The sequence below is a fragment of the Myiozetetes cayanensis genome, unplaced genomic scaffold, assembly GCF_022539395.1.
Source record: "Myiozetetes cayanensis isolate MyiCay16 unplaced genomic scaffold, myiCay2020 scf15, whole genome shotgun sequence".
Taxonomy (NCBI): domain Eukaryota; kingdom Metazoa; phylum Chordata; class Aves; order Passeriformes; family Tyrannidae; genus Myiozetetes; species Myiozetetes cayanensis.
This window is the reverse complement of record NW_026087159.1, coordinates 19,102,932-19,223,652: the sequence shown is the minus strand read 5'-3', so window position 1 is coordinate 19,223,652 and position 120,721 is coordinate 19,102,932. Positions and strand designations below refer to the sequence as shown.

Sequence of the window (120,721 nt, the reverse complement as noted above, 5' to 3'; positions counted from 1 at the left end):
CTGGAAAGTCCCTTTTCTTCCTCTGCACCGTTGGCGCACTCAATGCCAGCGTGAGTGGAGGCACCACCGATGGGGCAGTGTTTACTCTGTCCCTAAAGACTCCAGAGCTTCAGTGAGTGAATGGCAGCGGGATCCACGGATCTGGCTCGTGCCGTGGCTGCCACTTGTGCAGGGGGAAAGGCAAAGCTGATGTTCTCCTGGGTGAACTCGTGCTGTTGGCTGAGCTCTGGCAATGGTGCGCGTTGCTCCTGGTTGGGTCTTTGCTTGGTGCTCTCCCACCTGCGTTGAGGGTGATGTGCCTGCCTGGAGCCAGGTGGCGGGAATCCTTGTGCTGGGGGGTTTTAAGAGACTGACTGCTGGTGTTTCAGTACCTGTCACCTCACATCTGCCTAGACAGGGTGCAGCAGGGATAGTGTCTATCGCTTGGTGTGTAGCTCATGTGCCGAGGCTGGGATGGGGGAGAGGAAGGGTAAACAGCTTGACATCCAAGTGCTTTTAGTACTTGGAAATGTACAGAGCAGGAAAATACATGGGAAGCTTCTTGTGGGGGGTCAGGGCAGCACAGTCCTACACAGGGATGCGTTTGCAACATGGAGAAGTGGTTGCCTGTGGGAGGAGCAGGGAAAAGCCCTCTTCCTGCATGGGTGGGCCTGGCTCCACCCCAGGTACCGTAGGGTGGACGCTGTAGGAGGTCATGGCTCTGGTTAATCTGATCAAAGTGAGTTAGACCAGGTGGCAACGTAGCTGTGACATCTGTGAGGGCAAACACCAACAGCACCAAACTCCCCAGTGACAAGCAAACCCTTGGCTACTTGTGGCGGGCAGGTTGGTGCCAGCCTGAGAAGTTGCTTTATATGTTTGCCAAGGCAAGGGCTTGAGGAGCTGAGAATTTAGTCAGATCAGGGGCCTGATCCAGCCGAGGGATCTCTGTCACTGGGAGGGATGGCTTTTGAATCAACTTTGCAATGCCTTTGCAACAGCCTAACAGTGGGGTGGGAGGTGTGAGTGTGAGGGCCAGTGTTGCAGCAGGAAACAATTAGAAACTCTCACCTCGGGCAACTCAAGTTGGGATCCCTGAGAGCCAGGGAACAGACAGGGTTTAACAGGGGTCAGCATGGAGATGACGTGGGCTTAATTCTCATCAGCGGCGGGAGCTGGTAGGTGAAGGCCAGGGGAGTCCGTCCTGCAACCCTGGGTTGGCCTGCACTGAAACGATGGTTGTCTTGGCACTGTGGGGATTTTACTGCAAGAAGGATTTGTGTAGAGATAGTGATTAGAAATTATCCATTCCTGAAGACCTTCAATGCAGGAAACTTGTTTCCATCACCATACAGTGGTATTTCAGAACAGAGAGTAATTTCTTGACTTAATCCGAGGGAACTTCCACGTGTAGCCAAGTCATTGCTAACCTGAGTAAATGCAAGCTTTCACTGCAAGGAAAACATCTTCTGTTTTGCTTTTCCTGGAGCCTGTAAGAGGCAGGTTTGCAGAGTAGCATCCTCTCCTTTTGCAAAATGATGAGAGGTTTTACCTTAATGAACAAAACCCCTTTTTCTTTTAATTCACTGTATTTCATTGCAAACCTCTCTGAGGGCTTGTCATTGGAGGTGAGCGTGTTCTCGCAGTTCTCTGGCAGTTCTTAGGGCACGTTCTGTTTTGGGAGGTGAAGGTGCTTTAATACCACACAAGCTTCTCCACGCAGAATGCCGTGTTGATGTTCTTACTTCATTCTAAACTCGTTTGCTTTGGCGTTAATTAGAATTGGCTGAGCACCTATTTAGCTAAATCAAAATAAGACTGTGGTTTCATATACACTTCCTTTGGCAGACGTTGTGGATTAAGTAGAGTCTGTGCCAGGCTGTGCCCTCTCTCCCTCTTGGGGAAGCTGATCTAGGAGCTGGTATGGGTTAAAACCAGTCCAGCCAGGAAAAAAATAAAGGAAAAAGGATTTTAAACAGAGGTCAACTCCCTGGTCAAGTTTACCAGGACACTGCAGGGCTTCAGTGACATGACTGAAGGGGTGAGGGGAGAGAAGGGCTTCAACAGTTTCTTCAACATCATCTTCTACTCGAAGGCAGGCACGTGAAGCCATGCCCTAGTTGTGTTCTCCAAGGGTTTCCTACGAGTTTAATTACATCCCTTTAAAGTCGCTTCCAGCTGCACCAGTGTAGATGGGAGATTTGCTCCGTTTCCTCGTGTCGACTTGGCTAACAGTGTTCTGACCCAGGGAGGCTGCGGTTGCTCTCTCTGGTTCAGTGTTACCTCGGGAGGTTGCTCATCCCTACATTTCCCAATAAACTTCCTGGTCTGCCTTCTTAAGGATGCTGTTGCTCCGCTAGTTTGTGTTAGAGCCCACATCTGGTGCTCGACCCCTGTTTTATTCCTTCTCTGAGTTCATATCTGGATTCTTTTCCTCTTCTGTTCTTCGTTCCCTGCGAAATGCCTGTCTTTGGCACGTGTCCCACATCGTCCATAGAGGATAGAGGCCAAGAATCCATGAAACAGTGTTGATCTCTGTCGCTGTGTCCTCCCAGCTCTCTTTTTGTGGCCGTCGTGCCTGCTCTTTGGACCAGCCCTTACTCGAGCACTCCAAACGTGCTGTTTCTCCCAGCTACTCGTACCACCCCGTTATCACTCCTCCCTTGCCAGACCTATTCCAGGGTCACGCCTGATCTCTGCTTGTCCCCAGCTCCTGCTCCGCGTTGTGCAGCCAAACGCATCCCCTTCCCCCGTTGCACAGAAGGTCCCTTTTGATTCCTCCCAGAACATCTGTCCTGCTGCTGTGCTCGGGGGCAGAACCTTCCTCCTCCCCTTCTTTCAGTTTAGCCTAAGATGGTGAAATCCCCGCAGATTGTTTGTTCCCCTATTTCCTTTATGTTGCATTTCTCTCCAAGCATCGAAAGACTCCTCCCCTTCCTGCTCCAAGCCACCTCGTTCTCTTTGGGTATGACCCTGCTCTCTGCCTCGGCGTCTGCCCGGCTCCCCCGCCGCTATTGAGGATTTCTCCCGTCTCACAGTGTGTGTTTTTAGCAGGTTTCCCCTCTTCCCCTGACCTCTGATTTCCGTACTCTGTTTGCTCACTTGTGCCCTCGTACGTGCAGATGGGTCCGTTGCTTCTCTTTGGCACACCAGCTGCCTTGCCCCTGTTTCTCCCGTGTGCCTGGCCCTTTTTTCCTCTCCGGAGGATCCTCACTGGATCAGGCTGCAGCGAGGACAGCCGGCAGAAGCTGTGTTTGGAGCAGCCATTCAGTCCCACTGCTCGGTCCCTCGAGCCACTGGCCAGAAGGTCCCTGTGTGGCTCCTTTCATGGCACAAGCTGCTGCTCGTCCCGTGCAGAGCTGGTGTCACCAGGAGTTTGTCAGGGAAAAGATCCGACGGAGATTTGGGATCACGTGCTGCTTTCAGCTCATTCCCACTCCCACCGCTGCACCGAGAGCGTTGCTGTGGCTCTGTGCCTGCTTTACCTCTGGGGTTTAGTATTTCCCTGAACCTCCTTGATAGCATCTCTCTCCCTTTTGCAGTCCAGTCCTGCTTGGTTCGGCTGAGTCCACTTGTTAGCACAGGAGATCCTCTCTTCCTGCGCTGCCTTTTCCCTGGAGCAGCAGAGCTCCTCAATGCTCCAACACCCAGCGCTGCACGATTGGCTGCAACGCTCTCCCCTGAAAGCTCCACCCAGCCGACAGTGCGTCGTGGATGCTCCCGAATCTCTGGATTCCCTCCTGTTTTCCACCCGTAACTCCACGGAATACCAGCACTTTCCTGACGGAGGGAGGGGATAATCCCTTGGCGGCACTGTTGGCAAACCTCTGCTCCCTCCAGACCCCTCCTTGTTTGAGGCTTTGCCCCTTGGACTCGCCACGCACTGCCTTAGTCCTGTTAAGCCTCGGGGGTGTCAGTGCTGTCACAGACCATCGCCTTGGTACAGCTCTGCCTGGCAGCTCCCGGCACTGGAAGTTCCTCTGGAGGGAGGAGAAAAGTGGAGGAATGTTTTGAGGGATGCATATGTGTGTGTGTGTGTGTGTGTGTGAGAAGACATTTGTGTGAAACTCTCAGGGTAGCCAGTGTTTTTTTGGTGATAATGTTATTTAGTGCAAGGATGAGTGGATGGTGGATTCTGTCTCAAGGCACTGCTGATTCCTTCTAGTCCCCTCCCAGACTTGTGGCATCCCAGGGCATCCCTCCCCATCTGCCTGGCAGCGAAGCTGGGGATGAGTTTCCCAGGAGCACCGTTTAATCAATCATCCCGGGGAGAGTTCCCAACCCTCTGTTTCCCTTCCACAGGCAGAGCGGCCCCTCGAGCCCCAGCAGGTCCCAGAGGGTGAGGAGCAGCTGTCATGATCTCTACGGCACCTCTCTACAGCGGGGTGCACAACTGGACCAGCACAGAGCGGATTCGCATGTGTGGCCTCAACGAGGAGAGGTGAGGTGCGTGGGTGGCGGGCAGGGAAAAGGAGATAGGGAGAAGGCGACTTGCTGGGGTCTGAAATGGCCTGAGGTGCAGAAGAGCTGCAGGGAGGGGTTGGATGTGTTGGCTGTGATGGCATTTCAGGAGGGTCCCCGCACCCTGTGCTCCAGCAAGGTCTCTGCAGAGGATCTGTTGCTTGTGTGTGGCTGTGTTGCCTCCACAGCTTTGGTGGTGACAAGGCCAAGTTGTCTGCATGTGCTATTGGCTTTACCAGATCTGTGCTCTCAAAGCTAAGGAAGTGAAAGATCTTGAACCAAGAGCTTTTGGTGACCTAGGGGAGGGTTTGTACCAACCAAATGATCAGATGGGAGAGTTATGACTTGCCACCAAACAGGAGATTAGGGAGGATTAGTGGCTGGGAGGCAGAATCGATCAAGCCAAGCTCCTGGCAGTCCCCAGGGCTTTGCATCGGCTGTTCATTCCTGTGGCTTGGGGGTCTTGTTCTCAGAACTGCCCAGTTTGTGGCTTCCTCAAGCCCACCACGTCTGTTCCACGCGTTTGCCGGAGCCAGGGAGGTTTTACATGCGCAGAGGCAGTGCGTGGCTCTCATTTCTGGCCGGGAGTGCCGAGGGTTTTGGCGGGGCGTCCCCCGAGGCCGCTGGATCAGCGGTGGGCAGGGACGAGCCCCGGCTCTGGCTCGGGGCAGAGCTGATCTGCCGCCCGCAGCACCGCCGGGCGCCCTGCGCCCCGCAGATAAGGGCTGCGATGGCGATACCCGCCGAACCTCTCGGCGCCGCTCCGAGCTTACAATAGACGTCAAATTTTGGAGTGTCTGGGCGAGGAGGGGGGGCTGAGCGGGCGCTCCCTCATCCGCGATCCCCATCCCATCGCGGGCAGCGCTTGTGCCCCGTCCCCGCGGGCCCTGCCCTGCGGGCGGGCATCCCGAGCGGGCATCCCGGGCTGCCCCGCGGCCGCCGCCCCGGGAGGAGCCTCGGCCGGGCGGAGGCCGCGCACCACCCTCGGGGCTGCCCCGGGGCGGCTGTCGGGGGCTGGGCGGGGGGTCCCTGCAGGTATCGGCGGGCCGGGGAGCGCCGGGGAGCGCCGGGGAGCGCCGTGCCCGGGCGGGCCCCGCGGGGCCGCGGGCGGGCGGCTGCGCTCGGGCTCCCCTCGCGTTCGGCCGCGGCGCCGCCCCAGCCCCGCGGGGACCGCGCCGGCCCCGGCACCGCCGGGACCCCGGGACTCCCGCCCGCCCCGGCCCCTCGGCCCGCTCACCCCGCCCCGCCGCCGGCTGCGCCGAGGCGGCCCGGCCCCGTCCGCCATCCCCGCCCCGCGGCCTGTGACGGGCGTCCGGGGGAGCGCTGGGAGCGCCGGCGTGGTCGGGAGCGCCTGGAGGAACTGAGCGAGCTGTCATCGACCCGAGGGTGGGTGCGGGTGGCGCGGAGGCAGCCGCGAGCGGGGTCCCGGCGCTGCGGGTACGGAGCAGGGTCCTGGTGCAAGGGGTGTGGAGCGAGATCCTGGCACCGGGGGTACAGAGCCCAGAGAGGAAGCTTGCACCCATAGCTCGTGTCTCTGACTTTGCTCTGAAAGCCCAGGATGTAGGGACCAAATCCAGCTCAAATCATGTCGTGAACAGAATCCAGACTTGATCTGTTTTGTCCTGGCACCAGCAGCTTTTCCCAATGTCCCTTAAACACCAGGGAAACACTGTCCGGTGAATACTGCCAGGGCAGGAGTGTCCCTGGGAGGTCACAGTCCTTGTCCTGAATCCAGGCTTTCCACTTAGGAATCATATTCCAGAGAGAAAGAGTCAGACATGCTGGTCAGCAGAACATGGCACACCGGGATGGCTGTGGACACCCACTGCTCCTGTCTGGGCCACCTGAGCCCAGAGAGCTTTGGCATTGGAGAGAGATCCCACAGCCAGCTTTGCTGGGATGAGGGTGCTGGGGTAGGGAGCAAGCAGGAGGAACAGGAATGAGGTGCCTGTGGAAGGAGAGACAAGCAGGATGAGGCTCAGGGGAGGGATGGGTCAGGATGGAAAGTGGAGGGGACAGGAGTGGGTGTGTGGCTCTGGGCTGTGACACAGCACAGTGGGGAGGGCTGGGCTTGCCCACGGTGAGGCCGGGTGGCTGTGGGTAAGGAAGGTGCACAGCTGCTGCACTGTCCCACACAGGGACAGGGAGGGATGGGATGCTGGGGAGGGTATTTTGGGGGTTTGTAATGCTGTGTCTTTTTCCTTGCCTAGGAGAGCCCCCCTTTCTGATGAGGAGTCTAAAACGAGCAGCTCCCAGCACTTGGGGTCTCAAGAGTTTTGTGTCAGCAGCAGCCTGTCCGAGGTGAGCTCCTTGCCTGCATGGCAGGGTCCAAGAAGGCCATTCCCAGATGGAACACGCGAAGCAGAGCTGTTAGCTGCTTCTACCTTTGTGTCCTGGGTGGGCAGATCCTGCCTGCTTCTCTGGGAGCCACTTGCACGGCTCCCAGGAACACCTTCTCCCTTCTCGTTGCAGGTGGAGCTCACAGCAGTCAGCAGTGGTAGCAGCAGTGCCCAGGGGCTGGATGCTGATGGCAAGGTGGAGGAAAAGCTTGGACCCAAACTGGAGGAGCAGCCACCTGATCCCAACCCAAACCCGGAGAGTGCAGGAAAGACTGTGACAGATGATGCCCTGGGCCCTCTGGCAGGTCAGGGGGATGGCAGAGGGCAGGAGCCAGCAACCCCCAGAGCTGTGGAGGAGGAGAGCAGTGGTGCTGACACTGCCTGGACACCAGCAGATCCTCCCAGTGACAAGCAGGCTGATGCTGCCCCAGCCTGCTCCGTGGCTCCAGAGAGCGAGTCTGCTGGGAAGGAGAAAGCCCCCCAGAGCACTGCAGCACAAGGGCCAGGCGTGCTGGCAGAAGGGACATTGTCCATGGTTGTCTCCGGCTGCAACACCTCTGCCTCCACTCCTGCCACCTTCACATTGAACAGGGTGTGCTTTCCCCCCTCTCAGGCCCCTGCTATGCAAAAGCTGCCCCTGTCCTTCCAGGCTGGTGCCGTGCTAAGCCCGAGCCAGTCGCTGGTGTACATCCCCCCGCCCAGCTGTGGGCAGCCGCTCAGCGTGGCCACACTCCCGGCCACCCTGGGGGTCTCCTCCACACTCACCCTCCCTGTCCTGCCTCCCTACCTGCACGAGCGTTGCCTGCCAGGCATTATTGCTTCCCCAGAGCTGCGCTCCTACCCCTACACTTTCTCTGTCACCAGGCCCTTGGCTTCAGATGCCAAAGTGGTGTCTGTGGAGGTGAATCAGCTCAGCTGCCCTCCACCCTCAGGTGGAAGTGGTGCCCAGGCTGCGGTCGAGAGTGCTCCCCTGTCCAGCACCGGCCCGGCTCTGCCCTCTGGCTCAGCCCTGCCCTCTGGCTCAGCCCTGCCCTCTGGTCTCAGCCCTGCCCTCTGGTCCAGCCCTGCCCTCTGGTCCAGCCCTGCCCTCTGGTCCAGCCCTGCCCCCTGGCCCGGCCCTGCCCTCCAGCCAGGCTCCACCGGCAGCACCGGGTGGGAGTGCCGCTCCCTCCTCCGGCACCACCGCACAGGCCAGAGCCCCAGCAGCTCCCGAGCCACATGCACCGGGGGCTGCCACTTCCCTGTCTCCTCTGAAGTCCCCTCCCCAGCTGGAGCGTGAGATGGTCTCATCTCCAGAGTATAGTGAGATGCCTCTTGATCTCTCCTCCAAGTCCAACCGCCAGAAACTGCCCCCGCCCAGCCAGCGCAAGACCCCCCCCATGCCCATCCTCACCCCCGTGCACACCAGCGGCAAAGCCCTGCTCACCACCGTCCTCTCCAAGTCCCAGCGCGCGGCCCAGGCCGCAGGCAGCAGCGTCACCTCGTGTCTTGGCACCACCCCGCCCTTGGTCATCTTCCCTGAGTTCCTGCGCAACGGCGAGCAGGGCTCCTGGGTGAAGAACACCACGCTTATCAGCACCATTCCCGGCACCTACGTCGGCGTCGCCAACCCGGTGCCCGCCTCGCTGCTGCTCAGCAAGGACCCCGGCATGAGCCTCGGCAGGGACCCACGCCACCTGCCCAAGCAGGAGCCCATCTCCATCATCGACCAGGGCGAGCCCCGCAGCGCCGGCGTTCCCTGTGGGAAGAAAACCAACCAGGTCGTCACGGAAGGACAGCAGGATCCTGCCAAGAGACTTCTTCATGGCAGAGTCGCTCCAGGAGCTCCTTTGTGTCAGTCCAAGGACATCTCCACCTGGAATCCCATCCAGGGAAGTGTCTATCCACGATGCCCTGTCAACGGAAAACCTTCCAATCCTCAGCTTCTGCCTCTGGGCTGGTCTCCTTACCATCAAACGCCTCTGCTTTCCATTGGCATCTCCACAGCCGGACAGCTGCCCCCGAACCAGAGCAGCCCCTGCAAGCCAGCTGGAGCGGGTGAGCTCCCGGCATTCCCGAGTGTGCAGCCCGCAGAGCCCAGCGCAGCTGCCCAGAGCCTGCCGGAGGGGCTGCCCCGGCTCTCACCTCAGGAACGGGAAGCTACAGCCAAGAGCAAGAGCTGCCGGGTCTTGCCCAAGCCCCGTGAAGAGCCAGCTAACCCAGCCCCGCTGGAGGCAGGTCCAACTCTTCAGACCAGCGCTTTGGATGGGAAAGGGGGGACGGGAAAGCTGGACAACGCTCCGAAGAGTCAGGAGCGCACTCAGCCAGAGGCTGGCTCCGGTCAGGAGGGCAGTGCACAGACTGAGGCTCCCCAGGGGAGCTGTAGCCTCAAACAGTCAGATGCAAAACCCAAAAACCAAGTGTTAGCGGCGTATTTGTCGCACGACCTGCCCGTGGCTGGGCAGCAGGGCCTGCGGGTGGTGCCGGAGGTGCCCGCGGAGAGCCAGCGCAAGGAGCCGGGCTGCGAGGGCCCCCAGGAGCCGCCGGCTGCAGAGCCCCTCCCGTGTGTGCGGCAGGTGGATCTGTGCAGGGTCAAGAAGGAGCGAGTGGAGTGTGATGTGTCCTTTCCATCTGCGACCTGCCTGCAGGCCGGGGCTGCTCCCCAGGCCTTCACCGAGGCCAAGCTCAAAGGAACGGGGCAGATCAAGCAGGAGGGCGGCACACACTGCAAGGCCAAGCGGCAGCACGATGGGGATAGCAGGCAGAGCCACAAGAGACTGAAGTGCCAAGGCCAGGATGGCGAGGAGTCCCCGAGCAAGTCAGGGAGTCGGAGCGTGCATGGTCGGAAGGTGGGTGAGATGGGCTGGGACTGCTGGGTCATGGCAAAGGTGGGGCTGGGGGAGAGGAGGGAGCGCTCATGGTGGGGATGGCTGAGGGCACAGGGCTTTCTACCTATGCTCTGGGTGTTACCTGGCTGTGGGGGAACGTACCTGTGCCGCAGGTTATCCAGGGCAAAAATGGATCTGGAGGGCACCAGTGTGGTGAGTGGGGGACAGAGTTTTTCTCTTCTGTGCTGCTCCAGCTCGGTCAGTTGGCAGCTCCAGCTTCAGCCTGTGTCCTCCCTTCACAGTGGCAAAAACACCACGACAATCCGCATGAGCTCGGCAAGCGGGAAGGCCGAGGCAGCCTGGGCTCCGTCACGGATCACAACAGCCTCAGGGTAAAGCGCAAGCGCAGGAGGCCAGCGAAGAACGAGTGCCCATCTCCAGCACACCGTGGGGACAGCCATGAGGAAGGTACTCTTGGGAATGGCGGGGGGCTGCTGCAGCACCAGGCTGCCTGAGGGGCCAAACTGATTCCTTAAGGGATTTTAATGTTTATCTTGTTACACCCCCTGCTGTGGACAGGGACAGTTTCCACTAGCCCAGGTTGCTCCATGCCCTGTCCAACCTGGCCTTGGATGTTTCCAGGGATGGGGCACCCTGCACCTCTCTGGAGAACCTCTGACACTGTTTTACCACCCTCATTGTAAAACACTTTTCTCCTATATCGAACCTAAACCGATCTCCTCCAGTTTAAAGCCATCCCCCTTGTCCCATTGCAGCAGCTCCTGCTATGGGGGCACTGTACTGCCCTTCCCAGGCTACAGGCCTGTGATGTGTTCTCTCAAGGCTCGGTTTTCCTCACAGGTTACTTGGAGAAGAAGCCCAAGAACAACTTTCGGGATTTCATTCCGGTGGTGCTGAGCAGCCGGACACGCAGTCAGTCAGGTGAGTTGGTGTCAGGGCCCCCAGTGCCCGTCCTGGGTGGACTGGGAGCGCTCCCTTTTCACGTGGCCTTGTCTCTGTGTTCAGTTCTGCTTTAAGACTTTGTCTTGAGGAACCTCTTGGCTTTTTTGTCACTTAGAAATCCCATTTTTCTGCAGGAAGCGTCGCTGGCTCTTCTGCTGGTGTGACGGGAGAGTGTGATGTGACCAGTCAGGAGATTTTGCCGTTACTGGAGGAGGATCAGGAAGAAGAGGAGGAGGAAGAGGAGGAGGAGGAGACATCCTCAAAACATCGCAAGCTGCGCAAATCCCACAGGACATCGCACTGCCACAGCCGCAGGGACAGGGACAGGTCTGCGTCCGAGAGGAGCAGCTGTTACACGAGGAGGACCCGGGAGCTGCCTTGGAGAGCAGAATCACCCAGGCAGCTGTGGGAGCCCAACGAGGAGGAGGAGGAGGAGGAAGACGGCCACATCAAAAGGAAGAAAAGGAGACGGCAGAAAAGTCGGAAATACCAGACTGGGGAATATCTGACTGAGCGCGAGGAGGAGCAAGTGGGCTATCCCCACCGGAGGCGGAAATCCAAAGGAGGTACAGCCTGGGAAGGGGGTTCTGGTACCAAACTGGGGACCAGTGTGGGGATTTTTTTGTTTTGTTATTTGTGAGATTTTGGGTGGAATTTAGTTTTCAGGTTGTTTTTGTAATGATGAAACTCCATCATTTTTAATGACTTGATGGCTACAGCGTGGGCCACTTCAATCGATTGGCTCTTCTTTCAGAAACATTTGCAGCAAATTCCAGAGCAGTAAACAGCAATTTATGTGGCTAATTAGACACTGATCTTACCCTCAGATTAAGACAGAGGGCGTGGGAAAACAAGGATGGGACGAGGTAGCACAGTGGAATATTTCTGGACAAACCATGTGCCCCTGGGAGCGGTGCTCAGCATTCTGGGCTAGCGCAGAGGGATGTGGAGCCATCACAGTTCAGCTGGGCTGCTCTCGGCTTTGTCTTGCTTTGTGAAGGCAACTTGCAGATTTGCACCAGGGAGCAGGAGGGTGAGAGGATTAACAAGGGTGGAGTGATGGAGGAACCCCCTCTGTGCTTTGTACGTGTGAGGAGGAGCGCGCCGTGCGCCTGCCCGTGCCTGTCTCTGCTCTGCCTCTGCTCTTGAGCCTTCCCCCACAACTGCCAGACCCTCTGGTCAAATCTAAACCCGTGATCAGCATTTCCCTGAGGGCAGCAGTCCCTCCAGTCCCCTCTCCCTGTGCAGAGACACTCATCCCACTTCTGCGGGGGGAATAAGTTGTCAGGGGCAGCACTTCTGCCAGCCCTCCACATGCTTGGGCTGTGCTCTTGGAGGAGATGTGGTGACCACAGACCTGTTGCCTTCTGCCACATCCGAGCTCAGACTGACACTTCTTGGGAGAGGCTGAGGTGCTGCTGAGCCGCCCTGAGGAGCAGAGGTGATGGCTGTCCTAGAACCAGGTTTCTGCTCCAGCAGTGTTACACTGTCACTGAGAGCCTCTGTCAGACCAGGAACAAAGTTTCCAATGGGCTTCCCAGCATCTTGGCAACTCAGGGGTGCTCTCAGGATGCCTCCTGTTCAGAATAGGAGCCTGGAAGGAGGTTTGAGTGCAGCAGCATTCGAGAGGGTTTTCTCCAGCAGGTTTACCACACGTACTGAGTGTCTGCCTGTCCAGTTTCCCTCAGGGGGTGCTTGCTTGGCCCTCAGGTAGGTGAGCTGCAGTAGTTTGGATTCAGAAGTTATGGCTGAAGCCACCTCCAGTGGCAGTGGAGCCTGAAGTTCCCTGAAATGTCTTTTTTGAGCTGATCTTTTACTCATTTCATTGAGTGTCAGTAAGTCTTGTGCTGCAGGACTGAGTGAGCAAGATTCGCCCTTTCAGGATTTTTGCAAATTTTGGTCACATCCTTTTCCACCTTCTTCTCTCCAGACTGAGGAGTCACAGTCTCTCTTGTAGGGTGACATCTCCACCCCTGCATCATTTTGGTTGCCTTTCCCATTCCCACTCCATTCTTCCTGAGGTGTGGAGTCCAGAACAGCACAACAGTACCTGAGACATGCTGGCTCTGAGATTTTGTTTGTGGTTCTGCCTTGGTATCTTGGCCAAACATGTTTTTTTTTTGTACAAGATCTGTGGTCCCTGCTTCCTAGCAGTAACAGGACATAAGTGGAAGTTATGTGTGGTACTTGATGCAGAGGCTCCAGAGTCTCAGCACGATGTGGAATCTGAAGGTACTGCTCCTGGAGGCAGCATTGTCCCTAAGAGATGGAAAGTTTTGTTCTTAGAGTTTATCCTCTTGGTCCCTTGAACCAACCCAGTGGGACATCTCCCAGATCCCCACTTAGAAATTAAATGTTTGTTCCCAAACAAAATGCCTCATCCCCATTTTTCGTTTAGATTTTAGGCACCGGAAGCAGAAGGAGTCTGGGAAGGCTAAAGGCACAGAGCTCCAGCTGAGGAGCAGGCTATCCCCGTCCCCCCGAAAATCTCAAGGACGCACAGACTTTCGGAATGGCTTCTTCCTGGAGCACTCCGACAGCTCTCCCGTCCAAGAAGAGCTGGAGAAACCATCAGGAAAACGCAAATGCAAAACCAAACACCTGGCAGGGATCTGTGATGAGGGGAAGGTATGGCTTGGAGGGATGAGGGGAAGGCGTGTGGGGAGAAGAGGGACAAGGAGACTCCTGTGAGTCATGTGTCAAGGAGTTGCATTCCTTCCTTTCCCAGGGGAAAGGCTGCTGCAACCAGCCCAAAACGTGCTCTCCGAAGAAGCCCCAGGACTTGTGGACGCTCTGTAAGTCCCATCGGGTCAGCCCAGGGAGCTCCCCGGAGCCGCCCACGGCCCAGAGCGTTCCTCCTGGAGCTCGGCGGCTGATCGTGAACAAGAACGCGGGGGAGACCCTCCTGCAGCGAGCGGCTCGCCTGGGCTACAAGGTGAGTGCCGGTGCCCCCTGCCCCGTGCCCCGCTGTGGCTCCCCTGGGCCGGTGCGTGACGGCCGCCGTGCTGTCGTTGGCGCAGGACGTGGTGCTGTACTGCCTGCAGAAGAAAAGCAGCGACGTGAACCACCGCGACAACGCGGGCTACACCGCCCTGCACGAGGCCTGCGCGCGCGGCTGGATCGACATCCTGCACATCCTGCTGGAGCACGGCGCCAACGTCAACTGCAGCGCCCAGGACGGCACCAGGTGAGGGGCACGCCCTGGCAAGGGTGGGTTCTTGGGGAGGAGCTGTCACTGAATCGGTCCTAACCCAAACCAGAGCGTTTCCTCAGCGAATGCCCGGTCTCTTTCTGATTCCGTCCTTGCAGGCCTGTCCATGATGCAGTCGCGAATGACAACCTGGAAACCCTGTGGCTTCTACTTTCCTATGGTGCTGATCCCACTCTGGCCACGTACTCTGGGCAGACAGCAGTGAAACTGGCCACCAGCGACGTGATGAAGCGCTTCCTCTGTGGTAGGTGCCAGGCATGGGGGTGGCTGTGCTCCCATCCTTGCCCTCTGGCAGCGTGCAGGGCCAAATCTGGGTGTCAAAGGGCTTGAGCAGCAGGTGACTCATCAGTTTAGCTCTGTCCTGTCACACAAGCACGTTTGTACCACCCAAACTTTAACTGCAGAGTTGTATCTGTTTCCTATATAAGGTACAAGTCACTTTTCAGTCTTCAGTGTGCAAGGAGGTGACTGTGCTGTGGTCACACAGCTAAAGACAGTGCTCTGCACGGAGACAGTCCCTGGTTCTACTGCCTAACCTAAGTGAACATATTTTTGCTGCCAAACAGTGCTGCCTTCTGTGCGAAAGCAGCGCTGCCCAAATGTTGCTGCTGCTGGCAGAAAGGATCACTTTGGTTCCCTGTGGCCGCATTCGGTGCCCTTTGTGTACAGGCAAGATGAGTGTTGTGGCTCCTCCCCAACAGAAGGAACAGCCAGAGTAGTGGTTGTCCCCAGGTACAGACAAGACAGAAAATCTCCACTGTCAAAAAAACCCTGTTTGCCCACTGTCAGAGCTCCTTCAGGCTCAACTCCACACACAGGTGTTGAGGGGCTGATTTGGAGCTCAGAACCGCCCTAAAACCTTTCTTTCTAAGCCACCTGACATTGTCAGTTGTTTTCCCTTTTCAGCTCCCATTTCCTGATCTGGGGTCTAGGGTGATGCCCTCTCCTGAGCAGGGACACCCTTCCTGCAAGCCATGGTTCAGCCTTTGCCCAAGTGGGACAAGCAGCAGGGGTGGAGCAGCTCCCCCTGGATCAATGGATATGCACTCCAGGACTGTGCTTTGGTCCATTAACCCTCTCCTTTCTCCCTGTCTAGATTACCTGTCAGATCTCCAGGGCCGCTCCGACGGAGACCCTCGGACAGCCTGGGACTTCTACAGCAGCTCTGTGCTAGGTGAGTGCAGTCTGGGCCGGGTCACTGGCAGCAGCAGAGCAGGAGGTGATGCCAGGTAACAACACACCGTTCCCTCGGGTTTGTCCACGTCCCTCCCCACTCACACCTTGGATAGAGGCTTTTCTGTGGTGTTACATGCTGGGAATTGCTCCTGAAAGGGACTTTTTCTTTGGAAAACTGCATATGTGCATCCCTCCAAGTGCAGAACTGGGCTCCGAAGCGTTGCTGGTAATTCCCGAGGGTCTTTGGATATCAATCCCAGTGTGTGTCATTCTCATGGCAGCTCTTGTTGCTCCCTTGCTAATCAGTCACCAAGGTAAACCCAAGGAAGGTGAAGGACATACTCATTCCTTCAAGCTGTGGAACTCTTGAACTTCCATGGTTCCCAGAGCTGCCCATCCTTCTCCTCTGCTTTGGAGGGAAGGTGTTTCTCCAGGGGAGGTCCTCTTCTGGCATTTCCCAGTGAAGGCCTGACTTGTGCCTTTATTGCCATGTCCTGAAAACTGTGGTTGCAGTGGAAGATATTCTGGATCTGGCAGCTGCCTCTGGCACACTTGAGTCCCTCCAACCTCTGGCAGGCTGAAAGGCTGCCTGTTGATTTTAGTTGCTCACCTTCATTGTTTCCAACATCCTTCTAGAAACAAGATAAATCTGATATGTTCAGGAGAGTGCTCTTGGTAGAGGACTTATCCTTGAAGGACTTCAGTGTCTTCATTCTGGAACAAGAGAAGCACTAGCACTCCTAAGAGCTCTGTTTGTAGGCTGTTGCACCTCAGGCCTGCCAAGGAAACAGTTGAAACCTCAGCCTCTTTCCATGAATTTTCATACTCTTGAAGCTCTCACAAGCCTCACAAGGAAAAGTTATGACAAGGAAAAATAGCTATTCTTGGTGATATTTTTTAAGATATTAGTCTTTTTGATTTATCACAGATTCCCATTTGGATTTCTCTCATAAACAAGAAAGGAAAATGGTGTGTGAATTCATGGGTAGGAGAGTTTGGCTCTCTTTGGTCACTGCTGAGTTCCTGGTTGCTCAGAGAGCTTTATGCTTGAATTCTGGTATCTGCTCGTGTCCTTTCCTCTGGAAGCTCCTGTGTTAGTCTGCAGGCTGCTGTCTTCCCACATTTCTGTTTTCCACCCCTGTAGGCAAAAAAAGGTATTGTTTCTTCAGTGAGCAAACCATCACTGACTCTTTAGGTGTTCCTTGGGGGTGGAGGGGGACTGGGATGCCACAGTGATGGCAGTCCACTGCTCAAAGGGCCTTATTTGGATCCTTGGCTAATACATGGAAGATCTCCACAGGGAGGGCTGGGGACTGGGCTTCTTTTCCTGCCCTTGGACCTCCACTGAGCTTTTCAGAGTATTTCTTTATTTGAGAGTGGTGAAAGACCACCACCTCTGTGACACACATCCAGCCTCTTCCAGTGGGACTTCCCACCGAGTCCTGGCTGCCGTGAATGTGCCTCTGCTGGGTCCCTGCTACTCACATGGTGCTATCTGCCAGGTTTTCCTTCTCTCCTGGGCAACCTGAAGCTGTTAACAAGCCAGAAAAATTCCACACTGATCTGCCTCTACCCTTCCCTGGAAGCATCATTTCATCCTTGCTGTAGTGGAAAGTTCCTTCCAGTGCTGGTTGGGCCGACGTTCACACCTCTGGTGCTCCGGGCTTTAACACAGGTACCCCTGTGGAGAACAGAGGTTCTCCCAGACGTAGGGGCGATGATCCCTGGGGAAATGTCAGCTGCAAAAAGGTTCTGGAGCCCCGTGGCTTTGGTGTTGCTTGTGGGGTATTTCCATCTCTGGCTCAGGGAGATCCCAGGGTGGAGCTGTGCCATGCTGCTGTCCGAGGGCCGGGCACGCCATCCCTCCTCCTGCCCCATCCACAAAGCATTCCCCATGCTGCCTCTGGGAGGTTGCCTGGCAAGGCAGGAGCTAACCCAGCTGGGAAGTGATCCCTTACCCTGCCAGGTCTGTTTCCAGCAGGCACAGGAAGGGACCTTCCTTGCCATCCTCCTGAGATCAGCTTACAGCAGCGGTGCAGTGGCGGTGTCACCCTGTGTCACCTGCGCTCTGCCAGGCACTGCTGCCGGATGCTGCCAGAGCTGCAGGAAAAGCAGGATGCCCGAGTCTGAAACATGGGGCTGGTTTCTTTACACCATGTTTACTGGGTGTCCTGAAATAGCCCTTTTTGGTTAGATACCTCAGCAGTCACCTCGGGTCACCTGGAGTGGGTACAGCCCAAGGCAGGTTCTGGAATAACCTGCTGGAATAACCAGGCTGCTCCCAGTTGTCACAGGCAGCAAACAGCTCCTCCTGGATCATCCCTTTGGAGTCTCCATCAGCTCCACCAGCTGAAGCACTGCTCGTTCCTCAGTTTGGAGGAGAAATCCCAGGCCCTGCTCGAGCTGTTGCTATTTTTTGAGGCAGGAATGTTGTCCACCTTTTCCTTGAAGTCTGCAAATCTCTGGGGGCAGAAGGATAATGAGGGAAGCCAGGGTGTGGGATCTCTGAGGTCCGAGTGTGGAAAAGTCATCAGTGTCCTGGACTTGGTGCTGCTGGAGCTCCAGACACAAATTCCCACTCTGGGGTTTGTCTCCACCTGGGACAGGCATTGTTGTGCCTGATTGTCTCCTGCGGTGGTACAGGATGTTCCTGTCCTTGTCCCAGCCTTCGCTCTCCTGACAGACAGGACTGAGCTTTCAGGGCAGACACTGGGCCCTATTTTTGCCACTTTAAATGCATTTAATTCTTTTTTTCCTGGGTTACTCAAGAAACTTGAGGTTTTTCAGTGCTAGCATCTGAGCTTTGCCAGCAGCGACATCGGATCAATATCCGTGTCACTTATTTTTGTCCTGTTCTACAGCGAATTCTGACGATTTCAGCACTCTGCTTTTCTGTTTCTTAGGGATTTTTTTTCCCTTGGCAGCACTAACAAATGACTCTATTTTTCTCTGAGACCCTGCCTGAACCAGTGTCTCCTGTCATCTGCTGTTGTTCCTCTATTGGAATCCCATCCGTGCCGGGTGAGCAGTCTGGTGTGTGGAGTTTCCTTGTGGAGCAACCAGAAGATTATTTTTTTTTTTACAGCCTTTTCTCTCATGTGTGGTGTTGAACTTTTACATGATTGGTTTATTTGCTCACCAGCACATTGGGTCTGGCTGCTCTCTATAGAATCTAAACTCTATTTTCTGGAAGTTTTTGGAGTTATCCGCTATTATCTCACTGGTACAAAACCACTCTGCAAAACCAAGACTATTCATACCTCTTAATAATAAAATCCAGGCAGCAAGCTCCTTTTCAACAGGAGCTTTTCAGATTGGTGAATAAGAAATTTAACTGTCTTTAAATGGTTTATGGATCCAGCGTGCTGTTCTCCATCTCCTCTGGACTCAGGTCCTGCTGGAGCTCAGGTACCTCCTGGAATAGCCAGCTTTTATCTGCTGGGTGGATTCTCTAAGTCATAGAATCATGGAATGGTTTGGGTTGGAAGGGACCTTAAAGACAATTTAGTTCCACCCCCCTGCCATGGGCAGGGAGACCTTCCACTATCCCAGGTTTCTCCAAGCCTCATCCAACCTGGCCTTGGACACTTCCAGGGATGGGGCAGCCACAGCTTCTCTGGGCAACCTGTGCCAGGGCCTGCCCACCCTCATGGAGAGGAATTTCTTCTGTATATCTAACCTAAATTTCCCCTCATGTTTGCTTAGTTGGATTAGTCTTTGTTGGCACAGCCTTGCTGTCCTCCCTGGGACAGAGGTGCTGGCTCCTCTGGATCACCTTCTGGATGTTCTGAGGGTGGGATCTGGGTGGAGAAGCTCTTGAGTAGAGCACTTGCTGTGCCTTCCTCAGTAGGGCCTGTGCAGGCAAAGCTTCTCTACATCCACCTCCTACCTCACTGTTCCAGGCTCTTCCATGCTGAGGAGGGCTGTGCTGGCACAGCAGAGGGGCCAAGGCCAGGTCAGGGAGGGTCTGGAGTGTGCCAGTGGGGGTAGCTCATGGTGCAGGTTGTGCCCTGTCCCACCTGTGGGATCACAGCACACCTTGGGGTTCCTGCCACAACTTGGGATGTCCTTTCCACGTGCCCTGGTCAGCGAGCAGAGTCTCACTGTGCAGAGCAGCTAGCGCTCACTCCGTGCGCCTCTGGGACGAGGGGTGGGGAGAGCAGGAGGGACACAGCTCACGTGTGGCTGCTGGGGCGCTGTGGGAAGGTGCTCGTGGGGTTGTGGCAGTGGCCAGAGAGGTCCCCAGGGAGTGCCAGCACTGGCTGGTGTGGGACTGTGAGCGGTGCCAACCTGTGTCCTGCCTGTTGCAGAGGGGAAGGACACCATTGGCTGCGACCTTCTGCTCAACCCTCCGGGGAGTTCAGACCAGGAGGAAGAGGAGCAAGAAGCAGACAACTTCATGTTTGAGTTCTCAGACAAGCCACTGCTTCCCAGCTACAACCTCCAAGTGTCCGTGTCCCGGGGGTGAGTATCCTTCCCTGGAGCAGAGAGCAGTACCACGGGTGGCTACAGCCCCAGCACAGGTGGCAGCACATCAGTCATTCCAACAGGGTGAAGAGCAGTTTGTGTATCTCAGGCGGTTGTTTTCACAGAATCATCACAGAATCCCAGAATGGTTTGGGTTGGGAAGGGCCTTAAAGTTCATCCCATTCCAACCCCCTCCCATCCGCCTTCCACTATCCCAGGTTGCTCCAAGCCCCGTGCAACCCAGCCTTGGACACTTCCAGGGATGGGGCAGCCACAGCTTCTCTGGGCAACAGATGGGAAGTTGTGGCTGCAGTGCTGGGGACATGTGGGAAGCAGCACTGCCTCACTTGGGGCAGCCTGGCATGTTCTTCGGGAGCAGAAGAGGCTCATCAGGGCTCCCCCCACGCAGTCCTGCTCCATGGGCAGGCACATCCTGCTGCCACGGGTGCCCCTGGGCCGTGCCTGTCACGAAGCTCCCCTTTCTCCTCCCTGGGAGGTGGGCACTGTGCCTGCAGCCCCCTCCACCCCTAACCCACTGTCCTCTTGCTCTCCTCTCAGGCCCTGCAACTGGTTCCTCTTCTCGGACGTGCTCAAGCGGCTGAAGCTGTCCTCCCGCATATTCCAGGCCCGCTTCCCGCACTTGGAGATCGCCACACTGCCCCGGGCAGAGTTCCAACGCCAGGTGTCCCTGAGCCAGGTGCTGGCGCAGGAGGAGGTGCCGGCGAGCCCCGAGCCAGCGCCGGGCACGGCAGAGACTGTGGAGCTGGTGCACTACGAGCCCGAGCTGCTGCAGCTGCTGGGCTCAGCGGTGGAGTACCAGGCCTGGAGCAGCTGACGGGGACAGGTCGCTCCCGGCATCACGAGGCAATAATAAGGACCAAGGGGAAGCAGCTCTCTCAGCGCCAGCAGCAGGGACCCGAGTCTTTGGGCAGCCACTCCTCCTCTCCTCAGGGTCTCCTGCAGCTGGGGAGGGAGGACCCCTGGCCTCCAAGGACATCCCGGGATCCCTTGGCCACGAGCGGTGGCGGTCGCTGCCGCCGCCACCCCATCCAGCCCCAGTGGGTGATGGAGCCCCCTCCACGGGGCTCACGGGGCAGCGAGGGGTGGTGGGAGCCACCGCCCCTCCCCGCTGGACCCCCAGGAACTGCGCCTCTCCGTTTGCCCTCCCCCTCCCGATGTCTTCCATAGTATTTATTTAATTAGTATTTAATTTGTAATGTTTTCTTTGTTTTTGCTGAGTCTGTATCACTGTGATGGTGAGCTCTGGGCCAGGGGATGAGGCTGTCCCCCTAGCCCCCCCCTCCAGTGCACCCCGAGGCCGGCCAGACCCAGAGGGTCCTGGTCCTTGCAGCCTGGGGACAGCCCCTTCCCTTGGCTTTGGAGCTGGTTCCTGCTGCCGGCGCTCAGCCCCAGCCTGGAGCCAGCCCCTCTGCTCCATCCTCTCCCGGGCTCTTTCCTCCATCTCATTTGTGCTGCTGCTCCCCGTCCCAGGCGGCTGCCGCTCGGGCAGGGGCAGCCCGCGGCCCCCAGCACACCCCACGCTTCGGCAGCTTGTCCCCCTGCCCCAGGGTCTGTCTCCAGGGCAGAAGCCCCCTCCTTGCCCCGCTCCCCGCCGGTGTCCCCGGGAGCATCTCTCCGGGAGGGAGCGGGCACGGGCAGGCTGCTCCGCTCCGGGGCCGGTACAGTTTTATTGTACAGGTGCTAACAGGACTGAGGACGGGACAATCGGGGGATTTCCGGCTCTCCCCGCTCCCCAGCGGGAGCTTTGGGTGGGGGTTTTTTGTTGGTTCGTTTTTTTCTTTGTGTTGTGTTTCTCCCCAGCCAGGGCAGGCGTGTCCCCCCCTTGGACCCTCACTGCCAGCCTCCCGCTGGGGGCCCGGCAGCACCTTCTTTAAGCCGAGGGTTTTTTGCCTTTGGGTGTGTATTCTGGTTGCTCTTTCTGATTTCTGTTTTATTATATGCAGCAACAGGCTGTGGTGTCAAAAACACTGATGTACAGAAAAAACCTGCATCAGGCCCAATGTCTCCTGCCCTTTCTTCTGTGTCCTGTGTCTGGGCAGGTTTCCACGTGTGTCAACTCGAGCCTGTGGCTCAGTGAAGGGAGAGAGTTGGCTGTGGGATCTGCAGGGCCCATGTCTCTGCACAGTGTTGAGCCAGCAAAACTTGGGGGCACTCTGCTGGCTCCTGCCTGACCCTGGTGATGGGAGCTCTGCAGCCAAGCCTGGCCATGCCCAGATGCCACCACTGATGGCTGGGTAGCCCTGTCTGCCCTCAGCACCCCCCCAGCCCCATCCATGGGGCAGCCAGTCCCTGTCTGGCTTCACTCACCCCTGCGGGAGCAGAGGGATCTCATGGGGCTCTTCGGGGATTTTGTTATTCTTTTTCCTTGTTAATGGTACTCACTGATGGGAGTAAGCTTTGCCTAGGCACCACCAAGGATTAACTCCCCAGGGGGATACAGTGCTGCTTCCACTGCTCTCAGCACCGGAGCAGTCAGGGAGGGTCCCAAACAGAATGGAGAGGGGCTCGTCCTCCTACCCCCACCATGCTGGGGAGGTTCCTCCTGAGGCCAAAGAGGTGCAGGGGAGAGCAGGATTAGGGAAAACTCACCAAATTTATGATCTGAAATGTTCTGTCGTGGACAGGCGGGTGGAAGGGAGGCACCTGGTGGGATTCAGCCAGGCTGAGGGCTGGCTGCCGGCACCGAGCCCGGGGATCTGAACCAGAGGAGCTGGAGCAGCAGAAGGCAGGGGAGAAGCCAAGGGCACGGGCTCTGCTTGGCTGAAGGAGCACAGGGGCCTGCCGGCACGGGCCTTCCCTGCACCCACCTTCCTCCCGATGGACCAGGCACTGTGGCGAGCACGATGGGAGAGGCGAAACCTTTTATTAACAGTCGCCGTGGCCAGTCACACACTGGTCTCGATGAGCCACGGCCACGAGTACGGCGGCGGCTCGGTGTCCTCAGCGGCGGGGAACGCCTGCGGTGCCGCCCGTGCCCCCGTCCCCGCCGTGCCGCCTCGGGGATGCTGCACCGGCTCGGAGCAGCAGCCATCCCCCGGGGCCCGCCGGGCACCGCGCTCGGGCCGTCCCCGGCAGGGACACCGCAACGCCCCGCGCAGAGCCCCGAGCGCCCTCCGGAGCGGGGGGAGCCGCTGCCGAGCGGCCCCGGGAGCAGAGCAGAGCTCCGTGGTGGAGAGGGCTGAGCTGAGCGTTGAGGGGCTGCGCGGGACCGGGGACTCGATCTGTGTCTCCTGATCGACGAGCTGAGGAGCAGATGAAATCTCCTCTTCTTGTGCTAGAGTTTCAGTCTGTGTCTCCCGGTCAACCAAGAGGGGAGCAGCTGAAGTTTGCTCCTCTGTCTGTGTCTCCTGCTCAGCGTGTTGAGGAACAGCTGAATCCACCCCTTGCTGGGGGGTCTCGGGGTGGGTTTCCTGCTCAGCGTGTTGAGGAACAGCTGAATCTGCCCGTTGTGCTGGGGTCTCAGGCTGGGTTTCCTGCTTGACACAGTGAGAGACCTCTCGCCGTGGGCCGGGGGATGATTTCGCCTTGTAGGCGTGAAAGGGGAGAGGGGGATTGGCAGGGCTGGCCTGGCTCCTCCCAGCAGCTGCTGCTGGGACAGGGATGCGGGAGATATTGTGTCCGCAGCGCTGAGGCACAAGGGGAGCCTCGTTCGGCCATCCGTGGTCCTTGTCCTGCTGCTGCGGCTCCGGCTCCGCCACCCCACTGCAGGCCCAGCAGCTCTTGACCCGCCGGCGCTGGCTGCGGGCGGCGGTGCTGCTGGCCGGGAGCAGGGGACGGCCGGGACAGGTCCTGCACCACTGCGGGCCTGGGCCCCGCGCCCCCGCGGCCAGGATGGAAGGGCTCCTGGTGCTCCTGGAGCTCAGCGTGCTGTAAGGTGAGGACAGCGTGTCCTCACGGAGGGGCTGGCCCTGGCTGTCCTGAGGCTGCCGCTGGTGCGGGCGGGAGGACGGGAATGGAGGCGGCTGCTTTGGCAGAGTGTTGGCACGACCGGCGCCATCCCACCTCTGGCCTCTGCCCCCTGCCCTGTCTCTCAGCTGGTGCCCCTCTTTGGGGCGCGGGTTGGTGTTCCTCTTCTCCATGGTTCCTTCCCTGCAGGTGAGAGAAGGAAAAGAGAGCTGTTGCCCCCCGAGCAAGGTGTTCTGCTCTGCTGGAGTGGGCACCCCGGGGGGCTCCTTAGGTACCCCATGGGCAGGGCAGGGCCCTGCAGTGTCACAGGGGCCCCTTCCTTCATGCCACAAGGCCCTGCAATGTCACAATGGATCCTTGGTGCCATCTGGGTCACAGTGGCCCCTGGGCTCTCCGAGCCCCTGCATCACCCAGGGCAGTTGCCAGGTGTGTTGGGTGTGCATGGCCAGCTTTTGGTAGAGGGGTGGGAGGAAACTGCAGGGAGAAGCTTCCCCTGTGTCTGTCACAGACAGTTCCAGCAGCTCCAGGACAGACCCGCCACTGGACAAGGCTGAGCCCATCAGAGATGGCAGTGACACCCTGGGGATAAGGTATTTAAGGACAAAGAAAAAGTTACTGCACAGATGGAATTGGGTCCCAAGAAGCGTGGAGTGTGAATATGGGGAGAGGAGCAGCCCTGCAGATCCCCAGGGCAGTGCAGAAGGGGCAGGAGGTGCTCCAAGCACCAGAGGCGAGGTTCTCACGGCTGCTCTTGGCACCTTTTGGGAGACCAGCGGCACCTCCTTGGTGCCGACACCACCCAGGTGGTGGAGTGTTCGGTTCAGGCCCAGGGAGCTCTTTGGCTCCTCCAGGTTTGCCAGGGCTCCTGTGGGATGTAGGAGTCATGAGGTGGCTGCTCTGTGGGACAGTGTGGCTCCACCCCTGCCCTTCCCAGCCCTGTCCTCAGAGCCCAGCTCTTGTCACACCTCTATTCCCTCACCCAGGTAACCTGTGCATGGGGACCAGCAGTGACACCTCAGGCATAGTGGGGAGGGGATCACCAGCCAGGAGAGACACCCTGGGGAAGGATCCCAACGGCAGCAGCTTTCCCAGCAGGCTCTCCAAGCTCGTTGCTGTGGGCAAAGCCAGCTGTGGGGAGACAGGGTGTGGACTGGGGCTGTCCAGCTGCAGGCACCAGCTGGGAGCTGCAGCACCTGAGGCACGGGAGGGGCTGAAGCCCTGCCCGCTCCCAGCTGGGAATCACTGCAAGGAAAAGAGGGAGCTCTGCAGGCTTCTCCAAGCTTGAAACAAGGGAAAACTGAGCCCAGTGGGCAGCACAGTCCCCTTTCCTCACTGGCCAGGCAGCGGTGCAGGAAAAAGCAGGTGACTAGAACAATCTGACTTTATTGGTGCAAACACTGGGCTCAGGTGAGTGGAATATTCCCAAGTGCTCCAAGGAAGCTGTCCGAGGCGAAGGGATGCACACAGCCAGCAGCCCCCTCACTCCTAGTGCCGTGTTGCCCTTACAGAGTTCAGTCTTCGTGGATGTTGAAGAGCTTTGCTACTTCATTGAGGTCCTCGTGCTCCTCCCCGTCTTTGATGATCTGGAGGAAGGACAAGGCATTAAATCCTGCACGTCCTACAAACAGCCAGTGCTGCAGGACTGTCACAGCCAATGCCAGGAACTCCTTGGATCCTCTCTGAAGCACCAGACTGAGACAGCCACAGCACAACAGCACTTTCTGCACCCAAATTTACATGGGACTCTTAAACGTACCAGCACCTGCCTACAGGAAGAGCTGGAAAACCAACCTCCCTGTCCCTGAGGGATTTGTTTCTGGGTTTTTCTTTACAGCTGGGGAGAACAAGTCTCTTCAAAAAGTGATTCAGCCCTGTGAAGGTGAGCCTGGCACTGTCTCAGAGCCAGGATACCTGGCTTGAACCTGCAGCTTTTAAACAAGACCAAGAGGCCAAGGACCCTGCACATTCAGATTTAGGGGAAAGGCTGTTAAGGGGAGGAAGGAAAGAAGGAAAGGATCTCCTTTCCACGGGGATGGGAGAAGCAACAGGTTTCAACTGCATCATAAAGGATTCAGAATCGATTTCTATCATGAATAGTTCTTTCCGGGAGAGATCACCTGGGGATAGTGTGGGATCACTCCCATAGTTTAAAACTAATGAAATTTTCCAAAGGTGTTAAAACCTGACCTCAGCCTGGCTGAGCTGACCTGGGAGGACTGAGACAGACCACGGGGGTGGAGACACACTAAGCACCTCTCAGGGCTGTCCCAGCCCTGACTCTGTGGCTGTTTCTGGGATGATATTTGAGACTGTTTCAGGCACTTGGACATTGGACAAAGCAGCACAAAGATGGGACATTTCACTCATGCTTCATCACTGTGATTCCAGCCTCTACTTATTATAGGCCTGGAATTTCAGCCATGCCAAGGTAAGGCTTGGAGCACACACCTGATCTGAGTTATTTCTGTAAAAACTTTGCACACACATGCAAAAAAGCACAAGGACAGCTCCCCTAATTCACCCAGGACAGGGTGAATTGGATACTGCCCAGCTCTGCGTCAGACAGAGCATCTGCATCTATTTATCCTCACTTTGGATTGGCAGATTGATTTTTCCACAAGGAAATCCCTGCTCCATAAAGCCCCACTGTCCATCATCCTCATCCTGCACTGACCTTCCGAGCAATGGGCATCCTGTTGAAGATGTTCCACAACACGATTCCCACCACGACTTTATCCCTGAGGTAGAAAATGACACCTTTGCCGTAATCTTCTCCTTGCTTTGGGACTTGAGGTGTCGGTGAAGAGCTTTGAGAGATGTGAACTTCTGAGGCTTCCGCTTCCGTTTCGCTCTCGGATCGAATTCCAGTCCCTGCAAGGCAGAGACACGAGCTGTCACACACCCAGGGCAGGACATGTGATGATAAGAACAGACTCAAGAGCTGTGTCCCCCAGAAGTTAAGTTTCATTAACACAAGGATGAAACAATCCCAACTTGGAGCACAACACCGACAATTCCCGACTTCCACCCCCAAGTGCCTGGGACAGCAAAGTCCACTGCTTCTTCCAGGCAGCGAATACAAAGTAAATGTGCTTGGATCTTCAGTCTCTCTTGTCCCAAACTGATCATTTTATTGCTGTGGAGGAGATCAAGCTTGCCTGGGAAAGCCTGCCTGTCAGTAGGTGAGTTACCTGATGGCTTCTTGGAGGAATGTTGTGGTTTAATCCCATTTTAATATCAAATACAGCCTTTAAAGGTTGGTCTAGAAAGGGAGCAGTCTCCTTGTGCTCTCAGAGGTCAGACTGACTGTGTGTGTCCACACCAACACCTGCAGGCTCCTCCCAGCACACCTGGGCCTTACCTGACTGCTCTGTCGCACTTTTCGGCGTGTCCTTCGCTGTCGCTTTCGCGAAGACTCCGACTGTCGGCAAACTGCTGTCCACGAGGCCAATGGCCTCGTACCCCACATTGGGGCCCAGATCGCTCCTAGGAATCAAGTGGAAATAAAGTAATTTGTAGCACTGGTGAGACAAACCCAAGGCAATTCCATCCATCCACCCTCAAATCCTTGCTGCCAGCGTGGTGCGGGCGATCGCGGATGCAGAGTGACTGACACAGCATGTCTGCTCTGCACACAGAGGTGGAACAAGGAGTCAAGACACAGCAAGGCCAAGGCTAACGTGGCCAAACAAGGAACCCCAGAGGAAGAAAGGAACGTTACCAGAACATGGACTGGTGCCAGTAGGGCTTCGCAGCTCCAGTCATGTTTTCTCCGGCCAGTCTCCCGCTCACCACGGCGTGATCGTGGTGCTCCACACGTCTCCGGCCCAGTTTGATGTCGTAGAAACAGGCAGCGTCCCCTGCCTTAAAGAGAATCACCCAGTGAGCACCAAACACCGACAGCCACAGCTTCGATCGGTGCCCAAAGAAACGCTGGGCAGAGAACAAATGGAACAAGGAACTGCGTTCTTCTGACAAGCCCCAAACACCACCACGACCTCTTCCCGCTCCCTGGGCTACACGACTCCCAGTTTCTCAGCATTTTTTCGTCGATCTTTGGGAAAATAAGGCAGCATGAGGTACGCTTTCCAGAGGAATCAAAAAGTCACGACGCCCACCAAGGGACTCTTACGCAAGCGAGCGATCCAGGCTATCTTTAGGTTACCCCAACTCCTCTTACACAGCATAAATATTCCAAACTCGCCGTGGTTACCACGGCAACGAGGCGGCTGCGGTGCCTGACCAGGCTCCGGGCCTGCGCTACAACCGCTCTCCTTACTCCTCTACTCGCTCTTTTTCACCTCATCCCAGTGCACCAGCCCCACAGCTTCGTGTGTCCCGAGCTGCTGCATCAGCACAGCCAGAACGCCGTGCCCACACTCACCACCCAGATGTTGGAGCGTGCCTGCAGCTCCGCGTTCACCCGGAACCCCCCGAAGTCTGAGTCCACCTCCAGCCCCGCTGACTTGGCCAGTTCCACGTTGGGCTCCAGCCCTACTGCAGCCACGATGTGATCTGTCTCCACCTGTTTGGCAATTAGTAATTAGGATCTTCATTCCCCCCACGCCCCTGCAAGCTTCACCCTCTCCCTGCTTTCCCATTTACCTTCCGTCCATCCTTCAGTTTAATCACCAGCCGGTTGCCGGAGACAGAGACGGACTTGACCACAGCGTTGGGCAGGACATTGACCCCCTCTGGAAACAAGCAGAGGACACCTCAGTGCCTGCTCAGGGCTGGGCAGATCCCACCTGGAGCAGGTGGTTGGTGCAGACAGATTCCAGGCGAGGAACCAAGACAGAGACCTCCTAAGCTGTGCCAGTACAGCCTGGAGGGAAGCACGAGGAGAAAGCCAGGTAGAAAAGTCTGAGAGAGCTGCTTGAAGAACAACCCAAAGTACATGTCTTACGTGATAACAAGGTCACATCCAAAAGAATTCCCCAAAACAGGTGTTCAGAAACTAGGACACTCAATTACCTACTGCTGTGTCTCAGTCAGACACAGAGGTCCAACAAGGCAGCTTCCAAAAAGGAAAGTAACTCAGACCTGTGGGTTACCAGGCCCCGCAATCCACACCCAAACGATATTCCTCCTCCCTCTATCCCGCTCCACTTTCCAATGCACAGGAATATTCTGCACTTAATGCAGCAAACGGAAAAAGGTGTCTTGGATCTTACTGGCTTTAGCAGCTATACACTACAGCACCTGGCCTGAGCCAGGTGTGTGCATGGGCATAGGGACCATTCCAGGGAGGAACAGCCACAGGGAAAGCCTCACTGGCATCAGCAAGCCTGTTGGCTCAGCTTTCCAAGAGGAACTGCCAAGAAGCCAGGGATTCATGGCAGCTCCATGCTGCCTGAGCTGCCTGAACTGCAGCTTCCTCTGTGCTGCACCTGGGCCATCCTGCAGAGCCCAGGGACAGAGCAGAGCTGGATGTCACCAGCAAGAGCTGCACGGCAGCCACCGGCCCAACCCGCTGCTCTGCAGCTTCACCTCTCCTGACTTTCTCTGTGGTCCAGTTGCTCAGGTATTCAGGCAGGATTTTGCCCATATTGCCGTTCTCTGGAAACAGCTGGATCACCTCCAGGCCTCGGGTTCGTGCTGGAAGGGAAGCACAGAGCAGTGGGATAGAGAGCAGCAGCACAGATGTCGGGATACACATGCTTTACTTTACACAAGGAGCTTGACAGAAGTTCACAAATCTGGGAGTTCTGGCTCCCAGACTTTCTCCAGGAGTCACAAGGTGACTGTTTCACATACACACCTGCAAGCTCTAATAACAGCCTTTTAGGTAAAATGCTTGGTATTTTGGAGAAAACTTAGAAAAATTACCAAAAGACACTCCTTGCACACTGCCAGTCAGAATCCAGCTGTTCACCACCACAGAATCATGGAATGCTTTGGGCTGGAAGGGACCTCAAAGATCATCCAGTTCCAACCCTGAAATCCTAGTCAGAGGGTGGCTTTGAGCACAGGGGACAAATGTGACTTTTTAGAAGGTGGAGTAATTTTGCAGCACGCACTGGCCTGCAGAGCTCCCACCTCTGTGGTCAGGGGCTGCTGGGCAGTTAATGAGGGAGAAACTGGGAAAATCTTGGCTGTGCAGCCAACAGAACACACGTGCATTCAGCCTCCTTCAGGCAAACACGGAGTCTGTGCAATACTGAGCAGTTGGGGGTGAAGTTTCCAACATCAGACTGCTTCCACTCAGTGTCTGTCACAGCTGAGGACACGCACTCACCTCTCCTTCCCAGAGCACAGGCCAGCTCACTGCCAAGGAAACCACCACCAATAATTGTGATGGACCTGACTTCTCTTGAAATCTTCTCCAGGTTTCGGAAGTCCTCGATCTGAAAGAACATTTACCCCCATTTCAAATCCTCTCTAACAGCAATGGCAGCACAAGGCATTTGTCTCCACTTTCTCCCTTTGATATGAGAATGACTCTCTCCCCAGCTTGGAAAAGGAGATGTGTTGTTCCTTCCTCCTGTTTCCCTGTTGCACAGAAAAACCTCCCTGGATTCCTTATGTCTGTGCAAGCTTTTACCTGACTGGGAAATCTCAAATTCCTGCATTTCAAGGGCAATTACAGTAAAACTTCTAAATTGAAATGTCCCACAGCACAACCAGTACAACAAGGATGCAACAGCTCACAACATCCATCCTTCCCTTCCCAGTTAAGCAGACCACACCTCAGGGGGAGTCCAGCACAGAACAGAAGATTCTCATACACCTTCTTATTCCTGATCAATTCCCTGAGCTAGACTAAGGAGAAGGTTACATTTTCAAGAAAAGTGGAGTTTGCCAACAAAAAGCAACTCTACAGCAGACCTCAGAAGATCACTGACCATCTTCCAAGGCTTTTATTCACCTTGGAAGGTGCAGCAAAGTCACATAGGAGGGAAACTTGAAAAAAACCCCACCCTAAAATCCCATAATCCCATGTACTATGACAGCTCTCAGGCCTGAGGCCAGCACATGAGTGGTGGAGCAGACTCCACTCTGGTTTCCTGCCCAGGGAAAGGAATGAGCCACCAATGCACTCCTGGGCACCAGCTGAGAGAAGCAGTGCCAAGGCAAGGCTGTTCTGGTCAGAGCAGAAGAATTTAAAAGCTGAAAACAGTGGTAGTGGCTCTGATTTATTCAGTCTCACCCCAGGACTGGCAGCATCTGGAGATTACCTTCCGGAACAGCGTCAGCCGTTTCTGTACGTCCTTTCCTGCTCTTTCGAGGGCCGGCAGGTTCCTTGGGGTTCCCCCTGGCGACAAGGAGGGAGAGAAGAGACAGCAGTGACACCAGGGCCATGGCACTGGCTATCCAGGCAGTGCAAAGCTGCCTTGGATCGTGACTGTGCTTTCCAAACTGTTGCAGTATGCTCCATCCCTGCTGCTGCCTGCGTTTTTAACACAGAAGACCCTGTGGGAGCAGCAGGTGACCCAACACCCACACCCTGCCCCAATGCCTGCAGTCAGCCAGTGCCACCTGAACTGCTCCAGAAATGCTGGGGCCAATGCTGGAGCAATGTTCTGCCTGAGCAAGAGCTGCTGGTTCTGTTTGCTGCTCCCACACAGGCAGAGGTTGGTCTGTTCAGGAGTTCCTTCCAGGGAAGTCACCTCTTCCTCCTTCCCAGTCATCACAGGGCAAAACTCTGAACATCCCAGAAAAGCTGGATGATGCAAGGCAAGTGCAAAACCCAACAGCACAGCTGGCTGTGTGACTGCTCTCCCAAGGGTTTGCACTTACTGCAGAAACTTGTCATGGAACCACAGTCATGGAATGGTTTGGGATGGAAGGGACCTTAAAGCCCATCCAGTCCCACCCCCTGCCATGGGCAGGGACACCTTCCACTAGAGCAGGTGGCTCCAAGTCCTGTCCAACCTGACCTTGAACAGTTCCAGGGATGGGGCAGCCACAGCTTCTCTGGGCAACCTGTGCCAGAGCCTCCCCACTCTCACAGGGACGAATTTCTCCCAATCTAACCCTGCCCTCTGTCAGTGGGAAGCCATTCCCCTTGTGCTGTCCCTCCAGGCCCTTGTTCAAAGTCCCTCTGCTGCTCTCTTGGAGCCCTCTTTAGGCACTGGAAGAGTCTTTAAGGTCTCTCCACAGCCTTCTCTTCTCCAGCTCTCCCAGCCTGTCTCCACAAGAGAGGTGCTCTACAGAATTTAGCTAAATGCCACTGTAATAAGAAGCCTGGCACAAGACAAGGAACAAGAGAAAAAAACCTCAAAGACTTACCAGTGGCAATGAGACATTTGTCATAGGTTATCTGGGTCCCATCACTGAGCTTCACTGTGTTCCCTCTAACATCCATATGTACAACCTGTGGGATTAACCAAGCCAAGCTCAAGCTGCTGTGCACTTTGAGTCAAACTGCATGTTAAACCGCTGATCAGAGATGCAAACTTGGAATTAACATTTTCCCACCTTGAAGTTTAGGGGCAGGGGGGTAGGAAGTGGGAAGGCAGGTGACTGGAAGCGGGAATGAAGACAATTTCTATGGGAGTCACCACAGCTCAGATCGATCTTCCCAGGGTCTGAGTCTGAAATGGGCTCAGACGCAGCCCAGCTCAGCAGGAAGAGGAGTCACTGACATCTTATTGTAGCAACATACAAAAATCTGAGGATATGAGTGTATTAGAAGGCTCACCTTAAATTGCTCCACCTTCCTCCTGCTTCTGCACATTGCTCCTGCCCACCTTATCACCCACTACCTGGATCACTGTGCTCTCCTCACCTCACCCTCTGGCCAACACAGCCCGGTTCCTCTTTGTCACACCTTGACTCCAAGCTCTACATTCTTGCCCCATGGCCAGACTCCAGACCTATCCATCTCCCTTCTTCATCATCTTCCCCCAGCTCATTGCTATTCCTCTTGGCTTCTTCCGTTTTCAAACTTAACATTTAAGACTAGCACAATCTCTGCTCCATCACACTTCTCCCAAACTTGTACACATCTCCCTTCCCAGCCAATCCCCCTTGCACCTCCAGGAATTCAGCACCAGCTCAGAGCCCAGGCTCTGCTTGGGAAAAGCTGTAGGAACAACAGCCAGTGCTGTACCCACCTTCTTGCCACACAGAACTGCCACCCCACCATTTTCCACAGAAGGCAGGTCCTGGACAGGCACATAGAATGACGGTGGCTGGAAATAGATACTGAGAAAAGCTCCATTATCAAACAGTTCCACTTGCTCTGGGATACCAGAGACCCAGCTATTCAACAATTCCAATGAGACAAAGACAACTCTGGGCACTCACAGCAAGCTCCAGAACTCTTATTTCTCTATTCTTAAGAATCAGGGTCTTCACACTGTTAAAGTTCAAGGGTTTCAGGTTGGAAAAGACCTTTAAGATCATCAAGTCCAACCATCAGGTAAGGCTTAATCACAGAAGTTACAAGGATCAGACACGATCCAGTGTCCCTGGAGCTCTGTTCTAACCCATGGAGCTTCACCTTTATTAACTTATTTCACAGGAACCCTGTGGTGGGACATGTCTAAGGGAATCACAGCAAGGTCCAAGAGTTATCAAGTACAGAGCAGGCTCAGGTGGGAAGCAGAGCTCCTCAACCCCTGCCAACACCAACACACCTACACTGGCTTGTGGTTTGCTCCCAAGAGAACACTTTGATTGTTGTCACCTTGTCACTAAACACTCCCCTTCAGCCTTGTCACCTGCAGTGCCACCTACCTCCTCTCCTTGCCATTCCACTGCTTGAACCGCAAGGTCTCTGTCACGTTGGGATCATCGGAAAACCACAGTTCTTTGGAGAGAGGTGGACGCATGTAGGGCAGGGCAGGATCCTCAGACACAATCAGCACCTGTAATTGGTCAGGAAACACATCAGCTGGAGCAGTGGCAGGCAAATGACAACACAGACAGAGGCTCTGGAGCGAGCAGAGAGGGACTGCCAGGGACCCACACGGCTGCCCTGGAGCAGGACAGCTCTTACCCGGGCTCCAGGGTCACGGGCACGGATGGATCTGGCAGCAGCAAAAGCAGCAGTTCCTCCACCAATGAGCAGGAAAGGGACGTGGGATGGGACCTTGACATGAGCGCCTGGAGATGCAGGTGACAGAGGGGACACCTTACTGCAAACACTCAGGGAAACTGGGCCTCACCAGGGGCCTTCCACACCCTGACTTCCTTTGGCTAATTGTCCTCCAAACACCTTCCACCCCTGCACCCTTCCCAAGGACCACGCTGATGCTTCCCCCAAAGCTGGCTCCCTCCAGAAACCAGCCAGATTTCAGCAAATTGTTTTTTCTAAGCAAGATCAAAAACTCTGCACTGGCCAACCAAGGAACAGTTGATAAGAAAGTGAAGTTCCCAAAAAGACCAAGGCAGATTTTTCTGTAATTGTATTAAAGGAGACCACTTTTGAGTTCCTGCAGAAGGCACCTCCTCCCACAGGCAGGTCCTCTTCGTCTGCTATCCAGGGAAAGAGGCCCTTTGGAATCACAGTGTCCTTGTCAGACTGCACAAAGGTAAAAGCCAAAAGCAGGGCTCACTCTTTTCTCTTTTTATCACAGAAGGAATAACCAGCAGAAATCAGCCCCAGGAGACACCCTACTTCATCCTCAGGATTGTCTGTAAAACAGCCTGGTTCTGGGTCATGGAGAGCCAGCACCATCTTCTGTGCTGGGAAGTCACACAATCAGAAATCCCAGAAGGGTTTGGGTTGGGACAGACCCTAAAACTCATCCAGTTCCATCCCCCTGCCATGGGCAGGGACACCTTCCACTAGCCCAGGTTGCTCCAAGCCCCGTCCAACCAGGCCCCAAATGGGAATTCCCAAACAACAGCACCGAGAAGTGACAATGCTGTGAAGACACTTCTGTGATTCCAGAGGGGCTGTGCTCCACTTGCTTTAGAGGCCTCAAGCTTATGGAGAACAGAGCCAAGCCCAGAACCAGCAGGCTGGTACCCACCAGAGGGAGAGGACTCATCGTCTTGGGTTCGCGTTATCGACGAGACCCGGCTGGTGAATCGCTCTTTGTTCTCCTTCAGTGTTTTGTACACCTGGAGACAGACAGGAGATACTGACTTTGTACACCTCACAGCACCAAGGCAACCACGCTGCTGCTCCCCCCTGACAGGTTTGTGTCCATCCTGCGGGCTGGAAAAGCCATCTGCTTTTAGTTAAAACACACAGACCAAAATACACCCCACTGGACAAGGTGCCCATTGAGACTGTGCTCAGAAAATTACCTGCTCTGATGAGCCTTGGGTGTCTGGCTGCTTCCCAGAAGCAGTGAACCTTCCTGGAGGTGTTTGGCTGCAAACCTGTTCCAAGAGGAACCAGAACCAACGCAGAAAATGCAGCCAAACCAACCCCAAGGCCACGTGCAGGGTGGGCCACGACACAAGGCTGCAAAATGGAAGACGAATCCAAGGAGAAAGCATCTCCCAGCTTTCCAAGTCCAGAGCACCTGGGCAGAGCCAACAGCCTGAGTGGCTTTCTCTAGGCCAGGTGTTGGAGGCACGGTGGTGGCAGTGGTGACACCCCTGACATCAGCAGTGCCTTCAGCCACAGGAGCAGGGCTGCTCCAGGTAACAGCCTTTGGACATGGAATCTCTTCCAGCTGGATGCTCACCTGTTTATTTGACTGTGAAATTCAGGATACAGCAGGAGCAGACCCTGCAGGTACAATTTAGCGGTACAGACAAAGAGGGAGCACTTTTTACATCAAGTTAACCTCCAACAAAAACTGGTAACAGAGAGGAGCTGGACACTGGGAGTGCTGGGAGCAGGTGAGAGTCCAGTGTTTGCCCCCGTGGGTAACAAATTAGAGGGAAGCAAACCTTCTTTTTAAGGCAAACCACAGCCTTGCTAATAATCTCTACCATTTGCACAACATCAAATTTCATTTGCCAACCCCCACAAGTTGGTGTCTTATAGCAAATAGTCTCAAATAAAAATGGAGGAACTTAATGACAGGCACAAAAAAAGAGCATGGGCAGACAAAAGCCTCTCCAGGGAACTGGAGCAATGTCAGAAATATCAGAAACAAGAATTTCTCAGTGTTGAAAAGAATTAAGAGAAAGGTATTTTTAAAGCCTTTTGCTTAAAGACAGAAAAGCCAAGGTTAACAAACCACCTCTGCCTTTGCAAGCAGAACCAGGAAGGTTTTAAGCGAGTCCAAAGGGCAGCATAGTGCAAATTAAACCTATCCCTTAGGAAAAACCACAAGCAAAACATCAGATGAGGCCTTCAGGACAAATATTTCCAACAGGACAATGTCAACTTCTTTCTAGTCAGAAACACAACTGTGCTTTGCCACATCGTGGGGTGATATTTCAGTGCTCTTCCCTAAAGAAATCATAACTTTGGACAAGTTTTCTTCCCTCTAACACACTTATATTCAGTTATTATTTCCTTTTCTGCATGCCAACACTACTGATACCAGGATAGGTGCATTAATTAATGATTAGTGCCTTTCCTGATGGTTACAAATCAAAGATGGCCAGTTTGTTTTAGATTAACTTAAAGTGGAAAGGTTAATTCTAAGGCAGATTTCCCCACCGAGAACTGCACTGCTTGAGAATGTCAAATTTATAACCTTAAGTTATTTGGCAGTGTCCCTTGAAAATTAATACCTGAGGCCAGGGAGCACAAAGAGGGTTTGAAGTGAAGGGTAACTTAGTGGGAGGTACAGACAGGTGCCCTCCCTCCACCCTCCTACCCAATAAACACATTTTTTGGAAGCATCTTACATAAGCTCCTGTCCCAGTGACTGTTCCTCCCACTATTAAGTATAACAAGAGGTTGCTGCCAGCTTTGCCAGGAACACCTGAAGACGTCAGGGATCTAGAAGGGCATCTTAGTGGATGGCATGGCAAAACTGCGGGTGAAGACAGGCAATGGAAGAGAAGAAGGAAAGAGCTGAATATTAGGAAAGATTCTTGATTAAACAGGCCTTAGGAAAAGCAGAGTGGGCTTTGTAATTTCAGCTACCTTGCGTGCCAAAAAAAAAAGGGTATAAGGGCACAGGAAAGAATTAAATTTAAAGGGAACAGGAAAAGATTTTTCCTCCATGCACTGTTTTAATTTTTCTTTCCTCCCTTTCCAAGGACTTTCCTTGGGAGAAAATTGGGATTTGGAACTTTTAATGAATGTGATCCTCTAAGAAAAAGAGGTTGGAAACACAGATTTGTTTGATGTAAACTTGGGATCCATCCACTCCCAGGCAATGCTGCTACTCTTCAGCTCCCTGGGAATATCATTTACTCTCTAAGGCAGGCTGGAAATTTTTATCCTTTTCATGTAGGACATAAATGCTCACCAACTGGGGGTTGATTTTGTACCCTTACAGAAGTTGAACAAATGTTCTGAACTGAGATTTGGCAAGGAATGGTTTGCTTTGGTATCAAATCCCAAACATGACAACAGACAGAGCTGTGGTTGGTCATAACAAAAAAAAACCCAAGAGTGCCCTTAAGGTAAAAAAACCCTAACAGGTAACTGAAATTACAGTTTAAAAACAAGTAATCACAAGAAGTTAATTTCCAGTTAGCTTCCTCTGAAGTTTTTCTAAAGGAGGAAACAGAGATAAAGCTACAGAGATCAAAAGCTGAGTAAAGAGAGCTGGAATACAGCAAACGCTCGACAGGAGAGGTGGACTGCGGCTTCTTCCCAAGGAACCACCTTTCTACTTACATAGGCACCTGCTCCTAAGGTGGTCAAGCCCACAATAAAGGCAAAAAACGTATTACTGCCTTTTTCCCCGGGCACGCCTGTCTGCACTTGTCTGCTCAGCTGCAGGTCTGGGGGCACATTCCAGCGCTGCAACAGGGTGCCTAAGGGACACAATTTGTTGGAGAAAACAACACAAAAACACTGTCAACATGAAGGTGCGGCCAGAAATTTAGAGGCTAAAGTCATTTCTGAAACCAAACAAGCTCCTTGTTTGGAAAACGTGGCACCACATCTGAGCGACCGCAGGGAATTTATCCCGTGCCACAACAACGTGCTCCGGGCAGCCGTGGATATGAAAACATCTGTAGGATCAAGGAGTAACTGGGCTAATTAACAGCAGGAGCATCCCCGGGCAGCTGGAAAGGCTGCCTGCAGCTGGAGCCTGCGGCCACACAGGGCCGGGAGAGCGCAGAGACGTGCGCTGGTGGTTCCCACACCTTCTCCGGGCCTCTCCTGTCCGAGGATGCACCTGGCTCCAGGTAACCCCGCCGGGGCGAGCAGCAGCGACGGCCACAGCGGCACAAAACCCCCCTCTGCCCACACAGCTCGTTCCAGCGGGGTCAGCCACCAGCAGGACACGGTGGGCACAGAGGACATCCCCGGGGGAACTGAGCAGACCCGGGGGCAGGCACGTCCCGGTACTCAAGGAGCACACCTGGCTGAGCAGCTTCGCGGCGTTTCGTTCCGCTGCGGCCTGAGCACAGCCCGCCCCTGCATGGAACTGACTGTCCCCTGGAGCGACGGCGGGGACGGCCGATGTTCCCGGGACAGGTTCGGGGGCTGTCCATACAACCCCCCTCCCGGGGCGGACCCCCGAACCCGCCTCACCTCCGCCTAAGCGCGCCCGTTTGTAACAAAAACCCGCTCGTTCGTAACAAAAACCCCGCAGCCGCGCCAAAGCCGCCCGAATGGCGCCCAGGCAGCCCCAGGTCGCCCGCGGTGTCCCAGGCACGGTTTCCTCCCCTCCCGCTCCCGGGGCATCCCGCAGGATCGGGGCAGGGCCGCGCCCTCCCGGCCCGGTGCCCTCCGGTGCCATCCCCGGTGCCGCTGAGGGGGGGGACGGGGTGGGGGGCACACGGCGCGTGTGGAGCCCCGCGCGGGATGAAGCGGCGGCGGAAGCGGCGGGGATCGCGCCCGTCCTTCCCCCCCACCCGTGTCCGTGTCCGTGTCCGTGTCCGTGTCCGTGCCCGTGTCCGTGCCCGTGCCCCCCCGCCGGTGCCGACACTGACCCGCGTGCGCGCGGCCCCGCGGCGGCGGGGGGCGCAGGGCGCGCGCCAGGGCCCCGCGGCAGCGGAACATGTCGCCGGTGTCGCCTCTCTCGGTCGCGGCCCCGCCGGTCCCGGCCCCGGCCCCGGCCCGGCCCCGCCGCGCACGCGCCGCCTCCCGCCGCCCGCCCCTCCTCCTCCTCCTCCTCCCGCAGCCGCTTCCGGGCGGCCGCTCCGCGCCGCCGCCTCGATGGTGGCACCGCCGGCACCGGCACCGACACCATGTGGCGGCCGCCCCGCCGCGCCATCGGCACCGCCGCCGGGCCCGGCCGCCGCCTGCTGCTCTCCACCCCCATCTTCTACGCGAACGGGCCGCCGCACATCGGGCACCTGTACTCGGCGCTCTTGGCCGACGCGCTGCTCCGACACCGCCGCCTGCGCGCCGCCGGGCCCGGGCGGCTCAGCACGGGTCAGCGGGGGCGCCGGGATCACCCCCTGCGCCGGGGCTGGCTCCCCTCCCTGGGGATCACCCCCCTCCCGCGGTCCGAGCCCTGTCCCTCCGTTCGACCCCAGTCCCTCGGGGCTGACCCTCCTTCCCGGGGATGACACCCCCTCCCGGTCTGATCCCCCCGCCCCAGTCTGATTCCCGCTCCCGGGACTAATCCCCCACCACCCGGGGCTGACTACCCTCCCGCGATTTGACCCCCTGCCCTGGCCTTGTCCCCCTCCTGCTCTGACTCCCACCCTCGGGACTGACTCCCACCCCTATGACTGACCCTCTCCCTAGGTCTGACCCCCTCTCCCGGGGCTGACCCTACCCCCAGGTAGGTCCTGTGTCCCTGCAGGGGGGTCCATCCCCGCACCCCTCCGCACGGCCCCACGGCCTCTCTCTGTTCCAGGGACCGACGAGCACGGGCTGAAGATCCAGCAGGCGGCGGCGGCGGCGGGGATGTCGCCCCCCGAGCTCTGCGAGCGGGTCTCGGGGCTGTTCCGCCAGGCCCTGGCCCAGGCCGGCGTCACCTTCACCGATTTCATACGCACCAGCGAGCCCCGGCACCAGCGCGCCGTGCGGCACTTCTGGGGCGCCCTCCGTGACTGCGGGGCGCTCTACAAGGGCTCCTACGAGGGCTGGTACTGCACTCCCGAGGAAAGCTTCCTGCCCGAGAGCCAGCTGGCTGAGCGCAGGGATGCCCAGGGACGCCCCTGCAAGGTGTCCCTGGAGACCGGCCACGAGGTAACGGCACCTGCGGGAGCACCACGCTCTGCTCTGGCCGAATTTGGGGTGTTTAATGCTTCCTGCAGCCTTTTGTGATTCACGTTGGCTGAGACCCACCTGTGTTTCAGTGGAGTGCCACCTGTCAGTCCAGAAACATTCTGTGTCCTGGGCTGATCACCGCTGTGAGGGGGGATTCTGCCCCACTCAGGTAAGACCCCCCCTGCAGAGCTGCCTCCAGCTCTGGGATTCCCAGCACAGGAAGGACCTGTTGGAGAGAGGCCAGAGGAGGCCACCAAGGTGATCAGAGGGATGGAGCAGCTCTGCTGCAAGGAAAGGCTGGGAGAATTGGGATTGTTCAGCCTGGAGAAGAGAAGCTTTGGGGAGAACCCATAGCAGCCTTCCAGTATCTGAAGGGAGCCTGCCAGAAAGATGAAGAGAGACTATTTACAAGGGCCTGGAGTGACAGGACAAGGGGGAATAGCTTCCCACTGACAGAGGGCAGGGTTAGATTAGGTATTTGGAGGAGATTCTTCCCTGTGAGGATGGGGAGGCCCTGGCACAGGTTGCCCAGAGCAGCTGTGGCTGCCCCTTCCCTGGAAGTGTCCAAGGACAGGTTGGATGGGGCTTGGAGCAACCTGGGCTAGTGGAAGGTGTCCCTGCCCATGGCAGGGGGTGGAATGAGATGGTCTGCAAGGTCCCTCCCAACCCAAACCAGTGTGTGGATTCTCTGTGTTATGGTGGTGAGTGGGGATCCAAGTGAGAGCTGCTAAACCCCACCTGGCAGGTGCACATGGCAGGACCATGGTACCTGCCCCAGAGTCTCTCTGCCACTGCGTTTTCTAGAAGGTGTCAGGAGTTACATTATTTAATCCAGCAGCTGCTAGATAGTCCTGATCAGAGCTCAGCACAGGTTATGCTCCTGTGGTCTTTGTATGAGGCTGGGGTGTAGGAGTGTTGGCTCACACAGAAAGGGCTGTATTAACAAATAACAACTCTTGAGAAAGCCCTTAAGATAAGTGGGCTTATGCCATAAACCCCAGACTTCTGGTGGGTGTCTGGGTTCTGGTGTCCAGTGGAGCCTGGGGGTGAAGGTGTACAGCTCATCTTTGAAGGAATGTTCTGAATGTTCTTCAGGTCTTCCTTGTACCCTGCGAGATTCCTGACCCAGCCATGGATCCCTGAGTGCCTTACACAGCTCACTTGTACCGCGTCCACCCACCATTTTTCACTGGTTTAGCTAAATGTGTCATTTAATGGATTTAACAGTGGGGGAGAAGTGCTGTCAGTGCCGTAAGCAAACAGAGTTAGTGACTGAGATGCATTAATGCATAAACTGGGGAAAAAGAGGAACATGGCCCCCAGGAGAACAGCAAAGGCAGGCACCAGGAGTGCCAGTAGGGCAGGAATTACAACATCATTTTGTGTTCTCATGATTTTCCACTATTATAGCAAAACCTATGTTGTTAAGAAAGTAAGAAAGTGTATTCTCATCTCCCTAATTCCTTCCTGATGTCACATCAACCTGGCAGGTAGAAAGGTGTTTCTTCCTGGGATTATGGGAATATTTAAAAGCAGGGTGCTGAACCATCCCAGGTGCCCAGGTCTTCAGGCGTGTCTTGGGCAAGGAGGTTCCTACTAGTCATGGAAAGATACTGGGGGCTTTCCTTGGAGTGGGAGGACACCCAGACACAGGGAGCTTGTGACAAACTCCACACTGAGAATGCTGTATGCAAATTGTCACCCCGTTCTTGGAGTGTTTGGACTGTAATCCTTTCCTCTTCTCCCATCCCAGGTGCACTGGACCAAAGAGGAGAATTACATGTTCAGGCTCTCGGCGTTCCGGGATCCCTTGCAGAAGTGGCTCCGGGACAACCCACGTGCCATTTCTCCCGACTCTTTCTACCAGCGCGCGCTCCGCTGGCTGGACGAGGATCTGCCGGACCTGTCGGTGTCCCGCGAGCGGAGCCGGCTGCAGTGGGGCATCCCCGTGCCCAGTGACCCCACGCAGACCATCTACGTGTGGGTGGACGCCCTGGTGAACTACCTGAGCGTGGTGGGGTACCCCGAGAGCCACGGCGCGTGGTGGCCGGCCGCGCACCACGTGGTGGGCAAGGACATCCTCAAGTTCCACGCGCTGTACTGGCCGGCGCTGCTGCTGGCGGCGGGGCTGGCCCCCCCCGAGCGCATCCTGGTGCACTCCCACTGGACCGTGCACGGGCAGAAGATGTCCAAGAGCCTGGGCAACGTGGTGGACCCCGCCACGTGCGTGGGGCAGTACGGTGTGGACGGGTTCCGGTACTTCCTGCTGCGTCAGGGCGTCCCGGAGCGGGATTGCGACTACTACGACGAGAAGGTGGTGAAGCTGCTGAATTCGGAGCTGGCGGATGCACTCGGGGGGCTGCTGAATCGCTCAACGGCCCCCAGCATCAACCCCAGCAACACCTACCCACGCTTCTCAGAGCCCTGTTTTCCAAAGGTCCTGGATTCCAGGGAAGCAAAAGGCATGGGCAGGGCGTCTGCTGAGGACTATGAACTCGTGGCAGCGGTGGCCTCGCTGCCTGCACAGGTGGCTGGTTTTTTCGAAGGCTTCCAGATTTACAAGGCTCTGGAATGCATTGCCCAGTGCGTGAGGCAGACCAATGGCTTCTTCCAGAGGCACAGGCCTTGGAAACTCGACCGAAGGGACAGTGCGGAGCGGCTCTGGCTGGACACCATCCTGCACGTCACGCTGGAGTGTCTGCGTGTCTACGGGACACTCCTGCAGCCTGTGGTCCCACACATGGCAGACAAGCTGCTGTCCCGCCTCGCTGTTGAGCCAGGAGAGAGGGGTCTCTCTGATCTGACATTCTTGGCACGCTATGATGGAAAGCCTTGTCCCTTTGAGGGGAGACAGCTCGGACCTGACACTGGCGTCTTGTTCCAGAGGCTGGAGAAGTTGGAAACTGTGAAGAACAGAAAGCAAGAAGCTCGAGTCCCTGACAAACAGCTTCTGTGAATAAAAACCTTCAGGAACTCCTGGGAAATGCTGTCTTTGTTAAAAGCACCTTCCTTCCATTCATGGTGGTGGTGTGGAGGGGTGGGAAGCTGCCCTGAACAGGGCTGTGCTGTCCCAGGGACAGCCTGGGGGCTGCCCAGACATGCTTGGGCAGGAGATTGTGCAAGCAGGGCTGAGGGCTCAGGAAGCTCAGGCAGCACCCTCAGAATGCCTGAGTAGCCAAGTCAGTAACTGAACCAAAGACACAGCCTTGGGTTTCAATATTGCTGCTTTTTGTGCCCCGATGTATTTTATGGGATGTAAAAAGCAGCTGAGGCAAATATTTATCCTCCTAAAATGGGAAGGTTTTCATGCACGGTCCTGGAGCTCCACCAGAGCCCTCTTGCCTGTGTCTCTCACAGAAGCATAGAATCTTAGACTGGTTTGTGTTGGAAGGACCTTAAAGCCCATTTTGTTCCAACCCTCTGCCACGGTTAGGGACATCTTCCATTAGACCAGGTTGCTCTGAGCCCTGTCCAGTCTGGAATGCTCCCTTCCTTTACCTTGTCTGAGGTGAGGAGCCTTCAGATGGTCTTCTGAAGACACTGTAACCATGGATGTGGCAGCCAGTCTGCCCAGCCATCCCTTCCAGATACAGCAGCTCCCACCTCACTCACTCCAGCAATCCCTTCTTGTGCTGATGTTCAGGCTGAGTATCCAGGGGGATCACGAAAGCCCTGAGGAGAGATGGGGTTGGTCCTTGCCCTCCTCGGTGTTGTCTCCTTGTGAAGGGAGAAGGATGAGCAGTCGCTCTACAATCAGTGTCCTCATCTCACCTTTAATCACAGGTTTTTGGCAAGTCCAGAAGTAGCTGGGGGTGGTCAGATATGGTTCCATGGTGCCCATGGATCTGTTGGGCTTTCTCTGTGGGCCAAAACCAGTCTGAGTGAGCCCTGATGGGGATGATCCCATGTGACCACTCTTTTCCAGGGGCAGGACAGTGCCACAGTCAAACATGAGGTCTCATTTGGCTGTGCAGACCTGCTGGCATCACCAGAATGGGAAAGAAGGGCATATGTTTCAGGCCCAGACTCACCTTCCTGAGGCTTTTCTGCCTGCTGCAAGGCTTAGTGCACTCTAGTTTCATGTCAGTGCTGCTGGAAGCAGCTGAGCACTGGCACTCTGGGGCACCAGTGACCACTGGGGATCTCTGGTAAATCCTTCCCAGCCTCTGGGTCCTCCAGGTCCCATCAGTGCAGGAGTCATCTTTCATGGGCCTGGTTTGGGGGGCTGTGAGTTCTTTTGGGGTTGCCTGGGCTGTGTGAGCAGAAGCAGTGCATGCAGCCCTTGTAGTCTGCCTGCTCCTGCCAGTCCCCACACCCTTGCTGTGCCACAGCCTGATGCTGTCCCAGTTCAGCTGACACGGGTCCCCTCGTCCCCTCCTGCCGTGGTTCTCTTCCCCTGCCGAGTGTCACCTGCTGCCCTACTCCTGCCATCCCTCTGAGCATCCTTCCTGCTGCAGCCCCTGTGCCCTAGTGCTGTCGGTGCTGGCACCCCGCTGCCCTGCTCCTTGGGGACAGGAGGGACATACTCCCTTCCCGGTCCCTCTGATGCTGGCAGCCGCGGGCTGTGCCTGCCCGGCCGGACATGGAGAGGGTCACTCTGGCACCGGTGGCAGTGACCCCGTGTTGGAACGTGCGGGTGTTCGTGTGTCCCGATGTCTGCTCCTGCCCCGCTATCCCTCGGTGTCCGGGGCTCCCTCCCGGGAGGGGCCAGTCCCGCTGCCTGCAGCCCCGCCGGTCCCTGCCGGTCCCCTGGGGATGCCCGGGCTGAAAGCACTCGGTCTCCGGCCTGGGGCTTGGCGCGGAGGGCCGGCCCAGAGCCGGTGGCGGTGCGAGGGGCTGTGCCGGTGCCGGTACGCGGGGTGGAGCCGTGTTGTGCCGGTGCCGGTACGCGGGGCGGTGCCGTAGCCGGTGCGTGGGGCGGAGCGGTGCCGGTGCCGGTGCCGGTGCCGCTACACGGGGCGGAGCGGTGTTGTATTGGTGCCCGTACGCGGTGCCGGTGCCGGTACGCGGGGCGGTGCCGTGCGGTGCCGTAGCCGGTGCGTGGGGCGGAGCGGTGCCGGTGCCGCTACGCGGGGCGGTGCCGTGTTGTGCCGGTGCCGCTACGCGGGGCGGTGCCGGTGCCGTGCGGTGCCGTATGAGCCGGTGAGGCGGCGGCGGTGCGGGAGGGATGGCGGCGGGCGGCGGCGGCGGGGGGCGGCCGCCGGGCTCCGACCCCGCGCTGGAGCCCTACGTGCAGACCCGCATCTTCAAAATCATCGTGATCGGAGACTCCAACGTGGGCAAGACGTGCCTGACCTTCCGCTTCTGCGGGGGCACCTTCCCCGGCAAGACTGAGGCCACCATCGGCGTGGACTTCCGCGAGAAGACGGTGGAGATCGAGGGGGAGCGCATCAAGGTGGGCCCCGCACCGGCCCCGGGCTGGCCGACATCAGTCCCGCAGGGCCCCGCTCTGTCCCCGGTGGGTTCTACACCGGCTCCGGTGGGCCCCGCTCCATCCTCGGTCAGCCCCGCTCTGTCCCCGGCGGGCCCCGCGCTGGCCCCGAGCTGACCAGGAGCAGCCCCAGCAGCGACGGCAGCCAGAACCCATCCCTGCCTCAACCCCATCCCCTACCCCAGGGCTGCATCTCGCACCCCAAAGCTCTCCCGAGGGCTTTTCCTTTTATCCCAGCTGGAGGGAGGAGGCAGGGACAGGGGAGAATTCTCATGCCTGTAGTCAGCAGAGATGCTTCTGGACCCATCCATCCCTGCTGCCTTGTCGCTATTTCTGGGGTTGGTTTGAGCCTGCAGCAGCCTGAAGCAATGGGTCAGGGTGAGCCACTGCCGCCCTCCCGACACCCAGCACAGCCTCAGGGCATCAGGGGGGCTCCAGCTCCAGACACTGGACCAGCTGGGGAATGGAGCTGTGTGCCAGAACAGGGGCGTTTTTGGGGGGGAAGAGGGAGGCTGGAAGGCTCAGACGGGCCGGTGGCAGCAGGCTCGGCAGCTGTGGGAGTGCTGCTGGAATCTGCTCCCAGCTGGCACCAGGAGCTGTGATTGCAGGAGGGCTGGAACAGGATGGATTTGCTCTATGAAGGCCCATGTGACACCTGTAGGGAACGACCAGCCCAGAACTGGAGAGCTCTGGCTGGTGTGTCGGAGCACATCTGCTGCTGGTAGGAAACCATCCAGGAGCAGAGCCTGTGGTGGAGCTTGACCTGGCCAGGCTCGGGGGGATCAGCACCCACAGCCTCCGAGTGCGAGGCTGGTGCTGGAAGAACAAACACTGCTGCTGTACCGACAGATGGGAGATCAAAAGTTGAAATCACAATGAAACCAGAACTCGTGTTGGTGCGTGAGAGCTTTAGTTGTGCTTCTAGGCTGTCCATTAATGTTTTTCCCTTTCTCCTTTAGAGGTGTTCATTCCCCCCCTGCCTTCCCCAGCTCTGTCCAGCCCCACGGAGCCGTGCTGGTGTGAGGTCTGGTGCAGGCTGGCATGGAGCCCGTGTCACGGCCAATAGCAGGAAAACACTGCCAGGGATTCTACCTTTGGATATTATTTGTGCTCCAGCAGGCGTGAGTGGGAGGCAGTGCAGCACACTGGCCTTTTCCTGGGATAATGCATCCAAAAGGAGAGGTGAGAGGTGGGAGATGGACCCTCCCTCTCCTGCTCTGCCCAGGCTCTGGCCCAGAAAGGACTGAGCAGCAGCCCTGCTCTGCCAGCATTTTTCACTCTGAAAGACCTCGGGGCAGGTGCTGTCTCTGTAGGTACAGTGTGACTCGGACTGAGTTGGAAATTGCCGGTTCCAAGCTTCAAGATGTTACCAGGAGAACTCAGACTGACCCCTGGGGGCACCCTGCCAGTCACCAGTGTTCAACCAGACTGGGTGTCACTGACACCACCTTTTAGGCCCAGATGTTCAGCCAGTCCCCAGTCCACCTCACTGCTCATCCAGCTCTGGAGTTTCTCGGCTCCTCTGTCACTTGGGTCAGGGAGTTGTCATGGAGGGCTCCAGGAATGTTCTGGATTACCTGTGCCCTGCTGTGCTGTCATTCCAGCAGCTGTTGTGGCGTTTGAAGTTCTCAGTTAGGACCAGGGGCTGCAAACATGAGGCTGCTCCTTTCTGTCCATAGAGCACCTCATCTGCTTGCTCTTCCTGGCCAGACAGTCTAGAGCAGAGCCCCCCTACAACGTTCTTTGAGACGTTCTGCTCTTTAATCCTCCCCTGCAGTCTCTGTTGGCTCCTCACCCATCCCCACAGAGCTTCATGCCCTCTTGCTGCATTCCCACACAAAGGGTGGCTCCCCCTCCTCGTCTTCTCTTTGCCCTGACTCCTCTGAAATCATCAGGGTTCGTTCATGGTGTGGGATTTGGTAGACAAATAGACACGGATCTGTTGGAGCGAGTCCAGAGGAGGCCACAAAGATGCTCCGAGGGCATCTCCAGAGCCCCTCTGCTCTAAAGCCAGGCTGGAGAGCTGGGGTTGTTCATCTGGAGACAGGCAGGCTTCAGAGAGACCTCAGAACCCTTTCCAGTGCCTAAAGGGGCTCCAAGAGAGCTGTAGAGGGACTTTGGACAAGGGCCTGGATGGACAGGACAAGGAGGAATGGCCTTAATCTGAAGGAGGGCAGATTTAGAGGGGATGTTGGGAAGAAACTGGGGATGGTGGGGCCCTGGCACAGGTTGCTCGGAGAAGCTGTGGCTCCCCCATCCCTGGAAGTGTTCAGGGCCAGGCTGGATGAGGCTCGGAGCAACCTGGTCTAGTGGAAGGTGTCCCTGCCCATGTCAGAGGGTTGGAACTGGATGAGCTTTAAGGTCCCTTCCAGCCCAAAACAACTCCATGACTCTCTGAAAGCTGGACAGCAGGAAGCCCCCACGGAACCCCCACAGGGGGCCCTGGCAGAGCCACGCTCCTGTAGCCTCTCCTCTCGTCTGCTTCGCTTCCCAGGTGCAGGTGTGGGACACGGCCGGCCAGGAGAGGTTCCGGAAGAGCATGGTGGAGCACTACTACCGCAACGTGCACGCCGTGGTCTTCGTGTACGACGTGACGAAGATGAGCTCCTTCACCAACCTCAAGACGTGGATCGAGGAGTGCAACGGGCACGCGGTGTCCCCGCTCGTCCCCAGGGTGCTCGTGGGGAACAAGTGTGACTTGAAGGACCTGATCCAGGTGCCGTCCAGCCTGGCCCTCAAGTTCGCCGACGCTCACAACATGCTTTTGTTTGAGACCTCGGCCAAGGACCCGCAGGAGAGCCAGAACGTGGACGCCATTTTCATGTGCCTGGCCTGCCGGCTGAAGGCGCAGCGCTCGCTGCCCTGCCGGGACGCCGAGGGCTGGCCGGGGCAGCCCCAGCCGCAGTCCCGCCGGCCGGACGAGGCCAGCGGGAAAGGCTCCTGCCCGTGCTGAGCGGGACCCGGCCCGGACCCCAATAAAGGCTCTGAGCCCCCTGCGCTCCGACTCCTGCTTTGCGCCTCGGCCGCGCTCGACCCGGATCGGCCACGCTCGGCTCGGTCCGCGATAACGCTCGGGTAAAACCGGCCCGGCTCGGCTACAATCGGCCGGGTTCGGCCCAGTTCGGCCACGCTCGGCCCGGTTCGGCGGGTAGCGCTCGGCTGTAATCGGCCCTATTCGGTTACAATCGGCCCGGCTGGGCCGCGCTCGGCCCAGTTCGGCTACAATCGGCTCCACTCGGCCACTCTCGGTCGGGCCCGTTCGGCTGAGCGGGCATCGCGCAGGCGCGGCGCCGCGCGCAGGCGCAGTGCGCGCCGCTGCCGCCATGAAGTAGGTGTGAGGGGAGCGGGAGGGAGCGATGGGGGAGGTTCGGTCCCGCCGGCCCCGGCACTGACCCTGCCTCGCCCGCAGCCCCCTGACAAAGGTGAAGCTGATCAACGAGCTGAACGCGCGGGAGGCGGAGCTGGGCGTCCAAGAGGCGGTGTCGTGGCACGCGGAGTACAAGGACAGCGCCTGGATCTTTGTGGGTGCGGGCCGGGCCCGGGGGGCGGCGGGGTCGGGCCAGGCCGGGCCGGGCCAGGCCGGGCCCGCTAGGTGCCGGTGACACGTTCCACCCCTCTCCCCGCAGGCGGGCTGCACTACGAGCTGACGGAGGGCGATGTCATCTGCGTGTTCTCGCAGTAAGTGCGGCAGCCCCGGCCCCGCCGCCCGCTCGGGCGCTGCCGGAGGGTGCTGACGCTGTGTCACAGGTACGGCGAGGTCGTCAACATCAACCTCGTGCGGGACAAGAAGACCGGGAAGTCCAAAGGGTTCTGCTTCCTGTGCTATGAGGACCAGAGGAGCACCATCCTGGCCGTGGACAACTTCAATGGGATCAAGGTGAGTGTGGCTCAGGTGTTGCTGCCGCGGCTCCCCGGCTGCTCCGGGACCTGCCCGCGGTCTGAGAGCCCGGCCCTTCCAGATCAAGGGGCGGACCATCCGCGTGGACCACGTGGCCAACTATCGGCCTCCCAAGGAGTCGGAGGACTGGGATGAGGTGACCAGAGCTCTCCACACCAAGGGCTGCGGGGTCAAAACACCGCCTCGCTCCTCGTCTGATTCCCCGTCGGAAGAGGAGGATGTGCCTGTGAAAAAGCAGAAAGGTGAGGAGTGTTCCTGGCAGGCTGGATCCCAGGTGGGATTAGGGGCTGGAGTCTGGGTGGAGAGAAGGGTTGGAGGGAGGAAGATGGGCACAAAGTGAGGGTGGGGACAGGGTGTTGCTCCAGGGTGCCGAGGAGACGCTTGAAAATGAGGGAGGAGAGAGAGAGAGCAAAGAGGGAAAAGAGTCGTTTTGTCTGAACTGGAAAATTCCACAGAATGGATCACGATGTTACTGAGGGAAGGGAATGAGTAGAAGTGCCCAGCCTTGCTGGAGAGAGTGGTAAAGAGGGAAGCAGGATGGCCACAGCTGGAGGAAGGGTGTTGTGGTTGGAAGTGGAGTGGAATCTCCCTGAGGGGGAAGCAGGCTGGGATATTGCGGGTATAGGGGAAGAACTCGCGGTGGGAGGGGAGCTGGGGCAGTGCCATGAAATGGGGTGGGGTCTGGGGGGTGCTCGTGGAACTGGGTCCATCCCGAGTTGTGATCCCATGTCCAGAGAAGCCGCGGGGCAGAGCGGAGCAGCCCAAGCCAGGCCAGCAGGCCGGGAAGCGGGCGGGCATGGAGGAGCCGCATCCCAGGATCAAGATCAAGAAGGAGAAGGAGGACCCCGGGTACGAGCGCTACGCCGGTGGGAGCTCCGACAGGAACGCCGGGAGCAGGACACAGCGGGACGAAGAACAGCGGCGGCACCAGCGGCCCTCGGAGAGGAAGGGGGACAGGAGCGGTCAGGAGCAGAGGGGACAGAGCAGCTCCCGGGAGGAGCGGGACCAGAGGGAGGAGGCTGGCAGGAGGGGCGATGGCCACGGCAGCCGGCGGGACGTGTCCCCCAGGGGAGGCAGATCCCGGGAGTCCCATTCCAGGCACAAGGAGCGGAGCTCCGGCAGAGACTCTGGCCGCCACTGAGCCCTGGGAGAGCATTCCAGGGCCTAGGCCTGCCCAAACACCTGCTTCAAGCTCCCAGGGCACTGCAGCTGGACTGTTTGCCTCGTGGGAGCTTCCCTTTGGATCTCATCCTGCCCTGGGCCAGGGCTCTCCCTGTTACCCTTCAGCACTGGCCATGGGCAGTGGCAGGAACTGGGTACTGGGATCAGCAGGATGCTCCCCTGCCCAAAACCCCCAGATCTGTCAGAACTGGGGGATATCCCCTCTTGCAGTGCGGGAAGAGGCCGGTGGGTGTCTGGTCTGGCCTTGCCTGCTGGGTTTGGGTCCTGTGCCCACCTGGCATCTCCAGGTTCTGCGGTGGATCCGCGGTGGATCCACAGGAATGCACCGCTGTGTCGGGGCCGTTCGCTGTGGGTGTGTTTATAGGTCTCTTAATAAAAATTCCTGTTTGTTAGAAGCTGGTCCTGGGAGCAGCCTTCTTGTTCCTGATGCTGATTTTGGGCTGATTTGGCTGGAAAACTGGGAACAATGGATACAGAGTTGGGGGGTGGTGAACAGCAGCGATGGGAGGCATGGGGTTTGGGATGGTTTGAGTGGATCTGACTCCTACAACGAGTAATCCTTCTAGACGGAGTCCACAACAGTTCCAGGCACGGGGGTCAGAGGGGGAATTTTCCCCATGGAGCAATTGGGACTGAGCCCGAAGGCACCTGATGTGGGGTCTGGTGGGGACTGGGGCTGGGGCAGACCCAGGGAGTTCCCAGTGTGCTGAGCAGGGGGCTCAGCCGTCCTGCTCCCGGTGCCCTGGAGGGGGCTGTGACTGTTCTGCTGCCAGTATGTGGAGGGGCTCAGCCCGGTCCTGCTCTCAGGATGCCCTAGGGCACAGGGGGCTATTCCCGTCCTGTTCCCGGTACCCGGGGGGCTCAGCCCCGTCCTTTCCCGGTATCCGGAGGGGCTCCGCCCCGCCCTGCCCGCGGTGCCGGGGCGGTGCCCGGTCCCTGTGCGGTGCCGCCGGGGGCCGTCGGGGGGCGCGGCGGTGCCGGTGCCCGTTCCGGCGGCTGTTCCGGTTCCGGTGGCGGTCCCGGTGGCGGCGGTGCCCGCCCGCCATGCCATGTCCGCGCTCAACTGGAAACCATTCGTGTATGGCGGGCTCGCCTCCATCGTGGCCGAGTTCGGTGAGGCGGCGGGGCCGGCGGGGCGGCAGCGGGGCCGGTGCCGGTCCCGGCGGGCGCTGACGCCGCTGTCCCCGCTGTCCCCGCAGGCACGTTCCCCGTGGACCTCACCAAGACGCGGCTGCAGGTGCAGGGGCAGAGCACCGACGCGCGGTTCCGCGAGGTGCGGTACCGGGGCATGTTCCACGCGCTCTTCCGCATCTGCCGCGAGGAGGGAGGACGGGCCCTGTACTCGGGGTGAGCACCGGGACCCATCGGGACAGGGACCCCATCGGCACCGGGACCTCATCGGGACAGGGATCCATCCCATCGGCACCGGGCCCCATCCATCCCGAGACCCCCATAAGCCACGGGTCCTTCCCATCCACCCTGCCCCCCCGCATCCATTCGCCACGGGACCCCCCATCCGCACCGGGACTCCCCTACCGGGACTAGGAGCCGCCGTCGGCCCTGGGCCCCCCCATCCACCACGGGAACCCCCCCGCATCCGCACCGGTGCCCCCATCTGCCACGGGTCCTCCGCCCGGCCCGGCATTTCCTTCCATCCACCCCCGGGCTTTCCCACTGCCCACCGCGGGTCCTCCCCCGCTGTCCTGCCATCTCTCAGTGCCTGTCCTGGAACCCCTTTCGGTCACAGCATCCCCCCCCGCCATCCTGCCCACATCCTCAGCCCATCCCAGTTTCCCTCCTCCACTCTGGCATTCCCCTCTGCCTGCCCGAGGTCCTCCCCGGGTCCCCTCCACCCACCCAGGCCCTTCCCCTCTGCCCACCCTGGCCCCTGCTTCTGTCCTGGCACCCCCTCCCCACCCCAGGCTCCCTCTTCCACCTTCTGTCCTGGCATCCACCCCGACCCAGTTCCCCCCTCCGCTTTGCCCAGCCCACCCCTACTCCCTGCATGCCACTGTGACCCCTAAGATCCCACCCAGCCCTGAGCTCTGGGGCCAGGGCAATGGAGATTCCCTGTTTTCCCGAGATGAGGAGCAAGGCCAGGGCTGTGTGGATGCCAGCCCCCGGCACTGGAGGGTGCGTGGGGGCAATCCCAGAGGTCATCCCAGGCACTGGAGTGGTGGCAGGGACATGCCTGGCCCCTGACAGTTTGGGGGCTGGTGGGAAGTGGCCTGTGCTGGCCCACAGGGATGCTTAGGGATCGTTCCCCCTCAGGATCGCCCCGGCACTGCTGAGACAGGCATCCTATGGCACCATCAAGATCGGGATCTACCAGAGCCTGAAGCGGCTCTTCGTGGACCGCATGGAAGGTCGGTGTCAGGGAACGGGGCAGCAGGGGCACCTCCCAGCTCACTGATCCCACACTCTGTTGTGTGTTCTGCTCATTCCCTGCTCTGTCCTTCCCACCCTGAGATTCCCACAGGAATGGAGCTCTCTTACTGGGTGCTGTGGTTTTGTCAGTGGTAGCAAGGATCAGTTTCAATCCCAGTGGGAACCTGTGATCCCTACCCAACCACCTTCCTCCAGCCAGGCCATGGAATCATAGGAGAGTCTCAGAATCATTTAGGTTGGAAAAGAGCTTCAAGGCTATTCAATGCAATCTGTGCCTGATCCTCACCTTGCCCCCCAGCCCAGAGCACTGAGTGCCACGTCCAGTCCTTCCCTGGACACCTCCAGGGATGGGGACTCCACCACCTCCCTGGGCAGCCCCTTCCAGTGCCTGACAGCCCTTTCCATGAAGAAATTCTTCCTGATGTCGAACATGAACCTCCCCTGGCACAGCTTGGGGGCAGTCCTCTCATTCTGTTGAGCCTTTATCTCTGCTTTGCACATGGGAGCCAAAAAAAAATCACCCAGTTCCACCCCCCTGCTATGGGTAGGGACACCTTCCACTATCCCAGGTTGCTTCAAGCCTTGTCCAGCCTGGCCTTGAACACTTTCAGGCATGGGGCAGCCACAGCTTTTCTGGGCAACCTGTGGATTGGAATTGTGGGACTCAGCTCTGTAGCTTTGGCCCTGACTGTAAAGGTGAGATGCCACCAGTGCCCTTGTCCCGTGCCCTCTGCTCAGGAGGACTCTGCAGCTCCTCCTTGGGCAGTGGAGCAGCAGGAGTCTGGTGGATGCTCCCTGAGGGAGCACTGAGATCTGCAGGGGTGGTTTTCGTCCCTGGGGTGACATGAGGGAATGTTGTAACACTATTCCAACCTGGGAAAGCAGGGCGGGTGGGCGAGATGCAGCACACTAATGGCATGGAACTGTGTCAGGGGAGGTTTAGGTGGGATATCAGGAAAAGTTCTTCCCCCAGAGGGTGGCTGGGCACTGAACAGGCTCCCCAGGGCAGTGGGCACAGCCCCAAGGCTGCCAGAGCTCCAGGAGCATTTGGACAAGCGTTGGGGTGTCCTGGGCAGGGTCAGGAGTTGGACTTGGTGATCCTTGTGGATTTTCCAACTCAGGAGATGCTGTGGTTCACTAGAGCTCCTTTCCAGGGTTGCTCTGTCCCCAGTAACCTCTCTCCCTGCTCCAGTAACGCCTCTCCCTGCCTGGTTCTGTCCGTGTACACAGGCCCCTCCTCGCTGTTCCAGCCTTTCCAGCTGTGAGCTCCGTGCCTGAATGTTTGTCTCCCTACAGGCCTGGGGCAGCCAGTGGCCTGGTCTCCTCTGGGAAGTGCCGTGGTCAGTACCAGCAAAGTGCTGTGCCTTTTCCCAACGTAACCATCATCCTAATACTGGGCCTGGAAGTCTCAGGTTATTCCCTGGAACTAATCCCGTCTAACTCCCCACGTGGTCCCAGTCCTCAGCTGGCTCTGGGTGGCTGTGTGGTCTCACTGGAGCCAAAACCATTTGGTATCAGGTGGCCTTGAGAGGTGCTGGGTTGTCTCCCTCTGTCCTGGCTTGTCCCTATCATGAGAAATCCATCACTGGACACTGGAATGTCAGATAATTGCTCGTAATTTTCATGTGCCCCGTGATTTTCCTTCTCATCAGTAAGACCTGCCCCTCTGAGAGAATGCATTGCTGATTGTCCCAGCTGCCACCTCCTGTCCCTGGCAGGTGTGGGGACAGACCTACCATGACCTGTGGCACCTGCCCAGCCCCTGCTCCTGCAGCTTCACTGTGAGATTTGAGAACTGAGCTGCTCTGCTCTTCCCAGCCCTTGTTCCATCCCACCTGTGCCCCTTCCCGTGAGGTCTGTAGGGTCTGACCTTCTTTCCTTGCTTGCAGATGAAACGTTGCTCATCAATGTGATCTGTGGGGTGGTCTCGGGGGTCATCTCCTCTGCGCTGGCCAATCCCACAGATGTGCTGAAGGTAAGGGCAGCTCCTGGCCAGCACTTGGCTGGCTGTGGGACCTGTGGGAGGTGCAGCTCAGTGCTCCCTGAGCCACCAGTTCTGCTAATTTGGGCTTTTCTAATAAAGGGAGACCAAAGCCCAGAGCAATTAACAGCAAAAGACACAGCTCTTAAAGATCACAGAATCCCAGAAGGGTTTGGGTTGGAAGGGACCTTAAAGCTCATCTTGTCTCACTTCTTTGACATGGGCAGGGACACCTTCCACTGTCCCAGGTTGCTCCAAGCCCCGTCCAGCCTGGCCTTGGACACTTCCAGGGGTGAGGCAGCCACAGCTTCTCTGGGCAACAAAGGTCATGAAATTTGTTGTGGTGAAGGATGGAGGCTGCATTATCCAACCTGGGCAAGGTGAGCAGGTGGCAGCCAGTTCCTCACACCTGCCCTGCTGCTCTCTCCTTGGTCACTGTGCTGGCACTGCCTGGTGCCTGGAGTGAGCAGAGCCCAGTGGGGACTGCCTGGTGCCCTGGAGTCAGGGTAGCCCTGCTCTGAGCTGAGAGAGCCTGGAGAACTTCCCTATGCTTCTCCCTGTGTAGATCCACCTTCTTGGGCTGCTTCCAGAGCAGGAAAGCCTCATCCCTCATGTCCCTGTGCTCCCACCCTGCTGCTCTCCCTGCTCCTTGCCTGCTGCCATCACTGGCCACATGGCTTGCAGGGAGAGAGATGTGGAGAGCAGTGTCTGCCTGAGCTGCTCTGTGTTCCTGCTCTCAGGAGTTCCATGGTGCTGGTATCCCCGGTGTCCCTGCCCTCTGGGGCAGGTGCTGGTGTCAGGACAGGTGTTGATGTCTACCTGCTGACTCTCCCCTTCCTTCCAGATCCGAATGCAGGCTCAGGGCAGCTTGTTCCAGGGCGGGATGATCGGCAGCTTCATTGACATCTACCAGCAGGAAGGTACCCGAGGCCTCTGGAGGGTGAGCACCAGCTCTCAGAATCCCCCACCGGCAGCAGAACTAACAAAAACCTTATGGAAGCGGGTGGAGTCTTAGCAGGGAGCACCTGGAGCCCCTTCCAGCTCCTTAAACTGCCTCTCTTGTGGGGCAGAATCTTTCCTGGTGTTGAAATTGCTGGGGAAGGCGAGGGGGTGACAGCCTGGTGTGCTGGCAGGATGGAAGCAGCGTGCAGTTAATTCATCTGGAATCACACACTGCCAGGGTGGAGGGATCCTCCTGGGCTTTAGAGCAGAGTTGGTCTGCCTGAAGAGCTGCAGGGAGGACACGGGGAAGACTGTCAGGAAAAGGCCCTGAGAGGGAGCTGTGGGATGTGCCACTGGGTGCAGGCCCCTCGAGCAGCTTGTGAGGGTGTCCCTGCCCCACAGGGTGTTGTCCCCACGGCCCAGCGAGCTGCCATCGTGGTGGGGGTGGAGCTGCCGGTCTACGACATCACCAAGAAGCATTTGATCCTGTCAGGCCTCATGGGTGACACCATCTTCGCCCACTTCGTGTGAGTATCTGCTGCTCTCTGCAGGCCTGCAGGGGTGTGTGGAGCAGAGGAGCCAGGTGGGATCGGGAGGCATTTGCAGGTGGAGCGAGCGCTCTGGGGCTGCAGGGAACAGGCTCTGTGCTTCTGAAGGATCTGCTCTGTTGGCAGGAGCAGCTCAGAGTGGGCAGCAAGTGCAGAATCATTAGGGTTGGGTAAGACCTCAAAGACCACTTGTTCCCCCCAGCACTGCCAAGGCCACCACTAAACTGCCCCCACATCCCCAGACAGACCTCCCTGAGGAAGGACCTGGCAGAAATCCTTTGGTGACGTGGAATGTCAGCTTGTTTTCAGCTGGCTGATGGCCAGAAATGCAGTTGCCCCGTGTCTGTGCCCTGATATGAACCAAGCTGGTGTGTGGTACCTGTAACAATCCCTTGAAAGCTGCTCCAGTCCCTGGTCCTCACCTGATCAGACCCTGTCAGCCCACAGCCAGTGCTGTGAGAGCTTTGAGAGATGAACAAACACGAAGCTGACAGGGCCCTGAGTAACCTGAGCAGAGCTGGGCAGAGATCACTAAAGTCCTTTTTCACTTCGTTTCCCTGTTCTTCAGCTGGAGGTGCTTCAGGGCTTCCTGAAGTAATTGGTTTTGCCTGCTGTGGGTGAAAGGAGCACTAGACCCTACATGGAGGGGGGAAAACCGGCAGCTCAGTGATCCCTCCTGCTGCCTTTGCTCTTTGCTCTTCCCCTTCCCGAAGAAGTGTTTGCCCTAATGGGAAGGATGTGAGCTCCCAGGGGCTGCCTTCAGGTCTGTGTCACATGGGCAGCACCTGGGACCTTTCCAGGGCTGCAGGCGTCCCTGTGGAACCAACTGCAGGCTCAGACGAGGGTCTGGAATTAGCTGAGCTGAGCATTTCCTTCCCTAGAGCTCTCTGGGGTCCTATGGTGGTCCAGGTCTAGGTCCTGCCCCTTTTCCAGGTGGGAGCACGTGGTGCAGCTCCTGTTTACTGCCAGATGCCTTTCATAAAATGTGGTGGAAGGTACTTTGTGCACTGCCTGAGTGGGAGTGGCTGTGTTCAGGGCTGTCCCTGTCCTGATTTGGGGGGTGTAGTTCCAGCTTCACGTGTGGGCTGGCGGGGGCCATCGCCTCCAACCCCGTGGACGTGGTGCGGACGCGGATGATGAACCAGCGGGCGATCGTGGGCAGCACGGAGCTCTACAAGGGCACTCTGGATGGCCTCGTGAAGGTAAGGGGGACAGAGGTGGGCACATCCCTGTCCTGGGGGGCTGGCTGGGTCCCAGCACCACACCGATGGGAACAGTGAGATCCTGCAGCCACGGGACGTGTCCTCAGCGAGTGTGTCACACAGACAGGGAAGGGCCCAGAGTCACTTCCTGGGGTTGTCACTGTCAGCCTGAGCATCCTCCCAGCTTTCTGGGACAAAATTCAGGCTGTGAGGCAGTTAATTAGGTTCAGAGACTGCAAGTGCACCTGCATGGGCCTGTCTGCTCCCTGCAGCTGCTGGGGAGAGCCAGTGTGTCACACGGGGCACTGGGGATGTGGGCAGAGTGTGGGCCTGGTGTGTCTTCTAATCCACCTGTCTCTTCTCCTCCCAGACATGGAAGAGTGAGGGCTTCTTTGCACTCTACAAAGGCTTTTGGCCCAACTGGCTTCGGCTGGGTCCCTGGAACATCATTGTATCCTTCTGTGTGCTGCTGGGAGGTGGATGGGGGACAAGGGGAGAACCGAGCTGGGAAGGGCAGAGTGGGGCTAACACCCCAGTGGGGTGCACTGGTGATCCTGGTGGGCACCTCTGGTGGTTTCTGTAGAGCCAGTGCTTTGAGGACTTGGCTGAGACCTTCCCTGTGACCTGGGCTGCGGGAGGTGCTGCAGTTCCTGGATCTGCTCCTGTTCAGGAGGGAATCCTGGGGAGCATTCTGGTGCTGAGGGAGGTGCTGACCCGCTGTGCAGGACCAGCAGTGCCCGTATGCTGACCCAGACCCTCCTGCCTCTGAAACTGGGTGGGGAATTTACTGTAAAGAGCTCCCAGCCTGGGCTTGGAGCCACCTCCTCCTCTCAGTGGTCTGGGCAGGGCTGGGCCGGTTTGCTCTGGGTCAGTCTCTCCCCTGTCCTTGCATCCCCTGCCCCCCAGCTCTGTTCTACCTGTGCACATCAGTTTGTGCTGCCCATGTGGGTCTCCACCAGCTGTGCTGATGCTCTGCCCACCCTGCCAAGGCAGCTGCCCCACGTCTCTGTCCCAATTCCTTGACGTTCCCTTCAGTTTTTTATCACATACGAGCAGTTGAAGCGCCTCCCGTTCTGACAGCTATCTTCACCTCACCAGAGTCACCCTCAGGGCTGGCAGCAGAGCTGTGCTGCCGCCTCCCTCCTCATCCCACCATCCCCATGTCGTGGTGTTTGGTACCTGTGGGCTGGGCTCCCCCCTCAAATGCACGGTCCCTGGAGCACGAGCTGGCTGGGATAGCCGGGAGCCCGTGGCATGGGCTGCATGTTTCCCACCCGGAGGTGTTCGTGTGCCTGGGCCTGCAGGAATATCTTCTGTGAAGATCTGTGCATTCCAGTGGCCTTCAGGGCACTGTGGCTCCTGGGTTGGCAGTGTGGGTGTCCTCCCGTGCCCACGGGGCGGGGCTGGGGCCCTGGAAGGTGCCATTGTCATGTTTATTGCAGAACTGTAACTCCATTAAATTATTTATTGACCAGGTGGCTCGAGTTTGGGTCTGATTTACTGCAGGGATGTCTGCCCTTGCTGGTTTTCACCACACTATGTATACCTTTTTTCTCCATATATTTGTATAAGAGCAATCTGTAGGATTCATTACAACAGAGGTGTTTCTAAACCCAAGTTTGTTCGTGTCAGAAAGTGATGCTGTTGCCTTCTCAGCTCAGTTTTGCCAAACTTTGGTCTCTTCGCTTAGTGCTCAATGCTTATATTATTTTTGCTTGGATCATTAGTCAATGATGTAACCACAGGTAATGTGGTTTAAAGGTGAACTCAGCACTTGAAAACGGTGGCTCTGACACAGCTGGTGCTGAGCAGAATATCCAGCAGGTTATTTTGCTCATCCTCTTCTGGTTTTTTGGTTATTTTTTTAGTTTTTATGGCTATGAAAGCAAGCGGCTCTTATGTTCCTGCTCACTTTCCTGTTTGTGGGGTGTCTTTAGTTTGGATGAAGGTCTCTTGTGACAGCAGCGTGTCCTGGCTGGGCCTGCTGTGAGCAGAGTTTCTGTGCAGATCACACAAGGAATGTTCAGCCAAATCCAGCTGGGAAAAATTAGAGGGAATTGGTTTTGCAAAGGCAAATATGCCTTTGCAGCTGCACGTGTGGTGAAAGTGCTGAGCTTTAGGACTTAAACCCTGCCTTGAACAGGTCTTTTAGTGTAGGGCCCAGCTCAGCAGGCCAGAGGGTTGTTGTCAGAATTAAACTGTCCATACAAGCTCCCAGGAATGGGCAGTGATGGATTGGGAGTGAACATGTTCCCGTGCCTCACCTGGCCGAGGGTTTCCAAACATGACGAAGTAAGTAAGTTCTTTATTTATCAAATAAATACATCCACCGTATGTGGTGGATGAACACAAGTCTGAGGTGTGTTTTAGCTGTGGTTCATGATCTTTTGGGTTTCTCCAGTACTGGAGCCATTTCTGTGCAGCTCCAGTGGTTTTAGGGCTGATCCTCTGACAGTTCCCTGCTGTCCCTCAGGCTGGTACAGGGAGCCCCTCAGCAATGCTAGACAAGTGTCCCCACAGCCACTTTGCTGCATTTCTCAGCTGTAAGGTGCTTGTGAGAGGCTGTTCTGTCCCCTCTTCTTCCTCCTGTTGGACCAGCTCCCCTGGATGGCTTTGGAGGTGCTCCTTCTGCTCTGGGACCTCATTTCCCCAGGAATTCCTTCCTAGCTCAGGCTCACATGTCTCTCTGTCTGACCTTGTCTGTGCTGTGCCAGGTAATGTGTGAGAGCACACCTGAGTGGTCTATACCTGCTCTCCTGCACCCACAGGAAGCTCCCCGGGGTTGAACTCTGGCATGGAAGGGGTTCAAGGTGCCCTGGGAACAAGTCACAGCCCTCCCCAAGTGTTTAAGGTAGAAATATGTGTGGTCCTGCCACATCAAAGATAAAAATGTCAGTGAACCAGGACAGGGAGGCGCTGGCTCTTTCTCCACACTGTCCTGAAAATCCTCCCTCCAACCTTGATCTCGTGCCATGGAGTTTGGACCCTCTCCAGCATCAGGGGAAAGACTCCCCAGATGCCTCCCTGGGCCAACGAAAGAAGAAGGGGTGTAAGGTCACCAGAACCCTTCCTATGGCCACCAGAGTCCTTCCCGTGGCCACCTGCATTGCAGACCCAGAGTGTTCCTGGGAGACCTCCCTGCTCCAGAGCTCCAGCCAGTGCCCATCATTCCTGTGTCTGCTGCACCTTCCCTCCCCACCGCAGTGCCCATGTCCTGTTCAAGCCTCTCCCTGGGTTACTGTTTGACAGAGGAAGGCTCGGACTTGCCTCGTTTCCTGGCAGCTCGGATTTTTCCGGCTCATGAGGCAAGAGAGGGCTTGTGGCACTTTGTGTAAGGGATGGAGCGGTCACTGTCACACCCTGTGAGAGTCAACCCACCCCAGGGAGTGTAAGGGACGTGATGGGTGGGTGCTGTGGGATTCTGTAAGACAAGGATGTGGCGGCTTTGCTTCCATGAATCTCTTTGTTACAAGTTACTATTAGTGAGGTAAATACACTAGTGATTAGTAAAGCAATTGTGTGTCTACAGAATTAGTATTTTTTAGTATTATTTATATTTTTTAGCACATGCATAAATTTCATTGGAAGTATCATGGCACAGTTCATTAAACTCTTCCAGGAGCGAGGTCTGTTGATGAAGGACAAAGTCTCTCTTTGGATATGATCCATGTGGAGCCTGGGACCAGCCTGGAGTTCCCAGGGGGTTCGAAGGACTGTGTAGGGGGAGCTCTTGGAGAGAGAGGGGCTCATTTTGGACAGCAGCCAGTTACTTCTGCACAGATCCATGAGTGCACAGAGGACACCAGCGCTTGGAGCAGCTGGGTTTTGGGGCCCCCGAGGATACCCTGGGCTCCCTGCTGTGCTTGCCAAGGTTTCCATCTTGCAGACTCCCAGCTGTGCCTGCTGGGTTCCCAGACTGGCAGATGTTTCTCCATCTGTACTTGAGCAGACATCCCTTCTCAGTGCCTTTCCTCATCGTAACCAGGTCGCCTTCACAGCTGCTGCTCTGGCAAGGAGTTGGTGGTATTCCCTGCAGGAAGAGGCTTCCCTGGGTCTGGCAGTGACCCCCAGGAGCCCCACAGGCTATGTCAGGCTTTGGGAACTCTCTGTGCTTGTCTCCATTCCCAGTCCCCGTGTCTGAGCAGGCACTGCTCTGCTCGATCCCCTGGTCCCTGGTGGGGGACAGCCACCGCCCCGTGTGCCACCGTGGCAGCTTCCTGCCCAGGTGCTCACTGCTCTCCCCTCTGCTCCAGGGTTGTCTGGAAACGTGGCTGGAGGGGAGGGACCTCAGTGGGCACAGAGGGTGCTGTGAGTCCAGCGGTCCATTCCACAGGCAGGCGTTGGCAGAGCTCCGCTTCCCTGAGAGACACCGCTGCTCCCTGGGCTCCCACTGCTCCCCAGGATCCCACTGCTCCCCAGGATCCCACTGCTCCCCAGGATCCCACTGCTCCCCAGAGAGCGAGGGGCTGCACCTTCCACCGGCCTGCACCTGCTGAGAGGCCCCAGGTGAGGGGTGCCTGAGGATCGTGTTGGGGTCATGCCATCCTCGTGCTGTGCCCTGCAGGGGACAGCCATGGGCAGCTGGGCATTGGGAGCCATCATTGCCCTGCTGGCCTCACTCATCATCGCTACCAATGGGCTGGTGGCCATCATCCTCCTCTTCCTCATCCAGAAGAGCAGCTCCAAGGGGCTCTGTTTCGTCCTCAATCTCGCCATCGCGGACACCATGGTTGGCTTCACGGTCATGGGTCTGGCCATAGACGAGATTTCCCAGCCCTTTTACCCTTCCCAAAACTTCTGCACCCTCAGAATGGCTTTTGTGGTCTCCTCTTCTGCTGCCTCCATCTTGTCCCTGATCCTGGTTGCATGCGACAGGCACCTGGCGATCCGGAAGCCTTTCCACTATTTCCAGCTGGTGACAGGCCTAAGGGTTGGGATATGCTTGGTGGGGCTCTGGCTGGTTGCTGCCACCGTTGGCTTCCTCCCGGTCTTCGTCCCGTGCCTCCAGATGTTCTCCAACCGTGGGAAGTGCTCCTTCTTCCACGTCTTCCACCCTGCCTACCTGCTCACCCTGTTCCTTACGGGCTTCTTCCCCGCGCTCTTGCTCTTCCTCTACCTCTACTGCGACATGCTGAAAATCGCCTCGGTGCACGTGCAGCACATCCAGGAGGTGGAGCAGGCCGGGCTGGCAGGGGGCTGCCCCCCGCCCCGCACCATCAGCGACATGAAGGCCATGCGCACGGTCGCCACGCTCATCGGCTGCTTCACCCTCTCCTGGCTGCCCTTCTTCATCGCCAGCATCGTGCTGATGTTCTGCACGCAGTGCTTCCCCTACAAAGTCATCGAGAACTTCCTCTGGCTGCTGGGGCTGGGGAACTCCCTCCTGAACCCGCTGCTCTATTCTTACTGGCAGAGGGATGTGAGGCTCCAGCTCTCCCACCTGGCTGCAGATGTGAAGAGGAAGGTCCTGCTCCGCCTCGGCAAGGGTCGCTGTTTCCCTGGCAGAGACCCCAAGCCTCTCCCTGCCGTGTCCTGCCTGCAGCTCCAGGACTGACTCAGTAAGGAGCAGCTGTTTCCAGCTTTCCAGCTCCCCTCCTGCATCGTGACCGTGAACGCAGGGCCTGCCAGCTGTGGAGGAGATCCCAGAGGAGTGGGACTAATCTGGATGCTAATTCCCAGACATCCCAGACATTCCCTACCAGATTCCATCCTGCCCACTGCCCCACAACCCACAGCACAGCCGGCTCCCCACCAGCCCCAGGTATCCCAGGTTGCAGGTTTTCCCCAGAGAGCCTCTGCTGGAGCAGCCTCATGTCTCCTGGACCAAGCCCTGCCACTCACTCCACAGGCAAAGACCCTTCTGCCATCGCTGCCCGGCCTCCCCTGCCAGACCTGGACCCCCTGCCCTCCCCTCTGCCTGCAGCACTGGCTCCATGGGCAATGAGCCCCCTGTGCCCTGGGCAGGTGGGGGCACAGAGGGGGCTCCATCCCCTTGGCTTGGCCCCAGCAGAAAAGGCTGGGAGGGGTGTGAACATCCTCAAGCTCTCCTGGACCACAGGCACTCCCACTCCCTTCCCAAACCCTGCTCCAGGCTGTGCCCACCAGAGGCAAAGGTGAGGGGGTGGGTTTGGGCATGGGGTCACAGAGGGGTTTGGCAGCAGCTGTGGCTGTGTGGGGGCTGGAGTGACATGGGGTGGAGGCAGTCTCAGGGTTGGGGGGCAGCACAGGTTGTGCTGTTGCTGTTTGCCTGGGCTGTAAAGCGAGTTAATGAGTAACTGGCTGAACAGGGAGCAGGAGGACTGCCTGCCTGGGAGCCAGGAAGATCCCCACGCAGGAGAGCTGCCATGTCCCACCCAGGATTTGGGACTGGAAGTGTCCCTGTACACCTGCTCATCCCATGGGAGCACTCCGCCTGCTCTGCAGTGGTGGCCACATGGCTGTCCCTGCCAGAGGTTATAATATTTAATTGATTCCCATAAAATCATCCCATTTAATCCACATGGCACGAAAACTTCCCTTAAAAGCTGTTTATTTGCTAAAAATGTACCCTAGCCTGAAAATGAAGGTGATCTGCATGAAGTAGCAGCTGTTTCCACCTCTGCCCTTGCACCACCAGCAGACATGAAGGCTCAGGGCTGTATCCAGTTGCATCCAGAACCTGCCTTGGTCGCAAGGCTTTCCCCATCCTAGAGGAAGAGGCAGAAATAAAGGTGCCTTTATAACAAACCAAACCAAGGGGTCCTCTGTGACAGCCCCCTCCACCTGGGAAGGGCCTGGGACCAGGTACCACACAGCAGCTGCTGTTCCTGGCTGTGCCAGATGGACTGAGCCTGAGGGAAGGCTGCCTGGCTCTGTGGGAGGATGTAGGTGGATCTAGCCGGTGGATCCAGCCTGATTCAGCTCTGGGGATCAACACATCATCTCCCTGCAACGGGGCTTTGCTGCCTGTTCTTGGTGACACCCGAGCTCTGCTGGCTGTTGCTTTGATCATCCTCATCCTCACCGAGCCTCTGGTACTGCCACAGTCAGTCCCTGCCTCCCTCCAATGCCTCCTCACAGCAGGTACCAGTGGGAACAGGCACACTTTGGATGTGGGCCTCTTGCTGCTTCCCAAGCTTCCCGGCTGCTGGCTCTGCCTGGAGTGGGGCCAGCTGCCAGCAGTGTGTGCTCTGAGGCTGCAGGTCTGGATAAACGTGAGGAGCAGGAGTCCTGGTGTGCAAGATCCCCCATCCAAGCAGGATCATGGCTCAGGCAGCCTCCTTGGTGCCATGGACACAGCACGGCGGCTTTGATGGGAGAGGGGACACCGCCAGTACCTCAAGGGAGCCTACAAGAGAGCTGGAGATGGACTTTGGACAAGGGCCTGGAGTGACAGGACAGGGGGAATGGCTTCACACTGACAGAGGGCAGGGTTAGATGGGATGTTGGGAAGGAATTGTTCCCTGTGAGGGTTGCCCAGAGAAGCTGTGGCTGCTTCCATCCATGGAAGTGTCCAAGGCCAGGTTGGATGGAGCAACCTGGGCTAGTGGAAGGTGTCCCTGCAGGATAGCCTGGGGCAGCAGCCGTTCCTTGTGAGGCCACGCCTGCTTCCATCCCTCGTCCCACCGCTGCTCCAGCCCGCAGTGACCTCAGAGCGCCGCGGGAGCGGCTGGAGCGGGGTGGGAGCAGGGAGGCCGTGGAGGGAGGAGGGATGGGGTCATCCTGCCCCGCGGGGAAAGAGGGAAGGATGGAGGGCGCTCCCCCCGCTTCTGCCTTGCGCCGAATAAACGCCTTTATGCCGGGCTGGTCTCTGTTCCGCTACCGGGGGGTCGGGTGGCTCTGCCCTGGGCCGCGGAGGGTGGACACAGAACCGGGGCGGGGGAGGAAGAACGAGACCAGCGGGCCCGGGGGACGCGGGGGAGCGGCTGCGAGGCCGCCCGGTCCCGGTGGGATGGGGTTGGTCCCGGTGGGATGGGGTTGGTCCCGTGGGACGCGGCCGATGGGATGGTCCCAGTGGGATGGGGCCCTGTGCTGAATATGGGAAAGAACTTCTTCACCGTACCGGCTGACCGCGCACTGGAACAGATTGCCCAGAGAGGGTGTGGAGCCTCCCTCGCTGGGGATATTCCAGAACCCTCTGGACGCAATCTCGTTACCCGTTGCTCTGCGGTGACCCTGCTTGAGCAAAGGAGGTTGGACCGGACGACCCACTGTGATCCCTTCCAACCTGACGCATTCTGGGATTCTGTGGTGCCGGTGGGAGGTGGCTGGTGGGATGGGGTAGGTCCCGGTGGGATGGGGCTGGGGCTGGTGTAATGGTCCCGGTGCCAGTAGGATGTTCCCGGTGGGATGTTTCGGGGGGGAAGGGGGGGCGCGGTCCCAGTGGGCTGTTCCTGGGGGGCCGGTCCCGGTGGGATGGGGCTGGGGCCGGTGGGATGGGGCCAGCGCCGGTGGGCTGTTCGCAGGGGGCCGGTCCCAGTGGGATGTTCCGAGGGGGGCCGGTCCCGGTGGGATGTTCCCGCTGGGATGTTCCGGGGGGGCCCGGTCCCCGTGGGATGTCCCGGGGGGAGGGCCGGTCCCGGTAGGTTGTTCCCAGTGGGTTGTTCCCAGTGGGATGTTCCCGGTGGGATGTTCCGAGGGGGTCGGTCCCGGTGGGAAGGGCCCAGTCCCGCTCCCGGTCCCGCCCCGCGCGCTCCCGCCCCTCCGGACGCCGCCGCCGCCCCGGCGTGGTGCGCGCGCAGGGCCCGGCCCCGCCCCCCGGCCCGGCGGCAGCCAACGGCGGGGCGCGGCGGGGCGCGGGCCGTGGGGCCGTGGGCGGGGCGGCGGCGGGCGGTGGGTGCGGGACCGAGCGGGCCGGACGGGCCGGGCCGGGAGGTGAGTGCGGTGCGTGCGGTGAGTGCGGGCCGCGGGGCCGCGCCGGGGCCGCAGCGAGGCCCCCCCGTCCTCCCCGTGCGCTGGGAACCCGGCGGGAGCGGCCGAGCGGCAGCTCGGGCCAGGCCGCAGCGCCGCGGCCCACGGGCTGGGCCCGGAGCGCTCCCCGTGCGTGCGGGGGGGGCCGCCCCGCACAGCGGGGCTCGCTGGGCAGCGCCGGCCGGGCCGCACCGGGAGGAGGGACAGGGGGTTTATGGGGAGTCTGAACGAGCTCGTGGGAGCCGTCGGGGCATCGTGAGTCCTGCTGGAGACGCCCCCGGGGCTCCCCCGGTCTGGGCGGTGGGGAGGCTTGTTTGGAAAGGTTTATTCCATGCGGGAAGTCTGTTTTGAGTTCGGCGGTGGTTAAAGTCGCATCAGAAAGGGTGGGGAGTGTCCAAGGAAGGGAACGGAGCTGGGGAAGGGTCTGGAGCACCAGGAGCGACTGGGGGCTCAGCCTGGAGAAAGGGAGGCTCATCCTTTCTGGCTTTGCAACTCCCTGACAGGAGGGGGGAGCCGAGGGGGGATCGGGTTCTTGTGCCATGTGTTTTCTCAAGATGAGAGGAAACGGCCTCAGGTTGTGCCAGGGGAGGTTCAGATTAGGTATTAGAAACAATTATTTCACTGTCAGAGTGGTCAGGCCTTGGAATGAGTTGCCCAGGGAGGCGGTGGAGTCACCATCTCTGGGAGTTTTCAGGAGGTGTCTGGATGTGGCACTTGGGGACACAGCTTAGGGGTGATTGTGATGGTGCTGGGGTGATGGTGGGACTGGATGATCTCTTCCAACCTTAGTGATCCCATGACAGAGGCACAAGGTAGGGAGAAATTAGTTACATTTAAGGGAGTTATTGTGATGCCCTGAGAGCGGGTGGTTTGCTAAAGGCAGGGGGTGAAGGTGGCAGCAGCCCCACACCGGGGAGTACCTGGCTGGGCTGGACCTGGCTGTGCTCTCTCTTTCCTAAGCTCCCGAGGCTCAGCTGTGCCCACACGTGTGGGTGGGCTGTGCTGGATCCGTGGTGCCGCAGCAGACGGTCCGTGGGCAGCATGGTGAGGTTTGGGGACACTTGTGCCCGTACCCACAGCTGCTGTGGGCTGCAGCTCTCCCACAGCCCTGCTCCGTAAAGATCCCTTGACTGCAACTCATCTATCTATGCATTTATTTGGTTCCTTATGCCTTTATGTCAAGCTTCTTTATGTTTGTGTGCTTCTTGCTGTCTTATTTTCCTCATATTTTGGTCCTGCATGCGAGGGCCGGCTGTTACCAGCAGTGTATATCCAGGTCATGCTGCATACAGATGTTTTTCTTCTTTAGTGCCACGTGTTCGTTACACAAACGTTAATCCTTGGGTAAGCTCCTCGTTAGTCCACACAAGTCCTACCTCCCCTGTAGCCACAATAATTAGCCATTGCATATTTCCATATTTTCCTGCAGAACATTGCAGCAGGGCTGTGAGATGGTGGGGAAAGCGCTGAGGCAACCCTGGGGTGGGAGTCGGTCCCTCCAACTTGTGCTCCTTCTCACTCCAGCCTTAGTTTTCCCTGCGCTGGGAGCCAAGGGGTTGGTTCCTCTTGTTTCTTCAAGGTTTGTTTGAGGGATTTTGTGCCATGTAATTAAAAGGCCCCTGGAGCTGAGCTGTTGAAAGCTGTGTGGGAGCCGGGGTAAGGTCAGGTTTCTGCACTGAAGGTCATGTTTTTGGTGCGGGCGACTTGAGCTCGTGGCAGGGACGAGGTTCAATCGCCGAGCTAGTGCAAAGATCAGGTGTTGCTAGCGAGGTATTCCCTGCACCTTCCAAAGATGGCGTGAGATTTCTCCCCTAATCCCCCACTTTTCTGCTGACATTATTCCAGTTCCATCGTGTCTGTCCCGTCCAGCTGCTCTGCTCCCGGGCAGCAGCTCCTCACGCTGGTGCTGCCCCTCTGTGAGGCTCTTTCGTCCCTCAGTCCAGATTTTTGCACTGGGATTTTCTGATGGTCCCAATTGCTGGCTCTGCTGGAGTTTTCTTTGTGTCTTCCCTCTCTTTTTCTCCCTCTTTTTTTCTTCTTCCCTGTTTTTTTCTTCCCCAGTAGTGCAGTTGGTCCTTTGCCTGGCGGTTTTCTTCACCTAACCTTTCAAAAAGATAGTTCTGAAAATATGAGCTGTTGAGCCCTTGTTTCTGAGATTGCAGGTGTTGGTTGTTGCTCTCCAGGGGTGCTGAGGGAGGCTGGCAGGGTGGGGAGGGATGGGATGGACAAGTTGCCTGTCCCCTCCGAGCCTGGAACTTCCTGCTCTGCACCCCACGAAACACAAGCTGCTCACCCCCTGAAAATCCCTATATTAGAAATCCTAGACATGTGTGCAGAGGGAAGGTGGTTTGGCAGAGCCATGTGAGCATCCTGAAAACATTCCATAGGATATTTAATAATTTTGTGTGATGGGGATGGCAGAGGTCCCACTTGTTGGGAAGCACCCAGGGCTGCACTGGGGGCACACATGTGCACACACACACACTGGTAAGGAATTTCTTCCTTTGTTTTGGGTTACAATGCTGAGTAAACAACACAACTCAGACAGGACTTGATCACATCTCCCTGTTTTTGCTGCTGTGGATGTATTTCTGTGAAAACCCTGCAGGTTGGTGTCACTGACCACTGCATTCTCAGGGGAAAAGGAGGAAGGGGCTCTTTGTGCCCTTTTCTTTTTTTTAATAGTGTCCTGCTATAATAATTAGCTTGTCTGAAGTTACTATATTTGTTCTAAACACAAGCTTCCAGAACCGAGGAAGGCCAGCAGTGTGCCTCTTACTGTCAAGGATTACCAGGAATTAATCTTTCAGTGCAAAGGCCACTAATCTCGGGCATGCAAACAGGGTTTGTTTAACTGCGTGCCAGCGCTTAGAGCAGTGATGTATGAAATCCCTGGCAAATTGAGATGCTCCTGCTGCTAATCGCCTCCCCACCTGCTCATCCAGCTCCGTCCCCTGCATCCCGGAATCTGCCTATGGGTGTCAGTCACTGGAGACGGATGGTGACACATGGAGCTGCTGGTTGCCAGCCTGGGCTCTCCTGTGCTGCCCGGCCCGCCCTGGGGCAGCTTTGCTCTCAGTAAGTCCCAGCTTTCCTCTTGTGCTGGGAGCTGCCTGGGAGCTCAGCCTGGGACTCGGATTTTTAAGCAAATAACCAAACTGGGAGCAGTGGGAGAACTGGCTGAACTCCTGACGTACGATGAGCATCTTGCCATGTTCCTGGTGCAGCTCACAGGTAACACCTGAGGTGTGTGGGGGTGTGTGCGATTCACTGAATGTACCACCGTGTAGGATTTTCTGGAGTTGACAGAAGTAACTGTGGGAATTCTGCTGCTCTCATCAGTGTGCCTGGCCAGCCCCTGGGTCAGATCGATGATTGTGAAGCTTGGTATTTAAGCCAGGAGTGCAGTAGACAAACATGCAACGACCCCAACAGCAGTTTTTGAACCTGGGAACCAGTCTCTGAAAGGAAGTGGTTGGGGACAAAATGTAACTTCAAAGCCTTGGTGTCTCTCTCCTTTCCCTTCCTTGCTGGTCTCTTTTCTCTCTGTGTTCTAATCGATTGCTGCAGGTGTACTTTGGTGTTTGCTAAAGTGCATTTCTTGAGGGCTTAAAACCAGCAGGTGTAATCCCATGGCACAGTGTATCCCAGAATCCAGTTTATTCCTAAAAGCACAGGGAGCCTGCTCAGGCTGAGCACTGCTCATTTCCTACATTTGCCAATGTTGGCAAAAGGTAAATCCTTATTTATAGTAAAGCCTGTGTCAGCTCGTTTCTGGAGTTCCCCTGATGCTGGGTGAGAGAAGTCTGGGAAGTGTTCAGAGGAGTCCAGGGGACTCCAAAGTGTCACCTGAGGGGTTCAGAGGGACCTGAGGCACCTCAGAAAGTGAGACTGGGGAGGTCAGAGGAACCCAGGGGTGCCCAAAATAGAACCCAGAGGAGCTCAGAGGTTTTCGTGGTACCCCAGAAGATGACCTGAGGAGGTTGGAGGACTTCAGGGGACCTGAGGGGTTCAGAGGAGCCCAGGGTACCCCGAAATGTCACCTGAGGGGTTCAGAGAGACCTGGGGCACCCCAAAACAGGACACAAAGTAGTTCATAAGGTTCCAGGACACCCCAAAATATGACCATACAAGCACCGGCCATCATGGGCTTTTTAAGTGTTATCATTGAAATGCTTTTAGGTGTGTGACAGTGTCAGAGTACCTGTTAATAGTTTTAATTTGAGTTTTGGGGCAGAGGTTTATGGTCCTGCTGCTTTATTAACCGGTTGGATGCCTGGGAGCAGCACAATCCCATGTTTCAGTTGAGATTTCCAGCGTGTTTGGCTCTTGGTAACGGGAGTGATCTTAAACCAGGCTTTTCAGTTCACCTCGGGGATTGTTTCGTGCTTCTTTTTCCCCTGGTAATTAAGGAAAATAGCCAAGCTCTGTTAGCAGGGTTGGAAAACCAAGTCCTGTCCCGGGTCTGGCGCGGGACCCGGTGAAGATGGATACTTCCCTTGATTTACGCCTGGAACATTGAGATCTTCCCTGTCTCTCCAGCCCCTTTCTGAGCGTGTGCTGTGAAAGCTGCATCCATATATAGCCCCAGCATGGACCTGGATTGATCCCGGTGGAACGGGGGGCAGTGCATTGTTCATGCTGTTTATAAAGGCCAGCAGGAAGCTGCAGCCTCTCTTCCCATAAAACACACCTCAGCACCTACTTCCAGAGGGGAAGATCACCCACAGCAACCTGCTGTGTGCCTTGCTCAGAGTCACCTTCTGCTCATCTTTAAGCATCTCCCCCCCCCCTTTTTTTTTTTTTTTTTTTTTTTCTCCCCCTGATCCATTTTTTTCTAGTGAGGAACCTTCTAGCCCAAGTTTTTTATTTTTAAATGTTTAGTCACTGCATTATGGCAGTGCCTGATGGCTCACTCCTAAAAATTGACTCTTCTGAAAACCCCTGGAGAGACGTGAGGGAAGTGCTTGGAGGTGAAGGGCACACTGCCTGGCACCTGTGCCATGTATGGCTCTGGAAACGCTGACACTGGTCTGACACTCGCTGGAAACCCAGATTTTCTCCTTCCCCCTTACCTTCTGCATAGCATTTCCCTGCAGATACAGAAATCTGCTGTTTTTGGCCTTTCCAGACTAGCTTGCTACAGGAAAACTGAGCAAACCCCCGTGGCTTGCTCTGGTGCTCGTCCCTTCCCTCCTGAGCAGAGCAGCTTGGAATGGCCAAGGACACTTCGTTCTGCTTGGCACAAAGGACAGAGAGGTGCTTGTGTTTGTGCCTCATGGTCATAGTGGCTGAGCCTGTCAGCTTTTACCCTGCTCTGTGCCCAGGAGAGAGGATTTTCTGCAGCTTCAGCTCTCTTCTGAGCACATTCTCTGTATCCAGTGGGATGTATTTGGAGCCCCAGTTCTTGGCTGAGATGACAGGAGAGCGGCAGTCAGACCTGAAGGTGCCTGCTGGCCATGGCATTTATCATATGTAAGATGGCAAATCTGACGTAATGCAGGGTTTCTTACTTTGAAATGTGTTGGGAATCTTGTCTGTGGCTTGGTTTAACTCTTGGAGCAAACTCCGTGCTGCGAGGGAGTGGCAGGCATGGTCCCTGCTGGAAGTAGGTCTTGGGATCCCAGAGGTCCTTGTTGGAGGAGCTACCAGGATCTCTCGTGAGTTGGACCAAGAGTGACTGCATTCTCTCTGGTGCTGTTTCTGTAGACAGCACTACCCACAAAATATATTCACTGGGAAGGAGCTGCTCAGTTTCCAGCCTGTGCCTGCAAAGGAAAATATGCTGCGGTTTGTGATCTCATCAGCTTCCATTTTCTGTGACTTCTGAATATTTGGCTTGTGGAATTCTAGCTGGAGGCTGTATTAGGACAGTAGTGGGCTTGTCTCTCAGTGCCCTGGTACCATGTGGAGTTGTAAATGGAGAGCTTTAAAGCCCAGAAAGTCCTGTTTCCACCTTTGGAAGAGTTTTAGGCTCTTTGGAACAGGGTATTGAAGAAGCAGAGCAGCTTTAAACCAGTTCTTGTGGGGAGAAATAATTAGTTTGGAAGAAAAAACCCTGGAAATGGGAATGAAGTTTCACAGCAAGTTTAAACATGGTGCAAATGTTCCTCCTTTCCTCATGCGGTGAGGTAAGGTTTTTGGACACCTTGAGCTTCATTTGAAGCAATCCCATTTTCTCTCTTTAAATCTTTCATCCTAATGCAGAGAATCACAGGAAGGAATTGTTGGCCTGTGAGGTATCAGTTGGAAAAAAAGGCTCTAGGAAAGCCAATTCTGGAAATCTGGGAGCAGTATAATAATTTTTGGTCTCGTTTGTACTCTTGTTCCCTCACTGGGCTGGTGGGGCTGGTTTTGGGTTGCTCTGGGAGATGTGACTGAGGTTCAAAACAACCCCAAATCCTCCCGTGGGAGCACATGAGGGGTCTGACTGTGACCTCCTTGCTCCTCTTGGTGTGGGCTCTTCACGAGGATGAACTGAGCTGTGACTGAGGAGACTGAACCCGGGTCTGGTGCCTTGGTCCCACCGTGCACAGTCACCTCTGAGCATTAACCTGACACCCCAAAGTCGTACCAGCACAAAAAATGTTGCTGCATTCACGTCTGGGGATCATGTGAGAGAACATATCCGATTGCGTCCGATGGAGAGCCCATAAATTATAAATTTTTTGGAAGGGGGATGTTCATTGAAGTGGCTGGAGAGAACCCTTGGTCTGTTCTCCCAGGAGGGTCTCGGGTTGTCTTTGTGATGCTTTGGCTGGTTGTGGCCACATCTCTCAGCTGCCTCAGTGGTGCCCAGTGGAAGGTCAAAGGAAAATCAAAACACAGGAAACTCAGCTAAGCCTGAGGGAACTTGCAGTGCCTGTTTTGGAGGTGTGTTCCAAGCGGTGCTGTTGGTTCTGGGGCACATGCTGAGCCCCTGTGCCAGCCCTGCAGCCTCATCTGGCTGCAGGGCAGGTATGACAAGCTGTGGAGCGCTGGGGAAGCTGGAGGTGAGGATCAGCTGAGGGGCTGATTTGGGATCTCCTTACTCAGTCTCTTCCTAGGGACATACAGTGCCTGGAGGAACTGTGCTGCAGGCCTAGCCTGCTGCTGCTGCTGATCATCCCAAATTGAGCACGACTCTGGGAGCTTTGGGACAGGCCTGTCCAGTCACAAAGCCAGCAGTGGTGTTCCTGTGCCTCTTCAGGAGCGTTTTACTTGCAGTTGCACCAGCCTCCCCCTCCCCTTTGCTCCTCACCAGCTGTTTAAACAAGTCCTGACTAGGCTGATCTTTTGGTGCAGGAGATAACCTGGAGGAGAATTCCTCAGGAATGCTTTTAGTTACTGGCTGCCTTCCTGGGCTTTTCAGAGGGCTTGATGAATTCTGGGCTTGTCCCTTCCTTTTATTTTTAAATTGTTCTTCAGGTTCCTGCCTTTGAGGCTGGGTGTTTACAGGTAGAAATGACTTAAGAGGAGAAACAAGTACTTATTAATTACTGCTCAGTTCTCCATCACCATGGTCTCCTCTCTTCATTTTAATGATCTCCTCTTGTTAATCCATATGCTGAAGGCAGGAGACGTGCTGGCTCACAGCATGGGGAGGGGGTGGACCGTCAGAGCTGCTGCTGAAGACTCACGAGCTTTTGTAGGTTTGCTTCTGCTCCTTCTTGTATGCCAGGTTGGAACTGGAGCCTTCTGTGAGCAGTTGGGACACACTAATCCATCAGAACATTATCCATTTCCCAGGAGCTGCATTAATTTCTGCCCTGGGCCTGAGTGAGCTGAGTCTGATCGTGGGAGGTCCCTGGGGCTGGCACGGATGGATGGGGGGTGTGGGCCTCCTGCTCTGGCATGAGCTGGGCACTCAGTTCAGGCACTTTCTTAGGGCTTGACTCATGCCCTAACTGGCAGGGTGAGTGCTGGCTGTGCAGTGTGAGAGCTTCCTCAGGGTTTGTCCTGTCCCTAAGGAATCTGGTTGGGTTTTTTTCCGAAAAACAACAATAAAAATCCTTTTGCCAAGAACACAAGGAGTTTTTCGCTCCTTGTTACCTGCTGGAGCCTGTGCTGCCTCCCTCCCAGCACAGCCGTTGAAGCCCGTGGGGCCTCCAAGTGCTCCTCCTGCACCACAGGGTGTAATCAAGCATCCCAGCTCAAAATGGGGATGGAAATCCTAGGGATAAGTGGCTGCCTGTGCTTCCCAGTGGGCTGGGAAGCAGTGGGTGAGCAGTGTCCATTGGCATTCAGGTGCTGGTCGGTGCCAGGTGTCTCCTGTCAGAGCAGGGTGTCTGTCCATCCTGGTGACACCAGTGTCCAGCTCTATCACTGCTTTTCCACGTCGTTCCCTGCTCCCAAGTGTGGGAAAACTCTTGTTCAAGTTTAATGCTGCCTTTTCCATCACCTGGATAATAATGGAGGTAAACCCTACAATTTCTCCTTTTCCTTTCTCCTCGTGTCTTCCCTGCGTACGGCCTCCCTATTTTTAACCTGGGACACCCAGATTTGTTTTCCTGAGCCCTCATGACCTGTGTGATATTTTGACTTTGGAATAGCTAAGACACAGCATTGTAGGCTTCCTGCATAGCCAGGCGTGACTATTGTTGTTGCCAGCTGAATAGTCGTTATTTTTTTGGCTGCTCCTGGCGTTCTCACTTTTCAGTGGCTCGGAGAGGAGCCCTCCAGGCTCCCTGTGTCCACTTGGCTATTTACAGCCGCACCCAGCAGCCCTGTTTATAAAGTTCTTGGAAGTGGAATCCTCTGGAATAGAAATCACAACACTGCAGAGTGTCTGGAGGAAGGTTTGGTACAAATGCCTCGGCCCAGCGGTGCGTTGGGACAGGGTAATTGCCATCTTTGGTGCTCTGGTAGTTTTGCTGCTTCCCCTTGGAATTGTGGTTTATTTTTCTCACTTTATATGAGTTTAGAAAAGGGACTTGTTGGGTTTTTCTATTTTTTTCTTTTTCTTTCATTGTCAGTTCAGAGTGAGTTTGCTGAGAAAAAGGTAAATCAAACAGAATATTTTAATGCTCCTTCAGTCTTACATCCCTGCAAGTGCTGACCGAGACAGAAGGTGGAGTGAGGAACTGGGTGCTCAGTTCAGAGCTCTGGACTCTGCAGAAAAGGAGGCTCAGGGGGGACCTTTTCCCTCTCTACATCTCCCTGGCAGGAGGGTGGAGCCAGGTGGGGATCAGGCTCTACTCCCAGAGAACAAGGGACAAGAGGAAACAGCCTCAAGCTGTGCCAGAGGAGGTTTAGATTGGATATTAGGGAAAATTTCTCTACAGAAAGATTTGGCAAGCCCTGGCACAGCTGCCCAGGGCAGTGGTGGAGTCACCATCCCTGGAAGTGTTCAGAAAACATGTGGATGTGCCACTTGAGGACATGGTTCAGTGGTGAACGTGGTGATGGTGCTGGTTGACAGTTGGACTTGATGATCTTAAAGGTCTTTTCCAACCATAACAGTTCTGTGATTCTCAAACTCACTGTGATTAACTGCACACTGGAAACTTTAAGTTTGGAGACTCCATTAGTTTGGAATTGTTTACAAAGTACTTGTGTCTTGTTAGCCTGTGGTTTAAGAAACAGACCATTTTAGGGAGCTGGGACTCTGTTCTGCTGGCACATAAGTGACATTAATTGTCCATCACCTGCAGTCTGCCCACCACAGATCTGTGGGTGGATCATCCAGTAGCTGCTTCAGACTCACTCTGAAATGAGTGTAATTCCTTGAATTAAGGGAACACACTGGAAGCTGCAAACCAGTTTTTCTTCAATCCTCTTTGGTTCGATTCTGTGTAATTTGCTTAGATCTTTACCTTCAATATACTTCATTTATAAGGCTCAATCTGCATTTATTCTTGAGTGAACCTCACTGTGGTTAGATCTCCTTTATCAATAGCAAAGCCTGAGCAGCTGGACTCGAGGCCCTCTGTCTTTGAGCACTGAGGTTCTTACAATGAGGAGTGTGGTCCTGTGGGCTGGGTCTGGAGCTTCCCTTTTCAGGGATGTGCATCCCAGAACCCCTTCCATCCCCATGAAGGGGAGCAGCTGCCTGCCAGACTCCTTGAATAAAAATTCCAGTGGCACCTTCTGGTTTTGAAGATCTTCAAAGTCATGCCTTGTTTTTTGGTAGTAAATAAGTCCGAGTGAATTCATGACTGGTGACACTTGAATAACTATTAAAAATTTATTTCTGGACTGGAAGAAACAGGAAAAAATCCTGTCCTCTGAGTTTCTAGACATGAAAAACTGCTTAGCAGAGGGGAGATGCACCCTTGGCTTCCACTGCCAGGCGGTTTGATTTGTGTGGGTGTTGGGATTGATGTTGGTGAGTAATATTTTATGGTGCTATCAGTGTAACGTTTCAGATAGGTGTGGCCAAGGGCTGTAAGCTGGAGGCACAATTCCACCAGGAGCGCTGCTCGTGCCTGGAACTGGGCATTTCTCTCATTACTGTGATTCTGAAGCATCACAAACCAGTCTAAAGAAAGTCTCCAAGTGTGTTTTGTTTTGTTTTTCTTTTAGGCTTAAACCACCTGCCCTTTGGTGCTGCCAGCACCGCCGAGTCCCTGCAGCTGGGCAGCGCCGCTGGCCCCCAGGTGTCGGAGAGCCCGGCCGAGGATGGCAGTGATCCGGGAAAGAGGAAGAGAGCAATTCCTCCAGGTGAGCTGAGTGGCAGCTCCACTGCTGGCAGCAGGGAAGGGATCCACACAGCGAAGCCTGAAATCCAATTGCCGTGCTGGGTGTTGGTGTGGAAGGGTGGGCAGGTCTGGTGTGCCTGGAGCCATGCTTGGGTTGTGGGATCTCTACAGATGGGAGCACGGAGATAGAACAAGGAGGAATGGCCTCACAGGAACAGGGCAGGGTTAGATGGGATATTGGGAAGAAATTCTTCCCTGTGAGGGTGGGGAGGCCCTGGCACAGGTTGCCCAGAGAAGCTGTGGCTACCCCGTCCCTGGAAGTGTCCAAGGCCAGGGTGGAGCAGCCTGGGCTAGCAGAAGGTGTCCCTGCCCGTGGCAGGGGGATGCAATGGGATGGTCTTACAGCTGTTAATTGCAGTGGATAAACCATAACTGAGGTGCTTTGAGGTGTTTTCCTAGGCCTGGCTGCTGTAAATGTTGGTTGCTCCAGAGGGCCAGCACCGGTTGGTTTTTCCCCCTCTGGCTCTTCCCTGAGCGTTGGGCTCAGCTGTGGTTTTGAGTGCTGACACTGCAGAGCCTCACCGGGCAGCGTGTGCCCTGCAGCAGAGCTGGAAGCTGCTCTGGGCTCTTAATCACTTTTATTTTCCTCTCAGCAGATGGTGGCACAAATCTGAGCCTGGACTCCATTCCGATGGGATTGCCAATGTCCGACCCAACCGCCTGGGCCACCGCCATGAACAACCTGGGGATGGCTCCCATGGGCATGACAGGACAGCCCCTCCTGCCTGGTGAGCTGAGCCAGGCCCTGCCCACCTTTCCTTTTGGACAGGTCTTTGGGAATAACCTGTTTCAGTGCACTTGGGTAAACACCCACCACGTACAAACTACACGGACAAGCTGTGCTTGAAATGCATTAAATCTGCAAGGGATTTATTTAGAGACCTCGTTTGAGAGGATACATATTTTTAAATGCAAATAGTTATTTTGGGGTGCATCCAGGTATTCTGCAGTGGATCAGGAGGAAGAGGGTGCCATGCAGAGCTCAGGAAACCAGTGATGCCCAGGAACACGTTACTCTAAGCTGAACTGGAATGGCTTAAAAGGAAGGGTGGGAGGGAGATAAAGGGGAAAGCAACAGGGCAGCAAATTGGATATGGCACAAATTAATGGAGGATTCTGCTCCAGGAATGACCACCTTGTCCAGAATACATGTGCATAGGTCAGTCATCCTGTCCAGGATGAAAGAGCTGTGAGAACAGAGCTGGGCTGTGCCTGATTTCCCCGCAGTGCAGAACTTTGGGCATCAAAGTCCTGAACTGACCTGACCATTCCAGTGCTTTGCTGCACTAAGGAAGGTGCTCTCTCCCGCCTGAACTCTTGCCCTGCTCACCTGGGGAGGGAATGTCTGTGTTGGCAGCACTCTGCAATCCCCTTTCTGCTCTTTTGGCACAGAGCAGGTTGTTTGCTGTGCAGCCTGTACATATTTAACAGCATCACTTAACTTGCCTGAAGTTTTTCCTGCAGTCTGTGCTCTTGGAATAATAGAATCATGGAATGGTTTGGGTTGGGAAGGACCTTAAAGCTCATCTTGGTCTACCCCCTACCATGGGCTGGGACACCTTCCATTAGACCAGGTTGCTCCAAGCCCATGTGTCACAGATGTCTTTCTGTGGACAAACCTCACTGGGAAGTGCTTGGCACTAGATGGGAGCTGGTGTCTGCAGAGGGGAGTAGGAAGTAGTTTATTTTAACAGAAGTTATTTGACTGAGGTAATCAGCAATGAAATTGTTTTAAAAAGTTGTTTTGAGGGCACAGATCTGAAGTTTGATGTTGCCATGTTCCTTCTCTTGTGGTTATTCAGCTGATTTTCACTGTCACCTGTGGGAGTGTACCTCGTTTGCTGTCCAGGGTCACAGTCACTCTGTGACTCCAATCCCCCACCTGACTCCTTTATTCTCTCTCCCTTTTAGACTTTGATCCTGCTCTTGGGATGATGACTGGAATCCCTCCGATCAACCCCATGATGCCAGGCTTGGGGATCGTCCCACCCCCCATCCCTCCAGACATGCCTGCTGTGAAGGAGATCATTCACTGCAAGAGCTGCACTCTCTTCCCTCCTAACCCACGTAACTATGCTTTGTCCTGTCTCTGTAGCAGTATCTGTGTGTTTATATTTATGTAAAGCCCAGGGGTGTGTGAGAGAAGGGCCATTCCTGTACCTGGGCACAGCAGCTCTGGACTGAGTCGCTGTGACTCACTGCTGGCAAAAAGGTGACAGGGCAACAGGAAAAGCCTCTTCCTGTCACTGACTGTTTGCCATTCCCAGGAATAGCCTTTTCAGTTGTTAGGTTGCAGTTCCTGGATATTTGAAGTCTTTATCTAAGGCTTGGAGGTGAGGGGCGTGGTCCATGCTGAGCCATGGGAGGGCTCTGGGGTTTGCAGAATGCAGTTGAAGGAGTACAGGGGCAGTTGGAAGTAAGAGAGAACACTGAAGAAACACAGGGCTCACCAGGCTATGTCAGGAAACAGGGATCTCCTTCAGACTGGCTGATGACCCTTTCTCCTCACTTCTTTGAGAAGAAGCAGAGGGGTGAAAACCAAAACAGAGATGATACAGGGACATGTCTGTCATTGGTAGTGTGGATCTGTGTGGGAGGGTGTAGCTCAGGCAGGAAAGTCTGGAGAGTGTGCAGTTGCAGCACAGAGAACCCTCTGTGTACATTTGCCAGGTATTATTTACACTAGGACAGTTTTTTAAACTGGGATTTTGTAGCACCTCCCATCATGAAGTTTTGAGCCCCTGGCGCTGCTCGTGTTCTGTGACAGCAGCTCAGTGAGCCTCTGCTTACACTTGGGAGGGTGTTTGAAGGGCTCCAGGCTCTTGAGGTCTTTTGTTTGGAAACAGGCAGGTAGACATGTCCTTGAAAGATGCCAGGAAGATGTGGTCGTCTCTCAGGAGACGTGGACAGATGGAAGGCACACGTGCTGACGACCCAAAAACTGACCTGCTCTGATTCCTCTCTTCAGATCTTCCCCCTCCAGCCACGAGGGAGAGGCCCCCGGGGTGCAAGACGGTGTTTGTTGGAGGGCTGCCGGAAAACGGGACGGAGCAGATCATCATGGAGGTGTTTGAGCAGTGCGGGGAGGTCATCGCTATCCGCAAGAGCAAGAAGAACTTCTGCCACATCCGCTTTGCTGAGGAGTTCATGGTGGACAAGGCACTTTACCTGTCTGGTGGGTGTGCTCGTCTCAGAGGGCAGCTTAAAATTCTGGGACAGAGATGTGATCCTGCCTTTATGGGCAGAGCAATGGGTTTTGGGGCAGATTTGTCTAGTGCTGTGTCAGTTTGCCCTTCTGCTGCCGGTGCATTTCTGCTTAAATACGTGACGGCAGCTCCTGAGAGGAAAGGCAGTGTGAGGTAAAACATATGGATTTCCCAAGAATGCCAAGGCAGTGGAAGGATTAAAAAAAGGTTTATTGAAGATGTGAGGATCACTTCTTAATGATGCTGCACACACCGGGCCCCAGGGAAAAAAGGCAGTGCCCCGCCTTCTCCAAGGCCTTTTGTATCTTCTCTCTCTCTCACACACCCTCTCTGGCCTGAGGAGGCCTTGTACACGTCTGCAAAGATGTTATCTCTCTGCATACCAGGGAGAGTGGCAGCTTGCTCACAGCTTCTCCCTGCAGCTTTCTCTGAAATGCAGAAAGGAGAACAAAAAACATTTGACCCGTTTGAGAAGGCATTTTACAGTCTTCCTAAGTGAAATCGAGTTCTAGCTTTCCATCACAAATTCTTCTGAAACTGTCCCTGTCTCCACAGACAGCAATGCTTTGTCACCTGCAAACCTCCCCAAAATACTGGGCTGAGGTAGAGTCCAACCCCATCTCACCTGGATAAACATCCAGCAGATTGTATAGACAGTTCCTAAGGGTCCTGTAAAAATTGGCTGTTGCTCCCAATTGCTTATGAATTGGTTGGTGTGCTTGACTTTTATGGGGACTTTTATGGGGATTTTTTTCCCTTTTTCCCTTGACCACTTGTCATCTTCCCCACCCAGGCTACCGCATCCGGCTGGGCTCCAGCACGGACAAGAAGGACACGGGGCGCCTGCACGTGGATTTTGCGCAGGCCAGGGATGACCTGTACGAGTGGGAGTGCAAGCAGCGGATGCTGGCGCGCGAGGAGCGCCATCGGCGGCGGCTGGCGGAGGAGCGGTTCCGCCCGCCCTCCCCGCCGCCCGTCGTCCACTACTCCGACCACGAGTGCAGCGTGGTGGCCGAGAAGCTGAAAGGTGGGGGACTCTCTGGGGGCCACGGCTGCCCTTCTGTCCAGTGCTGGACAGAGCTCTGTGTTCTCCGGGGGTTGTCTCGCTGAGCTGAGGTGCCCCTGGCAGCTCTCCAGGCCGTTTCCCTCTCAGGATTGTTTCCTTTGGTCAAAACAAACCTGCACTTGAGTTGTATTCGTAGAATCCCAGGTTGGAAGGGACTTCAAGGCTCACCTGGCCCAGCCTTTCTTGGCAAAAGCATGGTCTAGGCCAAATGGCCCAATATCCTGCCCAGCCCGATCTGAAAGCATCTGATATCACAGAATCAGTGAGGTTGGACAAGACCTCTGAGGTCATCAAGTCCAACCTCTGACCCACCACCACCTTGTCAATTAGACCATGCACCGAGTGCCTCATCTAGTCTTTATTAAACACCTCCAGGGGTGGTGGCTCCACCACCTCCCTGGGCAGCCCATTCCAACGCCCAGTCACTTCTTCCTAATGTCCAACCTAAACTTCCCCTGTTGCAGCTTAAGACTGTGCCCTCCTGTCCTACTGCTGGTTGCCTGGCAGAAGAGACCAACCCCCACCTCACTACAACCTTCAGGGAGTTGTAGAGAGATATTGGGGAATCCACCACTTCCCATGGCTGATTGTTCCCACTGTGAAAAATTGACCTCCTGTGCCCAGTCTCCCCAGGAGTACCCATTCCCCATCATCTTTTCCATGTGACTCCTTGTAAAAAAAAGGAGTTTCCGTATTCTTTGTAGCCACCCTGTATATCCTGGAACACTGTGACGAGGTCTCCCCTAAATCTTATTTTCCCAAGACTGAGCAAACCTCTTGAGTGCAACAAACTTGTGCAGATCAAAACTGTTCAGTACAATTTTCCTCCAGAAAATTTTGGTTAAGGTTAAAAGGACTAGTGTGATGTCCTAATACCTTCTTTGAAGCCTGAGACCCATGTTTGACCTGATGATTTTGGAGCTGGAGGGTATTTCCTTTCACAAGAGGGTACATCTGAGTAGACATGAAGTTTTCCAATAGGTTTCAAGCAGTTGGTCCTCCTCTTGTTGCATCTCAGCAGACGATTTGCTCCATCAGCTTGGTTTTAGACTTTGCCTGCCTTTGTACAGCCGTGGGTTCAGGTCATTCCATGCTTCCAGGGGTTGTGATGAGCCACCTGAAGGAAGCTGACCATTGAAAGAGCAGTTCAGCACCAGGGAAACAACCTGAAAGCTGCCCAGACAACCCCATACCTGTGGTGTAAGGCTGTCCTTCCTTGCTGCAGATGACACAAAGTTCTCAGAAGCCATCCAGACCTTGCTGACCTGGATAGAGCGTGGGGAAGTGAACAGGAGAACTGCCAACAACTTCTACTCCATGATCCAGTCGGCCAACAGCCACATCCGCCGGCTCGTCAACGAGAAGGCGGCTCATGAGAAGGAGATGGAAGAAGCGAAAGAGAAGTTCAAGCTGGCTCTCTCAGGGATCCTGGTGCAGTGTGAGTAGTGTTTCCACACTGAGTGTTGGTTGTCTGGTGTAGGGAAAACTCTCAAATTCCAGTCTGGAGAGGCCACACTGAAAGGGCTCCAGGAAAAGAAGTGGCAGTGGCTTCCAATGCAGCTACAGCTCATTTAGGATCAGGTGTCATTCACGTGGCAAAAATCCCTCGTGGTACTTTTTGCTGGGGTAAGAGTCCACATCTTGGGGGGGAGGAGAGAATGAATGCTGAATTTGTTTCCTCTTTTAATTATTGTCTATTAGTAGTTCTGTCATCTTTTCAACTCCTCCTGTGCACAGACAAGGTAAGTTCCTGGGAATCTGGTGCCTCAGCGAAGTGTGCAGGATTTATTCACCAAAGGTAGGACACAGCAGAGTGTTTCCAACAGCCTGATGCAGAACCTGGGTCTTTCAAGTCCCAGTGCTTTATTAAATGAGGAAATAAGGAAGAGGTATGGACTGTATTAATTTCAGGGTGTGTTTTGTAACAGTTCCTCAGACCGTTCATTGCCTCTTACACATCTTTGCTTGAGTAAATCTGAGTATTTTTACTTCTTTATGAGTACCTTCCCCACAGTTGTACTAATTTTCTTTGATTCTTTTGCTAGGTTGTGAACATTCTTAACTTTTGGTTTTATATCTGATTGTTTTAGCTGTTACTTGATTTTTTTTTTAATTCCTTTTTTCTTTAAATTCTGTTACTGTTAAAAAATATGGGCACACGGTCCAGAGGGACATACATTGAGCACTGCAGAGTAAGTAGTAATAGAGACTAGTGTGTCACTCCACTCCCTAAAACACAACTGATACCTCAGGCACTCTTAGGTTATCTGAGGAGCAGGGAGATGCTGTAATTCTTACAAAACAAAAACTACTGCATCACAAGCATAAAAACCCAGTCAGGTAGATGTGCTTTGTGCTGTGGGTGAGCGCTCAGCCAAGGAGAAGCACTTTGTATATCCAAAATACTTTGGGAGTTTTCTGGAGAAACGGAAGGAATAAATTTCAGGACCAAGAAAAGCTGATGGAAGGTGCCTGGATCCTTTCCCTGTGGGTCACACGGGCGGTGGCACTGCCCTTTGGGATGTCCCAAGGGCCAGAACTCATGGCTGTACCTCATCGTGCCACTGTGGATGGCGAGTCCTGCCCCCCTGGACTCCTTATGCTCCCAGCCAGCCTTGCACAGCAGATCTGGATATTTTTCAGCACACACATGCTGCCTTTTTTCCACGTGTCCTGCCTTTTTCCCAGCTGAGAGCAGAGCCCATGTCCCAGTCGGTCGTTACCCGGGAGTGTTTGACAGGAGCCTGGTGAAGCCCACACTTCTCTTTCCAGGCACTGTGAGCCTCTTCCCTGAGCGTAGCATCAGCACAATACAGTGTTATAAGAAAAGGGTAGCCAAACCACCTGCCTGATTCCACTTTTTTACTCCTTTACTCCTCTTGTTCGCCCTCTCTGGATGCAATTCGGGCCCGATTTGCTGCTGATTTGACACTCCAGTCGAGCAGATAGTGGCCGTGTACCATTCTGCCTCCAAACAAAAGGCTTGGGACCATTTCACGAAAGCTCAGCGTAAGAACATCAGCGTGTGGTGCAAACAAGCAGAGGTTGGTAATCTTTTCTTGTGTTAGAATCCTCCAGCACGGTCTCTTGCTTGTCAGGATGTTGATGTTAAGTGTGCACGATGCTCGCGTGGATAACACCACCTTCGTTCACAGCGTGAGGTGGGAATTGCTCACTCGGCTCTCGTGTTGCAGGTAACGAATTTCCTCTTGGTGTTTGCGTTACTTCTAGCGATACATCGAGACCTGTCTGCTGATTTTGAAGTTGTGCACAGTGATAGTAGTAATAATATTGGTTTTTGTTCTGCTGGTTTTAATATTGAAGGAAGAGGGATTTCAAGAGAGATGGTAAAAAAAAAAAACAACAACAACAAACCCTAAATGTTATCAGAATCTGTTTTATCACATTTTTATGTGATATTTCGACCTTGAGAGATGGAAATTATTGCAGCTGGACAGCCTGGAAGACTTGAAGGAGGATGTTTTCATGTTTGTGTGTTCATCCCATGTAGTGACATAGTGAAATATTGGATTTAAAAGTGATGACAAGGATGGGGCCGATGGAAGAAGGCTTATCACTCCTACTGCTCTTCCTGCAGGAGGAGGAATAGTTCTCAGTCTGATAAGGTTTGATAAAATCAGATAAGGGAGTCAAGCAGAATGTCAGGAAATAGGAAGCTAAGGTAAAGAAAGGAGGTCCATTGGGAAAGTGGTGGTCTGGGGAGATGTTTGTCCTGGGGTCTGTGACCCAGGTGCAGGACCTTGCACTTGGCCTTGTTCAGTCTCATGAGGTTTGATCCCACTCCTCCACACTGTGCTGGTCCCTTTGGTTGTCATTCCTTACCTCCAGTGTAAATCTTCCTGCAGTTCTGTGTGAATCTGTAGTGCTGGATCATACCCAGCCAGGGCCCTTCTGGTAACAAGCAGATGATCCACCCTCCACCATGGTGGAACACTCTAAATGGCTGTGCTGTCCTGGGAAGTTTCCAGCTCTGATCTCCCCATGGGAGTGCACTTCTGGGACTTTGAAATTCCCACTGAGTCAAAGCTTTGTAGTAGCTGATGGAGGAGCCAAGGTTTTCTCTCCACCTGAGAAGCCAGGTGCAGTGTGACTCAGACCATTCCTGCACCCTGAGCCCCAGTGCTCCTGTCCTTCCCTGCTTTCCAATTGCTTGCTATGGCTGGGGTGGGAGCTCTCTCTCCAGCTGGAGATGTCTTTTGTTTCAAGGTAAGTTTTCCTGGTGGGAAGAAGCTGTGAGATCACCAGTGAAGCCTCTTCCAAGAGCACTTGCTGTTGGGCTCAGCTTGCTCCTCTCCCCCAGCTTAGGGTCTGCTCTTAAATGAAGGTGGACCCACAAGATGCAACTTCTTGGTACAGTTTTTGACAGATATATATATATATAAACACTGCTAGCATATTCAATTTAAAATGTCTCTTACCTCGCTGTAGATATCAGATGCTGGGTAAAGGGTGCCTCAGCCTTTTGGGGTCACCTTGAGGAGGTCTCTGCTCAAGGGACACCCCACCCTGCTGCTGCACAGGTGGGCTCAGGGAGCTGCAGGTATTTGTAGTGCTAAGAGATGGGCCTGTAGGCAAACCTCCTTTGCTGTACATGCAGGTGTGCAGCTGTAGCAGTCTTGGTTTGGTCTGTCCCAGCTCAGGCTGTGACTTCTGGCTCCAGAGTATTTAAGGTTGAGCACAATTCCTTGTGGTTTGCACAGCAAGTCTGACTTGTTTCATCACAAGAGCAGAAGGAAGATGGAAGAGTCAGTAACTCCAGTAGCACTGACAGATTGACTCATGCTGGATATTGCCCTTGATTTAAATCATCTGTGCCGATTTTTAAATCGTTTCCCCTTTCTTGTATCATGGAGTTGTGTTTTGCAGACTTGTATTTCAGCAACTTTTCATCCAGCCAAGCTGTTCCTTCTAATCCATATTGAAATTCCCTCTACTTTCTGAACCTCAGGAAATCCGTAACATCCATAACGATGAGCTGATGGGTATCCGGAGAGAGGAGGAGATGGAAATGTCTGATGAAGAGATAGAAGATCCATCAGAGATGAAAGAAACAGAAGAATCAGGTAAAATCAATTTTTACAGCTCATAACGCGCTTGTCTTCAGCGGTTTCTTTCAGGAGGCCCATTCTGAGTGTTTTGTACCCCAAAATGGTCATGGGCAGAGCAGAATCAGTCCAGTTTCCTGGAGCTGTTTCCTCTCAGTGCCTGGGTCTGCAGCCAGTGTCTCACTGCTCCCTGCCATGGTCAGGGGAACCTAAAGCAGTGTCTGAGCTGCTGTCCCTAGTGGAGTATACTGGGATTAATGGAGCTCGCTGTGGAGGAGCTGGAAGCTTTCTCCAGAGGAGAGAGCAAAGCCCTGCCCTATGGAAGCTGATCCAGGGACAGCAGCTCAGCAGCAGTGTTACACTACAAACCCACAGTCTGCCTTCTCCTGGAGATCATAGAATCCCAGGGTGGTTTGGGTTGGAAGGGACCTTAAAGACCATCCATTTCCACCCCCTGCCATGGGCAGGGACACCTTCCACTAGAACAGGTTGTTCAAGTCTCACCCAACCTGTCCTTGGACATTTCCAGGGATCCAGGGGCAGCCACAGCTTCTCTGGGCAACCTGTGCCAGGGCCTCCCCACCCTCACAGGGAAGAATTTCTCCCAATATCCCATCTAACCCTGCCCTCTGGCAGCGAGAAGCCATTCCCCCTTGTCCTGTCACTCCAGGCCTTTGTCCAAAGTCCCTCTCCAGCTCTCCTGGAGCCACTTTAGGCACTGGAAGGGGCTCTGAGGTCTTCCTGGGGCCTTGTTTTCTCCAGGCTGACCACCCCCAGCTCTCCCAGCCTGGCTCCAGAACAGAGGCACTCCAGCCCTGCGATATCCCAAACAGTGCTCGGGAGGCATTTCTTTGGGTAATGCTCAGCACTTGTCACCAGGAGCTGCTGAGCCCCTGTATATGGTGGAGGGGGGTGGGAAAGAAGCACCTGGGGGCTTCTTGCCCCCAGTTGTTTGACTTGTGTTGTGTCCCCAGCGCTGGTGTCGCAGGTGGAGGCGCTGAAGGAGGAGAACGACAGCCTGCGCTGGCAGCTGGACGCCTATCGCAACGAGGTGGAGCTGCTCAAGCAGGAGCAGGGCAAAGCCTCCCGGGACGAGGACACCACCAAGGAGCAGCAGATGAAGCTCCTCCAGCAGGCCCTGCAGGGCATGCAGAAGGTGGGACCGGAATTTTTCATAGAGCAGAGGCAAACGGGGCTGGGATTGGAGTGGGACACACGTAAAAACACTCCAGCTTTAGTGGGATCCAAATTGGCAAGCGGGAATGACTTTGTCGTTACCAGTGTTGCCAAAAACCCCCAAACGACCTAATATTTCGACCAGTGATTGTATGAGCTGATGAGTCACATCAAAGCGATTCATAGTTCGTGGATTCCTTGTATGGTCTTTGCTTGACCCTGCTGTGACTTCCAAAGTACCGAGGCTGTGCTTACTTGCTCCATAACTGAGTAAGAAAGTGGGAAATCCATCCACTGGCGATGGAATTACCGTCCCATATTTACAGAGCATGCTAATAGGCAAAGGCATTTCTAAGGTACATTGTAGATTCTTCTTGGTTTATGCTTTACCTTGTAGTAGTTCTGGATATGACCTGTCTGGTCTTCATGGGAAAGCCCTCCTTTGTTTTACAGTCTTTAAATAATAGGAGGTGGAAGGCAGGTGAAGAACTGAATTTGTCTTTTCTCTTCCAGCATCTTTTGAAAGTCCAAGAGGAGTACAAAAAGAGAGAAGCAGAGTTAGAAAAAGTGAAAGAAGACAAATTAAAAGTAGAAACGTTACTAGAAAACCTGAAGGAGCAGGTATGTGTCATCCAGGGCTTCTTTGTGCAGTCCTTGGGTTCCGTGCTCCCATCAGGAGTGTGGTGAAGGACCTCTGTCCTTCTTTAATCTTGCAGAGGATGCCCAGCCCTGGTAGGAGCAGTTGTCCTTGGAAAGTAAGGAAAAATTAGCTGTTAAATTGGGGAATGTCTGTCAGTAATGGACCTGCTGGTTGCTTCATGTACCTGTGAGAGCAACTGTATAAATAAATAGTAACTGTCATTGTACAGTGTTGGGGAATGGGGTTTTCTGCAATCTGAGCTTTACAATGTAAGAAAAAAGGTCTCAATTATCAGACACTGATTTTAAGATTTGTGGTTTAGGGGCATGTTTTGATCTGCCCTCCGTAAACCACTATGGAATTGAAAGTTTTTGTCTGTGGTGTAATATTTTTATGCTTGCTTTATTCCAAACATAAATGCATAGTGCTGCTTCTCAGGTGTGATCCACTCTGTTTTCATTGGGGATCCCTGCATGAATCTACACTTGCTTGGTCCTCTCCTCTAAAGCACAGAGACAATAACACAAGAAACATGAGGCAGTGCTACTCCCTGTGGCCCACAGAGCCAGATGCTGGGTTTTATCTCAAATTTTCAATCTTTAGCCCCATTTTTTTGTGCCGTGAGCTAGGGAAGACAATGAATGTCCTTTTAGGAACTAAAAATGGCTTTGTATATTCCAGTAGTGGTCAGAGCAGGACCTTCAGAAGAGAAATAACAGATTATCATCAGTAATCTTTCCTTTCTTTGCCCATATATAGCAGAGCATGGCAGATGAAGAGGACAAGGAGGGAGATGCAGCTGATTGTCAAGGGAATGTGAGTCCAAGAGCTTCTTTTCTCTTATTTCAGACAGAATCTCTCCCTGATGGAGTAATGACACCTTAGTGTAAAATGAGCAGTGGATTGGTTTGTGTGAGGTGCATGAGCCTGGTACAGACAGATTGGCTTCATGTCCAAGGGAGAGGTTCTACCCCCAGAGGGTGGCTGGGCACTGAGCAACATCCCTGGATCAGCTTCCACAGGGCAGAGCTTTGCTTTCTGCTCTGGAATGTGGAAGCTCAGGCCATTGGGGCACAGCCTCAGCCCTGTGTAGCTGAGAACTGCAGTGGTGTATGAATTTGAGCAAACCCAGGGGACAATTCAGTTCTATGTTTGTCACTGGCCCCCCTCCAGCCCGTCTCACTGGTGACTGGAAGCTGTTCCCAATTATAGCTGTCCACAGGAATTCCACATAAAACTCAGGAATAAAAGCAAGTCCTGCTTTTGGTGCACACACCATCTTTTCATCGCTGTCAGGCTTGTGTTTATTTCAGAGATAATAAATTATGCCATATTCTGTTTTAATTCAGTACCACAAACTCAAAGTCGGGGATAGTCTGACTAAACCCTGTGTGGCCCCTGGGCACTTGGTCTGTCACATTTGCCTCAGTTGGGGCATTTGAAAATTAAAGCCATGGCAAGGCTTCTTGCTCTGGTTTGTATTTTGTTATTTAAAACACGGCCCTTCTGCAGCAGACATCGTGTCACAGAGCAGGGCTGGTGCACTGAGTGTGGTGGCATCTGGCTGAACTCCATGGGCTTTTCATCTCGCTTGGTAAATCATGCAAACAGGACCATGGACACGGCTGTGCTTTGTTGGAAGTGTTTTGGGACATAACCAGTAGATACACCAGTGATGGGTGCAGTGGCTCAGAGAAACAGGAGAGCACCAGTGCAGGCTCTCAGCCTGCCCCTGCCTCTCCCTGCTGTGCCAGGGTGGCTGCTCTTGCCTGCAGCGGGCCCTGTGGTTTTGTTCTGCAGGAGAGCAGCACATCCAGAGTTTGTGCCTGCAGCCAGGAGAAGGAATGTCCAGTGGAGAAGACGTTGAGCAACAGTCCTGTGAAATCCGAACGAGAAGTTCTCTTAGTTGGTGAGTTCTGAGGGGCTTGGTGGTGATGCTGAGCTGGGGGACACTTGCTTCAAGGTGGCCTCACACTCCCTCTGGCCTCCTCTGGTTCCTTTGGTTATCCCAGGGGAGGTGGGAGTCCTGGAACCAAGGAAAACCTCGAGCTTTGGCCCGGGGCTGGTGTTCCCAGCTGGTTCTTGTCTCATGACAATGACATTTGTGGTGTTCCTTTCCCCAGGAATAATTTCCACGTTTCTCCACGTGCATCCCTTTGGAGCCAGCATTGAGTACATCTGCTCCTACCTGCAGCGTCTGGACAGCAAGGTGGGTGTGGGGGCTGGACAGGGAGGACTGCAGGAATCTGTTCCCTGCAGGAATCTGCTGGAAGGGGTGAACTTTCTTGGAATCACATGATGGTTTGGGTGGGAAGGGATCTTAAAGCCCATGTTGTTCTACCCACCCTGCCATGGGCAGGGACACCACCTACTAGACCAGGTTGCCCAAAGCAGCTCAGCTTTGGGGTTCACCACTAACCCATGTCCCCAAGTGCAACATCCACATGGCTTTTAAATCCCTCCAGGGATGGGGACTGCACCACTGCCTTGGGCAGGGAAAAATCTCCATCTCATACGTATTTCTGTTTATTCTGTTGAAGTTTGCTGCCTTTGGGCAGTTTCCCTTTATTTTCCTTACCCTTATGACCTCCGAGGAGAGGAGCAAACAACCATCTTGTACATCAAACGTCTCACACCCTGTTTGTGTGTGTTTTCTCTAAACTGAGCATTCACTCTGTCTCTGAGCAAAGTTCTTGGGTTTTTTTGATCCTGTCACCCTTCCCTGGGCCTGTTCTGTCTCAGATCCTGTTGCTGGGATCCTTTTTAGGGGGTGCTGTGCAGGGCTGTGCACCGCAGAAGCACCGGAGCCCAGCCCTTGCTTAGGGGGTTTTTGGGAAGAGAGGTGTCAATCCCTGGGTGTGGGGTGACTGAGGGCAGTGACCAGCCATGCTCCTGCTTTTCCCGTGGCACAATATGGAGCTGCTGTGTCCTGCAGAATTCCCGTGTCCTGCTGGCTTCACACTCCTCTTTTGGAGTAAATGGGAGCAACTGTGCAAAGGCTTTCGGATGTTCAAGGGAATTTCACCCCACTCCTCTACTGTCCCTCAGTTGTCTTCCTTATAGAGCCCCAGGAACAGGAGGCTCACCAACATGGGAATCATCTCTTGGGACTGGAACTTTTCCAGCTGCTTGTGTTTATAACTCAGTGTTTAATTTACCCTGTTCTAAGGAAACACGACTGCCTGGCCTGGCTCACTGCAGCCCTACAAAGACAGAGTTAATAATTTATCTCCTCATTCTAGCTCGGAATTTGTCTGTGAGGCCAACAGCTGCCTTTATTTTTGTTTGGAGCTCTTATAAAAATGCCATCATAGCATTCAGCTGCCTTCTGGCACTTCCTCTTTGGAATCTGCAGTGCAGAGCAGGGCTGCTGGAAGGTTCTGCTGCCAGCTTGGGAGAAAAGCCCTGTGCAGAGCCCAGCCTTGAACCTCTGCTGTGGCATCAGTGTCCTCTTGCTCGCTGATGCTCAGGGCTGTTGTGCCTGCTCCCCTGGAAGATTCTCCTCTTTGTCCTTTTGGTTCCTCATGAGCTCTTCTGTCTCCCTCTTCATTCTTGCAGGAGCTCAAATTAGTTTGGGTGTTATTCTTAAGTTCTAGCAGATCTTTGGGCCTGAGGTGAGGCAGGAGGAGAGGGGGTATCTGAAGGTACAACCTGGTTTCTTGAAGCTGCCAGCAGGAAAAGACAAGGAATATCTTTCCCCTGTTCCCTGCCCATCGGTCTCACCAAGAAGGTCAGCAGAGAGCACAGGAATTTAGGATCAAAAGTAGTTTGGAGCCATGAAACAGCCCTTCTGCAGCCCTGAAATGTAGCTTGGCAAGGCCTTGTGCTGACAAACTGCCCAAATCACCTGCTCAGGTTCCTTCTGTGCTCCGGTGCAACCCCAGTTGGCTCTGTTGGAGCAGCTCCTGCACCATCAAATATGTGGGAGTTAAGGTAAAAGTGCTCCCTGTTCGGTGACTTAAATACCTGGGAGGTTTTAATCCATTATCCACAGGGGAAAAAAATCCAGACAGTCCCTTTTCCCTGACTTCCAGTGTTCATCCCTGCAGCCATCTCGCCCCAAAGCAGGACAGCAGCACAACTCACTGTGTCCCAACATTGTCCCCACAAGCCCAGGGATAGCCTGGATGAACTTCAGCAATTAAACCATTGGAGTTTGAATGTCTCCAGTCGTCACAGGGCTTCCATCTCCATTTTCAGTCCTGTTTTCCCTGTGCTCCTACAGATCTGCACGGCGGAAGTGGAAGTTCTCATGACGCGACTCCAGAACACGTTCCGGCAGGAGCTGAGCGGGGTTGGGGCCAGCTTGGAGAAGAGGTGGAAGTTTTGTGGCTTTGATGGGTTGAAAATGACTTGAGCTTTGACTTAATGCTGAAAGCAGCAGGATATGGACACCGAGGAAACCCAGGATGCTGTTCCCCCTGTTCCTGATGATTCCCTCGCACGCTCCACGGCCTCGGGGTACAATGTGTAAGTGAAACAAAGTCTGGAGCCACCACTGGAAGAACCCTCAAGTTCTGCAGCTCCTTTGATCAGTTATTTGTTAATGGGCAAGTGCTGTTCAATATATTTGGGGGGGGGGGGTAAAAAAGCTCCTGCCTGACCCTTTGAAGCGCAGCGTGTTGACTCTGTTCTGCCAATGTTGTATGTGTTTGTGTGCCCAAATTCTTCCCCCTCAGCCTTCCTACTCCTAGGAACAGCCATGGACTGTCCTGAAGCAGCAACAAAGAGGCATTTTCTGGTTTCTAGATCACCAAAAGGGGGAGAAAAAAAAGGCATTTTTTAGACATTTCTATGAATAAAACCCAAGGTATGTTTAGATAGAAGATTCAAATGGCTCAGGGCTCTCAGAGCCGAGGAATTGGTTCTTTTTCATGCTGTTTTCTTTTGTTAGCAGTTAAGTTGAGGTGGGGGCAGAGCCTCTGGGAGCCAAGGGGGCATTCTGGCAGTGCCACTCGTGCTCTGGATCAGTCTGTAACAAATTTCTTACATGGGAAGGGTGTTCTATTTTCTGTGGATGAGAGTGGAGCAAAGAAGCTACATCAACCTGGGTTTTGGTGATTTTTACCACACGATTCTTCCACCCGCTTTGCTTCAGAGACCAAGCTCCAACCAGCACAGACTCCTCTACCCCTGAACCTTCCCAACACTGTTCCTCATGCTCCCAGTGCCTGCCAGGCTCCTCCCCAGCCCTCTGCAGAGGTTGGTGAGGTGCAGGGTAACAGCCTGCCCAGATATCCCTGTGGATTCTCCTGCCCTCCAGCAGATCCTCGCTCCCGCCCAGCCTGGTGTCACCTGCAGAGCTTACAGCCATTCCTTGAAGTATTCCCATTCTTCCAGGCATCCTGGCATGGTTTCTATGACGTCAACTGTCCCAGTTTTACAGCTGCACCCTTGCAGCCCCTCCTCTGTTCCCCACACCGTGGGCATTGGTGTAGGTGCCCTTAGCTGGGCTGTTGATGCCACCACGTTTCTGGGGGAGAAGCCCCAGTTCCTACGTGCCTGTTCTCGGGCTCTTCCCTCATTTCTGACCCATCCACAGTCCTTGTCTTTGCTCCTGGGGGTTCTCCACCCCCTGTCCCCCTGCCATGGCTGGGGTGCTGCCCACATGAGCACTGGGACACTTCAGGTGTCTCCAGCGTGGAGCAAACACCTGGTGTTGAAACCAACCCCTCACCAAAAAAACCCAAATCTGCTGGTGACACTGGGCTCTGAGTCAGGCACTGACCTGCTGGCCCTGCCTGTTCCTCCCCTCATCATTCCCTGCAGCTGGGAGGACAGAGGAGGGCACTACCTGTGCTCTGATCCCTTAGCCCTGAAGTCTCTCTGGATCCCTCAGGCTTCTTCCTGCAACTTCACCCTCTAACCTAGTGGAACCATCATCCTTGTCGTTGTTTCCACTGGCAGAGCCTGGTACCAGTTCTCCCAAGGCGCTGGGGGAGCTGGGATGGTCCTGGAGGAGACACACCTGTTGTGCCAGGTGGGAACCTGTCACTACATCCCCCCTGTCCCTTGGGGTCAGCCAGGTGGAGAGAGGACAGCGTGCTGTGTGCTCAGTGAGCCTGTCCTTGGGAAAATCAGGGCAGAAACTCCAGAACCAGAACTGTTTCAGAGCCCCAAGTGGCTGGAGCACACTGGAGCTGGGGCAGACATGGGATCAGTGGGATGAGTGGTCCCAAGGGTTGGATCTAACCCAGGGTGGGAGCTCACACAGCGCAAGGACTTGCTGGGTCCCAGCCTCTGTCAGCTGCAAGGTGGGAGCTGGGATGGGGATGGGCCACCCTGGGAGGACTGGGGCTGTCAGGGGGACCAGGCAGGTTGTTCCTGGGGAGAGTAGGAAGGGACAGAGCCAGGACCTACAGAGCAAGGGCTGGTGCTGTGAAAGCAAGTCAGGGCCAGAGCAGTGCGGGGTCCTGCTGCCTCCCCTCTCCCACCCTTCCCTAGCAGGGTCCTTTCAGAGGGACTGAGGTTTCCCCCAGGAGAAATCCATCCTGCAGATGGGCTCCCTGGCCAGCAGGGAGGCAGGTGAGGTGCCCCTGCAGGTGCCAAATGCTCTCTGTCTCCAGGGAGAGCTCAGTGGTCACCCCTAGAACTGGGGCAGCAGTGAGAGCCCTGCCCACAGCGTGCCTGGGTGCAGGGATGGTGACAGGGACCTTCCCACTGGGACCAGGCTGCTGCTCTCTCTGCTCCTGACACCCAGCACTTGCCACACAAGGAGCAGATGAAAACCCTTTAAGAGAATGCTCTGGATAGTTGTGTCCCTGCAGATGAATGCTGTATTTTTAAGGAATAAACATTTTTTATGGGCAAGTCTTGGCCCTGCTGCTTCCCTTGTTTTGTCTGGTGTTTGTTGCCTGCCAGGGAAGAGGAGGGGCTCCATCCCAGGTCCTCTGCCGTGCTGCATCCCAAGTCTTCCACCACCGTGGGACTTCACCTTCCTTGTGAATGTGGAGAGCTCCCTGCTCCCTCTGCAGCCTCTCTGATGATGTCTTCCCCGGACAGTGAATTTGGGATTCATGACCTCTCTCCTCCCTCAGAGCAGCTGGAGTTTGCAGATTGTGGCAGTGCTGGGGTGGATGTGGCTCAGCAGCACCACTTTCTACGGGTGACAGGGAGGGGCAGTGAGGTGATGGCAGAGAAAAGGGAACTGGGCAGCCGCCCCCCAGGGTGCAGCTGGCTCTGGGGGGTTCTGTGCCACGGCTGCATGTTTGGGAGGAAGCTACAAGTGGGGCTGTGGCCTCAAAATGGAGCTGCTGTGGGGAAGGGAGCAGGTGGTTGATGACTGGTGGCTGCTGGATCGGGAGAACCAGAGATCCCTTCAGCAGCAGGAAGGGCAGAGCAGAGGCCCAAACAAGCAGGAGGTGTCAAGGGTGAAAGGGAACCTGTGGATAACCCAGCTCCTCCTGGGGAAGGATGCTCTGGAGATGCAGAGCTGGCACAGGTTGCCCAGAGAAGCTGTGGCTACCCCATCCCTGGAAGTGTTCTAGGCCAGGTTGGACGGGGCTTGGAGCCACCTGGGCTGGTGGAAGGTGTCCCTGCCCGTGGCAGGGAGTGGAATGAGAGGAGCTTTAAGGTCCCTTCCAACCCAAGGAGCCTGTCTGTGGTTCCCAAGGAGCTTGTGGGTGTGTTAACAGGCAAGGAGGTGCCAATTTTGGGTGTTACACGTGTTTTGTGGGTCACTGTAGATTTGTGAGGCTCTGCAGGGTCTGCAATCCCCCAGGTACAACCTGTGAGCTGTAGATCCATCCCAGCAGGTCTGTGAGCTCCTCAGTGCCAGAGCTCTGCAGGGACTCTGCAGTCCCCCAGGCCGTGGTGGGTGTGGAGAGCATCCCTGTGCCCTGCCTGTGCCAGACCCCGCTGGAAACACGACCCGTGGGAAGATGCCGTGGTGGAGCAGTGGGAAGGTCTGCACGGAGAGCTGAGGTGGAAACCATCTGCTTGGCCCACACTGCCCAGTCCAGGCAGCACATTCCCAGCTCAGGTTCCACCTGCTGGAACAGCCAGCGCTCCAGTGGGTGTCCTGGTGCCACTGGATGGGAAAGCTCAGGATGGAAGGGATTGAGCAATGGTCGGTCCCTGCCAAGGCACAGTGTCCGGCGTGGGAAGCGTGGCTCCTTCCATCTAACCCTGCCCTCTCTCCACACGCTGCTTCTGGCTCTCGTTTCTTTTGGCAGAAAATTCACATTCTCATCCCCCCTCTCCTCCCCTCGGCTTCGCCGGCTCCTCTCCGGCACTTCTCCGCTTCTCCTCCTGCCTGTGGGCTGGGAAGGGCCCCCAGAGCCACGGTGGAGACGCTGCTGTGGAAGGAAGGAAGAGCCAGGAGCTCCGGGAGCTGCCGGTCCTGCTGTGAGAGGACACAGGGAAGGTAAATGTGGGCCCTTTGTTCCAGCTGGGAAGAGAGAAACTTCACTGCAGAAACCGGTGGAGCAGCCGCGGCTCCTTGGGAATGGAAGGGACGGCTTGACTGAGCCCTTCCCCGTGAGGATTCCTTAAGGAAGCCCGACTCGTGTTTTTGAGTTAGTGGGATTCCTGCTCCGGCATCCCCCTGCGAAGGAGGATTTGTGGGGCTCTGGCTTTGCCCGTGCTGTGAGCAGCATTTCCCTTCCTGTGGGGAGCCTGCCCAGGCTGAGGGAGCCCTCCTGTCCCACTGCAGGGCTCTGCAGGGATCACCCACCCCTGTCCCCAGCAGGGACACCCACTCCTGTCCCCAGCAGGGACACCCACCCCTGTCCCCAACAGGGACACTCACAGAGCTGCTGCTCTGCCGGGCTGGGGGTGCTGCTCCTCGTGTCACCTGTTCCCAGGGCATAAACCCACAGCTGGGGCAAGAACCAGGGGCAGGTGTTTGGGGTTAACTCCTGCAGGGTGAGTTTTGGGAGCGCCAGGGGCGGGCGCACATCGCTGGGCTCTTCTCATGGCGCCTGCGGTCGGGCAGATAAGCAGCAGCTTCTCCGGGCTTCTCCTTCCTGCCTTCCCTCCGCTGCTCCCTCTCCCAACCGGGATTCCTTCTCCTGCTCGCCCCGCATCCTCCGGGGCTGCACCCAGGCAGGGGCTGTGGCTCCGGGCTCTGCCGGAGTGCCGAGCTTCACCTGCACGAAGGTAATTCCCTTCGGGGTGTCTGTCCGGGGATTTGTCCGTCCGTCCAGCCGCACTGGAGCTGCTCCGTCCCGCCAGGAGCTCCCGACTGGCAGCGCTGCTGCTCCTCCTTCGCTCCTGGTGTGGCAGAGGCACAGCTGTCCCTGGCACACGGAGGTGCTCTCACCTGTCACAGGCCCAGGGGAGCAGGATGGGAGTTATAAAAACCCCTGTGCTGACTTTATTTTAGTCTGCCAGAGGGCAGGATTAGGTGGGGTATTGGGAAGGGTGTTCGGAGGGTGAGGGTGGGGGGCCCTGGCACAGGTTGCCCAGAGAAACTGTGGCTGCCCCATTCCTGGAAGTGTCCAAGGACAGGTTGGACGGGGCTTGGAGCAACCTGGGCTGGTGGAAGGTGTCCCTGCCCATGGCAGGGGGTGGGACTGGATGAACTTTAAGGTCTCTTCCAACCCAAACCAGCTTGGGATGCTGGGATGTAGCTGAAATTCCCTTCTGTTGTGCCCTTCTGGCAAACTCCAAACAACTATTTTATATTTATTTCCTTCTCAAGTTTATGTAACTTTCTAAATACCTCCAGGAATTGAAATTGGAAACCTGGCCAAAAGGAACCAGCCCCAGGGGCTGGGGGTGGGCGGCCAGCGCTGTGCTGGGGCTGACACGGGAGCCCTGCCCCACTCCCGGGTGCTTCACCCTCATCCCTGGAGACTTCCAGGCGTGTATTTTTCATTCTTGCCTCAAGGCCTCTTTGGGGAGGCTCCATTCACAGCCCGTACCCCGCCCTCGGTCCTGTCTTCCGTCTGCTGCTGCTCTTTGGACCGTGCCGGGTTGTGCCGGCTGCCAGGGCTGTGGCACAGGTGGCACCGGGCTGGAGCAGCCAGGTCAGTGTGGGGTGAGGAGCCACCTCCCTGTATGGGCTCCCCTGGAGGCTGCACACAACAGGGAGGGCTCCCCAAAGGTATGGGAGCAGGGCTGGGGTGTCGGCGTGGGGCTGTGGGCTGCGGTCCAGCCTGTGCTGGGGGTAAAGGGAGATCTGGTGACGTGCAGCTGTGATTTACAAGAGGTGAATCATAGAATCATGGAATTGTTTGGCTTGGGAGGGACCTCAAAGCTATTCTCGTTCCATGCAGCCACACCTTCCACTGGCTCAGGTTGCTCCAAGACCTGTCCAACCTGGCCTTGGACACTTCCAGGGACGGGGCAGCCACAGCTCATGCCTCATATATCTTGCAGGGAAGAATTTCTCCCTAATATCCAGTCTAAGTCTCTTCCCTTGATGCCCCCAAGGCCCTGCCTTGGAAAGTCGAAGTGGGATGGTGTGTCCAGGGCACCTGCAGCCCCACTGGCTCTTCAGAGAGGTGACAGAGGGACAAGTGTCTCCTGCAGAGACTCCCTGGGCTGTTTCCAGCAGCTTCTCTTCAAAAGCCGGCATCCCTGCCGTGTGCTCCTGACTCTTTCATTTCACACACGTGTGTTTTCCAGAGGACCTTTGTCTGTGCTGCTGTGCCAGGCCCCAGCCCTGGGATGCAGCCCGTGGCCCTGCAGAGCCTGTCGGAGCTGGAAAGGGCCAGCCTGCAGGAGCTCGCGCTGTACCGGCTGCAGGACAAGCTGCTCGTGGGGGATCTCAGCCTGGACAGAGGTACAGGGTGGGAGAGGATGGAAACTCAGCCCCAGGGAGGGCTGAGGCTGAGCCATTCGTGGTGCACGTCCCCGCTCCAGACTGTGGGATGCTGGTCATGGAAAGACGTTCGTGACACATTTTGGTCCTTTTTTTGGTTTTCATTCCTGCTCTGGTCTGAGCCCCAGAGGCTCACTCAGCCTTTGGAGGGGGTTTGCACATCCACAGGAGTGTGAGAATGTGACCCTGCCCGTGTCTGCCTTCAATTCCCCCCTAACCCAAACCAGATGTGACAGCTTGGCGAGGTCCCCACTGGGATTGTCTGAGCGCTGCTGGGATGGGATGGGCTTTGCTGTTTGGATCCATGTCCAGCACAAATTCCCGATGCTGGGAAGGGGCTTATGTGAGACTGGAAGAGGCGCTGGGAGATTAATGGGTGGATAAATTTAGGAGCTCCACAGGGACTGAGCACAGAGGCCCTGCCGGGGTTCCCAGGGCTGCTGTGTCCCCCCACCTCCCCTCAGCAAACCCAGCGAGCTGGGCGTCCACTGACTCCTTCCCACATTTCCTTGTTACCCCCTTGATGTGCCTCCTCTGCCCTGGGTCATATTTTGGCATCCCAGCAGGGCAGGGGGTGGCTCCAGCTCTCCACCTCTGGGGCCAGGGAGTACCAGCAGAGGGAGCTCAGAGTTTCCAGTCCCCCCCTCACTTCAGCAGGGCTGTCACCAGTACCAGGGCAGCTGGGGCTGGGACCTCCCCTGGATGGAATCCCCCCAGTCTCTGGGGACCTCTCCCAGGGATGGAGCATTTCCCAGCCTCGTCCTGGGCAGCGACACCTGAGTTTGGTTTCCTGTTTTAATTGCTGTTTGTAAGGTTTCACGCCATGAAACAAAACTTCATTCATGAAATGGCTTCAAGAAGAGCCCAACAGAGCTCCCCTCTCCCTCCCAGAGCTCCAGTTGCTCCAGGGCTGCAGCACCAGTCCCTGGTCCCTGGGGACTTTGACCACAAGCATCCTGGTTCTTTTTACATTTCACTTTATTTTGGGCTGTTGTGATCCCATTTGCAGTGACACCCTGCAGCAGTGGCTTCTCTAGGGACCAGTGCAGTGCCAAACCACCCCCCCAAACCCAGTATTTCCTTCCTGACTGGTCAATGTGCTGCTGGATAATTTTTGTTGGCTTCTACACTCGTGTTCCTCATTCCAGCTGTCACAGCTTTCCTCTAAATCTTACAAAATAACCCAAACAACTAGATCTAAGCTGCCCCTAGGAAGAGAATTGCTTAGGAATGAGGAGCACGAGCCAGAACAGGGTGATGTGTTCTTGAAGGATTTAGGGTGGGCAGTGACTGAATTGTCAGTTCATTGCTGCTGGATGTGCAACACGGGAGTCCTCCAGACCAGGATGGGATAGGTGACAGTGTTTTATCCAACTTTATATGTCTGTGCCCTCTAAAACATTCCCAAATGCCTTTCTGGACCTCATTCCTCCTGTAGTGCCATGAAGTCCTGGTACCTGAGTGCCAGTCCCTCCATCCCTTTACCTGGGGAGGATGATGCCCATTCCCAGGACTGTTCCCCAGGCATCCCATGGGACTCACGGATCTCTCAGGGCTGTGGCCATCACCACAGCATCCCCACACCCAGAGGCTGCAGAGAGACAGGTATCTGTGAGGAGAGCCCATGCTGAACCAGCCCCATGATCCTGGTGCTGAACCTTCCCCTTCTCTTCCCCTCCTAGATGGATCCAAAGGCAGTAAATCCATCCGGCAGAAGCTGGAGAGCTTCTCAAAGGAGAGGAAAGGTGAGCAGCCTCCCCATTCCCTGGGGTTTGGTCCCTGCTTTCAAGTGGAATTGGTGAGTTTTGGTGGGGTGAGCTGGGAGGTCACTTCATCCCAGCTTGCTTTGCTGTTTTTGGAGTGAGGTGGAACAGCACGAGCGTGATGGAGCCTGGAAGGATGGGATATGTGTGCACATAAACATGCATTTTCAAGCTGTGCACATATAAGTATTTCTATCTGCCCATTTTGCCCCAGTCTCGCTGCTTCCAGTTCCATTTTATCATTCCTTGAAGGATCTCAGTGACAGCCCCAGGGAGCCCACAATCCTAGAGCAGAGCCAGGCAGGAATGAGCTTCCCCACACCAGTGCAAAGCCAACTCAAGGAAACTATTGAAATTATTGTCTCATATTTTGCTAACTGGATGGATTTGTGGCTTGTGCTCCCAGGGCAGTGCAGAGTCTGGGGGTGAGGAGAGCTCTCCTTGCCAGAGGGATGGAGAGGGACGGTTATTTGGGAAGAATACCATTAATAATAATAATACCACTAATAATAATACATGTCAGCAGATGTAGCTGAGGCAAACCCTGTAGAAAACTGGAAGGTTAGAACTGGAAATGCTCTTCCCACCTGCTCCTGGGGGCAGGAAATCTGGGCTGAGTGCAGCTCCCTCACTGGTGATGCTTTTCCCTTTCTCCCATGCTCTTCCCCAGACTGCTCTCCCCACACCTTCGGGATCCCGCTCTCCCAAGTCATTGCCAACGACCGCGCCCACCGGCAGCTCCAGGAAGCCGTGGGGAAGAGTCGCCGGCTCTGCCTGGAGGTGGAGGCCACGGTGACCAGGTTTCGGGCTCAGAGGCAGAAGAAATCCGGGATGGGCCCAAGGTGTGTCCGAGCACCCGATGGGGGCTTCCCCGAGGAGCCGCTTTCCCCAAGTCTTCTGGACAAGAGCTCCTGGAGCCAGCGGAGGGTACGGCCCCAAAATAGGCTGTGATGGTGCTGTAGGATGGGGGGGGTCTGAACTCAGCAAGAAATGGGGTTTTCCTGGGTCTTTTCTTAACAAATGTGAGTCGGCTGTGCTCCAGGCAGGGCTGGTCCCAGGTTGCCCTCAGGGAAAGGAGGATGGCCCCGCTTCCCTTGGAGAGGGACTGTGAGGGGTGGGAGGCTCTTCACCAGCTGGGGTGAGCCAGGGTTACCAGGAGGACATTCAAGGGTTGGTTTATAATGGATATGGAGAAGAAATTCTCCCCTGTGAGGGTGGGGAGGCCCTGGCACAGGTTTCCCAGAGAAGCTGTGGCTGCCCCATCCCTGGCAGTGTCCTAGGCCAGGTTGGACAGGGCTTGGAGCATCCTGGGCTAGTGGAAGGTGTCCCTGCCCATGGCAGGGGGTGGAATGGGATGCTGCCTTTTCCCCCAAACCTCTGAGGTGACAGTGTGCACTGGCATCTGTGGGGTCATCCCTCTGCTCCGTCCCAGGGGGCCATGTCCGTGGATTCCATCACCGACCTGAGCGACAACGCGTCCAAGCTGCTGGAGGCGCTGCAGCTGTCCCACCCCCACGAGCTGGACCCACGGAGAATCCTGGGCAAGAAGAAGACGCTGAGCCTCAACCCCATCAGCTGGCAGGTCCCACGGATCGTGGACAGGTGCTGCACACACATTGAGACACACGGTAAGGGCGGGGGTGCCTCGGCAGGTCCCGGGAGAGGGAGGAAAAACTCACTGTGTGTGCTGGGCTGGGACATTCCAGCCTGGCCGTTCCCAGAGTGGGAGGAGGCAGCTGGTTTAGTGGGCGTGGATTCATTTGAAGGTTGGACCTGATGAGCTTGGAGTTCTTTTCCAACCTTAAATGATTCCACGATTCCTGGAGCAGGCCATGCTCCCAAAAGAGCCACCTGTGGAGAGTCCTCTGGGCTGGAAGCTGCATCAGAAGGGAATGTCACTGTGTGTATCAGTGACCATGTCTGGTGCCTTAACTCCCACTGCACATCCAGGCCCTCCCTCAGAGCGACTGTGGGGGTGAGATCTCCCCCCTTGCCAACAGACAGTCCCAGAAAACATCACATCTCCACAACCTTTCCTTTTCCCCACCCTGCCTGGAGAGGGAAGGGTGCACACGAGAACCCCTGCCATGGTGCTGAGGTGCTCCCAGGGCCAGCTGGGGAGGCAGGGATCCGTGGGGATGCACAGCACTAACCTGCCTGTCTCCCAGGTCTCCAAACAGTGGGAATCTTCCGCGTTGGGAGCTCCAAGAAAAGAGTTCAGCAGGTAAAGGGAGACTTTTACTGCGTCCTCGTGGCTGTACCACATCCAAGGGTCAGAGGCTTGTATGGATGGGGATGAATAGAGCAGGCACTGGTGTGGAGAGGTCTAAAACATCCCAGGTACATGCTGGATCACAGGCAGCCTGTATCCTGCTGCTGGGTCCTTCTCCCTGCCAGGAGACCAGCCCAGCTCCTTCCCTCCAGCCTGCCTTTGGCAGATGAGCCTCCATCCCCTGGCTGGCACTTCGGAGCCAAGGGCTCCAGCTGGTCCCATGGCCCATCCAAAGGGCAGCAGAAGGCTGCAGGGCTCTGACATGCCTTTTTGAGGAGCCCTGCTTTGAGGGGACACTGGGAGTAGCTGACCCTCATATCCTGCCATGGCAGTAGCCCTCCTGACAGGATGATTCCTCCAAAGAGTAAGAGCTGACCATTGCATTATTCTTTTCATTTCTTCCATCTCTAAGCTGAGGGAAGAGTTTGACCAAGGGCTGGATGTTTTTTGGATGAGCATCAAAGTGTTCATGATGTGGCTGCTCTGCTCAAAGAGTTTCTTCGGGATATGCCGGATTCCCTGATTCCCAGAGAGCTCTATGGAGCCTTCCTCAGCACAGCCAGTGAGTACCTGCAGAGCAGAGGCTGCACAGTCATGGAATGGGTTGGGTGAAGGGATCTTAAAGCCCACCTCATTCCACCTCCCTGCCATGGGCAGGGACACCTTCCACTATCTCAGGTTGCTCCAAGCCCTGTCCAACCTGCCCTTGGACACTTGCAGGGATGGATCCTTCCTCACCACCCTCCTTTTCCAAAATGGCTGGACAGTGGTGGGATGGGTGATGTGCTGCCTGGCACTGCCATGGGCAGTTACTCTCCTCTGTGGGTTTGGGGGATTTTTTAAAAACTGGATTAAAATAATCCCTTTGGACCAGGACAGACTTTGACTGTGGGGCTGTGCAATACCCAACACCATCACATCACAGCCCTTGCTGGGGTCTCCCATCCCGCGGGATGAAGGATGGGACACCAGCCTGGCTCCCTCCCAAGCATTTTTCCCATGGGTGTAGAGGAGGGCTGGAAGTGCCTGGTGGGCTGGAATCCTCACTAACAGCTGCTCTCCTGCCCAGCCATGGAGGGGCCAGCACAGCTGGATGCCCTCCAGCTGCTGCTCTTCCTGCTGCCCCCCTGCCACAGCGACACCCTGCACCGGCTCCTGCGCTTCCTGGGAGAGGTGGCCCGGCACGCCGAGCGCTCCTGGGATGCCGACGGCCGGGAGGTGAGGCTGATCCAAAGGGAACCTCTGCACGGGGAAGGGGCACTCAGCCTGCCGTGGTTAGAGCCGGGCAGAGCTGCTGCAAGCCTGGCTGAACCCTCTGGAAAAACCAAACCCACCGCAGAATCATTGAGGTTGGAAAAGCCCTCCGGGATCACCGAATCCAACCGGTGACTGATCCCCGCCTTGTCACCCAGACCAGAGCACTGAGGGCCACGTCCAGGCGTTCCTCCAGTCCACCTGCAGGGATGGGGACTCCACCACCTCCCTGGGCAGCCCCTTCCAATGGGTGACAACCCTTTCCAGGAAGAAATTCCTCCTGATGTCCAGCCTGAACCTCCCCTGGCACAGCCTGGGGCTATGTCCTCTTGTCCTGTTAAGACAGGATGAATCCCATGTCCATAACAGGCCTGTGTGGCTCAGGGTACCAAAACCCCCAGAGAGACCTGGCTGTGTGTCCATAGGCAGCGCAAGGGGCATTTTTTGTGGACCAATTCTGGTTTCCCACCTCCCAGTTCCATGAAGTCACTTGTGTGACTGTATATTGAAGTTCCTCTTGATTTCTCTGGGCAGCTCCATGATTCAGATGCTGGTTTTGTCCCATAATGGGAGATGATGTGGAAATATTGATCCTTGGTAGGGGCTGGGAATGTGAGACATGGGAATGAAGGCTCTGATGCAAGGAGGGGATGAGCGTGTGCTTCAGCACCTCAAACGCTTTGTGCTGGTCCTGACACCAGCTCAGAGAGGACCAAACTGGACCCAGACCATCACCCCACCCACCAGCTCATGTTCCTGCCCTGGGGTGGGTGGCAATATTCTGGGGCATCCCATGCTGGTACTTCCATAATCCGCAGTTTCCTTTTGTGCTTCCTTGCCAGGTTCCCGGGAATAAAATGACAGTTTCAAACCTGGCCACGGTCTTTGGTCCCAACATCCTGCAGAAGGAGAAGCCTGGAGAGAAAGATGCCAGTGCCCTGAACTTTGAGGACAGCGCTGCCATAATCCTGGTGCTCCAGAGGCTGATCGAGCACCACCAGGCCCTGTTCATGGTGGGTGAGGCTCCTCAGGGCAGCTCCTCCAGACCCCCCTGAACTCTCCCAGTGGCAGCAGAGCCAGGGGGTGTTCACAGCCCTGCTCAGGAGCAGGTGACTCGAGTGGGCTTTGGGAACACAGCTCATTCCTCACAGTGTAAATACGGATTTAGGGTGGCTCGTGGTGCCGTCGTAAGGGCAGAGCTGAGGGTTGTGCCGTGGAGATCCCCTCTTCTCTGTCACCTCCCACCCTGGTGACGTCTGACCGAGCTCCTCTGGGGCAGGGAACATCTGGCCAACAGCAGGGGTGGCACCTGGGGGCTGTTTCTCCCCCAGACTCCCAGCGAGGGGGGAAAGAAGAGTTAAAATGGGAGAGCCTAGAAGAGGGAAGGAGCTGGAAGAGAATGGCATGGGGTGGAGTGCCAAAGCCTCAGGAAGGTGTGGGGAAGATGTAACAGCAGGGAGAGCTGGTGAGGGTAGTGAGAGACCACTTCACATCACTTCAGATCCACTCTTGAGCAGGAGTCAGGCAGTGCTCATCTCATACTAGGGGATGCACTGCCCTGAGATTCCCAAAAGCTTTCAGAGTCATGTAAAGGCTCATATGGGAAGAAGAGAGCTCTGGGCCTCCAGACCAGCCAGATCAGGGCTCACTTCCAAGCCAGATCAGGCCTGCATCCAGCTGGGCTTTACTTTTTTTCTGGGGATGGGGAGCTGTGACCTCTCCAGGTCCTGTCCCAGTACCATCATCAGGGGAAGGTTTTTGTCCCTGTCAGAGGTGCCCCTGCTGCACCTCGGTCTGTGCCCATCCTCTGGGAAGGGTCTGGCTCCATCCTCTCTCCACCCTCCCACAGGACACTTGCAGGCAGCAAGACCCCTGCAGGTCTATGGGAATGGGACATTTCAGTCAAAAAGCTTCATAGCAATTTTGGGGGTCTGCAGGGAGCCAAAAGCCCAGGCTTGCTGGAGAAAAAGCAGGGGCTGAGATCCTGTAGAGCCCGGGAGGTGTGTGGGATGTGACACCAACGTGGTGTGTCCGGGACCATGATGTGTTGTCCTGGAGTCCTTCCACTGTCCTTGGCTGCCTCTGCTCTCCCTCCTGCCGAGGGGGAACCCTGTGAGCGAGGGTGTCCGTGTGTGCCCCCAGGTCTCTCCAGAGATGCAGTGTGACATCCTGAGGAGGCTGTTCCAGACAGATCCCGATGTCATTGACTACCTGCTGCGCAGGAAGTTCCCTGCTGTGCCGTAAGTCCCCCACGAGGCTCCTCCCTGCACGGGGCCAACCCCGCTGATCTTCCTCCAGCCTTCCTCTTCCCTCCACTGCTTCTGGTCACGACCTCCCCGGCAAAAGCCCTTCACATCCCAGCTTTCCTGTCCCTCAGAGCTCCCTGTTCTGCTTGTTTCCTCCTCCAGTTCCCTCCAGAGCACCAGAATCCCTTCTTGTCCAGCCCCCTCCCCTGCTCCTGCCTCTCGGGGTTGCACGCTGATACCTGCTCCATGTTCAGCCTTCTCCAAATCTTCTTTGCCCTTGGTGTCCACATTTCCATGCATTTTTTTGCCATGTCCTGTGTGGCTGTGCATCCACTTTTAGGCTCCAAGATGGGACAGTCCCACTGAGGCTCAGAATCGGAGCTCATGCCCTTCCCTGTGATTAAATACAGTGGGATTAAATACAGATTAAACACCTCAAGTCCCATAAACTGGGCCCACCCTCAGAGCACCTAATGCAGGAGGGGGTTTGCTTCCTGGGGTGGGAATCAGGGGATTCCTGGAAGCAGGGGAAGCTCAGGAGCCTTTGGTCTCCTGGTAGAGCTGGTGACTCTTCAGCAAACAGGGACTGTCTTGTGTGAAGAGTTTTCCTGGACGACAGGCCACATCCAGGCCAGGTTGGGCAGGGTTTGGAGCAACCTAGATTAGATGGTCTTCAAAGTCCCTTCCAACCCAACTGCTGGATTCTCTGATCCGTGGTAGTGTTCCTTACCTGGCTTCACATTCCCTTTGGGGCTGTCCAGAGATGGCAGTCTTTGGGATCACTGCTAGAGGACATCTGGGAGTGGAGTTGGCAACAGAAGCATTTGCAATGAGCATCTCTCTCTTTTTTTTGGCTTCCTTAGGCACCTGGAGCGTGAGGGTTCCGCAGAGGGCCGCTCTCCCTCGGCACTGCCCGGCTGGACACGCAGCCTGGAGAGCAGCTCGGTCTCCTCGGAGCTCTACAGCAACGTCTCATTCCTGAACCTGCACGTTGGCATCTAGTGAGCCCTGGCCAGGCCCTCTGGACAACCTGGGCAGCCTTTCCCAGCCAAAACCAGTCCTCTGCCCCACTTTGGGGGGGAAAAGCCCTGTGCCTGTGCCGTGGGGGTGCGTGTGTGGGGCAGAGCTGTGCTCGGGAGCCACCAGCACGGGCTGTCACCCCCTTGCAGGTCCAAAGCACTGCCGTGCCATCTGCTCCACTGGAGTTTGGGGAATGAGATTCCCATTCCCAGAGCTGAGGGGACTGGAGCGTCCGTCTTTCGAGGGAAGGCTGAGGGAGCTGGGACTGTTCAGCCTGGAGAAGAGACAACTCTTCCCCCAAAGGGACCTTATGGATGTATCCAAGTGCTTTTGCAAGGGCCTGGAGTGACAGGACAAGGGGGAATGGCTTCCTGCTGCCAGAGTGCAGGGTTAGGTGGGATACTGGGAAGAAATTCTTCCTTGTGAGGATGGTAAGGCCCTGGCACAGGTTACCCAGAGAAGCTGCCATGGGCAAGGACACCTTCCACTGGACCAGGTTGCTTCCACGCCCCATCCAGCCTGGTCCTGAACACTTCCAGGGATGAGGCAGCCACAGCAGAGGCATGAAAGAATACTTTTGCAACCAAAACCAAGCTGGAGTGTCTGGTGGAACCGCAGCTCAGGGAGGGATGGGGATGTTTAAAGGACCAAAGCTCCATCAGTTGTTCTCTCCATGCAGGTTTTCCTGCATTCACATCCAGAGCTGGTCCATGGATGATGGTCCATGATTTTAGATCATCTTTAAGGTTCTTTCCAACCCAAAACATTGTGAGAGGTGGAATGGGGAGCTGCAGCCAGGGCCAGCTCTCCAGGAAGCTTTGGGCTGGTGGGATGCTCCCGTGTGTCACAGCTCTGGGCACATCTTGTAGCACCAAGAGGATGATGAAGGACTGGGTGACCCTTTCTGTGCTGCTGGCCTGAGAGGGAAGATGGGTTCCATATTCTGCCACAGCCTGTGCCCAGTACTGGTCTGAAGGCACCAGAGCCCTGGGGCTGGGCTCTTATTTTGGAAAGGTCCCTTCCCTGCAGATGGGTACAGTTGGGATGGGTGGGGAAGTATTTCCTGGAGGAGTGTGTGCTGTCGAGATAGCTGGTGAGACCTCCCGGCTCTCTGGTCTCTGATAAGCTCCAGAGGCCAGCAGTGCTGTTGAGTCTGTGCCAATGGATAAGCCAGGACACCACAGGGCTGCTGAAGGTTCCTGAGGTCATCAGCACACCCGAGTGTCCACTGTGACACCAACACCGTGTCCAGTGGCTGGGCTGGGTGGGATTGTACCTCCTGCAAGAGCAGCCCCTCTGGGGGCCTTCCACATCCTTTCTTAGGGTGGTAAAATAACAGCACAGGTTGCCCAGAGCAGCTGTGGCTGCCCCATCCTGGAAGTGTTCCAAGGCCAGGTTGGACAGGGCTTGGAGCAACCTGGGCTAGTGGAAGGTGTCCCTGCCCACAGCAGGGGGTGGCACTGGATGGGTTTTAAGGTCCCTTCCAACCCAAATCCTTCCATGACTCCATGATTCCGTGGATGAGACAGGGATGCTGACACACGAGGCAGCTCTTTGCAGGAAAAGTCCTGTTGAAATTCACTTCCCCAGCGCCACAAAGGGGGCAGGGAGGGCACGTGGGGCTCACTGGGAAGCGCCATCTTTCCCCTTTTACTACCAAAACCATAAAAATAACTGTAGGGTGTTTCTCCCACCACATCAGAAGCCTAAAACTGCTCAGTGCCGGTGGGATATTGCTGGAAACTCCACTTGAGGGCAGCCCGGCACCGGCCTGGCCGTGGCCTCTTTGAGCTGCATGGACACTTTTCCACCCGAAGGAGCAGCCAGCTGGTGCTGCTGGAACACACCAGTGCTGGCTGAGAGCTGCTCTCCTTCAGCCTCACAAAATAAACCTGCTCCCCAGTCAGCTGCAGAGCTCATTCAGGGAGCCTTGGCACTGCTCCGAAGAGTCCAGTGGCTTTTGCCCTGCTCTGGGTTCTGTTCTCGTGGGCTCTTTTCCCTGGTTGTTGGGGGGGTGTTAATGTTTGGGGGTGTCTGTTGTTTTTGAGGGGGTGGTGAGTGCCGGGGGAGGGTGGTTGCTGTTTTGGAGGGTGCTGACTGTTGTGGGTGGTTGCTATTTTGGGGGCAGTTGCTGCTGTTGGGGTGGTTCTGACACCAACCCCCCCGAAAACCATCCTGAAGCACTCAGCACTGGTGGGGTTTCACATCTTAGGGCTTGTGTGAAGGGAACAGCAACGAGTTTCTGCAGGAGTGGGATCAACTGCTCGGATTCATGAGTGATTTTAGGGTCAACAGCAACGAAAGCAGGGTCCATCCTCTTCTTTTTTTTTAATTCTCTGTCTGCCCTCACGCTGCTGAGCAGGATCCAGGGTGCTGCCCAGACACACAGCTCTGGGCTTGACAGCTCACTGGGAAAGACTGGAGGAGAAAATCATGGAATTGTTGAGGTCGGAAAAGCCCTCCAAGACTATCCAAGTTCAACTGCTCCCACAGCACTGCCAAGGCCACCACTAACCCACGTCCACAAGTGCCACATCCACGTGGCTTTTAAATTCTTCTAGGAAAGGGGACTCCACCACTGCCCTGGGCAGCTTGTGCCAGGGATAGCCAACCTAAACCTTCCCTGGCACGACGTGAGGCCGTTTTCCCCTTGTTCCCTGGGAGCAGAGCCCGACTCCCCCCTGCTCCACCCTCCTCTCCGGGGTGTGTAGAGAGCTCAGCTCTCCCCCCGAGCTCGGGTACGGACGGGGGGTGACCCGGGACCACCCGGGATCCCCTGGGAGCGCCCATTGGGGCGGAGCCTCTTGGAGGCCCCGCCCAGACCCCGCCCACCCCATCACCGGTTTGGGGCCAAAACCGCCGGGAGCGGGACCCGCTGGGACCGGAGCGCAGGGAGCGGAGCGGAGCTAGAGCAGAGCCCACCCCACCCCACCGAGCAGCCGGTGAGTGCAGAGCGGAGCCATCTCCTCGGACCCCCTCCCGGATCCCCCCGCCGCCCGCAGGGACTCTCCTCCTGCATTCCCCCAACACCGCACTGCGCATCCCGTCGGGAATCCCCGGGAGCGGGATGCAGCCCGGGGCTCCCGGACTGTCCTGGCCGGGGATTGTGGTCCCTTCCACCTCCCATCCAGGCTGCCCAGAGAAGCTGTGGCTGCCCCATCCCTGGAAGTGTTCAAGGCCAATTTGGACAGGGCTTGGAGTAGCCTGGGCTAGTGGAAGGTGTCCCTGCCCATGGCAGGGGGTGGAACTGGATGGGCTTTAAGGTGCTTCCCACCCAAACCATTCCGGGATTCTATCCAGCCTCTTACCTGGATAGGACCATCTGGGTTGGATGCCAGCTCAGCTGTGGGATGAGCTGGAGGGATGTCCAAGATTCCCTAGGAGCTGGACAACCTCGGAGCAAGGCTGGGAACAGCCTGCAGAGAGGGGACCTGGAGTCTGGCTCTGTCCCGTGCCCAGCCTGGGGCTGCTCCCAAGAGGGTCTTTATGGGGCTGCCTGCAGGGTGGGTGCTCCAACACCCCCTTCTTGCCCCCCAGCGATGGCTGAGGAGCTCAGTGACCTGCTGAGAGAGTTTGATGAGGTGATGGAGGACTTTGACCGGGGCCCTGCGTGTCAGTACCAGCAGCACCTGGAAGAGCTGAAGAGGAAAGCGGGACACAGCGTGTATGACAGCGGCATTGATGAGCTGGAGAGTGAGTCTGGGGCTGGGGAATGGCATTGATGAGCTGGAGAGTGAGTCTGGGGCTGGGGAATGGCATTAGATGAGCTGGAGAGTGAGCCTGGGGCTGGGGAATGAGGAGCCATGGGTGATGATGGTGTCTGTTGGGTGTCTGTCTGTGGGAGCTCTGGGGTTCCTCCATGTAAAACCACTGAGTTTCCTGCTGATGCTGCCTGACTCATCCCTGGTGGGCTGGATGAGCCACACTGTGGGGATGACCGCTGAATCCTGGGCCCAGGACCTGCCAACATCTGCCAGGCCTCCTTCTGCCAGGCTGGCTGCTGCACAACTGTGGGAGGCTTGGGATAAGTGGGAGCTCAGAGGGATCCAATTCCCTGTAATAACCCTGAGAGTCCTCGTGACTGTGCCCAGACAGCCCCTTGTGATCTTTGGCCCAAGAAAGAAGCTCAGTTGCCTTTTTTCCAAGCATTCCTGGTACCAGGGGAAGAGCAGGTGGGCTGTCCAAGAACGAGGGAGGATCCATCACCCTGTGCCACGGGCGGGGTCGGTCCCTGCTCCTGCAGTGTGCCCATGGGGGGCTGTGGCCGGGGCCAGGGACTGATGCTCTGTGTGTGCAGGTGCCAGCACGTCCCCGGGAAGCAGCCTCAACTCCAGTGAGGAGCACCTCAACACCCCAGCCGACACCTACCCCACCAAAGGTGAGCCCTGGCCTTCTGGCAGGATCCTGGAACAGCCATCAGGCTGGATTAGTGTGTTCCCAGTCAGGAACGGATTGGCTGGGATGGAAACAGCTACAGCTGGAGCAGCTGTAGTTAGGAAAAAGGAGTAGGGGGTCTTTCTTCTCCCAAAAGTAAGAGGAGGAATGGGAAGACCTGAGCTTGTTTCTCCCCACTAGCTAAGCTTGGTGACACGCAGGAGCTGGAGGAGTTCATCGCAGACCTGGATAAAGCCTTGGAGGGTACGTGCCCAGCCCTGATCCCTGCACTTCCCACATGCTGGGGCTCCTCCACTGCCCCTGGCCAGCACCCCTCCTGCCTGGGGGTCCTGCTGCAGGGTGCTTGGAGCCTGGGTTTGGGCTTTTCTTTTGGTGAGGGGCTCGTGGATGTCACCTCCCTCTTCAAGCTCTTTCAGCTGGGGCAGAAACACAAGGGCTGCCTGTCTGGTGCCTCAGCTGATGAGATGGAGGTGCTGGTACCTGGGGAGGGGACTGGGGATGTGAAGGCCATGCTGGCCCTGGCAGTGATGCCCAACAGGACAACCTGCAGAGCTGTTGATGCTTCTGGGAAGATGCAGAGGTGCCTGTGGCTCTCTGCCTGCAGCCTCCCTCCAGCTCCTGCTTGGAGGCTGCTCTTTGCTCGAGGGGGAAAGGTGAGCAGGAGGAAAAGAGGATTTTTCCTTGTGGTATATCACAGCCCTGTGGAAATATCCCACCTGGGGGGAGGAGAGTGGGTCTGTGTGGTGGCAGGAAGGGGAATCCCAGCCTGTGGGTTGTGTTCTCCTGCTCCACGTTATTTCTGTCCTGGTGAGGGCCAGGGGGTGTCGCTGGGGAAGGGGGTGATGCTGTGCTGGGCATCTCTGGCAGCTCTGTGATCTGGGGAGGTTGGCTGCTCCCCAGTATCTTCCTTTCTGGGGAAATTGAGGCAGAGGCCACACTTCCTCTCGCAGGGGAACAGCGTGACAGGCTGGAGGCAGAGAGAACTTGAGTTCAAAAAAATAATGAGATATTTCCCCCTACACGGGCTGTGTAAGGCACAGTTCTGGTATCTGTTCCCTTCCCTGAGTATCCAGAATGAGGTGGCTGGTGGGAAGGGTTGCTCTGCAGGCCCCAGACGTGCTGGGAGGGAGTGAGACAGGAAGGGGACCAGAGCTGCCTCCCCTCCCCCAGATTTCTGCTCTAACCCTGCTGCTGGTGGAGCCAGGGGGTTCAGTGCAGCCCCCCCCGCCATCCTCTCACCATCTTCTTTCCCCTCTGTATCACCCTGCAGAGATGTGAGATGTGGTTCGGGGTTTGCAGAGGAGGATCCCCAGCAGCTGAGCCCCCTGATGCCTGCCTGATGCACCCTCTGCTTCTGCACTCACTGCTGGCCTGGGGATGGCTCCTGGGGCCGTGCTGGGGCCGGGGACAGGCACAGGGACAGGCGCTGGGGACGCATCTGGCCGTGGGACAGTGGTGCCAGCGCCGAGAGAGGAGAACCCTGCGTGGGCACCGGGCTCTGCCCTGCACAGGGCTCGTGGCTCCTGGGACTGAGTGGGTTGAGGAGGTCTGTGCCACCGATGAAGCCCTTGGAGATCCCCTGGGTGATTTTGGGGAAGGACATCAGTGTCCCCTCCAGATTGGGAGAGCCCGTTCCCCCGGTGGCATCTGTCACAGGTGGTGGCAGCCACTGCTGGCCCTTTGCTTTGCATGGGGACCCCCAAATCTGGCCCATCCCTGCCCCCCAAGTGCCTCTGCCCCAGCTGCTGCTGCTGTAAATACTGTAAAAAGGATGTTTTGGGCTGTACAGAGAGAATGTGTTTCTATAAACAGGATTTTAAGCCTCTCCTTGTCTTTGTCCATCCTTTTCCTGTCGGTGGGGGTGGAGCAGGGATGCCTGGGGGCTGCCAGCTGGTGGGACTGGCACTGGAAAAATGAGGTGAGAGACCTCAGGGAAGCAAATTCAGCAGCATGTGCCTGCCTGAAGGTGGGTTTTGGAGTGAGAATCCCTGGTCCTCCATTCCACTTGGCTCTTGGACAGTGTGGGGTGGGAGAGGGGGCAGAGTCCATCCCTTTCCCCCTCCATCTGCTCAGGTAGATGGGCCACTGCCTGCTCCTCTTGCTGGGTGGGTGACACTACCCTGGTACCACTTCCTCTTGTTACTGCCACTGGAACAGCCCCAGAAACAAACCTCCCGGGATGTGGGTTTGCAGCCACAACTGAGCTTGGACAGAGGTTTGGCTTTGAGTGGGATGATGGTTCCCCCCGGGTTTGCCCTCCTTCGTTTCCCTCCTGAAGTTTCCCCTCCCCGGGAGCTGCCCCGTGTGCGTTGGAATGACCGAGAAGGAACGTGAGTGTCTGCTCGTCCCAGGGCTGGCATCAGTGCCCTCCCTCCCTCCCTGGGTTCTGCGTGTGGAGCAGGGTCACGCGTGGCTCTGCTGCAACTGTCTGAGCAGGAAACGGGCAGTTTCGGTTTCTTCCCTCATCCCTGGCCGTGGGTGCCGAGCAGGAGGATGTTGGTCATCTCCTCTGCCAGCCCCTGGACTTGGAGCTGCCGCAGGAGTCTGCAGAGCCCACGCTGATCCGAGCGCGGGGAGGGAGGGCAGGAGAGGAGCGGGGGCTTCTGGGCAGCCTCAGAGAGCCCCGGGCAGGGCAGAGCAGGCACGGGGACACTTTCTCCTGTCGCTGTCCCCGTGTTGTGTGATGTTACCGCTGATCTCCCTCCCAAACAGACCCCAAAGGAGCAGCCAGAAGATGGGGGTGAGAGTGCGTGGCAAGGTGGTGACGTTTGGAGTGCCTGTGACACTCAGGGCTCTGCCCACGATGCTCCGTGGGGACACACAGCCCGCATCACCGGGGCCAAGGGGACAGGAGCCAGGGGCACTGTCCCCGCCGTGCTGATGGCAGCAATCCCCGTGTCGCTGGGCACGTTTTTCCCCTCTGAGTCACTGCACGCAGCGTTTCACCCCCGCTGTCTCGCTCTGACTCCGGGGTTCGTTATTCCACCCACGGTCCCGTTCTGCCTCTGGGCAACACCAGCTCCTCCCCAGCCTGTGTGGGAAGGGCTTTTTAACCCACCAGCCCCAGTGCGATCCCCGACGGGTGACGGTGGTGCTCGGGCTGTCGCTGTCCCCAAGTGCCACTCACCCCCTCACCCCCGCGGCAGCGGCAAACGTTGCCAAGCAGCTACAGAAATAAATATTTTCCAGCCCCAAATCTGCCGTGGCTGATCCACCCCTGCAGCCACAGCACAGCCCCGGGGAAGCTCCGGAGGTTGTTTGTTGTGAGCGTTGCCAGGAGCGGGTTGGGGTGTCACCCCGGGCTCCTGCAGCCCCTCAGGGTTGGGATGGGTGTGTGGGTGCTGCCCATGGCCCGCAGCTGAGCTGTCCCATCCCATCCCTGTGCAGGAGCCTCTCCGGGGCTCATGGGACCTCCTGCTCCCCCAGCTGTCAGCATCTGCTTGGGTTGGGGCTGGGGGGACAGTGGGATGGCATTGGACACCCCACCGTGCCAGTGCTGTGTGGGGGTGACAGAGGACCTAATGCCAGCCTTTGTCCTGCCCAGCCTGTGCCAACAGCAGCTCCACCTAAACCTCCATGATGGGCTTCCCAGGGCAGTCGTGGAGTCACCACCCCTGGAAATGCTAAAAACAACATGTAGATGTGGCACTTGGGGACATGGTTTAGTGGTGGGGGAATGCTTGGACTCTGATCTCGGAGGGCTTTTCCCACCTAAATGATCCCACGATTCTATGGCTTGGTGAAACAGATCCCTTTGGGCACAGTGGCTCTTCTGCTGGGACAGGGGCTGGACCTTTTTTCCTGGGAATCTCGGGAAGGGTGTGAGAACACACCTGGATGTCTGGGTGGCACTGAGGTGGGGTGCTGTGGCGTGCACTGCCCCGCGGAGGGACAGGTGCCCAAGGGCTGTTGTGTAGCCTGGGGGGACCCCCGACCCCCACCATGCTCATGGGGGTGCTGAGGCTGAGCAGGGCGGTGGGTCAGAGGGTCTGTGGGTCGATGGGTCGGAGGGTCGGAGGGCCGCGGTGGCCCCGGTGTGCACGTGCCGTGGAGCGGCTGCAAAAACCATCAGCACCAACACGCACGTCCTGCGACACCGCCGCTCCTCCCCTGGGCCCCCTGCCCGCGGCAGCACGGGGCGGGAGGAGAGGGAGCAGGGCCAGGGAGCAGCTGGGATGGGCGGGATGGGGTGTGGGGCTCTGAAAAGAGCCCTGAGAGAGACCTGATGGGACCCCGGTCTCTGGAGGGATTGGAAGCCGAGGGTGCCGGAGCTGCCCTGGGGGTTCTGGAGGCCCCACCATCAACCGGGAGCTGCCGGTCCGGGCTGTCGGGGTGCAGGGAGAAGAATGCCAGCCCCGGGCAGGCTGGAGCAGGGCTGTGGTGCTGCACAGGGTCCCCGGCGAGGCTGTCCCCGCTCCCTGAGCGCTCCCCGCCGCGGTGCCCCAGCGGCTCGAGTGTTTTCTCAGAAGCAGCAGCAGCGTGCGCGGGACGGGATGTGGGTAATAACCGGAGCCGAGGCGCCTGCACGGGCCCCCTGCCTGCAGCTGTTCCTGCAAAACCAGCTTTTCCGGAGCCCACCTGGGCCTTTGCCAGCGGAGCAGGCACTGAGCACCACACACTCCCTCTCAAGGCCCTCAGTGAGCCCCCTTCCCCAGGCTGGGGGGACGCAGCTCCAGCCTGGAGCAGATCTGGCACCCCGAGGACCCAGATGGATGTGCTGGGACATGGAGGGGACAGTTTTAGCAGACGTGGCCCTGACTGGAGACAGTCACCTCCCTCACCGACTGCTGGGTGGGCAGCCAGAAACCTCCCTGGTGGCCACCACTGTAGAGACCACCTGTGGGCAGGTGTTGCCTGTGTCTCCCTGCTTTTCCCCTCTCTATATTCCCGGGAAGAAGGCATCTATCGAGGCATCCCTCAAGGCAGGGCCACCACACCATGCAGGTGCCAGGGCTTCTGTCTGTGCCTGGGAGCTGATGGTCTCTCACCATCCACCCCCAGGGCTTGATGTTCCTCGATGAAGTTGCTGGGAAAGATCCTGGAGGGATCTTTCCAGCCTCTGAGGGGGTAAAAAGAGTCACCTAGAAGAAAAAAGAGGCTCCCCTAAAAGAAGTTGTTGCCACTCTGTGCTTCAAAGAGGAACCTCAAGCCTTCGGGGAAGGGAAGTCCCCAGCTGTCCAGACGGTCTGGTAGTAGTGATGTAAGAGGCTGTAACTATTTTGGGAGACACTGTAACCCTGGGGATGACACCTGCTTTCTTTCCTGTAAAGCCCTCTCACATGTTTTGGTGGAATCATAGAATGATTTGGGTTGGAAAGGACCTTAAAACCCATCCACTCCCACCCCCTGCCATGGGCAAGGACACCTTCCACTATTTGAGGTTACTCTAAGTCCTGTCCAACCTGGTCTTGGACAATTCCAGGGATGGGGCAGGCATAGCTTCTCTAGGGAACCTGTGCCAGAGCTTCCCCACCCTCACAGGGAAGAATTTCTCCCCAATATCCCATCTAACCCTGCCCTCTGGCAGTGGGAAGCCATTCTCCCTTGTCCTGGCACTCCAGGCCCTTGTCCCCAGTCCCTCTCCAGCTCTCCTGGAGCCCCTTTAGGCACTGGAAGGGGCTCTCAGGTCTCCCTGGAGCCTTCTCTTCTCCAGGAGAACCCCCAGCTCTCCCAGCCTGGCTCCAGAGCAGAGGGGCTCCAGCACTTGGAGTATGGTGAGATCTTTCCACATTTACAAGAAAGAAGGGAGAAGTTGGGCCCCTTTGGGTTTTCCAGGAGGCTGGTGCCTGCAGACCAGGGTTAGGAAATTCCTCATCTGCGCTGGGACTGTGCCAGCTCCTGAAACAGTCCTTGGGGAGTCTCCCTGTGACCCCAAATCACCCGGGGGACAGGAGAGCTCCGCAGCAGGGTCAGTGGGGAGTGGGAGCTCCCCACTCCCAGGGATGCCAGAATCCATGGATAGGAGGAGGCAACCTCCTCTGGGTCCCCCCTGAGCTTCAGACCGATCAGGGGGGTTTGGTGTTTCTTTCTCTGGCCACTGCTCAACCTCTGACTTCATCCCGCAGGTATCCAAAGAGACAATGCCGGTGGTGGTGGCCAGCAGGGCATCCTGTCCCCCCCCCCAGTCACTTCCCGGGATTGTTCTGCTCCCTTGGCCAGGGGCTGGATGGGGAGTCCCCCGGGAGCGGGAAGGGACGAGCCTCACGTGCCTGGTGGCTGCTGGAGTTTCGTTCAGCTCTGGAGCACGGCTGGGGTGCAGCAGGAACCCGGCTAAGGTCATCCTGTCCCTGGGCTTGCTCCTGCCACCATTCCCTCCGCTCCACTAGGAACTGCCCTCCTGCCCTGGGCTGTGGGGCAGGAGCCCCAATCCCATCCCAGCCAAAACCCTTTGTCTGACAGCACCGAGACTGACCCAGGTCAGGGGTGAACTCGAGGGAGAGCAGCGGATCATGATGGAACTGGGACGTGCTCTCTGCTGGCTTAGCTGGCATTAACCTCATGATTAAACTAATTAATGCAACACCAGGAGAATCCAGCCCTGTGTCACCATTCCCTGGCTCCAAGCCTCCATTCAGGCAGGGGCTAAGCCTGCAAATACCTGTCCCTGACATAATCCCCCCTATTTCTGCGCCTGGAGGCCGGGGGCTGTTCCAGCAGTGATCTTTGGACCTGGAATATCTGCTTTTCCCCTTGTAATTCCCTGTGGTTTGGGAGCACAGTGCTCAGCCACATGCTCCTTCCTTGTGTGTCCCATGTCCTGCCCATCCAACTGCTGAAGGGAATGTTTAGATCATAAAGTTCAGTTCTTTTCCCATTTTGCTGTGATATTTCCTTTTTTTGGGGGGGGTGTGGTGTGTTCACAGAATCCCGGAATGGTTTGGTTGGAAAGGAAATGTAAAGCTTATCCAGTTCCAATCCCTGCTGTGGGCAGGGACACCTTCCACTATCCCAGGCTGCTCCAAGCCCTGTCCAACCTGGTCTTGGACACTTCCAAGGATGGAACAGCCACAGCTGTCTCTGGGCAACCTGTGCCAGGGCCTCCCCACCCTCACAGCGAAGAGTTTCTTCCCAATATCCCATCTATTCTTCCCCTCTGTCTGTTTGAAACCATTATTCCTTGGTCTCTGCTGGCTCCAGCAACATTCCAACTGTGCAGGCGAGGTGGGGGGACACTGGATGCTCCCAGATCACCCCCCCCAGCCACATGTTTCCAGCTTCTGCTATTTCAGGGCTTCCTGTTTCCCTGAACCAAGCAGCTTCCTGGCAGGCTGGGACGAGCCTGGGGCTGTCCCTGCCGTGGTGGGACAGGACTGTGTTCAACATCCAGCCAGGGGCATTTATTCTTCCTTCTGCTGATGCTCCTGAGCATAGAAAACAATGGGCAGGAAATTAGGGTTGGGGTCTGTGTTCCTGTCCCATAGAGCAGCCCAGTCCCAGCTGAGGGAGCTGGGGGGGCTCAGCCTGGGGAAAAGGAGGCTCAGGGGGCACCTTTTTGCTCCCTACAATTCCCTGGTAGGAGAGTGGGGCTGGGTGGGGGTCGGGCTCTGCTCCCAGGGAACAAGGGACAGGACAAGAGGAAACGGCCTGAAGTTGTGCCAGGTGAGGTTCAGGTTGGATATTGGGAAAATTCCTTCATGGGAAGGGTTGTCCAGCCCTGGCACAGCTGCCCAGGGCAGGGGTTGGAGACCCCACTCCTGGAGGGATTTAACAGCCGTGTGGATGTGGCACTTGGGGACACGGGTCAGTGGTGGCCTTGGCACGGCTGGGGCAGGGTTGGACTCAGAGGGCTTTTCCAACCTTAAGGACTCCCTGGTGGATTCCACGATTCTGTGATCACCCCAGGGCTTTGTGCTCCCCTGGGTTGTCTCCCAGCAGGGACCGGCCACGATTCCAGACCCGGAGAGGAAACCAGCCGGGTTTTGAGACAGTCGCCATGGGATGATGAGGAGGAGGAGGAGAAGAAGGAGATGTCCCAAGGCCACGGCGGGATATCGGGAGCTCCAGGATGCTCCCGGCCGGTGCTGGGCTCTGTCCTGCCCGCGCCGCTGCTGCCCTCTAGTGACCCCAGCACTGGGACTGGAGGCGCTGGTGGCACTGGTGGCGGACTGGGAGGGGGGGGCTCTGCTGATGGGGCTGCACGGGAGGGCTTGGCTCCTTCTGGGGCACCCCTCCTGGCCCGGGGGGCTTCGTGCTGCTGAGGAGGGATGCTCACGGACAGGGGTGGAGATTCCCCCGAAACCTCCTGCCGCCGGTTCTTCCGTCCCAGGGCTTGGTCCAAGGTGAGGAGGAGGGAAACTGAGGCACGGTGACTGTCCTGCCCTCCGGGCTGGGACGAGGATGGAGCGGGGTTACGGGATCGGGGGGTCTGGGCTGGGGGGAGCCGGGTTAGGAGGAGATCCAGGGCTGCCTGAGCTCCAGACGGGTCCGCTCTGGGGGACAGAGGGGAGGGAGCACTCCCGAGGGCAGGGGGAGCCCCCACTCTCTGTCAGTGTCAGGGGGTCAGTGAGGGGGGTTCGTCAGCAATGGGGGGCTCAACAGGAGCGGGATCATTGATGGGTGTCTCTTCTGGGGAGGACAGTGATGGGGGTCAAAGAGGGGGGCAGAGATGAGGGGTCAGTGATGGGGTTCAAAGATGGGGGGTGTCAGCATTGGGGGGTCACTGGTGGGGGGTCAGTGAGGGGGAGTGAGGGTCTCTTCTGGGGAGGTCAATGATGGGTGTCAGAGATGGGGGGTGTCAGTGATGGCGTGTCAGTGATGGAGTGTCAGTGATGGGGGGTCAGTGATGGGGTCAGTGATGGGGTCAGTGATGGGGGGTCAATCACAGGGTCAGTGATGGGGTGTCAGTGAGGTCAGTGACGGGGTCAGTGATGGGGGGTCAGTGATGGGGTGTCAAGTGATAGGGGTCAGTCAGGGATGGGGTGTCAGTGATGGGGTCAGTGACAGAATGTCAGTGATGGGGTCAGTGATGGGGGGTCAATGACAGGGTCAGTGATGGGGTGTCAGTGATGGAGTGTCAGTGATGGGAGGTCAGTGACAGGGGTCAGTGATGGGGGTGTCAGTGATGGGGGTCAGTGATGGGAGGTCAATCACAGGGTCAGTGATGGGGGTGTCAGTGATGGGGGGTCAGTGATGGGGGGTCAGTGGTGGAGATGTCAGTGATGGGGGTGTCAGTGATGGGGGGTCAGAGATGGTGGATCAGTGACGGGGGTCAGTGATGGGGGTCTAC

General features: G+C 56.2%; 11 protein-coding genes across 15 annotated transcripts; 9 read left to right on the top strand and 2 right to left on the bottom strand.

The window, feature by feature from the left end:
• Positions 1-443: 443 nt before the first annotated feature.
• Positions 444-21,419, top strand: BCORL1 (BCL6 corepressor like 1). The gene is given in 14 exon segments (XM_050310784.1): positions 444-4,420; positions 6,651-6,741; positions 6,913-7,818; positions 7,820-9,607; positions 9,889-10,054; positions 10,448-10,528; positions 10,684-11,115; positions 12,948-13,177; positions 13,278-13,484; positions 13,570-13,736; positions 13,859-14,004; positions 14,857-14,934; positions 19,247-19,400; positions 19,962-21,419. Coding segments are annotated over 14 exon segments (4,809 nt in total). The 5' UTR covers positions 444-4,334; the 3' UTR covers positions 20,239-21,419.
• Positions 21,420-22,268: 849 nt separating this feature from the next.
• LOC126637500 (proteoglycan 4-like) lies at positions 22,269-24,566 on the bottom strand. The gene is made up of 2 exons (XM_050310834.1): positions 24,310-24,566; positions 22,269-23,513 (listed from the first exon to the last, which is right to left on the bottom strand). The coding sequence occupies exons 1-2, from the start codon at positions 24,351-24,353 to the stop codon at positions 22,310-22,312; spliced, it is 1,248 nt and encodes a 415-aa protein (XP_050166791.1). The 5' UTR covers positions 24,354-24,566; the 3' UTR covers positions 22,269-22,309.
• A 131-nt stretch (positions 24,567-24,697) lies between these two features.
• On the bottom strand, positions 24,698-38,385 carry AIFM1 (apoptosis inducing factor mitochondria associated 1). Of its 2 annotated transcripts, none has more exons than XM_050310820.1 (16): positions 38,253-38,385; positions 36,985-37,124; positions 34,256-34,346; positions 33,277-33,383; positions 33,015-33,145; positions 32,390-32,480; positions 31,563-31,647; positions 30,509-30,585; positions 29,569-29,677; positions 28,821-28,928; positions 27,936-28,024; positions 27,715-27,855; positions 27,052-27,194; positions 26,692-26,816; positions 26,005-26,201; positions 24,698-24,913 (listed from the first exon to the last, which is right to left on the bottom strand). In XM_050310820.1, exons 1-16 carry the CDS (start codon positions 38,320-38,322, stop codon positions 24,842-24,844), a joined length of 1,776 nt encoding a protein of 591 aa, XP_050166777.1. In that variant the 5' UTR covers positions 38,323-38,385; the 3' UTR covers positions 24,698-24,841. The 2 variants fall into 2 exon arrangements, with proteins under 2 accessions (XP_050166777.1, XP_050166778.1); XM_050310821.1 differs by lacking the exon at positions 36,985-37,124 and adding an exon at positions 36,042-36,169 and having other exon boundaries at positions 38,253-38,380.
• Positions 38,386-38,476: 91 nt separating this feature from the next.
• On the top strand, positions 38,477-42,467 carry MARS2 (methionyl-tRNA synthetase 2, mitochondrial). The gene is made up of 3 exons (XM_050310823.1): positions 38,477-38,697; positions 39,128-39,462; positions 41,237-42,467. The coding sequence occupies exons 1-3, from the start codon at positions 38,511-38,513 to the stop codon at positions 42,437-42,439; spliced, it is 1,725 nt and encodes a 574-aa protein (XP_050166780.1). The 5' UTR covers positions 38,477-38,510; the 3' UTR covers positions 42,440-42,467.
• A 2,078-nt stretch (positions 42,468-44,545) lies between these two features.
• RAB33A (RAB33A, member RAS oncogene family) lies at positions 44,546-47,910 on the top strand. The gene is made up of 2 exons (XM_050310849.1): positions 44,546-44,878; positions 47,409-47,910. Exons 1-2 carry the CDS (start codon positions 44,651-44,653, stop codon positions 47,865-47,867), a joined length of 687 nt encoding a protein of 228 aa, XP_050166806.1. The 5' UTR covers positions 44,546-44,650; the 3' UTR covers positions 47,868-47,910.
• Positions 47,911-48,034: 124 nt separating this feature from the next.
• RBMX2 (RNA binding motif protein X-linked 2) lies at positions 48,035-50,389 on the top strand. Its single transcript, XM_050310846.1, has 6 exons — positions 48,035-48,242; positions 48,324-48,439; positions 48,541-48,592; positions 48,662-48,791; positions 48,874-49,054; positions 49,547-50,389. Exons 1-6 carry the CDS (start codon positions 48,238-48,240, stop codon positions 49,951-49,953), a joined length of 891 nt encoding a protein of 296 aa, XP_050166803.1. The 5' UTR covers positions 48,035-48,237; the 3' UTR covers positions 49,954-50,389.
• A 604-nt stretch (positions 50,390-50,993) lies between these two features.
• On the top strand, positions 50,994-58,531 carry SLC25A14 (solute carrier family 25 member 14). Its single transcript, XM_050310847.1, has 9 exons — positions 50,994-51,107; positions 51,194-51,341; positions 52,266-52,360; positions 54,272-54,357; positions 55,208-55,303; positions 55,708-55,832; positions 56,920-57,055; positions 57,426-57,506; positions 58,091-58,531. Exons 1-9 carry the CDS (start codon positions 51,044-51,046, stop codon positions 58,130-58,132), a joined length of 873 nt encoding a protein of 290 aa, XP_050166804.1. The 5' UTR covers positions 50,994-51,043; the 3' UTR covers positions 58,133-58,531.
• A 3,097-nt stretch (positions 58,532-61,628) lies between these two features.
• On the top strand, positions 61,629-62,609 carry GPR119 (G protein-coupled receptor 119). The gene has a single exon (XM_050310838.1). The coding sequence runs from the start codon at positions 61,629-61,631 to the stop codon at positions 62,607-62,609; it is 981 nt and encodes a 326-aa protein (XP_050166795.1).
• Positions 62,610-65,863: 3,254 nt separating this feature from the next.
• Positions 65,864-94,587, top strand: ENOX2 (ecto-NOX disulfide-thiol exchanger 2). 4 transcript variants are annotated; one of them, XM_050310814.1, is made up of 15 exons: positions 65,864-65,908; positions 76,448-76,585; positions 77,220-77,351; positions 78,535-78,690; positions 79,592-79,798; positions 80,623-80,856; positions 82,121-82,333; positions 83,833-83,939; positions 85,865-85,979; positions 86,936-87,117; positions 87,651-87,758; positions 88,537-88,593; positions 89,578-89,686; positions 89,901-89,986; positions 92,003-94,587. In XM_050310814.1, the coding sequence occupies exons 3-15, from the start codon at positions 77,255-77,257 to the stop codon at positions 92,132-92,134; spliced, it is 1,803 nt and encodes a 600-aa protein (XP_050166771.1). In that variant the 5' UTR covers positions 65,864-65,908; positions 76,448-76,585; positions 77,220-77,254; the 3' UTR covers positions 92,135-94,587. The 4 variants fall into 4 exon arrangements, with proteins under 4 accessions (XP_050166771.1, XP_050166770.1, XP_050166769.1 ...); XM_050310813.1 differs by having other exon boundaries at positions 77,217-77,351; XM_050310812.1 differs by lacking the exon at positions 65,864-65,908 and adding an exon at positions 69,160-69,178.
• Positions 94,588-94,742: 155 nt separating this feature from the next.
• ARHGAP36 (Rho GTPase activating protein 36) lies at positions 94,743-109,594 on the top strand. Its single transcript, XM_050310829.1, is given in 13 exon segments — positions 94,743-96,142; positions 98,350-98,506; positions 100,228-100,290; positions 100,979-101,235; positions 101,741-101,936; positions 102,477-102,532; positions 102,993-103,023; positions 103,026-103,142; positions 103,650-103,798; positions 104,677-104,847; positions 105,977-106,074; positions 106,944-107,081; positions 109,463-109,594. Coding segments are annotated over 12 exon segments (1,392 nt in total). The 5' UTR covers positions 94,743-96,142; positions 98,350-98,391; the 3' UTR covers positions 109,464-109,594.
• Positions 109,595-109,933: 339 nt separating this feature from the next.
• Positions 109,934-113,370, top strand: LOC126637517 (regulator of cell cycle RGCC-like). The gene is made up of 5 exons (XM_050310858.1): positions 109,934-110,042; positions 110,638-110,793; positions 111,398-111,478; positions 111,676-111,738; positions 112,766-113,370. The coding sequence occupies exons 2-5, from the start codon at positions 110,640-110,642 to the stop codon at positions 112,771-112,773; spliced, it is 306 nt and encodes a 101-aa protein (XP_050166815.1). The 5' UTR covers positions 109,934-110,042; positions 110,638-110,639; the 3' UTR covers positions 112,774-113,370.
• Positions 113,371-120,721: the final 7,351 nt, after the last annotated feature.

Excerpts from the sequence above, each read along its gene's own strand:
- LOC126637500 (XM_050310834.1), bottom strand. The coding sequence starts at position 24,353 with ATGCCTGAGGTGTCACTGCTGGTCCCCATGCACAGGTTACCTGG. Across the intron at positions 23,514-24,309 it reads CCCATGCACAGGTTACCTGG|GGAAGGAACCATGGAGAAGA; the intron begins GTGAGGGAATAG and ends TCTCACCTGCAG.
- AIFM1 (XM_050310820.1), bottom strand. The coding sequence starts at position 38,322 with ATGTTCCGCTGCCGCGGGGCCCTGGCGCGCGCCCTGCGCCCCCCGCCG. Across the intron at positions 29,678-30,508 it reads GGCTGACGCTGTTCCGGAAG|ATCGAGGACTTCCGAAACCT; the intron begins GTAATCTCCAGA and ends ATGTTCTTTCAG. Across the intron at positions 28,025-28,820 it reads CACAGAGAAAGTCAGGAGAG|AGGGGGTCAATGTCCTGCCC; the intron begins GTGAAGCTGCAG and ends GCTTGTTTCCAG.
- MARS2 (XM_050310823.1), top strand. The coding sequence starts at position 38,511 with ATGTGGCGGCCGCCCCGCCGCGCCATCGGCACCGCCGCCGGGCCCGGC. Across the intron at positions 38,698-39,127 it reads GCCCGGGCGGCTCAGCACGG|GGACCGACGAGCACGGGCTG; the intron begins GTCAGCGGGGGC and ends TCTCTGTTCCAG. Across the intron at positions 39,463-41,236 it reads CCCTGGAGACCGGCCACGAG|GTGCACTGGACCAAAGAGGA; the intron begins GTAACGGCACCT and ends CTCCCATCCCAG.
- RAB33A (XM_050310849.1), top strand. The coding sequence starts at position 44,651 with ATGGCGGCGGGCGGCGGCGGCGGGGGGCGGCCGCCGGGCTCCGACCCC. Across the intron at positions 44,879-47,408 it reads TCGAGGGGGAGCGCATCAAG|GTGCAGGTGTGGGACACGGC; the intron begins GTGGGCCCCGCA and ends TTCGCTTCCCAG.
- RBMX2 (XM_050310846.1), top strand. Across the intron at positions 48,440-48,540 it reads CAGCGCCTGGATCTTTGTGG|GCGGGCTGCACTACGAGCTG; the intron begins GTGCGGGCCGGG and ends CTCTCCCCGCAG. Across the intron at positions 48,593-48,661 it reads GTCATCTGCGTGTTCTCGCA|GTACGGCGAGGTCGTCAACA; the intron begins GTAAGTGCGGCA and ends GCTGTGTCACAG.
- SLC25A14 (XM_050310847.1), top strand. The coding sequence starts at position 51,044 with ATGTCCGCGCTCAACTGGAAACCATTCGTGTATGGCGGGCTCGCCTCC. Across the intron at positions 55,304-55,707 it reads GTACCCGAGGCCTCTGGAGG|GGTGTTGTCCCCACGGCCCA; the intron begins GTGAGCACCAGC and ends CCTGCCCCACAG. Across the intron at positions 55,833-56,919 it reads ACCATCTTCGCCCACTTCGT|TTCCAGCTTCACGTGTGGGC; the intron begins GTGAGTATCTGC and ends TGGGGGGTGTAG.
- GPR119 (XM_050310838.1), top strand. The coding sequence starts at position 61,629 with ATGGGCAGCTGGGCATTGGGAGCCATCATTGCCCTGCTGGCCTCACTC.
- ENOX2 (XM_050310814.1), top strand. The coding sequence starts at position 77,255 with ATGGGATTGCCAATGTCCGACCCAACCGCCTGGGCCACCGCCATGAAC. Across the intron at positions 82,334-83,832 it reads CTCAGGGATCCTGGTGCAGT|TCGAGCAGATAGTGGCCGTG; the intron begins GTGAGTAGTGTT and ends TTGACACTCCAG. Across the intron at positions 88,594-89,577 it reads CAGCTGATTGTCAAGGGAAT|GAGAGCAGCACATCCAGAGT; the intron begins GTGAGTCCAAGA and ends TTTGTTCTGCAG.
- LOC126637517 (XM_050310858.1), top strand. The coding sequence starts at position 110,640 with ATGGCTGAGGAGCTCAGTGACCTGCTGAGAGAGTTTGATGAGGTGATG. Across the intron at positions 110,794-111,397 it reads CGGCATTGATGAGCTGGAGA|GTGCCAGCACGTCCCCGGGA; the intron begins GTGAGTCTGGGG and ends CTGTGTGTGCAG. Across the intron at positions 111,479-111,675 it reads CGACACCTACCCCACCAAAG|CTAAGCTTGGTGACACGCAG; the intron begins GTGAGCCCTGGC and ends TCTCCCCACTAG.